We start from the raw sequence: 124,254 nt of genomic DNA on the forward strand, positions 1-124,254 counted from the left end.
TGTAGAAGCTGCTGTTGAAAGGATGACGACAACTAAGGTTTTGACATTGTATAAGGCTTTAAGCCAAGATAATGGTAATGATGCTCTTAAATATATAGGATTAAATTATGGGGAGCATCATTAAAGGGAGGAATTGAAGTGGCACCCCCTTTCTCAACTGAAAAATCTTAACTGGGCCTCTCCAGAAATCTTCACCATGGCTGATTTTAGGACTTTCAGCAAAAGAGTCTCTGTGAAAGAGTCCAGTGTAGATAAACTTCCTATTTTCCTGTTGCCCTGTTTCACTTGGCCACTGGCTGAGAAGATACCAGCACTCCAGGTGCTGGACACCCCCTTACTAGTTTTTCACAAACGTATCCAGTATAGTACTTTGTAGAAATGTGCAAACAAGGCCTCTGGCCCTGAGCTGGGCTTCACAGAGATGTCTACATTTTTAAGATAAGTTACAATTGGGCTCCATGGTAACAGCTGGCAGGGGGAGGAAAGAAAGGGGAGAAGAAGCTCTCCCCTTCTCAGGTGTTGTCCTTGAAGGGTTAACTTGACCAGAACAGTGAGAGAAAAAGCTGCTTTTCTGTGAACTTAGACTGTGAACTTCTGAGCCCCTCCCCTTACATGCTGTGTATAAAACTCGGAAACTCCCTGAACTTGGGGTTCAGGGGATTGATTGATCACAGCAAAAGCTGTGCCCTATGAACTTGGCTGCAGCCAAATAAAACTGTTTCCTGCTGTCCCCGGTGCCCTGCCTCATCTGTCCCTACAACATGACAGCAGCCGCAGCTTTCCTGCAGCCCAGCTTTATAGCCCAGAAAGTCACACAAAGCGGGGGAGGGTTACAGATAATAATACTCTGAGGAGCATCACACTAATGGTAGTTTACATTTTTGCTGGCCCCGACATCAGAATTTATGAAGGTCATTAGAGCCTCAGAGAAGGTCGGTATCTGGCCAGGGAAGGCCAGGATTGATGAGGCGTCACTAAGGTTTCAGAGAGGGCTGCTATCTGGTCAGAGAGCCAGGCATGGGTGAGTTCAAGGCAGGGGCAGGCATTCCAAGCAGGTTCAGAATTTGCAGTAATTTATAGTAAAACCGAAATTAGCTTTTCATGGCTTTGTGGTGAGATGGCTCCCAATTTTAACAGAAAATCAGGTTGGGTCTGTCAGCACACCTGTCCGCCAAGCCCCTTCCCCATGGAACTGCTTCCCTGGGCCAGCCAGTCCACATCAGGCTTGGTCAAAGTTGGTGCCATCTGGGAGGTCAGGCCTACTAGGGTGACCTGCTCTGGGGCCTGCACCCAGGGATGAAGGAAGCTGTCTTCTTTCTCTGGGGCGGGAAGCAGGGCTGTCAGGTTTTAGTTGGGCAGATGTTAGAAGTGACTTCAGGGGGTTCCAGTGGGGGCCTGGGGCTCCTATGTGTTACAGCTATTGACCGGTGAGAGTCCCTGCTTCCCCGATGCTGAAGTTAACACCAGAGAAGCAGCCGAGGCAAGTGGAGAGTGCAAAGTAGAAGCTTTATTAAGGACAGCAGAAAAGACTTCTCCCGAAGACGAGGAAGACGGGGACCCAAGAGGTGGAATCTGGGGAAGGGGGAGGTCTTCCCTCTTTTACAGCTAAGGTCTTCATTCAGCTTTCCTACAGCCTTTCTGTCCTTTGTTCTGTCATCTTGCAGTGATAGAATGTAGGTGGGGAGACCCAAAAGGTGAGGGGCAGATGGGCCAGAGAAGTAATCTGGGCAGGAAGGGCCTGGGGCTGCTTCTAATTAGCACCTCCCTGTTTGCTGGGAGCTGCTTCATTAACATTTCTTTGGGATGGGCTCTGGGCCCTGGGAACATTAACATTTCAATCTCCCACGTGCTGCTCTGTTTTCCTGGCTCCATTCTCAACATGGCCTTCATTTTCGATTTTACTCCGTATTAGACCTGATTGACCTAACTACACTAACTACCTATCTTTAAATCTGGCTTCATTCTTGGACAGTCACCCTCCACTTAGCCATTGATGTCCCTCCTAAACCCACCAGACATCTTCTGCTGGCTCATGTTGTTGTCTTTTAATTTCAAGGACTTTCAGAGCTGGGTGGCCAGTATGTGTCCTAGGATTAACTTGGTGGCCTCCTCCACCCACCTGAAGAGCTGTGGCTGCCATGCCCCTAGGTATCCAGGCCATGCACAGGACACAGATTCTACTGTTGAGAAAGGTAAGCCGTGGACTGAGGAGTGTCCCTCAGCTTTTGAGTGAGGACTCGTGCTGCACCTTGTCTCTCAGCTACATGTCAGGCCAGGGGCTGCTCTAAGTCAGGAATCCCCAAGTCCCCGAGCTTTTGAAAAGACTTGTTTCCCTGTTCAATCAAGAGGTTCACAGGCAGGACCCCGAAGAGCCTCACAGAGTGGTGTGACTGCGAGTCCAAAACCAGGAATCCCAGTTTCACAAGATCCAGCCATTCCTAGGAAGGCCCTGAATTGTCTCTTGGTCTGGGATGGTTGGTTATTTTTCTTTTAGGTCGTTCTATTTCTTAAAGTGACTCTTTTTTTCAGGGGTGAGAGTTTCTTTGGAGGTCAGGATATGAACTATTTGACCTTTTTATTGGAAGATCTGGGCTTTTGTGGTGATACCAGTATCCTGAGGGTCCAAGAAAGTGAGAACCTAACAGTATTTGTCAGAACCCTGTATCACCTAGAATAATTCCATATCAAAGGGTCATGAGGGGCTGGGTTGTGGCTCAGGGTAGAGCACTTGCCTAGCACACACGAGGTCCTGGGTTTGATCCTCAGCACCACATAAAGATAAATAAATAAGATAAAGGTATTGTGTCCAACTACAACTAAAAAATATTTTAAAAAATAATCTCGAAATCCATTGTTTCAATATGTAAGGGAAGAAAACATGGTAAGACGCTGTCAGGACGTAGAAGTAATGGAGTATGATACTATGTTCATGAAGGGGGCATTGAAGCTTTAGGTTTGAAGGACAAAGAATAATCTCCTTGTCACCTTGTGCTCTCTGCCTGGGGACTGACATGTCTAGCGATTACTGAAACTCTCAAACGCAACAGAACCACCACTGACCCAGTCTGAGAATAAATCCTAAGTATCTCAGAAACTCAGGATCTCTTTCAAAAACTCAAAGCAGCTCCAATTTAAGCCCCTCAGAGTGAGTGACTGTTTGAAACAGCCTCACAGGATAGATGGTGACATTTTCTTTGCTGTTCTCCGTCACTGTCACCCGCCTGCTCACTGAAGGTGCACATAGACTGTTACACTATTGGGTCTTAGTGCAGGGGTTCTGAGGTTTTCTAAGACCCTGGGATCTCTTGTGTTTTGTGTGCTAATCAGATGACCGTTGGCTGGGGACTCCTGGGTAGCCTCAGGGTTGGGAACTTGTGGTAGTAGAAAGAACAAGGCAGCTTAGAAGGAAGTTTTAAAAATAATCACTTTTACTTGTGATTGACAAGAGGGTTGGAATGTGGAATGCACTCACTGGAGCTCTAGGCAAGGTTGGAAGGTTTCAATCCAGTTAAGTATGAAGGTCCACAGAGCTCATCAGCCATGGGAACACTGGAAACTCCCCAGTGATGAGGAAGGAGAACATCTGGGCTGTTGGACACAGAGGGGTTGAGATGCTTGAGGCTGGACCCAGCAGACAGATGAACGCTGCAGTCACCTGCCCCCACACCTCGCCCTACGCACCTCGTGCAATTGGTTGTTCCTGGGTTGTACCTTTAATCCTAAAATGGTGGGTCACAGAAGTTGAGGTGGAAAACTCATTATCCCCATGACCCAGTCACTATCCCAAGAGGAGACCAGAGGATAGGCAAAACCAAGCAGGATCATGAGCTCAGTACAAGACAAGTGGTGGCAAATGACCTTATAGTGGTCACAGCCAATAGGCATAATCAAATTCGTAAGGGATTTTAACAGGATCTTGCAACCATTTGGTAAAATTAAAACTTTTCTTATATTTTTGACATTTATAAGGTTTTAGTTCAGTGTGCATTTTTACATGTGGGCCAACTGAAAACACATTTTGCATCTCTTTTTTCTTTAACTGGGAAATGAAAATAGGGGCACTTTACCACTAAGCTACATCCCTAGTCCTTTTTATTTTGAGACAGTGTCTTGCGCCCAGTTTCTGAGACAGGACTCAAACTTGTACTCTTCTTACCTCAGCCTCCTGGGTAGCAGGTATTTTAGACATGCACCACTGTGCCCAGCTAAAAAACTGTAATTTGAAAACTTGTTTGATCGATCATAAGTGTCCATATTTAAGAGGTAAAATGTGATGTTTTCATGCATATAGACTTCAGATCTGTTAAATTTGTGGTAACTATATCTCCTCAAACCTTTTGTTCTTTGTAGTAAGAACATTCAAAACCCCTTTTCTAGATTTTTAAAAAAATATACATATCATAATCTACAGTCACCCAACTGTACTAGAGAACACTTGTTCAGGTGGTGGACATTAGGGTGTCATTGTACAGAAAATGAGGGCCCCTGTGCTTGAGGCAGATGAAAGAGACATGAGGTGGGAAACCCAGCAGAAGGGATCCTCAAGATAGTGGTACAATGAAGACATAGGAGAGATCATGAGGAATCAGTGGCCTGTCAGGAGGAGTCACACACTGGTGTCACAGCCACAGTGACTGGCTATCTCCTCCCCATAGGTGAATACCAACCTGGAAAACCCATGGGAGAGAAAATGGTGCATCACATTAGAGTAAAAGGTGAGGTGAGAAACTTCGAATGTTATTATCATCTCCTAGAGTAGAGAATCAGATGTGACTGTGTTACTATTACTGTCCTTGATGGAGTCTGCCTACAAACGGGATATTCTGTCAAGGTATAGATAGGTAACAGCGGACATGCTTGAAAACGAGGTGTCTGCTGTCCTTGGGAGGACTTGCCTGCAAACGGGATGTTCTGCCAAGTGGGCTAGGAGGGCGCTGAGAAAAATTTTATTATCTGTTCTTAACAAAGAGCAGAGCTCAGCATACTCCAGGCCAAAAGTAGATTAGCCATGAGAAGCGGGTCACTTCTGATTAGAAAGTAAAACTTCTGTGTGCTATGTTTAATTAGCTGAAAGACCTGATTTATTGATGTTGGAAGGCTGCCTTCTTTGTTCACAATACTATAAAAAGATTGCTTGTACATAATAAAGGACTTTTTTTCTGCTGCTGCTTCACTTGCTATGCTTCTTCTTCTTCTTTCTTTTCCCGTGCTGACCTGCAAGTGAATTACTGCAACACCTAGAACCAGGCCACAAGATGGGCACATGTCGTGACAAGAGGTCGCAGACAGCCCCACAGTGATCACACTCACATCCCATGATCATGAGGAGGAGGAGTGGAGCTCATGTGAAGAATATTATCTGGTTAACCAGGTTAAAAAGTCATGGAGCAATGATGGAAACCAGGTCGGCCACCATGCAAGGGGTGATGACAACACAGAACAGAATCTCAGAGACGGTCCCCAGCAGAGCACACCAGTAGGTACAGCAGGAAGAGAGCTGAAGTAGTTGCTTTAAGAAGGATGAGAAACCTGCGGACAAATTCAGACATGGTGCTATAGTTCTGATCCTAAATGGCTGCTGTATCTGGTGAGATAAGGAAGAAAATGAAGGGACAGAAGTGAAAATTCAAAGGCAATTTAAGAGCTCTGTACTATTGAACCACTTGCTGAACTTTCCTAGGTCACTGTTCTCGTCTATAAAGCATACAAAATAGTTCTTTCATTGTCATGAAGGGAGGAAAAGGGCAATAAATAAGGAAAGAACTGTGTATAATCCAATGAGGTTCAAAAGCTCCAAGATGGAAACCCTGTGGAATCAAACCTGACTCTGAAGTCTATCAGAGAACAAGACACAAACATTTAAACGACTAACTTGAGCTACATAACTGAGCAGAGCTACTGATCCCTTGGCCCTGGAACAAGGCCTGCCCATACTCATAACCCCTATAGTCTCAGAAGGGTACTGTCGCAAGTATAACCCAAAGGAAGGGTCACCTGATGCACAGAATCACCTGCAATATGAAGAAGACTGTTGCTGACACGAGGAAGAAATACCCCCCTTTGGAAGAGCACATTTATGAGCTGCACAGAAAGTCGTTTGACCACGTCCCCTACTCAGTCTCTGAAGATGACTCATGCACAAGTGCTGAGCAAATATTACACAGCACATGAATTCACCTAGCTCTAATCTGCCTCTCCAGGTTATAAGGAAAACAAATGGCAATTATGGAAGTGAGAATCACCTGGACCAGGGTCTCTGAAGGTTAGCACCAGTGACACATGGAGCTGAATAATCCTTTCAGGTAGGCACGCACACCATTTAGCAGCATCCTTGGCATTAACTCACTAGATAAATTCCCTTAATCTCCAAATGTAATGAGAACAAGAAATGTTTAGAGAATTACTGTGGAGTGAGAATCACCATGTTAGAAGCTGAAACGGGCACCTAAGCTGGGTAAAGACAAGGAAGGGGTGGGGGTAGGGGGAGAAGAAACCAAAGACTTCCTCAGAGAGCCTGGCTTTTTCTCCCTTCTCTGCAATGCTGCACCCCAACACCAGACACTGAATAGCTCCTGTTCCCCCTCTACCTGGACTGCGTTTTCAAGAAAGAGACAGTTAGAGAAGGTCTAGGCGGCTCCCTGCTTGATGCTTTCACGGTGCATGCCCACGCTGTGCAGGAACCAAACCAAGGGGTACTTTGAACTAAAGCTCTGTCCTGTGTCTGCTGTGTCCTTCCCCACATTCTGATGGGCCTCTGCAGGAGGCCAAATTGGATTGGGGTGCCTTCAATCTCCACGCCCTTTCCCAGCCCATAACAAAGGCTTCCTGCAGCATCTCTCTGCACAGAAAGGCCTTGGCTTGAGGAGCTCCCTGCAGTCTCACGTGATCAAAGTGGGGTCGGAGGGAGGACAGGAGCCGGGGGAGCCAAGAGTGTGAAGTCAGGCCTTTGCCTTGCAGTAAAGGCAGTTGGCAGGCTTTCCAGAAGGGGACAATTTAGATCTCGTTATGAAAGAGTGGTTTCTCTTAAATGTGGGTGCTCAGTGTCTTCTGGTCAAGTTGGAGGAAGTTCCAGTTCTCAAGAGTGACCCGGGCACCTCCTATTACACTGTTTTGTGCTCCAGGCCAAGCTCTTTGGGTCTGTCATGGCAGAGGCAGCACTAAAGGTGTCCAAAAGAGCTTCAGAGTCTTTCACCCATTTTCTCAATGATAGCAGCACATGGTTTCCTTCTATCCACATTTATTTTCTCATTAAATGGTCATTTGGTTTGATAGTTTTCCATCTCTATGACAAAAAACTAAAATAAACAACTGGAAGGAGGGAAAGTTTAGTTTGGCTCAGTTTCAGGGAAGTCAGTCCTGACATTTGGCTCTGTCATTTCAACCCCTGATAACAACACAGCATGGCAGAGAGTTTCTCACCTCATGGTGGCTCAGAAGCAAAAAGTGAGGAAGAGGCTTGTGTTCCAACATCTCCCACATCTCAGATGTCCAGTTTCTCCAAGGAGGCCCCACCTCTGAAGAGAACTGCCACCTCCAAATAGAACCACTAGCTTGTGTTGGGTGTGGTGGTGCACACCTGTAATTCCAATGGTTCAGAGGCTGAGGCTGGAGGATCACAAGTTCAAAGTCAGCCTCAGCAACTTAGGGGGAGGCACTAAGCAACTTAGTGAGATCCTGTCTCTAGATTTAAAAAAAAAGGGGGGTGGGGGCTGGAGATGTTACTCAGTGTTAAGTTAAGCACCTCTGGGTTCAATCTGTGGTACAAAAAAAAAAAGAACTAAAAACATTAATTTTGGTAGTCAATAATTACAAATTTATTCTTTCTCTTTTCTGCTAAATAATTCTAATCCATCTCTGAGCAAACAGATGACTTTGTCAACAAGGAGTTCAAATGCAATGAAATGTGAAATAAAGCAGCATACAGATATTAGAAAAAAAGGTAAGAAACAATATCTATTTTTGGTGGTCTTTGATTTCTTCTTATTTTTGTTTCTTTCTTGGTACTGGTAAAAATATCTTACACACCAATTATGATTTGTAGTCCAAATCTAACTAACTGAATTTGCAAAGCCTTTCAGCTAAGAATTATTTTTACAGAACATATCTGTAATTAGTGTGACAGAAATTCTTAACTTTTAATTCCCAGTTAACTGAATTAATATTCCATCTATAAAGAATTTTCTTATTTTTATTAGATCTGTATCCCAAAATATATATTATCACTACATTTTGAATTTTGCCAATAAGTTTTTGTGAAAATACAAAATCAAAAGAAAATGTTAAATCTATAAGAAAGTCTTTCTAAAAAAACGTAGAACCCCAGTACCAAAAAAACAAAAACAAAAAAACTCTAAAACCACCTTACTTTTCAGTAGCCTTTTAACCACAATTATTTAAAAACTGCTTAAAAGTTAGGCCTATGGCACATTTGAAACACAGTTTAATTCATCTATGGATCCACAACATGGTTCAAGTTCAAAGGACAAAAACTCATTTGACTGAAAGACAACTACATATATAAACTCTCATGCTATTGCCTAAATGAAACTTGCAGAGATATGTTTCTCAACATTTATTTTTAAGAATATAAATTAGAAATCTAGACTGTAGAGATCTACTTTCAGAATGAGCCACTTATGAACACAATATATTTATAAGTTTTAGTATGTTTCCTACAGTGAATTCTCTAGAGAATGCTAAACAAATTATATCAAGCTCTTCATATTAATTACACTTATAGGGTTCCACTACCTGAGAAATTTTCACAGGACATTGAAATTATTAAAACTGAAAAGATCTTGTATTTTTCACAGAGTTTGATCCTGTGTATATGTAGGCCAACTTAATCTTTTTGCATTTCTCTTCTATTCTAGGCTTCTCTCCATACTGTATCTATGTACATATATATATATATAGAACCAAGATAACTAGAGGCATTCCCACATGATTTACATTAATACAAGTTCTCTGCAATGTGCATTCTAAAGTCTGCTAGAAAGCTTATGTAATAACAAAGTCTTCCCACGTACTTTATTCAGGGTTATTCTCCAGCGTGAGTTCCTCCATGTCTGTGAAAGGAAATGGAACAACTACCTGCCTTCAAACAATGTGTCCACACACAAGGTTTCTCTCAAACATGGAGTTCATTCATGGATTTCAATATAATGGAAAGAATGCAAGCCTTTTCCACATTGCTTACATGTATAGTGTTTGTCTCCTGTGTGAATTCTTTCATGTATTCCAAGATAATGGAAGAACTAATAGTGTTTCCACACTCATTTTATATACACATAGAGTTTGTCTCTATTTTGTGTTCTTTATGTCTAAGAACATGTCTGCTGTGACTGTATTTTCCCCTACGTTGTTTATACACATAGGGTTTCTCATCAGGGTGTCTTTTTGTTTATGAAAGGAAATGAAATATCTACGATTTCCCACTCTCCTTACATATAGGGTTTTGCTCCAACATGAATTCTTTCATGCTTTTTAAGGGAACTGTAATAACCAAAGGCAGTTCCACATTTTTTACACATATACCGCTTCTCTCCAGTGTGAGCTTTTTCATGTATTCGAATGTAACTGGAAGAATTAAAGGTTTTCCCACATTCCTTACATACATAGGGTTTCTCACCAGTGTGAGTTCTTTCATGTATTTTAAGGGTACTTGAATCACTCAAGGCCTTCCCACACTGCCTACATATATAGGGTTTCTCTCCACTGTGAGTTCTTTCATGCCTGTAAAAGGACCTAGTATGGGTGAAAGCCTTCCCACAATCCTTACATACATAGGGTTTCTCTCCAGTGTGAGTTCTTTCATGTATTGTAAGGGAACTTGAATCACTTAAGGCTTTCCCACATTGCTTACATATGTAAGGTTTCTCTCCAGTGTGAGTTCTTTCATGTCTGTGAACAGACCTGGAACGAGTAAAGGCTTTCCCACAATCCTTGCATACATAGGGTTTCTCTCCAGTGTGAATTCTTTCATGTATTTGAAGGGAACTGGGAAGACTGAAGACTCTTCCACATTGTCTACATTCATGATATCTGCCCTCAATGTGAGTTCCTTCAAATTCCTCAAAGAACTGGGGAGAACTGAAGGCTTTTCCACATTCATTATATTTATATGGGTTTTCCCCATACTCTGGATAATCATATGGTTTCTGTTCAATGTGAGCTCTGAGGGGCACATTTATAGATGAATGACCAACGAGGACTTCTCCACACACCGGGCTTTCACTTGATTTTACTCCGGGAGGAATTATCTTGTTTTCAAGACAATCAGGTTTACAGCTGACGCTTTCTCCACACTGATTACTTTCTTTATGTTCACAGCATCTCCCTTCCTCTTGACTTCTGGAAGAAATGAGAAGCACATTACTAAGATTTTCCTTCTTCATGACTTACCAGAAGCACTCTTTTATGCCCTGTAAGAATTTTTTAATATGAATGGACTGAATGCTCTACTGGATGGTTTGAACACCGATATTATCAAAGTAGTTGTATTATTATGGAGTATCTTAATACTGTTTTCAAGAAAAGTGTTTTGGCAAACACTGAATGTCTATATCACCTTTAATGCAATCAAGTATTCCTTATGGAAAATCCTGTGGATCAAAAATGTTTGGATCTTCAAATATTTTCATGTACATAGTAAGATATCTTGAGGATGGGTCACAATGGAACACAAAGTTCACTTTTGTATCACAGGACCTAAACAGCCTTAAGGTAATTTCACATGATATATTTAAATAATTTTAGGCATGTTATAAAGCTTGTGCACAATGAACCCCCAAGAACATGTCACATCAGGCATCATGTTGGAACATTTTGGATTTTAAATTTCCAGATTACAGACCTCAATGCATGTTGGGAGAAAATTCTGTGAGACAATATCAATTTGAAGCTGGGCTTATTAGTATCATTTGCTTGTTTTTAAAACTTCTTCTCACTCCCAGATTTTTGAGGGACATTGATTTCTCCTTTTGGTGCTCATTACCTTATTTCTCTTCTGGGATTCTGGTGCACATCTTCAGTGGTCTGATCTCCTCTTTCTTTTTCTAAAATATAGACCCAGAAAAATCAGTATCCATTTTTTAAACACTGATGAACAATTATTTGATTCTAGCTAGGTCGACAGCATAATTTGACCAAACCTATATATTCACCCAAATGTTCTTTTTCAAATTCCATATAATGGAGCAGAACTAATGAGCAAGAAAACACTTGTTCTGTGAATGACTAAGGAGGGAACAGTGTCACACTTACTTATAGAGGCCAGGTTCTTGAAGGTATCCCACATCACATCTCTGTAGAGCTGCTTCTGGGAAGGATCCAACAAAGTCCACTCTCCCAGGGTGAAGGTCACAACAACATCCTCAAAGGTCACTGAATCCTAAAAAAACATCCCATATTATTTCCAAGAGGAAGGGTAAGACTTCATACTGGAGATTGCAGTTCACTTCATAAAGAGTTGACATGAGGCTGAGTTCATTCCATGTTTGGTCACCACACTCTTCTTCTCCATCCACAGTCACATCCTCACTCAACAATTCTGAGGCTAACCTACAACTATGTGTTAACAGCAGAACAGGAACACACATTAGCCTCCCGGCTCACCCCAACTTCTTTGGTAAACCTGATCTGTACCTCTCATAACAAAGTCCTACCACTTGGTGTGCACAAGAGAGTTAACACAAGCATTCCCAAGACTGCAAGTTCTTAGAAATGCTTAAGAACAAAGTCCAACCTTTATCAGTATCTAGGAATTGCTACTACTATCAATCTCAACAGCAACTGTAAAGAGGGTTTAAGTGTACCCAAACAGTATATGCCAATGATCTTAGAATGGGGTATGTATCACCAACACACATCAGTAAAATTGAATAATTCCCAAAACACACCTTTGACAAGATGACAAATAAATGCTTAAAATGTATAATGATTAAAATCATTGGAGGGCTGGGGATGTGGCTCAAGCGGTAGCGCGCTCGCCTGGCACGCGTGTGGCCCGAGTTTGATCCTCAGCACCACATACAAGCAAGGATGTTGTGTCCGCCAAATATTAAAAAATAAATATGGAAATTCTCTCTCTCCCGCCATCTCCCTCTCTCTTTAAAAAAAAAAAAAAAAAATCATTGGAACTAGAAAGTGATAGTTTGCCTAATACTGATAAAAGCCTTTTAACCTATGCCATTCAGCACCCTTTACTACTTTTTAATGTTTAGGGGGGGTAGTACTATGTACTGAACACACAGGAACTCTACCACTAACCAACATCACATCACCATCCCTTTCTTCAAATTTTTTTGGGGACAAGATCTTGCTAAGGTACCCAGAATGTCTTCCAACTTATAATCCCCGTGCCTCAGCCTCCAAAGCAACTGGGCTTAGAGACTACCACTCCCAGCAGGACACTAGGCTTATTATGTAGTGAGCCAGTTTTTTGTTTGTGTGTCCATTAAATATGTTTTCCTTACTTAAAATGTAATTGCATAATGTTTTTCAGGGTACAATACAATGATCTTAACTATAGTCAACTGTAATTACAATTAAGCGTTCTAAAACAAAACACTAGATATATAAAATAATATATCTGTCAAAGATCTCAATTTAGCCACTTGACAAGGTATACATGTTTGAAAGCATTGTTTCAAATTATAATTGTACGCAATCTTTTTCAATAAAAAAGTGTAAATATTTGAAAAATAAGATCAATATAAAGACGAAGACTAAATAAATTTATCTAGAATTATACACCATTCTAGCATTGATATAAGAAACCATCTAGAAGATATAGAGACTAATTAAGCTGTATCTGACAACAAAATAATAAAGAACAAGGGATTAAATGTAAAGCAGTCCATTGTCCAAGAAAACACAACAATCTTTAATATGTATTCCTCTAAAAAATGCATCAAGGGGCTGGGGATGTGGCTCAAGCAGTAGCGCGCTCGCCTGGCATGCCTGCGACCCGGGTTCGATCCTCAGCACCACATACAAACAAAGATGTTGTGTCCGCCGAAAACTAAAAAATAAATATTAAAAAAAAAATGCATCAAACAACATGAGACAAAAGCATGGAACTGAAAGGAAAATCATAGATCAACCATGTCTTGAGATTCAACACAAACATGTCTGGAGAGTTCAACAGTAATTGACAAATTAAGAAGACAGAAAATTACTAATGGTATATTTGAAATCAACAGCATAATTTCTGTAGTCACTGGATATGGCAGAATGCTTTATCTAATAATGGCCAAGCACAAATTCTTTTCATTATTTTTTCCAGTGCTAGGGATCAAACCCATGTGCCGCGACCAGTGCGGCCAAACTATCAGGTTCCGGAGAGGAGCAATGGGAGATTGGAAGAAATAAGAGTCAACACTGGCAGATCTTGAAGATAAAACAGCTGGGGTCGGACTGAGCACTGTTCTCTGATGGAAAAGCAGGTCTAAAGAATTACACCAGCAATCTTTATTATATGTCTCTAAATTAGATTAAAGACTATGCAAGCATTATTCTTTGTATTCATGAAAGTTACAGAGTTAGCCACAGTATGCAGCTATTTCCTCAGTTACATTCTTCAGTTGCAAATGTGCAATGTTAGGAGCATTGCGCAGCTCTCAAGAAAGTCCATTGTTTAAAGTTTCTAATTCAACAGCAGATTCAGGAATTTTATAAACAATTCCCATGCTCATCAATTTTATCACTTGTATGAAATCTATCAATTCCTAGAAAGAAGCAATCTACAAAAACTCTCACAGAAAGCCAGGCATGGTGGTGCAAGCCTGTAATCCCAGTAGCTTGGGAGGCTGTCACAAGAGGATCATGAGTTCAAAGGGAATCTCAGCAATAGTGAGGCACTAAGCAACTCAGTGAGACCCTGTCTCTAAATAAAATACAAAATAGGGCTGAGGATGTGCCCCTGAATTCAATCCCCAGTACAAAACAAAAACAAAAAACATCAATGTAAATAAGACTATGTGTAGTCAAGAAATTAAAACAATAATAGGAAGGACCAGGCTCACATGGTCTCACTGCTTTGTTTTGTCTAATATTTAATGAAAATCATCTACAATCTTTTCCCAATAATAGAAGCAGAGGTAATACTTAATAATCTATGCCATGATGTTCATATTACCATATCAAAACTAGAGATGTTAGAAAAAAACAAAACCCACAAACATGTCTTATAAAGATGAAAAAATCCATCCTCACCGAATATCAATTACATCCTTCAATTCATAAGCAGAATTATATGCCAAAACTAAGTGGGATCTATTATAAACATAAAAGAACTTAAAAATCCATTAATGTAATCAGCCACCTCAAAAACCTAAACGACAAAATTCCAAAAATCAATAGATGAAGAGAAACAAAGGGCAAGAAATAATAATAAAAGGCCTAGAGCTGGGATTGGACGTGCTTGCCTCTAATCACAGCTACCCAAGAAACAGGCAAGTTCAAGGCCATACTGAATAACTAAGCCTGTCTCAAAATGAAATTTAAAAACAAAGGCTGGAGTCAGGTGTGGCAGAGAAAGCCTGAAATCCCAGCTATTTGGGAGGCTGATGCAGGAGGATCAGGAAGGCAGCCTGAGCAACTCTGTCTAGAATACACAAGGCCCAGGGTTCAATTCTGTTATGTCATTAGAATTCAGACATTGCCTAATATGGACTCATGATAAATAAGGAAAGACACTCCTACTGCCCAGGAACTTTCAAGGATTTTAGATGTCTGTATCAGAATGTGGGACAAAAACAAAATTATTTTTTATTCTACACACCCAAATAAACTCTCAAATTCATAAATATTTTTCTCCAAGGTTTCTTTCCATCAGACTGCCCCACATAGACTTTCTCAATCAGCACAAATTACATTCTGATTAGACCAACTCTCTGGATGCAAAAGCAAACACCTGAAGATGATAAATTTTACCCAAACACCGTAATCATGGTAAATGGTGGCGATTAAAGAATCCCTATCTCATATTTCCTTGTTGTGTTGGAAAAACAGTGCAAAGAATCACTGTTCTCATTACACCAAAATGATGTCCTTTACCGTTTTTGAATCTACAAGGACAAAACACACTTTCCAAAAATCCCACTTTTTGCCTCAAAAAATGATTAGTTGAAATGATCAGTAGAAACAAAACAGTTAAATTTCCTTATATTTCTCTTCTTCTTCAAGACCTCTGAACTTTGAGTCAGCCTGAACCAGAACACAATCCCTACATTACTGTCATCCTAAGAAGGGGCTGACCTCAGGGGCATCCGTTCTCACATCTAGGATCTGATGTTGCCACCCTCCACACCCCGACCTCTCCTCCATTGCAACACTCCTTTCAAATGATGGCATGTCCTACCTCAACCAGCATTTTATTTTTAAAAAAGAATGTCTAGAGGCAGTCCAGGGAAAATAATGATTACATCACAGAGGGCAACACCCTTCACTCCCACCAACCAATGTGCATGTGGATCCTCCTTACCAATGAGTTTGGCAATCTTTGTCAGCCCCAAAAGCACGGGGCTGAGGGGACAGGTCGCGTATTTGAGACCCTGCTTCCTCACATTTAGAAGATGTGAGGAAAGCAGGACTACTTTGAGGAGAAAGGAGGTTCTGGGGACACCACATACAAATCCTTCCAAGCTCGAACCCCACATACGAGTGGGAGTCTCCCCGTGACCTTCCCACGGTCACCGCAGCGTACGGGGAGACGCGGGGCTGCGGACGCCGAGCTGCTCGGACAAGACTCCAGGCCCCAGCGGCGGTGAGTGGACGGGACGAGACGCCGCCGTCCCTAGGCGGCCCAGCCCCACCGCGCTGGCTGGAGGGGAAGGAGCAGAGCAGGCCGCTGCAGAGTCGGGGCGGCGGCCGGGAGGCCTGGGAGGCCTGGGTCACCCCAGCTGCCTCCGGTCGTTTCCAAGGAGACCCTGCTCCCCTCCGGCAGGCATCCGCCCTACAACACTCACCATTTTGTGATGGCCGGCTCCCGCGTCCTCCCTAAGCAGCCCACTCGGTCGGAATCTGCGGACGTAACGGAGCCGCAGCCGTTCCTGGACCCGGGGCCTCCTCCGACTCCTAACCCAAGATACCGACTATGGCGGCTCCAGAAAGTAAGATCGCGAGAAGTATGGGTCGCCGCCTCTCCCAAACCGTGCTTCCGATTGGACAGTTCACAAAACTCCGCCCACACGACTCTGATCGACTAGTGGATCCGCCCCTGAGGACCCGCCTCTGGGCCCTGAGTGACAAGAGAAGGATCCACTACCTGGCTGAATCCCAAATGATGGACTCAAGCCACAGCCCTTCCCAGCCCGCGGTTCTCCCAAGGCCTGGTCCTTTCCTATCCTAAGGGAGTCTTGCATTTAAGCAGAACTTGATCCTGGCTATTCAGAAGTGGCACTGACTTTACTCTGGGCTCTTCCTCTACCCTCTGGAAATGGGGTAACAAGTGCGTGCGCTCAGGCAGCTTCAGAGTGTCCCATGGGGACACCATCACCTCAGAGAAGGAAGTCAACTCAGACTAATGCAGGACGCAACTGTCCGAGCTTAGAAGTTTGGGATGAGGCAGTTATCATCGTGGCCAAGGTGGTGTGTCATGCCTTTTCTGACAATCCAACTATTTTCATCCAAGAAAATAAAAACATGTTAACAAGGGACTTATTCAGTTATTCTTTATTCATTTCATGAAGGAGCTGGAGTTCTACGGTAGTATTTTACAAAGGAATCAAGCTGGAAGAAAAGCAAATATTTGAATTGGTTCAAAGGGCAGCCCGCCTCATTCAGGCTCACAAGGGAAACTGCACATTCAGAAGGTGACACATATTCCCAAGCTTGAGGTCCAGAATGAAGGCAGAAATGGAGTCCAAGAATGGATCAGTCCCTGGTGCTGAGGCACACCTACGAATTTTATCTGGGAGTTCACTATACCCTTCTGTCCCTTCATCGCCGTGGGGAAACTCTTCTTCCTTCAAAGACTTAATATTCACCAGAAGGACACCCTTATCTGGAGTCACCTTAACATTCAGATCTCAAGAAATCAGATCTCTTTAAAGTTCACAAATAATTTCTCCAGGAGGATACTAAAGTGTCTTTCTCTAAACCTGACCTTCCCACATTTCCTTCATGTACACAAGTTATACATAGATTCCAGTAAATGTATGCATACCCAAACCTAAATACTGTCTAGAAAACAGCCCCAAGGAAACCAGAGGAACAACCTCAGAAAGAACAAAAGCCCCAAATTCCATCTGCATGTGGGTCTTCTGCTTTTCTGGCTCTGCCACCTCTCACTGTCATCTTTCCCACTGTGGTTGTTCTCACCAGCTGGAGATCACCTACAGGAAGGGGCTGCTTCCCGTTAACCCTGGGGAAGTTCACTGCCCTCTTTTTTCAGGCTCAAGACCAGCCTCAGCTTAGAAGCACTGGCCTCTTCTCCCCACTGCAGGTTATTCACCAGCTTCACTTCAACATTAATGAGTTAAATGAGAGAGATGCCAAATGCAATTTTGTGAATAGGAAACATTCTGCCTTGACTATTTATAGACTAGAAAAATCCTGAGACATCCTGGCTTTCAAAAGCAGGAATTATGATTCCTTTGAGAACGAAAAGATGTTATCAAGTGATTGTTTTCATGTGAACAATCCTATATGGAAAATGCTAATGGATGTAAACTCTCCCCTTTATCCTCTGCTTCAGAGAACCCCTAATGATCACAGTTATGGTTGTCCCCAGGTACTTTGTGCCTAGGTATTAACATGTTCTGTTTACTCTTTCAAAACTGTCTCTTTATTTCATCTTTACCACTATGGGTCCATCCAGTCATTTTTAGAATAAATCCTAGGCATTTTAGAATACTTCTCCCATTCAAAAACTCAAAGAGACCCAAAGATGAATCCCCTGGGTCTCTCTCACATGCTTCCTCATAAACTCTTGAAACGGTCTTACAGAATAGACGGTGGTATTCTGAGTGAGTAGTAGGGACATTTTCTTTGTGGTTTTCTCCATAACCTTTCACCACATGATCACTGAAGACACACACTATTGGGTCTTAGTCTGGAGATTCTGACCCACAGACTTAGTTCTAAGTCTCTTGGAATCTCTGAAATGAAAAGACTGTTTTTTTGTGTGTGCTGATAAGATCACTGGTACTGGGGACTTCTATGTAGTTTCAGGATTGGGAATGGTCTGGTACCCAGAAAAAACAAGTTATGCTTAAAGGGTAGACTCAAAAAATTATTTTCAGGGCTGGGGTTGAGGTTCAGCAGTAGAACGCTCCCCTCGCACATGCGAGAACCTGGGTTTGATCCTCAGCACCACATAAAAAATAAATAAGTGAAATAAGGGTATTGTGTCCAACTACAATTTAAAAATATTTTTAAAAAATTACTTTCATTTGTAATTGACAAAAGGATGGTAAAGTTGAACTTACCCCCTGGAGCTCTGGGCAAAGGTGTAGGGTTAGAGATGGGTTAGAGATGGAGAAAATTATGAAGGTCCAATGAGCTAATCAATCATGTAAATCAATTAGAAACATACATAAAAATCCCTGAAATGGGGCATGGGGTAAACCTGGGTTGTTTAATACACAGAGGTGCTAACAGGTTGGAACCTCCAGACTGGAAATGAAAAATCTACACAGCGTCTGCCAACAGGAATCTTCTCATATTGCTCATGCTTAAAGCCAACTGACTGGTAGAAACACTGTGTTAAACTGGCAGTGTGTATTCTAGCTGATGGAGGCCTCCCTGCAACCCCAGCAATTACCTCCTTGATGCAGAACTAAAATAACTAATAAAGATGATCTGCTAAGGATATGCATTAGATGTTAATGAAAACGCCATATGGGAATCAACTCAAATATCCATGAATGTTCAATTCCCCCAATGGAATATCAGACCACTTATGCAGAAATGAGATTTTCAACTGTGCTGAGAAGAAAAAAAAAAAACAAAAAAAAACCCTTTTCAAATGGCTTTCATAGTCTCATGATACTGTGCTCCCACCTGTCTGCCTTGATGTCTCAGAACCCCCTCAGCTCCTTCCAACTGGGCTCAGTAAACACATCATCATCTCCACATGTGCCATGCTTCTTTTTTTTTTTTAATATTTATTTTTTAGTTCTCGGCAGACACAAAGTCTTTTCTTTGTATGTGGTGCTGAGGATTGAACCCGGGCCGCAGGCATGCCAGGCGAGCGTGCTGCTGTTTGAGCCACATCCCCAGCCCCATGTGCCATGCTTCTGTCTCATACTTTTGTACTTGCTATTCCTTACACCTGGAAAAGCCTCACACCTGCCCGCCTCACCTGAATCGCAATTAAACATGCTGCAGGTCTCATTTACACATCACCACCTCCGGATGCCTCTAAAATCCCCTGACTGGGTCTCTGAACAACATGTTACTCCTATGGTCACCTGGGCCTCCCTTATCACATAACTGGCCATTATGTCATCCATGTACAGGAGAGCTTCCCAAATGAACATGAAAATCTGGGGGGAGAAAACCTTTTTTCCGATTTGGGGGGGTACCAGGGGATTGAACCCAGAGGTGCTTTACACTGAGCCACAACCCAGGCCTTTTTATATTTTATTTTGAGACAGGGTCTCACTAAGTGGCTTAGGGCCTTGCTAAATTGCTGAGGCTGGCCTCCAACTTGCGATTCTCCTTTCTCAGCCTCTCAAGTCACTGGGATTACAGCTGTGCCACTGTGCCCAGCATCTTGGTTCTTAATTACTACTGACTCTTAGCACCTAGAATGTTTCCATTTCAAATGAGCATGAAACAAGAATTTGTTGACTCCAGGGGAAATAAAAGAGGCCAAGATGTTAGAAGTTATGGGTGGGTACTAACTTGAATGCATGTTTGGAGAAAGTTTTCTGAGATCAAATCCATTTGAAGCTGGGGTTATTTGTCTCATTTTTTTCTCTCAATTTCCTGTTACTCCAAGATTCTTCATTTTATTTTATTTTTTGGTACTGGGAATTGAACCCAAAAATGCTTTACTACTGTGCTACATCCCCGGTCCTTTTTATTTTTTTTGAGGCAGAGTCTTGCTAAGTCACTGAAGCTGCCTTCAAACTTGTGATCTTCCTGCCTAAGCCTTCCAAATTGCTGGGATTACAGGCATGTGCCACCACACCCCTCTCTTCTCCAAGATTCTTGAGGGACATTGCTTTCTCCTTTAAGTTACCTTAGATTTCTCCTTGAATTTTTTTAAATTTTTTTTGGGGGGGGGATGGGGGATTGAACTCAGGGACACTCGACCACTGAGCCACACCCCCAGCCCTATTTTGTATTTTACTTAGAGACAGGGTCTCACTGAGTTGCTTAGCACCTCACTTTTGCTGAGGCTGGCTTTGAACTCGTGATCCTCCTGCCTCAGCCTCCCAAGCCGCTAGGATGACAAAGTGTGCCACCGTGTCCAGTTCTCCTTGGAATTTTTGTACACATCTTCAATGCTTTGATATTCCCTTTTTCTTCCCCAAATGTAGACCCAGAAAATGAATATGAATTATTAAAACATTATAGAAAAATTACTATATTGTAGCTAAATTCATGGCATAAACGTGATCATGCCTGACATCTTTACCCAAATGTTCCCTTTCCATATTCCATATATTGGAGTAGCCCTGATGAGAAAGAACACATGTCTGATTGACAAAAGGAATCATACCATCCTCGCCTATAGAACCCATATTCCTGAGACAAGTCTTATTGTCTCATTGAATGTTTGCAATATTCTGACCCACTAACCAGAGGAAGCTTGTAAAACATACAATTTAACAATTCTTGTCATAACTTGTTCCTTGGGAATCCAGTGCATGCTCTGTGATTGCACTGAGACAGTATTTTGAAGCTTGTACATGATGTTTTATAGATCACTATTAATTCAATACTAAATAATATTCATTAAGAGCAATTCATATGGGGGATGCATAGGGAAGAGTGAAGGAACTCTGGATTGTGCAGAGGGGAGCAGGGGGAAGGGTAGGGCTGTGGGAATGGGAAGGGTGGTAGAATGAGATGGACATTATTACTATATAATATATAGTATTATATATTATATTTTATATAATATATTATATATTTATATAATATACATTTATATATTATATATATTTATATAATATATATATATTTATTTACTTATTTACACTACTGGTATGACTCTGCACCAGGTACAACCAGAGGAATGAGAAATTGTGCTCCATTTGTGTACAATGTGTCAAAATGCATTATACTGTCATGCATAACCAATTAGAACAAATTAAAAAAAAAAAAAATAACAGAAGGGAGACCAGTAGAATAGAATAAGGGGATCAGGAGGAGGGAGGAGAGAGAAAGGGGAGGTATTGGGGATTGAAATTGTTCAAACTATGCTGTCTTATTGTATGCACATATGAATATATTATAACAAATCCCACTGTTATTAAGTTTATAAAGCACCAGTAACGGGCTGGGGTTGTGGCTCAGCGGTAGAGCGCTCGCCTAGCACATGCAAGGCCCTGGGTTCGATTCTCAGCACCACATAAATAAGTAAACAAAATAAAGGTATTGTGTCCAACTACAACTAAAAAATAAATATTTAAACAAATAACAATGCACCAATAAGAAGGAAAAAAATTTTAAAAGAGCAATTCACTATAGCAAAGGAAAAACATTATGGATGTTATTGAACAATGAAATAAGGGGAACAAAGGCACATAATCTTAGAAAAGGCTCAATATCACCAAGATGTGTCCTTTCACATATCAGTAAAACTCTACAATTCCCAAAACACCTGTGACTAATCAACAGAAACTACTTTCCCCAAACTGGTAAGTATAATAACTACCCACCAATGCTTAAAATCCTAGCAACTATAAAATAATAGCTTGTCTAATATCCAAATACATATGCCTACTGAAAGACTTTTTTAAAAAAATTTTTTATATACTTGTAGATGTACAGCATGCCTTTATTTATTTATTTATTTTTCACGTGTTGCTGAGGATTGAACCCAGTGCCTCACTTATGCTAGGCAAGTGCTCTGCCACTGAGCTACAGCCCTAACCCCTGAAAGACTTTTTAAAAATATTTTATTGGTGCATTACAATTATACATAATAATAGAATTTATTGTGATATGTGTACATACATATACCATAATTTGATCAATTTCATTTCCCAATTTTCATTTCTCATTTCACACCCCTTCTCCCTTCCTGATGCCCTTCCTCAACTCTATTGTCCATTCTATTTTCATGAGGTTCAATAAGACTTTTAAATTACAGTACTGATCACACTCACGTATACATACATTTTTATTTATTTATTTTTAGCTGAACTGGGTATTAATCTAAGGTGTACTATGCCACTGAAGTACAGTCCTAGCCCTTAAAAAATTATTTTAAAAAATTTGGGGGGGCTGGGGATGATGCTCAGTGGTAGAGTGCGTTCCCAGCACGTGGAGAGACCCTGGGTTCGATCCTCTGTACCACATGAAAATAAATAAAATAAAGGTATTGTGTCCAACTACAACTAAAAAAATATTAAAAATATTAAATATTTAAAAAATATTAAATATTAAAAAAAATTTTGGGACAAAGTTTGACTAAATTGCCCAATATGGCTTTGAACTTGAGATTCTCCTGCCTCAACCTGCAGAGGAACTGAGATTACAGGCATGCACAATGCCCAATGCCCAGCAGGACACTCTCCTACTAGAACAGAGATTAACAATAGATGGTGGGTAAGGGAAAGAGTCTTCAGTGGACCACCTGGGAACGAAACGGTGACTCCCATGGAGCAGGAACCACAACTCCTGGATTCATTAGGAAGGGACCAACTGTTTACTTGGAAACAGTATCTTATTCCCATCTGGTCAGCCAAATTATAAGTTGGGATGGGGAACGGAATCCTTTCTTCATAAGAAAAATAAGCCCAAAAAATGGACTGGAAAAAAGCAAACACCTTCAATCAAGTAACAGAAGGAAGGGCCGGGAGGTGGCGGTGGTGGCCGGGGCTGTGTGAGCGAGGGGGAGCAGGACGTGGCCTCCGCTGGGGCCGCCCCTGGGCTGTGACCATGACAGCGAGGTGGACAGCGACGCTGACAAAGGGGTTCATCATAATGCACTGGAACGAAAACGCAGGGACCACGTCAGGCAGCTTTGCCATCCGCGGGACTCGGTCCTCACTTCAAGCAGAGGGAGGCATGGCGGGCCCCCATCCTAGAGGAAGCGGCGGGGGACACACAGACACCTATGAAGGGAAGCCACACGCACCAGCGGGACGGCACAAGGCTCCTGGGCAGCAGCAGGTGGGAGCACTGGAGAGGAGGAGAGGTCGGCCCCTCTGCAGACCGCCCCTCCCCAGGCAGCCGCTCTACACCGAGGCCAAGCGCAGCTCCCGCGCGGCCTGGGCTGGATGGGGGCTTGGGCTCTGCAGCTGTGAGTGGAGCCGAGAGCCCCAAAGCATCAAGAAGCTCCCCAGGGCCACGCAAGGGAGGCCAGCAATGAAAACTGCCCCATCCCCCTAGAACCACTTAAAACAGAGTCTCTAATTCTTAATTTTATGGAGAAGCTCTTGGAAAACAACTTCCCTTCCCCTCCCCCTCCCCCATTTCCACTATACCTTAAACTATTCCCTCGGGGACTCCCGGTCTCCACCAGGCATTTTTAAAACCCAAACACCCCAATTTGGCAGCTTTTTCCCTGGAGGACAGACGGACCTGCCCACCCCAGCAGCTCTCAGCCTGGTGGGCCACATGCCTGGAGGACGCCTGCCTCGTCCAGCCTCTCTGTCCCCCGCCTCTGCTGGACCGACTTTGAGAATCTGAACTGCTCCGCTTTGAGGAGTACTCAAAATTGCCCCTTCGCTTTTCTTTTTAAATTATTATTTTTTTAGTTTTATTTTTTTAATTATTTAAAAAAAAATTTAGTTGAGGTTGGACACAATACCTTTTTTTTTTATTTTTATGTGGTGCTGAGGCTCCAATCTAGCATCTTGCACGTGCTAGGCCAGTGCTCTACGGCTGAGCCACAACCCCAGCCCCAGCCCCTTCTCTTTTCTAAGTTTTTTTTTTTCTTCCTAAAAAGCTATTTATTATACTTTAGGAAAGACCAGACCCTTGAAGAAGCTTGTGATACAAAAGCAAAATGGGGACAGACTTACAAGTCCTTGGCCTGGTCCCACTCCTCCTCCTCTCAGCCAGCTGTGGAAGCCTGCAGTGCCAGCTTTTTGGAGGGCCACATGACACTTGTGGTATATATGGGAGATGGCAGCAGTGAAGTGGCAGCCACCAGGGAGTGGTAGGGGATACTTACTTGGGGTGGGGCATGAAGGGTGTATACTCTGAAGTCTTAGTCTGTGTTTGATTCCATACTGGAGCTGGGGGTTGTGGCTCAGTGGTAGAGCGCTTGCCTCACATATGTGGAATACTGGGTTAGATCCTCAGAACCCCTAAATAAATAAAATAAAGGTATTGTGTCCTTCTACAACTAAAAAGTTTTTTAAAAACAGCATATTGTAGGAACTGGGGTTGTGGCTTAGTGGTACAGCGCTCACCTAGGGTGGGTGAGGCCCTGGGTTTGATCCTCAGTACCTCATAAAAATAAATAAAAATAAAAATAAAGGCATTGTGTCCACTTAAAAAAAACAAAACATATTGTCCATAATGCCAAAGAATTGTCTTGCAAGTTAAAGCTTCCCCCTTTACTATAGTACTATAAATTAAAACTTTATTGTATGCCTGTAATCCTGGCTATCTGGGAGGCTAAGGCACGAGAATTGTAAATTCAAGCCCAGTCTAGACATCTTAGTGCAACCCTGTTGCAAGATAGAAAATAAGGACTGGGGATATAGTTCTATAGTACAGTACCCCTGGGTTCAATTGCTAGTACCACACACACACACACACACACACACACACAAAAAAAAAAAAAAAAAAATTAATGCACAGACTAAACATGATTGAATACATGGTTTTTAAAAAAATGACCCAAATGTACAGATCTCAAGGTAAAATACTATAAAAATCCACAGGCATATAGAGGAAATTGCCAAAAAAAAAAAAAATGTAAGAGTTGAAGAAGCGTAACAAGCAAAGAGTTACACATGAAGAAGCTTAATGGGTACATTCCACTGTCACTTCCTGTAATTTGAACTTCACCTTAATGTACAGAGCCCCTGATTTTTCCCTAATGTCTAGAGGATGTATTGTGCATTTCCATCTCAACAAGATTGTTCTTATTTTTTGAGCCCTCCTGGTTTCCAATGTAAAATTCATCCCAAATCCACTAGTACCTCTTATCTAACACTGAAAAAAGTAATTACTTTAAAACTGATCACACCCTGATGTTGAGCTTAAATGTGAACCACAGTGCTCACTTTGGCAGCACACATACTAAAATTGGAAAGATACAGAGAAGAAAGATACATCCTTGGCCCCTGCACAAGAATGACATGCAAATTCGTGAAGTGTTCCATATTAAAAAAAAAAAAAAAAAGAATGTGAACCACAGCTCTTTCCCATGGGAAAATGCCTTCATTTTTTCATAGCACCACCTCCTCTACATTCTCAAAGAATATTACATGTCTCCACGACTTTCTACCCAAACGCTGATTACACTTCATCTTCTCCACTGAAGTAGAAGACAAGTTTGGCATGAGCCCTGGAGCCAGGAACCTGGGGGTCTGAGGCCCTGTTCCACTATTCAGGCAAATTACTTTTCTGTGCTCCACTTTTTCAACTGTTAAGTGGAGAGGAGGATAACAATAACTAGTCCATCAGATTCTGGTGACAAATAAATGAGTTAATATACAGGAAGTATTTAGAAAAATGCTGGCTAGGGATCATTCGGTAAGCAGCATCTGCTGTTAAATAATTATTGGATCTATGTCTTCATGGATACCTCTTCTGTGGCTGATAAAGAAGAAATACTTAACGAAAGGAGGTAACTCTCAGATATTTGACCTGCACAACCCCGGGAACTGGCAGAGCGAGGCATCTTACTCATGTTCAGAAATAAAAAAAGAGCTCAGAAGTCGGCTCTATTATGCACACTCAGGTGGAAGCCGGGGGTCCAGGCCTTGTCCTGCCCTGCTCAATGGAGTTTGCCTGAGCCATGGCCAGTGGAGAGGCCCAGGTCGGCCACCACAGCCCAAACCACTCACCAAACCACTTACCAAGCGCCACCAGCGGCCCTGCCTGGCCATGCTTGAGTTCCTTTGTGCTATTTATGACAACCCTGAAGAGGAACCTGGAAACAGCCTGACACAGTGACCACGGGACCTGAGGAGGCAACGGTCTGCCCCCACCTCAGGAATGAGGGTGTGCAGACAGGGGAGGGGGGGCAAGGAGAGCACCCCAAATGCTTCCGTTTGGAATTCCTTTAATACTCCCTGAAGGTTCCAAGGGAGAGAAACTAAAGGGAAACTGCTTAGTGAAAAAATCACAGAGTAAAGATAGGAAAAGTAGCCAAAGGTTCATGGACAGTGATCACCTGTGGGACAAGACAGGGACGACTACCTGAGATTCTAATGACCACCACAGTCATGAAACTCTTCCACTGAGCAACATCCCTGGTCACCCTCCTCCTTTTTTTGAGACCAGGTCTTGCTAAATTGCTGTGACTGGTGTCAAACTTGAGACCCTCCTGTCTAGCCACCGGAGTCACTGGGATTACAGGCATGTACCATCATACCCAGTTCCCGAGATACTTAAATTGTCATTATTATTCTTACCAAACTTTCAATTCTTTTGAGAATATACTTCATGATGAAAAACTTTAAAGAAATTTTGTAGCTTTTTTTTTAAAGAGAGAGAGAATTTTTTAATATTTATTTTTTAGTTATCGGCGGACACAACATCTTTTTTGTATGTGGTGCTGAGGATCGAACCCGGGCCGCACGCATGCCAGGTGAGTGCGCTACCGCTTGAGCCACATCCCCAGTCCAGAAAAGAAATTTTGGAAAGAACATACTAATATTTGTTTTGTTTTTCTTCCTTGTGACATAGCAATTTGAGTCACAATTCACTGGTTGGGTGACAATAAACAGATTCCTATAGATTACAAAAAGAGATCCCCTTACATCCAGTAAGCAGAGGTCTCCATGCATGCTGGTCATCAGCAGGAGAACAGGTTAGCAAGTCAAGGCAAATAAAAACAGACCCAGAAAATGGTCAACATGTAAAATCCTGCATATAGTGCAAACTGCTTTAGTCACCTTCAAAGGATTGTTTCTGATGTTGAAATCTGGTAAGTGTACAGCATACAAAAAACTCAGAAGACATGCAAAAATCATCACTCACATAATCATAACTCACATAAAGAATCATAACTCACATGAAGATCAGGGAGGGAAGAGCAGGTCTCTCAAGCTGTGATCAGGGATCTTGAGAAAGCAAAGGACCCAAGCCCCAGGGTTTACAAAGGTTAACAGGCAATCTATGGTGAAAATTCACTCCCACTTCCTTAGGCAGAGGATTGGGTGGTTTCAGTCTCTGGCTAGCTCCAAAGGAGGGAGCCTCAGGTTTTTGGTCACATTACCCTGATGTGTGGCACAAAAGGAAGGAGCATTGAGGGTTAAAGAGTGTCAATGAATATCAAGAATGGGAAGCGGGATAGGGCTGTGGGGCTGTGGGGATGGGAAGGATGGTAGAATGAGACAGACATTATTACCCGATATACATGTATGATTACACTACTGATGTGACTATATAGCCAGAGGAATGAGAAGTTGTGCTCCATTTGTGCACATTGTGTCAAAATGCATTCTACTGTCATGCATAACTAATTAGAATAAATTTTTTAAAATCATATTTAAAAAGTCAAGCTATGACCCACATATTCCACAACACAAAAATTAGACATTATGAGTAGCAAAAATAACACAAACATTGCTTATGAATGAAGATGAATAAACATTCAACAATAGTAATTTCAATGAATAAACAGAATAATCCATCAAAACCAAGCGCTAATTACCCTAAGTATGAAACAATGATAAAATATTTAAAAGTGCTAAGCAACAATCTCAAGATCAAAACAAGAGATGCAGAGATGCAAGACAAGAAAGAATAAGAACAAGAAAGAATAAGATACTGAGCCAGACATGGTATCACAGAACTGTAATATCAGTTACTGAGGAGGCTGAGGCAGAGGATAACAAATTGAAGGCCAGCCTGGGTAACTTAGACTCTATCTCAGCATACAAATTTTAAAAATGACTGGGTTGTACATACACAAGGGCCATGGTTCAATTCCCAATATTGCAAACAAGACATTGAAATTAAAAAGAAACAAAAAAGGTCTTTGTTCACAAACCAGATTACTGGTTTCTTAAAAAAAAAAAAAAAAAAAAAAATTCCAAAGACCCCTGTGTGGTGACCCACATCTGTAAACCTTGGCAGGGTGAGGCAGGAGGATGATAAATCCAAGGACAGTCTTGGCAGCTTAGCAAGACCCTATCTCAAAAACGGCTCAGGGTGTAGCGGTTCAGGGTATAGCTCCGTGGTAAAGCACATCTGGGTTCAATCCCTGTCCCTCAAAAAAACAAATAAAAACAAAAAACAAAGAACCAAAGAAAAACTTCATGGATTTAATAGGGGATCATAGCAAGGTAGTACAATAGGTAAATATGTAAAAAAAATCCATCATTTTTCTATATAGCAACTATAAAAAATTCAATTTCAATTTTTTTTTAAAGAAAGAGTGAGAGAGAGTGAGAAAGAGGGAGAGAGAGAGAATTTTAATATTTATTTTTTTTAATATTTGGCGGACACAACATCTTTTGTCTGTATGTGGTGCTGAGGATCGAACCCTGGCCGCACGCATGCCAGGCAAGCGCGCTACCGCTTGAGCCACATCCCCAGCCCCTCAATTTCAATTTTAAAAATACACTTATACAGCACAAGGAGAAAGATAGACTATTTCACATACATGAAAAGCTGCATAAGAAAAATGCTCCCTGCCAGAGGCGATCAATACAGAACCATACAGAGTAGATATTCATTGCTAGATGGGCAAGAAGAATAAATAAGTTAGATCCTTCTAAGTGTTGGCAAGTCACACAATAAAATACGCATCCAAGAAGTCACAAGATAAATTCATAAACCTATTAAGATTTCCGACCATATTTGAATTAGTCCACCGTCTACACACTAGTAAAATTTTCCCATTCTGTTGGAAAATTTATCATGTATTAGCCCTTGGAGGTAAAACCAGGCACACGGTCGGCACCCCCATTCCCAAACATTTAGAAAATTCAGGGTAAGCAGGACCACCCCAGGGGAAGGGAAGGACTGGGGACCCCGCGCTCCCAGCTCTTCCAAGCTCGAACCAAGACGCACACAGTCACCCCACAGTCACCCCCCAGCTCGGGGAGGAGCCGGGCTGCGGGCTGAGTTGCCCGGAGAAGCTGGCCTTGCAGGACAGAACAGGACGCCTCGGTCCCCGTTGCAGGCCCAGCACCACCCTGCGGACCCAAGGGCCTTCAGACTGGCCCCCGACCCTGCAGAGCCAAGGCTCCGCCCACAGCCGCTCCCCGCGGGCTCCCAGCAGACCCTCTCCCAGTCGGGGGTGCCCCAATTCCAACCCTCACCACGTCACGGCTCCCGGGGTCTCCCATTGTCCCCGCAGTTAGTGGACGTCGCAGAGCAGCCGAGACTCGCAAGGCAGCACCACAGGGACCTAGTCCCGAGGCTACAGAAAACAGGATCGCGAAAGGGTCAGGCGAGCAGCCGCATCCCCGCCCAGCTGCGCTCCTGATTGGACAGTGCATACATCACCCCTATGCCTCTGATTGGCTAGTGATCCAGGACCCGCCCCCTGAGTCCTGAGCGACAGCAAAAAAAAAAAAAAAAAAAAAATCCAGGCCTGGACCTGACCTGTCCTTAGGGGAAACTGCATTTCAGCAGAATCTGATACTATTTTTTCAAAACTGACACTTTCTTCTCACTGTACCCAGTGGGCTCTTCCTGTTCCTTCCCCCTGAAAATGGCAAATTGAAGGGTGACAAGTGTGACGTTTCAGAGCATAGCCCCATGAAGACAACCCCCACGTGAGAGAAGGCTATCTGCCCACACCTGGGCACATGGAATAGAAGGAGGGCCTTGTGTTACCAGAAGCCAGAAGTTTGTGATTATGAAGTTGGCTGAATTGTCAGGCTTTTCTTGCACCTTTTTTTTTTTTCTCAATCTATTAATTTTCACCCAAGAAAAGAATAACATACCAACAAGGAAATATAATTCTTTACTCATGGAGAGACTGGAGTTATATGGCAGCAATACTCTACAAAGAAATCAAGTTGGAAGAAAGCAAACGTTTGAACTCCTTCAGACAGGCTGCCCGCCTCAACCAAGCTCACATGGAAAAACACACGTTCAGAAGGTTAAACATATTCCCAAGGTGGAGGCCCAAAGTGACTGCGGAAATAGAGCCCCAGAGCGGATCACTCCCTGGCACTGAGGAAGGGAAACCCACAGATTTAAATCTGAGAACTCACCATGTCCTGCTGTCCTCTCCTCACAGTGTGAAAACTCTCCCACCTTCAGACAGACACGCTCACCTGGAGTCAGGTTAACATTCTGAACTACAGAAACTGTCAACTTCACACACCCTTTCTCTAAGCCCGATACTCACACATTTCTTTCATGTATGTGTTACTGGTTGAATCCAGCAAATTTATGGAGGCCATAAGGAAAACCTATCTAGGGGTTGGGGATATAGCTCAGTTGGTAGAGTGCTTGCCTCACATGCACAAGGCCCTGGGTTCAAGCCCCAGCACCCCCAAAAAGAAAAAAAAGAAACCCTGTCTAGAAAACAGCTCCAAGAAAACCAGAGTGACAACCCCAGAAGGGACAAAATCCCTGAAGACCATCTGCATGCGGATGTACTTTCCAGCTTCCATCATCTCCCCCCTCCTCAAGTTGTTCTCACCAGCTGGAGGAAGTGCCCAGGAAGTCCCAGGGGCTCTTCAGGACCCTTCCTTTGCAGGCCAAGACTGTCCTCAGCTTGGACTCAGGGGTCTCACGCCTGTTTCCCACTGCAGATTATCACCTGCTTCAAACCAAGCTTCCCCCAGCCCCTGACTATGCATAGCTCCTGTAGACACCTGTACCTTCCTCTTCACACCTCTGACCACTCTGTCATCCCTGGATACAGGAGAGCTTCCCTGAGGGCAGCTAATACCTTACTTAGTCACTGCTGATTCTCAGCACATGGAATATTTCTGTATCAAATAACCATGAAACACCGTTTGTTCACCCCATGAGGACGTAAAAGAGGACAAGACGCTGTGAGAACTTAGAGTAAGGGAGGGTGAAACTGACAAGGTTCATGGAAGAGGAGGCATTCAAGCTTTGGGATTTTGAAGGACAAAGAAGAATGTCCCAGGCGCACCTGTCATCACGGGCCGTGTGTCAGGGGATTGACGTGTTCTGTCTCATGACTTGAAACTGTCTCTCAAATGCAACCCAACCACCATGAACCTGTCCAGTCATTTTTAGGACAATGCCTGCGCATCCCACACAAGAGGACAGACCAATCCTACTGAGTCTCCCTGAGGTTCTGGCTCACCAATGTAACAATCCGTCTGAAATGCTCTTATAGGATGCGTGGTGATATCTTGGGCCATTTGCTTTGCTGCTCTTCTCCACAACTTGACACACCACCTGCTCACTGATAGTGTACATCAAACATCGCACTACTGGGTCTTAGTCTAGGGATTCCGATCCAAGGGATTCTGATCTAAAACCCTTTGAATCTTTGGGGTGAGAAGGCTTGTGTCTTCTATGCTAATGCGATGACTGTTGGCTGGGGACTCCTCTGTGGCCTCAGGATTGGGAATGGTCTGGTAGCAGAAAGAATAAGGCAGGTTTAAAGGGTTGAGATTTTAAACAACTCTTTTCATTTGTAATTGACAACAGGGTTGGAATGCCGAGCTCCATCATCCAGGGAGCAGGGTTGGAAGCCAGTTAACTACGAAGCCCAGTAAGCTAATCAATCCTGAGAACATACGGGAACCTTCATGAAAACCCCTCGGCGATGGGTTATGTAGAGCATCTGGGCTGTGGACGCTGACCACACAGAGGGTGGGATATCAGAAGGCAGGACCACCAGATGGAAATGAAACGAAAGCTCCACAAAAGTCCCCTTCCCCCAAACCTTGCCCTACACACTTTTTGCATTTGGCTGTTCCTGAGTTGTATTTTTGTCATAAACAAGTAGTAGTAAGTAAAGTGTTCCCCTGAGTTCAGTGAGTCATTCTAGCAATTTCTCCAATATGTAGGGAGGGGGAGATTGTGGGAACTTGATATTTTAGTCCAGTTGGGTAGATATACGAGTACACCGCACACCCAACTGGTTGACTGGATGTGTATTAGAATTCCGTGGGAATTCCAAATGGGAGTCAACTCACTCAAATATCCACAAATATGTTTACACAACAGAATATCACACTGCTCCTCTCTGCAGGTATGAACACTACTTAGGATTTCCCCTGTTGTAGGAACAACTCGGAAGACACGTATTTCTCACCCTTCTGGAGCCTGAGAAGGCCAAGATCTAGGTGATGATGGCTACTCTAGTTTCTAGTGAAGGCCATTTTCATGGCTTGCACGTGTAAAACTTTGTGCCGTACACTCCCGTGGCAGAGAAATTCATCTCCCTCTATACATCTCAGGATGCTCACCATAATCTGAGGGCCCATCTTAGAACTTCATATAACCCTTATTATGTCTGAAAGCCCTCAACTCCACGTGACATTGCCACGTAGGACTTCAAAGAACAAACTAAAAAGGGAATAAATTTGAAACAGAGAATGCGTGAATAGAAGCAAGTTCATAGAGGCATTACATATGCTAGAAGTTTGGACTAATAATTAATTAGGAGATGGTGAGCAAAGTCCGACAAAGGAGAGAGGTGCCATTTTAGAATGTTCAGAGAGAAGAGGCACTGTGTTTGCATAAAGGAAAAAAAAAACCAAACCTATTGCTATGAACACTACATGGCAATCCATTCTAACTATGTAAATCCAAACCAGGAAGGTCGCAGCAACGGACAGGAAACAGGCCGACCTGGTTAACAATGCAGTCTTCTCACTGGATGGTACGAGGCATTCACTGTGTCACGACGGGAGGAACTCCCCTCCCGTTCCCATCCTTACAATCATGTTGACAAAAGGAGAAAAGTGCCCATCCTGGAACCGCGGAGACTACTGGTGCACCTTATGCATTGGGCATCTCTCCACAGTCGTGTGGACTCTGGTGATCACCTCAGACAGAACGGTGTTCCCCCTCAGCGCATCCCTCAGCGGGCAACGTCTGACTACACAATGCAAGCAGCACCCCCTCCAGGAACACCCAGTCCTGTTGGAAATTCTATGGAGAATGGTGATACCGATGAGCCACAGATCCAGTTATGGTGTAGGGACAGATTTATCATGTGACAAAAGCTATAGTCCTGGTGGTCTCTGGCAAAGAGCATCTCACATCAGCAGGATGAAGTTTTTGGAATGAGGAGTGAAGGACAAATATGATCAAAATAAGCCCTCTACCTGAGAAAAGCAAAGCTGACATGAAGATAAAAACACCTTCCGTTGTAAACATATTGCTATGGTTTGGACCTGCAACTTTCCCCACAGTCTCAGGTGCTGAGGGGACTTGGTTGGAAGAAGTGGGTCGGGGGGCAAGCCCTGGAAAATGTACCTTCTCTCAGTCCCCTTCCCTCACCCCTGCTCTGCATCCCAGCTGCCTGAGCTGAGCATCTTCCCTCTGCCGGCCCTTCCACCCTGTTCCTGCTGGGAGCCAGCCAGCCATGCAGACCGAGTCCTCTGGAATCATGAACCAAGAGCTTCCTTCTCTAAGTCGTTCCTGTCAGGTATTTTGGTCAACAGTCATGAAAAGCTGACTAATCTACACATGGATTCCATAATTATGATGGGCTGTTTGCTTGTATCTTCTCAGTAAATGCAAAAGACACTGCAGTGCCTTCTGAGTGCACTTCGCCCTGTTCTTTGGTTAGTTCCCGACCCCATCCTTAGGATCATGTTAAGTTGCTCTCATTTAAAAATTTATTGTTCAGTAATTTTACATGAGAATATAACTAATTGGAAGGAAACAATGCATGTTTAAAACATTGATTCTGTTCCAATTTTATATTTCTGTGAACCCATCTTAAGATGCTGTAGTATTTCCTTCACTTACTATTTTAATTTCAGCTTGCCATTGCATTTCTACCAATATTAAATGCATGATTCAGTTGAAAAAAATGATGTTTTCTGTAAGCTCTATGGTAACCAAGAAACAAAAATCTGGAAGAGACAAACCAAAAACAATAAGCACAAATGAAAACAGTAACCCAGGCACGGTAGCCCACATCTGTAATCCCAGCAGCTCGGGAGGCTGAGGCAGGAGGAGCTCGAGTTCAAAGCCAGCCTCAGCAAAAGCGAGGCATTAAGCAACTCAGTGGGACCCCGTCTCTCAATAAAATACAAACATAGGAAATAGGGCTGGGGGTGTGGCTCAGTGGTCGAGTGCCCCTCAGTTCAATGCCCAGTACCCTCCCCCACCACAGTACCATAGTACTATGCCAATTCATTTAGACATTAAGTAAGACCACAAGAGGGGGAAAGGAGCTACGGCAAAATTACAAAACAAGCTACATAATTACCTTAAATAAATGGATTAAATTCTACAATTTAGACGCAGAATGACTGAATAGATTAAAAAAAGGAGACCCAACAACTACACGTTACCTGCAAGAAACCTGCTTCACCGTCAGGACATACACAGACTGAATTGAAGTAAGGGGATGGAATATGACACCTAAGAAAGCAGAAGTGGCCATACTGATAAATAAAAAGAGACCAGGAAGGTCACTGCATGTCACAAAGGGGTCAATCCCCCAAGAAGAAACAGCAATTCTAAATACATATGCATCCAATATCAGAACATCCAACATATAAAACAAGCACTAGTAAGACAGAATTGCGTCCATCTCTAAAGGCAGAGAGAGACTCCCATACAGTAATAGCTACGGACGATCCCATCCCACTCTCAGCAGCAGACAGGAGGGTCCAGACAGAAAATGAACAAAGAAAAGCAGAGTCACCGGCTCCAGAGATCAACGGAACTAACGACAGCGGACCCTTCCTTCCAACGGCTCTGAGTAGCCATTTGTTTCATCACCACCTGGAACATTCTCCAGAAAGATGGTGACAGATGACAAAATAAGTCCCAATGGAATATCAAAAGCTGAAATTATACTGAGCATCTCTTCAGAGCACAATCATGCTAGAAATCAATAACAAGGAAAGCTTTGGACACTATACAAACACACGGAAAATAAGTCACTTTTGAATAACCAGTGGATCAAGAAAAAAAAATCAAGAAGGAATTTAAGTCAGATGTGGTGACATCTACCTGTGATCTCAGCAAGCAGGAGGCTAAGGCAGGAGGATAGCAAGTTTGAGGCTGGCACAGGCAATTTAACGGGACCCAGTCTCAAAATAAAAATTTAAAGACTGGGAGGCAGCTCAGCAGCAGTCATAAAGTCTGTCATGTGACGGCTGTGGGTTCCATACTCAGTACTGACCCAAAAATACACATGTAAATAAATAAACAGAATTAAAAGTTGTTTTGAGACAAGTGGAAATGGAGACATGACATAGCAATATCTACAGCAAAAGTGTAGAATTGTGACATGCCGATAGTGAATGGTCTGAAACCAAAGAAAGCAATCCCATATACAAGGAAAAAAATATGTAGGAATAAATTTAATAAAAAAATGAATGATCTCTAAGGTAAGAATCACAAAACATAGATGAAAGAAACTGAGGAAGACACAAAAAAGTGGGAAGACATCTTGTGTTCATAGATTGGAAGAATAAATATTGTTAACAATACCCATACCGCCCAAAGCAACTTACAAATTCAATGCAATCCCTAGCAAAATGACAACGGCGTGGCGTTCTTCACAGAGCTATAAAGCAATCTTAAAATGGACAGAGACCCCCCCACACACACACACACACAAAAAAAAAAAAAAAAAAAAAAACCCAGCCATGGCACTAGCACAAAAACAGACATAAATATCCATGGAAAAAACCAGAAAGCCAAGAAGTGAGCCCTCTTACCTACAGCCACCTGACTGTGACAAAGAGGCTAAGAACACAGAGTGAACAAAGGATACTCTTTTCAATAACTGGTCCTGGGCAAATTGGACAGCCAAATGCAGAAGAATGAAATCAGACCCCGAGTCTCACTCCCGTCACAAAGATCAATCCAAATTAGACTTAATAGTTAAAAAACAAATAACCCAATCCAAAAAATGGACAATAGATCTAAATACACTTTCTCAAAAGATGAGATACAATGGTCGACAGATACATTATTATTTACCAGGGAAATGCTAATCCAAACCACAGTGATATATCAGTAAGAATGACTGATATAAAAAAGAATAAAGATAACAATAGTGAGAATGGGGAGGAAAGGGTCACTTTTGGTGGAAAAGTTAATTAGTACAGCTATTATGGAAAACAATATGGAGATTAAACCTAAACTAAAATATATAATTTCCTAAACTAAAATATATAACTTCGATCCTCTGCACCACATGAACCAATAATTCCATTACTGGGTATATGTCCAAAGGAAATGAAATTAGAATATTGATGAAACATCTGTACCCCCAAGTTCATCAAAGCACCATTCACAATAACTGAGAAACAGAAACAATTTGTGTCTTTCAACTAATGAATGGATAAAGAAAACGTGGTAAATATATGGGGTAGAATACTATGCAACCATTAAAAAGAACGAAATCAGGGCTGAGAATGTAGCTCAGTGGTAGAGCATTTACCAAATCCTGAATTTGAATTCCAGTACCATAAAGAAGAGGAAGGGGAATACATATCCTGTCATTTTCAACAACATGGATGGAAATGGAGATTATGTTAAGTGAAAAAACTCAGGTGCAGATGGACAAATTGACTTGATCTCACTCTCACATGGAATCTAAACAAGTTCACCTAGCAGGGCTTGACACTAGAATGATGATTACCCAAGGGTGGAGAGTGGGGTGGGAGAAAGCTGTTCAAGATAGAACAAGAAGCGCTGAAGTACTTACTATTGCAGAGAAATAGATCACAATTACTCACTGCACCGTTCAAAGTTAGAAGGAAGGATTTTGAAAGGTTTCACCACAAAGAAAGGAAACAAACATGTTTAACCTCACTTGAGCATCACACAATCTATACATATAAGGAGTATTATATTTTCCTATTAATATGTACACTTGTGTTTCTGTGCATCCATTAAAAATAAAAGCAGAGGGGCTGGGGTTGGGGCTCAGTGGTAGAGTGCACGCCTTGCACGTATGAGGCACTGGGTTCGATCCTCAGCACCACATAAAAAAAATAAAGATATTGTGTCCATCTACAACTAAAAAAAAAAAAAAATTAAAAAAAGCAGAAAGCAAAACATAACTTTTGAAACCAAGGGAAAAAAAATATGCCAAACTCTTTAGTGTACCAATAGGTATCAGAATATCAGACAGTGAAACTTGGTTATTGTGTGTGTGTGTGTGTGTGTGTGTGCACACGCGTGCGCGCACAGGCGCGCGCTTGTGTGTGTGCATAGTTCTGGGGATTGAACCCAGGCCTTATGCATGCGAGGAAAGCACTCTACCAACTGAGCTATATCCCCAGTCCAAAAACTTGGTTCTTGATAGGAAATTAAGGAATTATAAAAAGGTTTGACTCTCTTACTTGTGATTGACATCAATATTCTGGTCTAACTAAAAATGAAAAAGTTTTATTTTGGAAGTCAAAGACTAAGCAGATTCTTTCTCTTCCTTTTCATTTTTGCTAAGTAATTCTACTCCATCTCCAAGAAAATGTATTTGGCAAAGTCAAATAAAATGAAATGTGAAATAAAGAAGCACATGCATGTATTTCAGAAAAAAAAATGTTAAGTTATAATATTTCTTGTTCTTGTTCTTTGCTTTCTTTTGATCTGTTACTCTCCATGGCTCCAGTGAAAAATTTCTTGATTATCAAACTAAGGTCTGAGGTCAGCTCTGACCATCTGATTTTGCATGACCCTTGAGCTAAGGATGATTTTATATAGATAATATTTGTAATTAATTAATTAGTTGGTGGGGAATGATAAGTTTGAGCTCACAGTTAAGCAAATTGTGATTCCTATGAAAAAGAATTACCTTTTTTTCTAATGAGTAAATATATTCCATAAATTAGCTCTCAATTATTATTATAATTGTATTTAAAACTTTTAGAGGGCTGGGGATGTGGCTCAAGTGGTAGTGTGCTCGCCTGGCATGCGTGCGGCCCGGGTTCGATCCTCAGCACCACATACAAACAAAGATGTTGTGTCCGCCAAATACTAAAAAAATAAATATTAAAATTCTCTCTCTCTCTTAAAAAAAAAAAAAAAAAAAAACTTTTAGACTTTGTGAAAATAGAAAAAAAAAAAAAAAACTTAGCAAACTCTTTCAAAAAACACATATAGAATGTTGTTGGAACATGGGGACTGGGGCTGTGGCTCAGTGGCAGAGTGCCCGCCTCTGTGAGGCACTGGGTTCAATCCTTAGCACCACATAGTAATAAATAAACAAAACAGATATATTTTTAAAAAAGGACCTACTGAGGTTATTTTTTTAAAAAAAAGAATATTGTTTGAATAAACTATACATCAAAGTGAAAAATATAAAATCCATGTAAAAACTGTAAATTGTCCCCAAGAATGATGTGTGTGTGTGTGTGTGTGTGTGTGTGTGAGAGAGAGAGAGAGAGAGAGAGAACAAACATGAGTAAAAGGGTAAACCTGTCAAAAGAAGCCAGTAGGAAAATGCCGACTCACAAAAACACATTTTTTAGTGTACCATATAAGTATTTTGAAAACTACATAGAAATCAAGCTTCCTGGCATATCCGAACTGTGCTTCAATTTGCCTGTGGATCCAACATGGCCAAAATGAAAGGAAAAATACTCATCACTTGATTTAATTGAAAAGGGAAACTCAACGCCTGTTGCCTAGACAAAACCTGCAGAGGTATGTGCCCATGAGCTTTATTTTCAAGAGTAAAAACCAGAAATACATAGTGCGGAAGTGAGTCACTGATGAACCCGGTACATTTAGACTTTTAGCACATTTCCTTCAGGTAGTATATTTGTCAGAGCATTTTAAACAATTTTAACTGCAGTTTTTCACATTAATGACATTTATAGGATCCCACTACATGAGGAAGATGTTCAAACTCTTTGTTACAACTGACAAATTCCTTCTATTTTTCCCATTCACAGGTTTCTGCACTCGTCTTCTATTCCAGGTTTCTCTCCGCGCTGTGTTCACTCCTAGGTGTACAATGAGCCAAGATGACCTCAGGCGTTCCCACAGGCTTTCCATCCACCCGTCAAGGTCTTGTCTCGGCATTCTCACATTTGCTAGAGTCTCCATGTGACGATGAAGTCTTCCCACATTCTTTATTCAGGGTCACTCTCCATTTGACTTCTTTCCTGTAGGAGGATGTGACTGCACCGAGGGAAGGTTTTCACACATCCGTTGCCTACAAGCCTGGGTTCTCTGATGTCTGAGAACATGACTGGATCGACTGAAGGCTTTTCCACAATCCGTACATACACAGGACTTCTTTCCACTGCGAGAGGGCTTCTCTCTACTGTGACTTCTTTCATGTATTTTACGGGAACTGGAAGAACTAAAGGCTTTCCCACACTGCTTACATACATAGGGCTTCTCTCCAGTGTGAGCTCTTTCGTGTACGACAACATAGCTGGATTGACTGAAGGCTTTCTCACGCTGCTTACATGCATAGGGTTTCTCCCGAGTGTGAGTTCTTTTATGTCTGTGAAAGGTACTGGATTCGCTGAAAGCTCTCCCACATTGCTCACATACATAAGGCTTCTCTCCGGTGTGAGCTCTTTCGTGTATTTGAAGGGAAATGGAATGACTAAAAGTTCTCCCACATTGCTTACATACATAGGGGTTCTCTCCAGTGTGCGTTTTTTCATGTTTATGAATGTAACTGGAAGAACTAAAGGCCTTTCCACACTGCTTACACACGTAAGCTTTCCTTTCAATGTGTTTTTTCATGTCTTCTGAAGGAGCAGGGATCATAAAAGACTTTCTCACATTGCTTGCATACATAGTGTTTGACCCTGCTGTGTGCTCTTTCATGGCTTTTAAAGTAATATGAAGAATGAAAGCCTTTCCCACACTGCTTACATGTACAGGGTTTGTCTGTGTTGCGTACTCTTTCACGCCTTTGGAGGGAACTGGGAAAAGTGAAGGCTCTCCCACAGTGCTTACAGACATAGGGTTTCTCTCCAGTGTGAGTTGTTTCATGTTTTCTGAAGGACCTGGATCACAGTAGGCTTTCCCACATGGTTTACATATATAAGGTTTCTCTCCACTGTGGGTTCTTTCGTGTATTTTGATGTAACAGGAAGAACTGAATCCCCTTCCACAACACTTACATATATAGGGTCTGTCCCTAGAGTGGGTTCTTTCATGTCTTTGAGGGGACTGAGAAACGTAAAGGCTCTCCCGCAGTGCTTACATGCATAGGGTTTCTCTCCACTGTGGGTTCTCTCGTGCATTTGAATGTAACCAGGACTACTGAAGGCCTTTCCACATTGCTTGCACACACAGGCTTTCCTTTCGGTGTGAGTTACTTCATGTTTTCTGAAGGCACTGGCATTATGGTAGGCTTGCCCACATTGCTCACATTCGAGGGTTTCTCTCCGGGGTGAGCTCTTTCACGTAGAGGAAGGGAACTGGGACGACTGAGGACTTGCCCAAGTTGCTTACATTCCTGGTGCTTCTCCCCAGTGTAAATCCTTTCCCTCTTCTGAAAGCACTGGGGATACCTGCAGGCTTCTGGGTATTCCTTATCTTTATATGAATTCTCTCTGTGTTCCTGACATGCATGTGCTTTGTATCCAGTGTGAGCTGGCAGGGGCGCATTTAGGGGGGAGTCACCCATGACCACTTCTCCACACACAGAGCTTTCACTTGGTCTGACTCTCGGAGGTGTTTACTTGTTCACAACAGAATGGAGAATCGGGCTGAAGTGGTCACCACACCAACTGTCATCTTTATAGAGTCTCTGTACTACTTGCCCATACAAAAAAATGAGAAGCACATCACTAAGAGTTTATTAATAATATCCCGGAAGTTTTATGTTCTGTAACATTTGTTGACTCTGAATGAACTGAATACACTAGAGGATGGCTTGAGTACAGCGGTTATCAAAACAGTGATATGGATATTTGGCTCCTTACTAATGCTTCAAAGTATTTTGCTAACACTGAATATCTATAGCACATTTAAATACAGTTGAGTATTCCTTATGCAAAACGCTTGGGACCGAATGTGTTTTGGATTTTGTAGTATTTGCATATGCATAATAAGATATCAAGATGGGTCCCAATCTAAATCTAATATTCATTTTTATTTCATCAACATTTTATACCCAAAACCTGAACGTAATTTCATAAAAACATTTTTAATAATTTGTGTATGGAATACAGTCCGTGTATTAAAAGCTGGGAGAGGACCACTGTGGTCTCATGTCAGTGATACAGATGTGGCCTCTATTGGGACATTTTGGATCTCAGAATTTCCAATAATGGATGCTCAATCTGTATGCATTTTTGGAGAAAAATGAGATTAAATCAATTTGAAGCTGAGCACATTTGTACCATCTGCTTGTTTTTAAAATTTTATGTTACTCTAAGATTCATGATGTACTTTGCTTTCTCTTGTGAGTGCAAATTACCTTATATTTTTCCTAAAATTTTTGTAGTAATCACCAGTGGCTTGAGTTTCCCATTGTTTTTCTAAAATGCAGACCAAAACAAGCCATTGTGACTAATTACAATATTGTAGAAAAAAAAAAAAAAGAATAGATTCTTGCTAGATTCATGGTATAATGTGACCGGGCTGGTATATTCACCAGAATGTTCCCTTTCCACACTCCCAAATCATGGAACAGTATTGACAAGCAAGTAACAATTGTTATCTGACTGGCTACGAGAGGGAATGTCACACTTACCTATCGAGGTCAGGTTCCTGTAGTTTTCCTGCATCACATCTCTGTAGAGTTTTTTCTGGGAGGGATCCAGTAAAGCCCATTTATCCAGGGTGAAAGTGACAGCCACATCCTCAAACGTCACTGACTCCTAAACATCCCACATATATTTCCAGGAGGAAGGGTAAGACTCATGGCACTAGAGATCTAGACTCATTTCTTAATAATTTCACGATGTTATGTTCTCTCAATATGCCACCACTCGATTGTCACACTCGGGTACTTCCATCACACCCAGATCCTCTCACACAGCAATTACAATGTCGCACCGGAACTAGCAGGTAAAGCAGCAGCAGAACAGAACACCTGTTGTGCTACTGGGTCACTCCAATTGCTCTTTGTAGAGGTCAGCCCCTCTCACAACAAAGTACTGCTATTTAGTGTGCATGAGACTTAACAGCAACGTCCTGAGACTGTCTATTCTTGGAGATACTTAAGAACAAACTTTGACCCTTGCTGGTATTTGGGAAATACTATTGGGATGGACCTCACCATCCTAATTGCAAAGAAGGTCTTGGTGTTCCAAACCAGTTGATGCCAAAAATATATAACCTGTTTAACTCCAGTTGTCCCTCTGAATGTTTGAAATGTAATAATATGTTCATCAAAAGCAGCCTACCTCATTTTCCCCCTAGTACAATGTGGATGTTCAATCTAGAGATGGTCTGTAGTTAATATTTATCGTCTGTTGTTACAAATTCAATGCATTTTTTTGTGACTGCACTAAAAGAACATTATATATGCTCTATGTATATATGGTTTATTATAGGACCAACTGGAATTAAATACTGAACAGGACTCACGAAGGACGATTCAGGATACTAATAGAAAAACATTATAGTTTTTATTGGAGAATATCAAAGGATAGTAAAACAAGTGAAAGGATGGTGTTTAGTCAACTTTTTCGCCTCCGCGACCAAAAGACCTGACAAAAATGATCTCAAGAGGAGGAAGTTTATTTGGGGTTCATGGTTTCCGAGGTCTGTCTGAGATGACCAGCTCCATTGCTCTGTGCCTGAGCGAGCAGACAACATGCTACAAGGTGTGGCAGAGGTAAGCAGCTCAGGACATGGCAGAAAGGAAGCAGAGCGGGCTCTGCTCGCCAGGGACACTGTGTGCACTAAAGGCATGCCCCCTTTGTGACCTCCCTCCCCCAGCACACCCTGTCTGCCTAGATCACCACCCAGCTCATCCATTCAGTGGATCAGCGCACTGATTAGGTTAAGGCTCTCATAAACCGATCATTTCACCTCTAAACTTTTTTGAATTGTCTCACATGTGAGGTTTTTTTTGGGGGACCCTTCATATCTAAACCATAACAGATGAGTTCAAAGTCTACCAGATATGGTGGTGGACGTCTGTGATTCCTGCTAACTTGGGCAGCTGAGGTAGGAAGATCCAAAATTCAAGGACAGCCTGATCAATTTAGAATGAATCTGTCCCAAAAGAAAAAGGGGTGGGAATGTGGGCTGGGGTTGTGGCTCAGTGGTAGAGCGCTTGCCAATACACGCGAGGCACTGGGTTTGATCCTCAGCACCACAACAATAAATAATAATAAATAATTAAATGTACTATGTCTATCCATGACAAAAAAAAAAAAAATTTTTTTTAAAAGGGGTGGGAGGGCTGAGGCTGTGGCTCAGCAGTAGAGTGCTCGCCTCGCACGGGCAAGACCCTGGGTTCGATTCTCAGCACCACATAAAAAATAAATAAGTGAAACAAAGGTACTGTGTCCAACTACAACTAAAAAAAATAGATATTAAAAAAAAAAGGGGGATGGGAATGTAGTTCAGTGGTAGAGCACTCCTGGGTTCAACCCCCTGTACTCTCCCCCACAAAAAATTCACTGTTATCAAGTTGGCACCTCCCACACATATATCTATAAAATTGTATAATGCCCCAAAATACACCTTTTCCTAGACAGTTAAAAACTGGTTTACCAAATCTGGTAGGCATGATTTTTTGAAAATCTCTGGAACAAAAAGTGGATGACTTGGGCTGGGGATGTGGCTCAAGAGGTAGCGCAGTCGCCTGGCATGCCCGGGGCGCTGGGTTCGATCCTCAGCACCACATACAAAGATGCTGTGTCTGCCCCAAACTAAAGAATAAATATGAAAATTCTAAAAAAAAAAAAAAAAAAAAGTGGATGACTTGACTACATACACAAAAGACCTTGAACCCACACTATTCACAACACTATGTTATTAACAGAAAAACTAACAAATAGATCATGGGAAAGGAAAACAGAACTGAAGAGGCCCACACATACACAGAAAATTGGTTAATGATAGAATGTATCTCAGTGGTGGAGTGCAAACCTAGCATGCACAGGCCCTGGGTTCAATCCCCAGCACCACAAAAACAAACAAAAAAAAGAGGTTAGTATACAGAGTAAAACTGAATGAATGCATGCATGAGAACAGCCCAAAGCATATTTAGGTTAAAATACCATATATGAAAAGATCCAGCTGGGCACAGTGGCCCACACCTGTAAATACCAAATGACCTCCCAGCAACTCAGGAGGCTGAGGCAGGAGGATCTCAAGTTCAAAGCCAGCCTCAGCAATGGCAAGGCACTCATCAACTCAGTGAGACCCTGTGTCTAAATAAAATACAAAAAGGGCTGGGGATGTGACTTAGTGGTTGAGTGCCTCGGGGTTCAATCCCTATATTACTAAAGGAAAAGAAAAAAGAAACCTTTGTTTTTGTTTGTATTTCATCACGGGTGAATGTTTACATACACATACATCAGCTTTTCTATAGTTCTTTTCCTATGAATTACCTATTAATATTCTTTGCTCATTTTTTCCACAGCACTGACATTTTAATACATTCACTTAGGTTTTATATTGATTAAAGCAAACTTTGTTTATATGTTGCAAATGAAAAAATAAAGTTGGCAGATACTGTATTGTTGCAAGTGAGTCTAAAAGGATCCAAGGAGTCCTTCATTAAATAACCCAATACAATGAAATTGGATATATTTAAAGTGTGCAACTGTGAAATAATCCCACATATGTACCACCTCAAATAGTTATCTTCTTGTTATGTGAGTAAAACACTAAAAACCACTGTCTTAGATCGTGTGAACCCAGTGATCCACTGGGGTAAACCTAAAAGAGAAATGCTCGCTGAAAATGCATGCAGTTAAGGAAAATTAGCCAATGGGTTAAGACAGTGTGGACATCTCCAGGGCAGGTCAGGGATGAGTCGGATGGGGGACACCTGGAGACTCAAGTAAGTGCCTAAGTTATAATCTTGATGAAGAGTCTCAGGATGTTTATGTTGCTGGGGATGTGACTCAAGAGGTAGCGCGCTCGCCTAGCATGCCCGGGGTGCTGGGTTCGATCCTCAGCACCACATAAAGATTAAAAAAATAAAGATGTTGTATCCACCAAAAACTAAAAAATAAATATTAAAAAATTCTCTCACTCTCTCTAAAAAAAAATTGTTCTAATTAGTTAGTTTATATTATTATTTTTTTAAGAATGGAGATGTTCTGCCCTTTTCTTTTTTTTTAAATTTTTAATTTATTTATTTTTTTTATTTATTTTTTTTTTTTTGCGGACACAACATCTTTGTTTGTATGTGGTGCTGAGGATCGAACTGGGGCTACACGCATGCCAGGCGAGCGCCGCTACTGCCTGAGCCACATCCCCAGCCCCATAGTTTATATTATTTTTATCACCAAATCTTACCACAGACTTTATGTTTCATTTGGGAACATACTTTGTGGTGGTGAAAATCTTAAATAAAGAATTAAATAAGGGACAGGACATGCTAATTTCTGTGGTTTCCTGGTGACACGTGGTGTGAGACCCCAATTCCCAGATGGGGCAGCAATGAACAGATCAGCACAGGTCACAACAGCAGAGGTACCAACCCAAGGTGGCATCTGGAGAGCAGGTTAGCAAGTCACAGCAAGAACTGGCTGAGTCACCTTCAGAGATGTGGCTCTGATGCTGACCCTGGAGGGCAGCCAGGCCTCTGGGACAGGAAGCAAGTATCTTGAGAGAGCAGGAAAATGAGCCGGCCTGGGGGCTCCTCCCTGGAGGTGGACAGGGAGCTGAGGTGAGAATTCACACCCACTCAACTGAGTTGAGAGTAGTTGTAAATGGATTTTGTTAACACTGAGAAAACACTGAACATTTCCAAAACAAGCATCCTTGGTATCCTTATAGAAGACAGAGGTAGAATTATATCAACCATGCAACTAAACGAAAGGCAGAAAAAGTTGCTTAAAAGAAAAACCCAATATCAACTAAAAAAGAAGTTGCGAATATGGTACTTATTAATCCAAGTGTATCAATGACAACTGGGAATCTGAGTTTTCCTGCGCCTGTCATTTAAAAGACAGACTAGCAGAACAGATTGGAAAACAAGACTAAATCTGTGCTCTTCTATCAGAAAACTTTTCCTATATAAAAACATGGTAATGAGGTGGCTTAAGGAGACATTGTTCAAAGGAGTTAAAATTCAGTTGGATAGGAAGAAATAAATTCAAGACACCTATTACACAAAATGGTGACTGCAGTTAATTGTTAGACCAGGATGCAAGAAAAGACCACTGACTCCAATCAAAATCAAATTAAAGCAAGCTTATTATTTCGACCGGCTGGGCTGCATCTCCCACCCAAAACAGTGGGAACAAGACAGCAGCTGCAGCAGCTCTCCTGCAGCCCAACTTTATAGCCCAGGAAGTTACACAAAGGGGGGTTACAGATAACAAAACTCTGAGGAGCATAACACTAATGGTAGTTTACATTTTTGCTGGCCCTGACATCAGAATTTATGAAGGTCATTAGAGCCTCAGAGAGGGTTGTTATCTGGCCAGGGAAGGCCAAGATCGATGAGGCGTCACTAAAGTTTCAGAGAGGGCTGCTATCTGTCAGAGAGCCAGGCATGGGTGAGTTCAAGGCACGTGCAGGCATTTCAAGCAGGTTCAGAATTTGCAGTAATTTATAGTAAAACCGAAATTAGCTTTTCATGGCTTTATGGAGATGGCTCCCAATTTTAAGAGAAAATCAGGCTAGGTCTATCAAATTATATCATTGCACTCTGGGAAGTCACTAAGGAATTAGATTTTATGTGATCTCACCATAAAAAGATAAGACAAACACACAAGTAGATTTAGCTGAACCTCAAGGGAAATAATAAGGGATTAATTAACGATAAAGCAGTTGGTTCTTCAAGGACACATAAATTCCTTACAAGGTATTCTCCTAAACACAGCAACAAACCACATGGGCAAAAACAGAGAACTGAAAGGAAGATCACAGATCCAAAATTACATCTGTAGACTACAAAACACCTCCATCAATAATTGACAGATCAAGAAAGCAAAAATGTAGCCAAGGCATGAAGGTACAAGTCTGTAATCCCAGCAACTTGGGAGACTGAGACAGGAGGATCACAGGTTTGAGAAAAGCCTTAGTATCTTAATGAGGTCCTCAGCAATTTAGGGAGACCTTGTCTCAAAAAAATTAAAAGGGCTGGGGATGTAGCTCAGTGGTAAAGCAGCTCTGGATTCAATCCCTGGCACCAAAAATAAATAAATAAATAAATAAAATAAAAATCAAAAGTTTAGTAATGACACAGTTGAAATCAACAGCATCATCCATCAAGTGGAGACATTTGAGATTGCAGCAGACTTCATTCAACAACCACAGAGTACACATCTTCTCAAGATCCTGAGGAATATCCACCAATAGAGACCATGTTTTGTACTACAGAACACACCTTTTACCAACCATATAGGTTATGTCCTCGAATCACAATGGATTTCAAGTAGAACTTGATGACAGAAACACACATGGAAAACTTGGGGGCCAGGTGACGTGGCACACGCCTGTAATGTCAGAGGCTTGGAAGATTGAGACAGGAAAAATCACAAGATCAAGGCCAGCCTCAGCAACTTACTGAGGCCCTAAGCAACTCAGTGAGACCCTGTGTCTAAATAAAATTTTAAAAAGGCTTGGGATGTGACGCAGTGGTTAAGCACCCCAGGATTCAACCATCCCTGGAACCAAAACAAAACAAAATAAAACCTGAGAGGAATTAGAGATGAAATCTCTCTCTCTCACACACACACCCACACGTGTGTGTGTGTGTGTGTGTGTGTGTGTGTGTGAGACTGGGATCTGACCCAGGACCAAGCTCATGTTGGGCTAGTGTTCTGCCGCTGAGCCATGTCCCATCCTCAAATCACTAATGTGTCCTTTTAACTAACATGTGTCCATAGGAAGTCTCAACAAAATTTAAGTATTTTTAATCTAAAATGAAAATTAACAAGCTTTGTAAATATAGAAAACCCCAAAGAATTAGAGGGGGGAAAAAAAAGGGAAAGAAAATAAGAGTATTTCCTGGAATTAAAAAGGGCTTACAGCAAGTTTGTATGATAATAGATTATTATAGAAAACTCACCATTTGGCTATAGATCAACTAGTAACAACTGGATTGGAAAATAAAATCGCAATGCCATCATACTGGGGGAGGAGGCAGAGAAGGCCACCTACAAGTAATTCAATGCCAAAGTTAATGAGCAGGAAGCAAAATACAATCCTACGTGATGCATCCACATAAGCATTCTAAGCATTGGCAGAGCACACACACCCATGAAAGGTCAAATGATAAATTCATGTATTAACACAATTTCCAACTAAATTTGAACTTATCCAGTCTACAAATCAACAGTTTTTATCCCATTCTGCAAAAAATAACTGATGATGCATTAGTATTTGGGGACAAAATAAAAATAACATTATTAACAACGTCAAAAATAAATAAATAGATAAGTCTGAAACAACCCAAGGCCCACAGAAGAGCAGAGGAATAACTGAGTGAACTGGCTGAATGGCCACCTTACCAACCCTGTGTGCAAACCGAGAAGGCAAAGCTACCCGCCCCCCACATGCATGAAGTAATAGTATGTTAGTGGCAAGATTAACTCATTCATAAACAAAAGAGGCAAACCAAGCAAAACTCTGCCTAATGATAAGAGATGGTAAAGCTATAAGGAATGATCAGAAAATCCATCCTTGGGGCTGGGGATGTGGCTCAAGAGGTAGCGCGCTCGCCTAGCATGCCTGAGGCACTGGGTTCAATTCTCAGCACCACATAAAATAAATAAATAAATAAAATGAAGATATTGTGTCCAACTGGTGGAGATCAGGGAGACATATCAGGAGCGATCATGGCCTATTTATTCCCTTGCATGCTGATTCAATGGGCCTTTAAGATCTTATTTGAACTTAATATAAACACATAATTTATTTCAAGACTTCTTGCTTCTTCAGACCTCATCATTCCACCCATTCAGGTCCCAACCCGGAGAATCACCACCTTCCATTCGAATGATGAAATAAAATTCTGAAATGCTTAAGTCAACTGGTATTTTTCAGAAACAACACTCCATACAGGAATCAAAAGGGAAGCCACTCAAGGAAGCAGTGTGCCCTGGCCCCACTCTTGCTGTGCTCTGGCAGCCCTGCGGCGCCCTCCCGCTGGAAGTTCAGTCCTGTGGTGTCTTTTGCTGACAGTTCTTCTGACACCAAGTGCGGTGTCTGCAGATCACCAAACAATTCTGCAACACCAACTGGGTGTCCCACAAATTAATTCTGACACCATTATCTCCACCGCAGATGACAGGACAAAGTATGCGTTTGCGGTGGGCTGTGTTTGTGGTGCGCATGCGTGTGAATAAACTGGTACCCTGCATCACCTCATTAGCATAAATCGAGATACTGTCTGGAAGTTTCTTTTTTTTTAGTATTTATTCTTTAGATTTCCGCGGACACAACATCTTTGTTTGTATGTGGTGCTGAGGATCGAACCGGGCCATCCACATGGCAGGCGAGCGTGCTATCGCTTGAGCCACATCCCCAGCCCCTGGAAGTTTCTTATGATAAACAACCAAAGACACAAATTGCTCAAAAAATTTCAAGGGTTTTACAATCTCTGTGCCTGACACGTTGGACAAAGATTAAATTTTATTATACTACACATCCCCACACAGTGTCACACACCCAGTGTCTTTTTCTCAGACTTCTTCTCACAGACCTTCTCAAATGGCATATTAAACTCTGACCAGACCGAGTCTGTGTGTGCAGAAGCAAAAGGCTGAAGAGGTTGCTCCTACACAAGCAATATAATTCTGGTAAATAAAGGTTTTTGACGTGGACCCCAACAATTTCTACTTTGGACAAGCAGCCTAGTTCACACCAACAGCCTTCCCATTACACTGAGAGGACGCCCCCCACCCTTAACCACAGACAAGGGCAGACAGACACTTGCCAAATTCCCACTTTTTGCCTTAAAAATGATTGAACTGATCAGCAGAAACAAAACACTTATTAAGTAAACTTCCATTATCTTTCTCTCCTTCCTCCAGGTGTGTGATCCTTGACCCACCCTCAGGAAGCCTCATCCAGTACACCAACCTTCCTCTATTATCACCCTTAAAAAAGACCCAGGCACGGTGATGCAGGCCTGTAATCCCAGCAGCTCAAGAGGCTGAGACAGGAGGATCGCAAGTTCAAAGCCAGCCTCAGCAAAAGCGAGGTGCTAAGCAACTCAGTGAGACCCTGACTCTAAATAAAATACAAAACAGGGCTGGGGATGTGGCTCAGTAGTCGAGTGCCCCTGAGTTCAATTCTGGGCACCCCCAAACAAAACAAAACAAAAACAAAAACAGGCAGACCTAAGGGTGATGCTCTCTGGCCTAGGAGCTGCCGTTGCCACCCTCCGTCCTCCCCTACTGCCCACCTAATTTCTGTTCTTTTTGCTCCTCCCTAGAAAGAAAATCCTCTTTCTGCCTAACCCTTGATGTGCTTCCAGACCTTAGAGTGGGATCTCACCAATGCAATACTCCTTTCAAATACAGTCACACCCTTCCTTAATAAGCATTTCGGTTTTTAAAACAATGTCAAGGAACAGTCTGAGAGCCCCTCCTGGTGTGCACGCCTGTAATCCCAGCAGCTCGGGAGGCTGAGGCAGGAGGATCCAGAGTCCAAAGCCAGCCTCAGCAACTCAGCAAGACCCTGTCTCTAAATAAAACATTAGAAAAGGCTGGGGATGTGGCCCAGTGGGTTCAATCCGAGGGGAGAGGAGGGGAGGGGAGGGGGGAAGGGCGTCTGAGTGCAGTGATAGCGACATCTCCCCTTCCTTCCACTCCAAGGCCGACCCGAGCACCCGACCCGCTTCCGCCGCCCTGCAATGTGCGGGATACCGAGAGGCCGGGTTTACTGCCCCCTGAGAAGTGTTCGCTTCAGGGGCCAGTTTCGCGCAATTGAGACGGTGCTGCCCTGGAACCTGGAAGAGGCCCAGGAAAACCCGGCCCCACTTGGGGGCTGGGGAGCGACCCCCCACACCCCGCTCCTCTCGCGCAGACCCCCGTGGCCCTCCCGCCGTCGCCGCACGGCGCGGGGCACTCGGGGCCGTGGGGACACGCCGCCTCGCAGGGCCGGGTCAGGACGTCCCCGCCGCTGGCCCACAGCCCGAGGGCCCGAGAGGCCAGGCCGGGCGGCGCCTGCCGCAGACTCTGCGGCAGATCCGATCGCGAGCCGCAGGGAGCCGGTCCCGCCGCCCTGGTCGTGCGCGCCCGGCAGCACACACTCACCATCTCTCCGCCTCCGGTGCGTCCCGGTGTCCTCCGTGGGCTACTGCAGTCGGTGGAGACCACGGAGCGATCAGGGCCGAGCTGCGGCGCGGACCAAATATGGCAGCTTCAGAAAGCGAGATCCAGGGGGTCTGGAGCGTCCACCTCCCAAGACCAGCGCTCTTCATTGGACAGTCTGTGCAGCCTGGAACTGCATCCTGACTGACTAGGGAGGGAGGCCGGGCTGCACCCCGAGGCCTGAGTGACAGGGGAGGCGATCCCCTCCTTGGCTGGGTGCAGCCTAAATGACAGATTCCAGCTCAGCTCTTCCTAACCTAGGCAGCCCCGGGCTTGGAAATGGCCTGGACAGGAAATAATTATCAATTATATATATATATTCTGCTTAAATAAGTAGAACTTGCTCCTGGCTTTCAAGAGTGGGCATCTGTACTCAGTGGGCTTTTCTTGAGTCTTCCTTCTGGAAATGGGGCCACAGATCTGCTCAAGAAATTCTGGACTCAGTGTCCCAGAGAAACAAACAACCTATGATCTCAGAGAAGCAGGGGTGCCCAGGGCAGTCCTGACCCCCTGGAAGTGGATGGAGAGCCTGATGTCGTTTCTTGGAATGAGGCAAATGGCCAAGGCCTTCTTCCACCATTTCTCAGCCTATCCATTTTCAGCTGAGAAAATAAAAACACATCAAAAGGAGAATACAGGTAATCAATGCATGGAGAAAATGGAGCTATAAGCTATATGGCAGCAATATTCTACAAAGAATCAAGAAGAAAGAAAAGCAACTCTGTGTACAAACAGCCTGCTTAAACGTGGTCACCAGGAAAACCCCCATTCACAAGACTGAACTTATTCCCCAGCTGGAGGGCCAGGCTGAGTGCTGAAAGTAGCCCTGAAAGGAAAGTGACCACAACACTCAGAGCAACCAAGAGATCTTTATTGCAGCAGTGGAAAAGAGGAGAAAAGGGAGAGAGAGAGAAAGAGAGAGAGAGGGGCCTGGCAGGAGGGAGTTTTTATAGCCAAATCTAATGGGGTCTCTGGATCTGGCCCTTGTTGGCACTAGGGGAGTTAAACGTTTGCCTTGGCCTTGAGCCGGAGTTGAGTGTTCAGCCTTGATGCAAACATGTGATAAAGGACCAGACAGAGGGGGGTTTGAGTGCGAGGGCTGTCCTGCAGCTAACATTTGTTCAGCTTGCCCTGCAGATATCATAGTTCAGCCTGTCCTGCACCCAACAAGCCCTATGTTGGGTCACTCCCTGGTACTGAGGAAAGGACACCTAAGAAGTAAATTCTAGGAGCCCACCATGCTTTGCTGTCCCCAAGGCTCAGTGTGGAAGCTCTTTGTCCTTCAACACCTTAACATTCACCAGAGGGACCCTTTGACCTGTAGTTAGTTACTTTGTGCTTTTACTTAAATATGCCATCAAATGCATAAACCCTTTCCCCGGGAGACTAACTAAATGAGTTTTTTTTTTTTTTTTTTTTTTTTTTTTTTTAATTTTCAAAAGCTTCTGTATTCGATTTTTATCGCTACTGAACACATTACCACAAATAGTGGGTTTAAAACAATACATCTATTAGGTAACAGTTCTGCAGTTTAGAAGTCTAAAATTGCTTTGGGTTAGCTAGACAGCCAGCTAGCTGTGTTCCTTTTTGGAGGATCTAGGAGAGAATCTGTTTCCTTGTCTTCCTCCTCTTCTACAGGTGGCCTGCTCCATTCCAACTTAAGAGTCCATAGTGGCTTGATTCTTTCTCATGTTACCTCACTCTCCTGCTGACTCTTATTAACCGCCTTCTTCTACTTCAAGGGTCCTTATAATAGTAGGCCTGCCTGGATAATCCAACATAATCTTCCCAACTCAAGGTCAGATAGCTAGCAAATTAAATTACATCTGCTGCCTTACTTCTTCTTTATCAAGTAAAGATTCTAGAGATTGGAATGTAGACATCTTGGGAGGGTGGGGGGTCATTATTCCCAGTGACTCTGGAGGCTGGGGCAGGAGGATTGCAAGTTCGAGGTCAGCCTCAGCAACTCAGTGAGGACTTAAGCAACTTACTGAGAACCTGACTCAAAAGAGAAAAAATTAGTCTTTCTCTAAGTGTGACCATCAGAGATTTTCCTCATGTATATTTTCCTCATTCCTCACACACATCACCTCTGGGTGTGCCAAAACAAACATAACTCCCACAAAACATCTGTATGACAACCAGAGTCACAACCCCAAAAAGGACAGAAGCATCCAAGCCCATCTTCACATGGGTCTCCTCCTTCCCAGTGCTCTGCAGCTTCTCACCGTCAGCATTCCTACAGGGGTTTTCTCATGGATAGCTTCAAAGCCCGGAACTTTTTTGATTTACGTAATATTCAAGAGTTAAAAATCTTTTCTGACATACAATGATTACCTAAGATATTGAGTACCTTGTTCAAAATATTTTTCTGTAACCTTAGTCAATCATGATTAAGCTTTTAGGTTTTTACCTCAATCACTAGGTGCTAGGGGACACAACTAGACTACATCACTCCAGACCTGTTATTCACCTCTAACTTAAAAGCATACCTATAATTATTTCATTAACCTTTAACTTTAAAGCATACTTATTATTGGTAAGCTTTCTTACTTCTAGATTAAAATCCCAGTAAAACACACTTGAAGTAGTGAAAGTCTATTATTTAAAAGCCTACTACTCTGAAGTGCCTCTAAACTCCATGTTAATTTTATATTATTCTATTTTTAATTTCCAAGGTAATTTCCTGTTTTCATATGACTTATTCAATTGCTTTCTTAAAGAACTTCCTTGATCCTTGGTCAAAGCACACCAATTCTTATGTCTTTGTAATCTTTAACTAAAGGGCAGGCTTTACACTTCAACCCATTTGTCATTTATATTAACTATGTGTTTTCCATTTTCATCATAAGTTTCTGCATAAGGCAAAGGAGGGTCTATTGGTTGGGGTAATGTATTTTTATTCGCCTCTTGTCCTCGAGGGGTACCATAAGCTACACGGTGGTCCTTGTACTGTGGGCACAGCAATTGTTTTTCTGTAGCTGGGCTGTTGTACAGGTTATGGCTTTCAAATGGGGTTGGGGGGGATAGTGTAAATTGTTAACCATGGGATAAATATTTCTGTTGTTTAAGCTTGAGGAATAACACCATTGTTTGTATCCTGAGAGATACTGAAATGCACCTCATGGCATGTCTCAATTGCATCCTTTGTCTCTTTCTGGGACTTTTCCTGCAATCTCAGGAATACATACGTACTGTACTTTTATTTTTGATTGATGTATGCCCTGTTATCCATATCATGAGGATCATAAACAAAACACTTAACATTCCTAATAGTTTCTGTTTCTAGATGGTGTGGCCCTGCCGCAGCATCCCCCATGCTGTGACTGTTAGGTGCAGGACAGGCTGAACTATGTTGTCTGCAGGGCAGGCTGAACAAATGTTAGCTGCAGGAAAGCCCACACACTCAAACCCCCTTCTGTCTGGTCCTTTATCACCTGTTTGCATCAAGGTTGAACACTCACCCCCCCCCCCAAGGCCGAACACTTAACCCGACTTGTGCCAACAAGGCAGCTTGTAGACCTAAAGCCCCCATTAGATTGGGGCTATAAAAACTCCCTCCTGCAGAGCCCCTCTCTCTCTTGCTCTCTTGCTCTGTCTCTCTCTCTTCCTCTGTCTCTCTTGCTCTTGCTCTTTCTCCCCCCCTCTTTCTCTTTCTTTCTTTTCTCCTTTGTTGTACTGCTGCAATAAAGATCTCTTGTTTGCTTGTGTTGTGGTCACTTTCCTTTCAGTGACCCTGTCAGACAGCAGGTGCAGGAACACCTTCACCATTTTAGCACCACATATAAGTAAAGGTTTACTGACAACTAAAAAAATATTTTTAAATGTGCAGCTCCCCTATCTCAAAATGAAAACATAAAAAACAGCTGGGGATGAAGCTCAGTGGTAAAACACCCTTGGGTTCAATTCCCAGTACAAAACAAAAAAATGTGTGGCTCTTTGTGTATCAATTATGCCTAAATGAATAGTAAAAAACAAAACCAAACCCTTCAGTCCTTCTTTTGCTTAGTTACCTGGTTTCTGCTGGGAGCCATTAGCCAAGTAGGTATGACAATTTCCTTGCCAGCGTACCCCCATGTTTCTTTAGTGGAAGGACTCGTGGAAATAGGACATTTTGCAGGGACATTGCATGTAAGGTGACCTTACTCAAGACCCAGGGCGGATCTGTGTTTAGGGTGTTCCCGGTTTAGTATAATAGGAGATTAGGGTGTTCCTGTTTAGAATAGGGCGTATCCTGCTGCCTGAGTTCCTCTTGAGTTCTTAGGGTCAGACAGTATATTTTGGGAGACAGAAGCCCAGTGGAGGTGTGGATTTGGGCAGAGAACGTGGATTTCCCCAGAACGTGTTTGTAGACTGCCGGTGTGAGTTCAGGAGTAAAGAATTGCTGTTTGAATCTACAAGCTGTGTGGTGGCTTGTGATTTTGTGCCCAGCCAGAGACTGCGGCAGGCTTCCAGGTTCTTCTTGATGCTCCAGCACAGAATACAGGTTTTTATATCTAAGTTCTTTTTTGGGGGGATACTGAAGATTGAACTCAGGGGCACTTGACCACTGAGCCACATCCCAGCCCTATTTTGTATTTTATTTAGAGACAGGTCTCACTGAGTTGAGAAACACCTTGAAAAACCAGCCTCTACCTCAGAGCACAGCCTGTCCAAGGAAGGGACATCACCTTTGTCCCTTGGAAAGACCCACAGAGCACTCCTAGGCACATTTCCACCCTGCTAAATTGTTTATCTACAAATAACAGGAGAGATCTGCTGCCAGGTGTCCCTGATTCAGTCAGGCTAGGTGGGGATCCATAGCAACCCCCTAGCAGCCACCAATCAGCATGAGACAGGGAAATACCTGGGATGCCAGATGACCCTCCCAGTAGTTTATGGTGTTGGGAAACCATGTAGTTCAGCACAAACGCCCCTCATGGCTTAAACCAATCAGTTCAAACAAATCCCCCTCTTGTATTAAACAATCACCCCTACCCAACTTGTTCCGGCCAGTGAATGTGCTAATCATGTTTTAGAGTTGTTTTATGATTTTTCCGCGGTCTGTGATGATTTGCTAAGTGATGCTATGATGCATGTGAAGTCCCTGACTTCCCCAAAGCCTGTATAAAACTGTTGCAAACCCTGGGCTCCGGCCTCTCAGGGTCACCAGTTGCTGTGTGTGCGTGGAGGACCGAGCTAGCTCGAAATAAAACACCTCTTTGCTGCTTACATCCATCTTGGTCTCTGGTGGGCTTTTGGGGGTCCTGAATTTGAGCATAACAGTTACTCCCCTTTTTCTTGGGGGTTGTTATTTTTCATATCTTCAGGCTGAGGAGGTCGGCTGTGGGCCTCCAGCCAATCAGGGAGTGGAGGCTGGCCTCTGGGAGGCGTCCCACCAGGAGTGGGGCGTGGGGAGCGCGCGCCTGGCGCCGCCCAGTGCTCCTTTCCGGGTCTATGGCGCTCTAAGCTCCCTCTATCGAGGTCCGGAGGGGTTCCGTCGCCGTGTCGCTGGGTCTGTCTCAGCGAGCTCACCTGGAGCTCCCAGAAGCCGGAAAATGGTGAGTTCCGAGGCCGGGGATCCCCAGAGGTGGGTGGGAGCCAACGGGTGGGAAAGGGACCCAGCCTCCCGCGGCAGCTCGGGAGTCCCGCGGAGTCTGCTGCGGAAGCCGCTCGCTGGTCAGGCAGCCGGGACCCAGCGTCCAGTCCCGTCGGTCCTCTGACCGCGGGATCCGCTCCGGGCAGTTGGGGGCGCGCATCCCCGCGCGGTCCGGGACTGCGCCGAGAGGGAGGCGCGAGCGCAGGCTCCCTGCTCGTGGGTGCGGTTCGTGCCCTGCAGAACCCAGTCCTGTCCCGCCTTCCTCCGCGGACCGACCGGATTGCCTGGAATTTTCTCGGTGTTTGGGAAGCGGGTTTCGAATCCGTGAAGAATTCTCCCCCAAAACTAGGAAAACGGACCTCAGTGAGGGGTTGCTGTGCGTGGGGAGGTGGGAGTAGTGGCCCACGAGAAGGAACGACCCGATTTTAAGACGGAGTTGTACGGGCGGCTGGGTTCTTTGCCTTTGCAAATTCAAAGAATGAGATCCTGGGACTGGGGGTGGGGGTGGGGTAGTAAGATTTATTTAAAGCCGGGAAAGGCGCCCTTGGGTAAAGGGGCCCGCGGAGGGTACCGGTGTCTGTTTGCCTGGGGGGGTTTTCTAGGTTTCTGTACTGGCTCTGCAATGGTGATTCATAGGGAGGGGGGGTGTTTGTGCTAATCTGGGGTGCTGGCGTGAGCCAGTCAAGCTCTTTGAGTTTTGGATTTAATAAGCCAATCAGAAGTGCATAATTTCAGTCCCTTTTTCACATAATTAAGAGGACAGGTCACACCCCTTGTTCTGTTGGAGGGAGGAAGCACATTCAGTATGAGTCTGTCTGTGGGCGGTAGGTCTGCCTGTGGGCAGCAGTTGCCAGGGGTAAGGGCAGGGTGAAAGGAAAGTGACCACAACACTCGGAGCAACCAAGAGATCTTTATTGCAGCAGTGCAACAAAGGAGAAAAGAGAGAGAGAGATAGAGAAGAAAGAGAGAGCAAGAGCAAGAGAGCAAGAGAGAGAGGGGCCCTGCAGGAGGGAGTTTTTATGGCCCAATTCTAATGGGGCCTCTGGGTCTGCAAGCTCCCTTGTTGGCACAAGGGGGGTTAAGTGTTCAGCCTTGGGGGGGGGGCGGGTTGAGTGTTCAGCCTTGAAGCAAACAGGTGATAAAGGACCAGACAGAGGGAGGGTTTGAGTGTGTGGGCTATCCTGCAGCTAACATTTGTTCAGCCTGCCCTGCAGTTAACATAGTTCAGCCTGTTCTGCACCTAACATTCCTCCCTTTTGGTTTTTCTAGGTGACATGGGGGCAGCGCAAAATCCTCTGGCTATTTCCTGCTTAATGGTGGGACCTAGGAGGGAAATTGGAGGAATGTTGGGGGGACAGGTCTGGGAATACCAAGGCAGCTAGAAATAACATCCAGTGGCTATAGACAGTTATTTTGGCAGGGATAAAGTCCATAAAAGTTCCTTGAAGCCATAAGTCATTGATGACATCAAACCAGTCCTGGATGAAGGAGATTCTTGGTATCAGCCACTGGTCCTGTATCAGGGACTCTAGGAAGTATTGGAGGTGGCTTGGCTGAATCCAGTAATGTTAAGGGTAACAGCCGGCTTGTAGCCAGTGGAAGGGCAATTGCCTTGACCCATAAATTGAGAGTGGGTGGTGTCATCCTGGTGCCAAGTCACTTGGATGTTAAAGCACCATCTGTGGTTGGGATAGAAAGTTGAGAGAGCTTAATGATTAGTAAAAGAAGAAGAGAGTTGGCAAAAAAAATTGAGTTTGGTAGGTATGGTGGAAGTCCAGGACTGGACATTTGGAACAAGTGCTTTTTTAAGGTGGACAACATGGTACCAGGGGGAGTGGTCCAAAAGCTTGGTCACCATTGGGGTAGTAAAACTCTGACTCTATGGGGTCCTGTCCATCGTTCTTGAAGTAAGACTGAGTCACCCCGTAGAAGAGGGTCCAATTCGGTTGGTGGTTGTGCTGGGATTCAAGCAATGAATGGAACAGGAAGGCACCAGTCTGAATGTTCCCTTAGGAGTTTGCATAGAAGTGTGAGATTAGGCAGGTAGGACACAAGGGGAGGAGGAGTGATTGGAAAGCTTTGGTTGATTAAGAAAGGGCACCCAGAGAGTAGCTCAAAGGGGCTAAGTCCCGAGGGAGCTCTTGGGGCTACCTGAATTCAGGTGAGGGCCAGTGGCAGGAGATTGGGCCAGAAGAGCCTGAGTTCAATAGCATGTTTAGTGAGATGATCCTGGAGAATGCCGTTAGGCCTCTCAACCTTACCCAAGGATTGGTAGGAGATGTGGAGCCTCCAAGTGATGTGAGGCCTTTGGGGACTATTGAACAACCTGAGAAGTGAAGGCTGGACTGTTGTCTGACTGGATGGAGGTGGGAAGTTCGAACCTGGGAATGATCTGCTGGATGAGGATGGAGGTGACAGTGTCAGCAATCTCCCTGGATGTAGGGGAGGCTTCTATCCAACGTGTAAAAGTATCAACCAATGTAAGAAGGTAGCGAAGCTTTTTGTGCCTAGGCACGTGAGTGAAGTTGATCTACCAGTCTTTGCCTGGCTGGTGGCTCCTCATCTGATGTGGGGGGAGTTTAGGTTTGATGCTTCCTTGTGGGGATACTGTAGAGCAGACAGAATAAGCAGAGTGGACCTGCTGGAGAGTAGTTCTCACTCCTAGGAAGTGAAAGAGGGGTTGTGAAAACTGGAAAAAGGGGTCAGAGAGGGTTTTAGATGGGCACAGAGTCTCTGGAGCCAGAGGAGTTGGTCATGAGTCGTAGGTCTGTGTCTTGGGCATCAGGGCTGGTAGTGATTGACTGACTGGTGAATTTGTGTATCTGATCTTGAAGGAACTTCTGTAGGCAATTTAATAGTCATGGTCCTATTAGGAGAAACATAAAGAGGACTAATAGGGGTCCTGTGAGGGGGAGGAGCCAAGGCCATACTTCACTGAACATTCCCCATGGAGCCTGTTGGCCTAGTTGCTGTCTCCTCTTTTCTAGCTGTTTTTGTCCTTCATTACTCCCAGGAATGACTGTTTTTGGCAGGTGTTTAAGATCAAGCTGGTCAAAATTGACTTTGTTTCTATCATTAAGAGTCAGCCGTGGGGGAACATTTGCGCTAGAATGGGTTCAGGTCTTGCTTGACCATGTGGCTTCCCTTGGAAGCATCAGGGATGTCTCCTGTCTCCAATGACCCTCCTATTCACAGCAAATGCAGTGATTGGCTTTTCATTCTCCAGTGATCTCATTAATCTCCCTGATCAGGAGGTTATGTGGCCCAGAGTTGCAAATCTCTTTAGAGAAGTTCCCTGTTCCCTGGATTTCAGACTGACTCAGAGGGCCAGAGCCAAATATTGGTTTTCTTGGCCATTTTAACTTAACTTGTTAAGTCTTGATCTTAAACATCCAGCAAAGTCAGTTTCACTTTAAATTAAGAGTACTGGGCTTTAGCTGAAGTCTGGCCTACTTTGGAGTCATTCTGACATGTAATAAGATGGGAGGCAGACCCTTATCTCTGGTAAGGCGGGGCTCTTTATAAATCTCAGGTAAAGTGTTCTAGTATTGAATTGATCTTTGTTTTTTAAATATCATTTTATAAAGTTTACATATATTGTTGCTTGATGTCACATGAATACTCGCTAACACAATATGATATTACATTTAAATTGTACCCCAGTGTATAGAACTTTATATTAATCTTATTGATGACATGTCCAGTTATAGAACATTAAATAATATAAATAAATCTCCAATATGTTATTTTTATAAGCCTAAAATTACCGTGCAATCTTTTGGAGAACATCAGCTTGATATAATTTTTTTTTAAAGCTTCTATCTTAATGACTTATATACCTGGAAAATACGAACACATTTAATATACAAAGAAGAGTAATAGTACCACAATTCCTATTGATGTTTTTATATTAATCAAGTTTAGCTCTTAAAGAAATAACATATTACAATATTGTAAAATAACAGTTGTTGTTTAACCATAGTTGTATAATGCTTAATTCCTTCAAGATTACTTGCTCAAAAAACTTACATATATGACTAACTTACATAGATCTTCTTTATCACTTACTTAAACCCTCTTATTTACTTAATCACATAGACTCTCTTATCCAGAAACACAATTTCCTTCTATTAAATCCATACCTAGAACCTTCTAATTTCTCTTTCCCATCTGTTAACTCCTTTTTTATTCACATTTTGAAACAATCCTTGTAAATTTCTGGATTTAGGCAAATTATTCCATTTTAATAAGAGATATTTTGTCATTTGCAGTACACAATTAATCACATCTGTTGACCATTTCATGAAAACATAAACAATGTTTAAGTGTATAGAATTATACTGTTGAAGGGGTAGACAAGGTAAGGCACCTAAGATAGCACCAAAGATAGGGAAACAGTCTTATTTTGTTGCAGCCAGATTCGGAGGGCATAGCTTCTGTTGTAATCAATTAATCCCCTGAACCCCAAGTTTAGGTAGTTTCAGAATTTTGCACCCTGCATGTGAGGGGAGGGGCTTAGAAGTTCACAGTCTGCGGAAGAAGTTCACAAAAAAGCAGTTTTTTTTTTTTTTTTTCCCTCTGTTCTGGGCAAGTTAACCCTTCAAGGACACCTGGGAGGGGGAGAGCTTTTTCTTCCCTTTCTCTCCTCTTCCCCCACCCCCCCACCCCCTCCAGCTGTTATCATGGAGCCCAGGTGGTAACTTCCTTATCTTAAAAATGTAGCCATCTGTGTGAAGCCCCCCCCCCCCAAGGCCAGAGGCCTTGTTTACATATTTTGTGAAAAACTAGTAAGGGGGTGTCTAGCTTTTGGAGTGCTGATTTTTCCCAGCCAGTGGCCAAGTAAAACAGGGCAACATGAAAAGAGGAAGTTTATCTACATTCATCTTTTTTGTAGGGACTCTTTTGCCGACAGTCCTAAAATCAGCCATGGTGAAGATTCTGGAGAAGGTCAGTTAAGACTTTTCTGGGGGCCGGGTAGGGAGGGGGAAGACGGGAAGGCGGGGCTGAGAGCAGCTCGGTGGATCTGACAATGAAGAAGGAGATGTGAAAGAATAATGGGAAAGGGGTTTGGGATTTTCCTAGCAAGGAAAACTTGAGCAGTAGAACAGGTGGAGCAGAGGGGAAGACGGGAGTGAATATCCCAAAAAGCCTGTAAGGGACAATTGTTAGTAACCTGTTTTTAGTGATGACAAAGCAACTTTAAAGGCCATTTCCACCAGATCTTGGATAGGGGTCCAAGGGCTCTCCTCAGCTTGTTTGAGCTTTGGGTTAGCTGGTAAGAGGACCTGGAGGGACCTGGTGTGGTGCTGACAGAAGAAGAGAGGAGTGAGTGGGTGGAGGGATTCCTTCAGTACCTGCTACCTCAGCAAGGGCGCAACCGTGTTTGATCTAGTAATTGGAGGGGAGAGAGCAGGTTGTTCAGGTGGTGGTGACGGTGGAGGGGCTGGGGCAGAAGGCTGAGGGTGAGGACCTATTCGAGCCAGGTGATAGAGTGGAGGTTCCTCAGCAGGGTCAAAAGAAGTGGATGAGTCCGGAGGAGGAGGAGATTGGGGACCAGTGGTTGTGGATGTTGGTTTGCAAGCTAGAATTTGCAGAGGTCTGCAAGAGGTGCAGAGAGCACAAGCAAGAAGAAAGCTTTGATATAGCAGCTTTTTACCCATTTTTTCAAATGCCCACAGTAATTGTAGAGATCCCTTAGAATGGAGGGAGCCAGGGACCCAAAAGGGGGGCCATCTGCTTTGGTTGTCTAAGGGATAAGTGGGCCAGGCCTGCGTGCTATATTTGATCAATTTTTGGGTTTGATGTCTGGTGTCAAGGAGAGGGTTTTGAGGTTATCCAAGAGGCATTGTAGGGCAGAGTCGACCTGCAGAGGGGACACATTACCCATGTTGCAAAGGTAGTATAAGGAGGAGGGAAGAGAACACAAAGTAGTATAGGGGAGAGGGAAGGAGACGCAAAGATAGTATAAGAGAGAAGGAGGAAACTGATTTATTGGCAAAAGGGGTGTCCCCACTGGAGCCAAAAATCAGGAGTGCCTTAGTGGCAGGTTCAAGCTGCAGAGATTGGTCATCAAATATACCTACGATTTAGAAGTTGATGTTTTATATATGTGTGTACATCATGGAATGGGTAAAGAGAACTAATTACTAGATTCATTACTTTACATACCTCTGTGTGTGTGTGTGGTGTGTGTGAGAGTGTATGTGATAATAACACTTAAAATTGAACCCCATGGGCTGGGGTTGTGGCTCAGCGGTAGAGCGCTTGTCTAGCATGTGGGAGGCCCTGGATTTGATCCACAGCACCACATAAAAATAAATAAAGATATTATGTCCAACTTAAAAAAAAATTGAACCCCAGAGTTACTTTGCAGAGCAGAATACATTGTTATTAACAGTGGTCACCATGTTGGTTGGACAAGGATCTCTTGAGTTCATGCCTCCTATACATCTGAAATTTGGAATCCTTTTATTGACAGCTCCTCTCCCTTCTCTCCTTTTCCCGTATCTTTATTTGCAGAATAGTTTTTCTTATAGATAAAAGAACTTTGGGTCTTTTTAAAAAAATCAATCTCCCTCCCTCCTTCCCTCCCTCCTTCCCTCCCTTCCTTCCTTTCTTTCTTTCCACCAGGGATTGAAATCAGGGAAATCAACCACTGAACCACACCCCCAGCCCTATTTTGTATTTTATTTAGAAACAGGGTCTCACTGAGTAGTGCCTCGCTTTTGTGGAGGCTGGCTTTGAACTCATGATCTTCCTATCTTAGCCTCCCAGCCACTGGGATTACAGGTGTGTGCCACCACCTGTACTTTACTCTGTCTTTGAATAGGTGTATTTACATAATTCCCATTTAAATTGAATCATTGACATAATCAAATTGTCATATTGACAACTTTAATATTTTTGTTGTCCTTTTTTAAAAGCTTTTCTTTCTCTGTCTTCTCATTTTTAGAGACAGGGTCTCACTGAGTTGCTTATCGCCTTGCCATTGCTGAGGCTGGCTTTGAACCTACGATCCTCCTGTCTCAGCCTCCCGAACCGCTGGGATTATAGGTGTGTGCCACCATACCCAGCTCTGCCCTCTCATTTTAATTGAGCTTTTTATATGACTCCATTTTTTAAAGAAATATTTTTAGTTGTAGATGGACATAATGCCTTTATTTTATTTATTTTAATGTAGTGCTGAGGTTCAAAACCAGTGCCTCGCATGTGCTAGGTAAGCGCTCTACCACTAGCTATAATCGCAGCCCCTATATGATCCATTTTCTTTGTTCTATTAGCGATTTATTATCTGTCATCTAAAATTTTTAAGGAGTTTCCCTAGAATTTGAAATATGCCTTTACAATTAATCTAAATCCACTTTCAAATAACACTCCACTGTTTCATGACACATGAGTATGGTCCCAATTCCTCCTTCCTGTCCCATATAATCAATTACTGCCATTCACCTGATATCCCAGTACCTATAACCACCCAGTACACTGTCAATATTATCATTCTGCACAAGTATCCATCTATTAGATCAGATAAGAATAAGGAAAGTAGATATTTTGTGGTACCCCATTTTTCTTTTTTCTAACATTCTTTTCTTTAGGTGATCCCAGTTCATAACTTGTACCATTTTCCTTTTCAGTGAAGAATTTTAAACAATTCCTGAAAGACAGAATTAATTTCATTCTTATTTTTCTCTTTCTCAGCTGCATAATTTCCACTGACTTGTTTTCGTCTTGGCCGATTTATTGTTGTGCTTACATAAATCTGCTTTTGGACACCGCTGCGGTCTGTGTATGATTTTGAGTGTGTCCCAAGGGTTCGTTTGTTGGGAACCTGGGCCCCAGTGAGGAGACACTAGGGGAGATTCAAGCTGCATGTTATGCATATACTCACTGACCAGAGGCCTATTCTTCCTATTTGGGTGAGACTGTACTGCATGGTTCAGTCTTAGTCGAGTTGGGGGAGAATGCATGCACAGACACAGAGGAAGAGCCTGGTTAAGAAGTCAGAGAATGGGTGAGTGGAGTCTCATGCAGCCTGTAACCGTCTTATGAACTGAGCACAGATCACCACTCTGAGCCTCATCCTTCCTTTTGGAAACATGTGGGATGTTTCAGGACCCACTGACCTTTGAGGATGTGGCTGTGAACTTCACCCAGGAGGAGTGGGCTTTGCTGAAGTCTTCCCAGAAGAAACTCTACAGAGATGTGATGCAAGAAACCCTCAAGAACTGGTCCTTTGTAGGTAAAAATTTTTTTAATTTGAAGATGAGTTTCTTGATCATGGATGCTGTCCAGTGATTAAAAATATGGTAAGAGTAGGTGAACTCTAGATAGGGCAAAGGGAAGGGAGGGAGCCGGCGGGGTAGGAAAGGTGGTGGAATGAGGTGGACGTCATTACCCTAAGTACATGTATGAAGACATGAATGCTGTGACTCTACTTTGTGTACAACCAGAGATATGAAAAATTGTGGTCTATATGTATGATATGAATTGTAGTGCATTCTGCTGTCACATATAACAAATTAAAAAAAGATGAGGCTGGGGTTGTGGCTCAGTGGTAGAGCATTTGTCTAGCACGGGTGATACAATGGGTTTGATCCTCAGCACCACATATAAATAAATAATTAAAGACATTGTGTCCACCTATGACTGAAAAAAAATTGAAAATAAAATAAAATATGGTAAGATTACATTGTGGTGAATCAGTCAAGCATGGCTGGGGTGTACCATGAGCACAATATAACAATCAATTTACAATCTTGCTTGTCTGGATCTATGTTTTAGGGAAAAAATGGGAACATCAGAACATGGAAGATCAGTACAAAAATCCAAAGAGAAATGTAAGGTAATATATACTTGATAGCAGGTTCTCTGAAGAGGATCTTAGATTGTCAGAAAATCTTAAAAACAAATGAAGGAGGGGCTTGGGATGTGACTCAAGTAGTAGCGTGCTCGCCTGGCATGCGTGAGGCACTGAGTTCCATCCTCAGCACCATATAAAAATAAAATAAAGACATAATGTCCATTTAAAACTAAAAAATAAATATTAAAAAAAATAAGTGAAGGAAAAAATTAAGAGCCTAATTTCAAGTTTACTTAGAAATTTTCCTCTAAAAATATATATTCACATGTAATATATATTCTTACGGTTTGCAAACTAAGTCACTTTGGGACAGTATTAGAATGCTTCATACAAATATTGCTGTTTTGATAGTAGTTCTGATCTAGCTGTGTTACAGAGCATTGAGTTCACGTTTGAAAAATTTGAGCTGGATATAAAGCCTATACTTTCCTTTTAAATTTTACAGTATACATTGAATATGTTAATAGATATAAAACTGTGTATAAGCAAACCCTTAATGATGTGATTCTCATATTTTATAGAAGTCAAGTGGCAGAGAGACTCCATGAGCATAAAGAAGGAAAAACCTTCAGCCAGATTCCAGATCATATTGTGGCCAAGAAAACTCCTAGACCCAAACCAAGTGGAAGCCATGTGGCGGGAGGAGTGGCCATTGGTCATTCATCATTTAAGAGGTGTAGACGCAGACCGTTTGAGTATCAGGAATACAGAGACAAACCCTATGAATGCCAAGTGTGTGATAAGGCCTTTAGGCTGCCCAGTTACCTTCGAAAACATGAAAGGATACACACTAGAGAGAAACCCTACCAACATGAGCAGTGTGGGAGAAAGTTCACTCGTCCCCATCACGCTGAAAGACACACAGGTGGCAAAGGGTTTCCTTACCCCAGTTTCCTTCGAAATCATAAAGCAAGTCACATGAGAGAGGAAACATACGAACGCAAGCAATGTGGGAAAAACTCACTGAATTCCAGTTCCCTTCACATACATAAAAGGATTCGCAGTGGAGCGAAGCCCTATAAATGTAAGCTATGTGATAAGACCTTCCGGCATCCCAGTCACCTTCGAATACATGAACGAACTCACACTGGAGAGAAACCCTACGCATGTAAGAAGTGTGGCAGAATGTTCACTTATTCCCACTCAGTTCGAAGGCACATGGCAACTCACAGTGGAGAGTGGAATTACAAATGCAAGGTGTGCGATCAAGGTTTTTTTTATCCTAGTTCTCTTCGAATCCATGAACTCACTCACAATGGAGAGCAACCTTATGAATGTAAAGAGTGTGGTAAAACCTTTAAATACGCTGCTTCCTTTCGAAACCATGAAACCACTCACACAGGGAAGAAGCCTTATAAATGTAAGCAGTGTGGGAAAGGCTTCAGTTGTCTTACTTACTTTCGAAGTCACATGAGAAAACACGGCGGCGAGCAGAAGAAGCCTTATGACTGTCAGGAATGTGGGAAAACATTTGTCTGTTTCGACAGCTTTCGAAAACACATGCTCTTACACAGAACAGCGGAGATGGATGGACTTAACAAATGTAAGCAATGTGGGCTAGCCTTCAGGCGTGCCAGCTCCTTGTATAAACATGAAAGGACTCACAGTGGAGAATAGCCTTATGAGTGTGACATGCTTATGTATTCAGTCATTTCGGTTAGAAGTACATGAAAAAAAATCAATATGGTACTACCCAAGCATTAAAGACTTTTACTGGGACAAATTCTGTATATAGAATGTGGGACATTTTTTTCACACAACCCTACTGGCCCATGTGAGAAGACCAGAGAAAGAAAGCCTACAATATTATCAGCATGGGAAAGCTTCTCATTCTCCAAGTTGAACTTGAAGTGATGGACGAACACATTTAAATAATTTAAACAAATGTGGAAAAATCTTCCATTGGCCTGCAACTTACAACATGTAAAAAATGCACACCTCATCTAAACCCTGTAAATGTGAGAAATATTTGAAAATTTTTTCAGTGTTAATAAACACTGTCTTGTGAAAACTCCCCATGTGAAATAATTCTATTGGGCTGGGGATGTGGCTCAAGCGGTAGCGTGCTCGCCTGGAATGCATGTGGCCCGGGTTCGATCCTCAGCACCACATACAAACAAAGATGTTGTGCCCGCCGAAAAAACTAAAAAAAAAATAATAATAATAAATATTAAAAAAAATGAAATAATTCTATAAGTCTAAGAAATATGAAATGCCTGATGCAAATTATTATACATGTAATGCTCCCCAGAAACCACAGTTGGAAAGAAACTTAACAGGGGCTTGGGTTGTGGCTCAGTGGTAGGGTGATCACGTAGCACGTGCGAGGCCCTGGGTTCAATCCTCAGCACCATATTAAAATAAAGGTATTGTATCCAACTACAATAAAAATAAATAAATATTTTTTAAAAAGAAATTCATATTTTTTTAAAGAAACTCAACAAAAATTACTTTGTCTTTCTCAGTGGCTAATTTTTTTTTTTTTTTTAATATTTTTAGTTGTCAATGGACCTTTATTTTACTTATTTACATGTGGTGCTAAGAATCGAACCCAGTTCCTCGTGCATGCTAGGCCAGCACTCTACCACTAGGCTACTGTTGTAGGGACAAAGGAGGCAAGGCACTGAAGATAGCAGGAAACAGTTTTACTTGGCTGCAGCCAGGTTCAGAGGGCACAGCTTTTGCTGTAATCAATTAATCCCCTGAACCCCGAGTTCAGGGAGTTTCAGAGTTTTATACCCAGCGTGTAAGGGGAGGGGCTCAGAAGTTCACAGTCTGCAGAAGTTCACAGAAAAGCAGCTTTTTCTTTCACTGTTCTGGGCAAGTTAACCCTTCAAGGACAACACCTGAGAAGGCAGAGCTTCTTCTCCCCAAATGGAGCCCATTTGTAACTTATCTTAAAAATGTAGACATCTCTGTGAAGCCCAGCTCAAGGCCAGAGGCCTTGTTTGCACATTTCTACAAAGTACTATGCTGGATACAAGTTTGTGAAAAACTAGTAAGGGGGTGTCCAGCACCTGGAGTGCTGGTATCTTCCCTGCCAGTGGCCAAGTAAAACAGAGCAACAGGAAAATAGGAAGTTTATCTCCATTGGACTCTTTTCAGAGACTCTTTTGCTGACAGTCCTAAAATCAGCCATGGTGAAGAACGCTTTTCTGTGGAGAAAGGGGGTGACACTTCACTACAACCCCAGCCCTCAGTGACTGATTCTTGAAGTGGATCTTTGTGTTATGGAATGTGTTAACAGAATGGCAAAACTTGCCAGGGTGGCTCTTTCTACCTGTTTTATGTGCATGTCAGTACTTGGTCTTGTCACTCATACTGAGTCATGCTTGTGTTGTGGGATGGGATACAATAATGGCTTAAAAAATTAAACATTTTTTTTAAATAAAAAATTAAAATTAGGGCTGGGGTTGTGGCTCAGCAGTAAAGCGCTCGCCTAGCATGTGCGAGGCCCCGGGTTTGATCCTCAGCACCGCATAAAAATAAATAAATAAAGGCATTGTGTCCAACTACAACTTAAAAAAAAAATCAAAATTAAACTTACGCATTTTTCAGACTCATGATAGTAAACATATTCCTGGTTCTTCTTAGCCATTTTTAAGATTCCACTGGATTCTGACACTACCTGACTCCACAGGTTTAAGGGCTGAGTCTCCCAAGACAACCCTTATGTCAGATGCAAGTGAAAAATTGGGGATTCAAAAGTACCCACATTTCTCCCAAGATTGGCTATGGCGTCAAGTTCCCACACTCTCCCCGTTCCTTCACGATTGCTAATTTGCTAAAAGGACTCACAGGGTTCAGGAAAGTTCTTAGTATTACTAGTTTATGATAAAGGATACAACCCAGGAAGAGCCAAATAGAAGAGATGTAGGGCAAGCTATGGGGTTTAACAGAAGCTCTTGGGTTACAGTCTCTGGACTAATCCATGACCCGTAACATCTGATGTGTGACTTCAATGAGCAGGTGATATGACAGGTTACAGAGAAGAGCAGTGAAGAACATGTCCTTGGTACTCATCCAAAATATCACCACTTATCTCCTTAGACCATTTCAAAAAGATAATTCAAATCAGAGGATGTGTCTGAGGGGTAGTCAACCTGGGGCCAGTTTGTCACAAAGTCCCTGGTGACAACCTTCAGCTTGGAATGCTAGGGACTGCAGAAGCAGTGGAAAAAAGAGTTCACATTTGATCATTTATGTGAACTGGTATAGAAAGTGACTAATTTGCTGAAATCTTTGCATTCTCCATGCAATGATTATTTGCAAATTTTTAAAGCCACATGAAATATCCTCAGGTTTCTCTATTCATTTTACAAGTAAACAGAGAGGCACAGCAGGTAATTTTTTGTTGTTGTTTTCAATTGAAATATTTGGATTCTGTAGAGAATCAGATGTGACTGCATTACTATTACTGTCCTTGATGGAGTTTGCCTGCAAACAGGATATTCTGTTGAGACATAGAAAGGCAACAGCGGACATGCTTGAAAACGAGCCTTCTACTGTCCTTGGGAGGGCCTGCTCGCAAACGAGGGGCTCCTTCAAGGTTTAGGTAAAGTTACAGCGGACATGCTTGAAAACGAGATGTTTGCTGTCCTTGGGAGGGCCTGCTCGCAAACGAGAGGCTTCTTCAAGGTTTAGATAGGTAACAACAGACATGCTTGAAAACGAGGTGTCTGCTGTCCTTGGGAGAGCTTGCCTGCAAACGGGATGTTCTGCCAAGTGGGCTTGGAGGGCGCTGAGAAAAATTTTTTATCTGTTCTAACAAAGAGCAGAGTTCAGCGTACTCCAGGTCGAGAGTAGATTAGCCATGAGAAGCGGGTCACTTCTGATTAGAAAGTAAAACTTCTGTATGCTATGTTTAATTAGTTGAAAGACCTGATTTATTGATGTTGGAAGGCTGCCTTCTTTGTTCACAATACTATAAAAAGATTGCTTGTACACAATAAAGGACTTTTTTTTTCTGCTGCTGCTTCGCTTGCTATGCTTCTTCTTTCTTTTCCCATGCTGACCTGCAAGTGAATTACTGCAACAGGATTCAGCATCTCTGTCTCACTTAATGCAGCATATTTATCTCATTTAACTCATGGATGTTAGTGTGAAGCAGTTGAATAAACAGTGGGGCAGGGAAACAAAGGGAGGAGGGCCCCTCCCCACCCAGGCCCCCCCCCCTCCAAGCTGAGGACTGTCTTGAGCCTGCTAAGGGAGGGGAATGAAGTTCCCCTTAGTGCTTCCTGGGCAGCTGCCCTCCACAGGTGGCTGATAAGCTGCTCAGAACACCTGCAGAAGGAGTGTTGCCTGTGAGAAGCTGCAGAGCGAAGCTGCAGAGCCTCATGCAGACGTAATTGGGGGCTTCTAGTCTTTTTGGAGTGGTTACTGGTTGTCCCCACTTTCCTGAACAATGATTTTGTTTTGGCATGCCTAGAGATGCTGATTATATGATGAAAGTCTTCTGGAGAAAGGGTTCACACATTTCACAATTTATTTGGGCAAGAACCTTAAAGTAAATCCATGTGGTAGTGTCCCTCTGGTGAATAGTAAGGCGCTGAGAGAGAGTTTCCACACTGAGGAAGGACTCCAGGGAATGGCGAACTTCCAGAGTTAAATCCTTAGGTGTCCCTTCTGATAGGGAGAACTTGGTGTGGACAATGCCGTTTTTGAAACATGTCCTCCATCTTGGAACAATAGTCATCTCACAGGTACTCTGACCCACAACCACTGTCAGCCTGACCTTTTAGGTGGAATTGTTATTGGGTACTAAAATGTTGAGAAATACCTTGTTTGATATGCAAACAGTGACATCACAAATAATGATGTGTCACAAGAACCCTTTCCTGACAACTCCCTAGCAACGGCTATGAGTCAGAAGGTAGGCTTCAGTCTCATTGGGACCCCCCACACACACAGTTTTTGATACTGGTGGTTGCTGGTGAGTGCTGCTCCCTCACATGTTGAAGTGTAAGATTAGAGAAGGAAATATGTAAAGCAGGGTTTATTTAGAAAGGGGTAAGTAACGTGGACCTTTCCCAGGAGGGAGAAGGGGGCCATAGCTGGTATCTGGTATTCCAACAAGTGAGGGGCGTTTTGCCTTTTTATAGTCCTAGGCTTCCTCTGTTCTCTCTTCCCCTTATTTTTCTCCTTCCAGTATACCCCAGGAGATGCTCAGCGGGATGGCTGAAAGGTGAAAGGACCGGGGAAGGGCCGAGGGCTGGATGGAGCAGCCCAGAACACTTTAATTAACAACTTTATAACCACCTGTAGGGAGAGGCAATTCCTGAAACAGGTTACCTTAGCAACAGGTTGGAGCAGGGGCAGGTTATCTTGATAGGGTGGAGGAAGAACTCTGAAGGCATTTCGATCCCTTAAGGGCAAGTCTCCAACTTCCCAGACTCAAATTGTCCTCCTTGATCTGACCTGACTCGACTTACCTATCTATACCTGCTGCCTGTCTAATTCTGGCTTCAGTTTTGTCCTAAATAAACCTGTTACTGTTGAGCCCCCCTCTCATGTCAGAACCCGCTGACAATCTGTAGTTCCTGTTAGAGCAAAGATGCTGAAAGACACACACGCAGACACACACACCCAGTAGAAATGAGCACCTCTTTATTTTTTCCCTTCTTCTTTTATACAGCTGAAAGACCCTAGCCCAGCAACCTCAGGCCTAGTTACAAAATCACCAGGGCATGTCAGAAACCTGCGCAGGATGTGTTTTTCAGATAATCAGTTAAGTGTAACTGATTAAGAAAGACCGGATGGTTGGGAAAGAACCGGGTAATTCTCTTGGGACAGGGAATCTGAGAGTCTTTCACAGCAAAAAAGAAACTCATCCTCTCGGCAGCTTAATCTTTTCAAGCATGGAGAAACATTCTCAGAATAACTTTGTTCATGGTCACAGTGCTCGTACTTCGTATTATCTGACTTGTAGTTAGTTATTTTCTGGCAAGCACATACACACACACATATATAACATTATAGATTTTAAACTTGGCAGAACATTCTTTTCTCTTATCTTCTTAAGATAGCAACAAGGACACAGTTTAAAGAGTTCATAATTCTCACAGAACCCCTTTGTTTTGCTAAGCACAGCAAAACTTAACACTTTGTGTGCGTGAGCCCACATCCTCGCTCCCTCTTTGCTTCCTCTGGTTCTTCCCCTACACTTTCCTCTTCACCAGGGAGCCATCCAGCAGGAAGCCTGGACTGCCCCAGGCACCTCTCCTTTCCTGCATTCCTGCTGTGTCTCTAGGGGACACTTGAGTCTGGAATTCCTGATTGTGATTGTAAGATCAGGCCAGGCCGGCAGCGACCAAAGGAGGCAGATTTGAAAAGTCCCCCGAAGGAGGTTTTACTGAGATAATCACTCCCAGGCGACAGAGTGGACAGGAGAAGGGTCTGAGGAGAAACTGCGTGGAAGCTCCACCGGACTGGACTTTTATGGGGTTTACAGCAGGAAGGGAAGGGCTTGGGACAGGAAAAGGTGTTTTTGGAGTTCCTTGTCCTGTTGGAGTTGTTGGTGGGGGGGAGCTTGGCGGAACTCCAGGATTGGCCGGGGAGTCCTGAGGATTGACAGGCCTTAGTCAGGAGATCCCGCTGATTGATAGGCCTTTCCGTTGGCGCCTGATTGATGTTTCTTTTCCACTCGGGCTGCCAGCGACCTAACAGTGATCTGAAAGGAAACTGGACTCAGGACTGATCTATACACATGCAGAGCTATTCCTCAATAAAAGGGCATTTTTCTCCGACATGAGCCTTGTTGGTTCTTTCAGTTATGCTAACAGGCTTAGCGGTCCCCTTTAACAGGAGGAATAAACAGGTGACCACTAGGGGGAAGTCCTCAAATGCAAACATCCCCCAGGGGAGGGAATCTGGGCTGTAAAGAGCAGCGGATGGAATCCTGCCATTACTGAGACAGATAGGCGATCCCTTCTGTCACTCAGGCTCTGAGGGGGCGGGCCCTGCACCATAGCCAATCAGACGCTGCTTCAGGCTGCTGGGAGAGTTCCGGGAGCAGCGCCAGTCTGAGGCTGCAGAAGCTCGGAGTGGTGCAAAGGTGGTGCTGTCTGGCGCTGCCACCTGCGGGATCCCTGCTCATTGCTGAGCCCTTGGTGGTTCACCTCCGATTGCTCCGTGACCTCCACTTCCGACGGAAGCCACAGGGAAGACACCCGGACCCTGCAGGAGTCAGGAGATGGTGAGAGTGCTGGCCAGATTTGGTCAGTCACCTGGAGTGGGGTGTGGGACAAAGGGCTAAGGCCAGTGAGCCCAAGCTCAGGACCACCTTGAGGCTGCTAAGGGAGGAAAATGCAGTTCCACGTGAAACCGACTGTGGCGGGACCCAGCCCCCCAGTGGCAGCCCTGGGGCTGCAGCCAGAGTCCTCCGCCGGAGCCGCTTGGCCCCCGCCCGCCGCGTGCTGCCTGGTCCTGCAGCCCTCCCCGAGCCGCCTCTGGGCTGCTCCGCCCCCGTGTCTCCCCAGGCTGGGCGCCGGCGGGAGGGTCCGTGGGACCGCGACTCTGCGGAGCTTGGACCTGGGGGGTCCCCAGCCCGCCTTTCTCTTTAGTGGTGGTTGGTTTTCCTTTGATCTTGCAGGTTCAAGGTAAGCTTCGTCCAAACTCTACGACCTGCCCCCAGCCCCCAGCCCAGGGCGCCTGCATTTCCTACTTCGCCAAACTGTTTGCGAAGGGGATGGGCGTGGGGACGTTCCACATCCCGTGAGCCTTCCTAACATGACTGTTACCGTCCTCTGATTTTTTTTTTCCTAGTCATCGTTTTAAATAAACGAAATGCTGTTTGAGGTGGGACTTGACTTTATTTGGAAGGCGTATGGCAGTAGGGTGTTGTGGGGCAGGTCGCTCAGAAAACACACCAAGTCCCAGTTTTGTCCAAATTGAAGAGTCTTATAGCCGTTAGGCTGGTGACTGCTCCAGGCAGGACCCCCAACTGTCTCTGCAAGGAACAGTCACCGGCCTGAGCATTTTAGGATATTTAAAGGCAAAAACTGCAAAACCCACATCAGGGTTGACATAGCTGTAAGCAAGCAGGTACAGAAGCTGAATTGGGCAGTTAACCAGACAATGCAGTGGGTACATTGATATTTCCCATGGGACCTTCCAGGTTAGCATAGCAGAAAGCAAGAAGAAGGGAAGTGTGTCAAAATGACCCTAGTTGGGTACAAGTTAGAGAATGGTTGCTAACGTCTTTGCCCAAGAAACACGGAACCCAAAGAGAGAACAATTTTGCATTGTATAAGAATTGCCATTTTTTTGTTGCCATGTATGCTATGCTAGGTAACTGTTAATGGGTACCGAGGTGGGGCTTTCCCGTGGGAGAAGCATTTCTTACATGATATGGAGTCTCAGGGTAAAATGGAGTCTGTTTGGTCATTGCCCATATAGCCTGGTCCATAACAAGGGGAAGCCCCAACCCCTGGACCTGCAGGGATCTGCATGATCAGACAAAGAACTTTAAACCAAAATAAAGAGGCTGATCAGCTACCTCACCCAAAAGCCAGTCTGGCATAAGAGCAGGGTTTTTATTATAACACAGTTAATTACAAAGGTGGATGTCTTGGGAACTTAGAGCTAACAGGGTTCTGGCAAGCGCAATGCAAGGGCAGATAACAGATTAATGATCTACACTCCTTAACATTTCAAGGTAGGGAGTAAATTCAGATTCCAACATCAGAATTAATGAGGAGCCAAGAGTTTTCAGGGAGGGTTGTTATTTGGTTGGGGAGAGCCTGGCATGGGTGAGTTAAAAGCACGGGCAGGAATTCCAAACTAGTTTAAACACCAAAATATGGTCAGGCCAAATAGAAATCTTATATTTTACAGTAAAACAGAAATGAACTTTTTCATGACCTTGTGAGATGGCTCCCTATGAGCTGCAAGACAGGCTGAATAAATATTAGCTGCAGAGTGGGCTGAACACTGCACCCCCACCCATAACTGGCCCCTGCCTGGTCTGTCTGAAGGCAGAAGATGACACTGACCGGTGACGAGTTCTTGCTTCCCCAATGTTGAAGAATAACACCAGAAAGCACACGCCGAGGCAAGGTCAGAGTAGAAATTAGAAGTTTATTAAAGGACAGCAGAAAAGACTTCTCCCGGAGGAAGAAGGGGACCCAAGAGGTGGGAATCCGTGGAAGTGCGGTTGTTTCCCCTTTTTATAGTTTTGGTGATGGAATGTAGGTTGGAAGAGGGGTGGGACACAGGTGGGCCAAAGAAGTAATCTGGTCAGGAAGGACTTCTGAGTCAGCACCTTCAAGTTTGCTGGGGGCTGTTTCCTGGGCTCCATTAACATTTCTTTGAGGTGGACTTTGGCCTAGGGCCTTTTCAGGACTCCATTAACATTCCATGAGTTGTCCTGCGTTTTCCCTGAGTCATTCCCAGCATGGCCTCCATTTTAGATTTCACTCGATATTAGACCCGATTTACCTAACTACACTGACTACCTAACTTTAAATCTGGCTTCAACACCCTTGGCAAGTACTGTGTGACCCGATCCCTGTATGCCAACAGAGCAGCTTGCAGACCCAGAGACACTGTTAGATTTAAACACAGCAAAAGGGATGTAAGACCTCCTCTCTCGCTTTGCTGTCTCCCTCTCTCTCTTCTCTACTTCCTCTCTCTCTCTCTCTCTTCTTTTCTCATTGATCAGACACCACCGCAATAAAGATCTCTTGCTCCGAGTGTCATGGTCACTTTCCTTTCACTCCCAATCTTAAAATGGATTAGGCTGGGTTCTTCAAGAATTTCTGCTTTTGTAGGGAGGAGCAAACAGGAGTAGAAACCAGGTGGGACAGGAATGGAGCCCGGGGGTGGTGACCTTAGACCCTAGACTAACTATCCAGTTTCCCTCTGAAGTCAGCCTGCTTTTAGAGTGACCTTGCTCAGGCTGAGGGTGGGTCAAAGATCACAGACCAAGAGGAAAGACAGTTCAGAAAAGCTTGCTTAATAAGTGTTAGATTTAGTTAAATGGCGCCCTGTTTGTGGGTTGTGAAAGATTTTACAGAGTCTAAGTGCAGAGCAAAGTTTTATTCTATTTCCCAGGGAGAAAAGGGTCAGACACCATAGGCAGCATAATTGCAAAATGAGCAATGCAGATTCCATAGGTTCTGCGAAGCTGTGTGTTTATTCCCGGACTCAATCACTCAGGCACCCAAGGGGCTCACTTTCTGATTAAATTGAATTTCATTGGGTACAATGAGGACGGTTTAATCGTTGGAAACTGCTGACATGCCTATGGGACAGTCAGGGAACTAGTTGTGCAGGTTAAAAGTTTAACTCAGCAAGGCTGGTGTAAAAAGTTTGAAACTCATTTCTACGGGGAGGAGATAGGAGCTCTGATCCCTAGTGATGAAAACTCAAATCCCAAATCCCACCCATTGCTTTTCTTCTTCCTCTGGGATTCATTGTTCCCCAGATGTTTGTTCTTTACTGTGGGGGAATTCTGGGCTAATTGACAATAGGAGAAGACCAAAATTTAGGGCCCATCATTCAGAGTCTGTCTCATTCCCTCAGGGTGCATTATTCCTGGAAAAGGATTTACTGGGAGAGGCTTAGTGTTGGGCTAATTTCCCTCCTTCCTCTGGAGCCCCACCTGTCTTTTTTTTGGGGGGTGGGGGAGGCGCTGTCCTAAGAATATTAGTTTTCATAACGCTTCAGGCTGTGGTTTATAGCCAGGGATCAAAGAGCAAAGCCTGCAGTATTGATTGCTTGCTTGGGCCCAGAAGTTGGTGCCTCAGGTCTACCTGGGGACTTTTTAAGTTTTGTCTAGCAGGATATGGGTGGGTTTGTGGCTTTTCTCTGGATGGCTTGTGTAGATGGTAGATAACTCTTTGACTTAGAAGGGAACATTAAGAGTGGGGTAGGGAACACTAAGGGTGGGGTATCTCCTAGGGTAAGATCAGAAAATGGAATCACATATGTCAAGAGCATAAGTTTGAGATTACAATAAATTTTCCCCCTGCCCCCTTCTCCCGAGATTACAATAAATATTTTGTTTTAGCTAGAAGTGTGTGTCTGGTTTTTATAGTTTAAAAGGAAGGAGAATCATCTAACTAATGGGAAGAGTTTTCTTTGCGCTAGATCAAAAGTCTTTGAGTGGTGAGAGTTCCTTATCATCACTATTTATCAGGATTAAGCTCTTGGGTCAACTCAGCAGCTATAGCTTGTTGTAGGGACAAAGAGGCAAGGCACCAAAGACAGCAGGAAACAGTTTTATTTGGCTGCAGCCAGGTTCAGAGGGTACAGCCTTTGCTGTAATCTGAAAGAAAAGTGACCACAACACTCGGAGCAACCAAAAGATCTTTATTGCAGCAGTGCAACAAAGAGAAAAGAGAAGAGGAGAGATGAAGAGGGAGAGAGCAAGAGCAAGAGAGAGACAGGGAGCGCACACAAGAAAGACAAAGAGAGCAAGAGAGAGGGGGCCCTGGCAGGAAGGAGTTTTTATAGCCCAAATCTAATAGGGCCTCTGGATCTGCAAGCTGCCTTGTTGGCCTAAGGGGGTGGGGCGTAAAGTGTTCAGCCTTGAGCGGGGTTGAATGTTCAGACTTGAGGCAAATAGGTGATAAAGGACCAGATAGAGGGGGGTTTGAGTGCGTGGGCTATCTTGCAACCAACATCTGTTCAGCCTGCCCTGCAGACAACATAATCAATCAATCCCCTGAACTCGGGGTTCAGGGAGTTTCAGAGTTTTATATCCAGCATGTAAGGGGAGAGGCTCAGAAGTTCACAGTCTGCAGAAGTTCACAGAAAAGCAGCTTTTTCTTTCACTGTTCTGGGCAAGTTAACCCTTCAAGGACAACACCTGAGAAGGGGAGAGCTTCTTGTGACCCCTGCCAGCTGTTACCATGGAGCCCAGTTGTAACTTATCTTAAAAATGTAGACATCTCTGTGAAGCCCAGCTCAAGGCCAGAGGCCTTGTTTGCCCATTTCTACAAAGTACTATACTGGATACGTTTGTGAAAAACTAGTAAGGGGGTATCCAGCACCTGGAGTGCTGGTATCTTCCCTGCCAGTGGCCAAGTAAACAGGACGACATGAAAATAGGAAGTTTATCTACACTGGACTCTTTTGCTGACAGTCCTAAAATCAGCCATGGTGAAGAGGGCTTTTCTGTGGAGAAAGGGGGTGTCCACTTCAATTCCCCCCTTTAATGATGCTCCCCATAATTTAATCCTTTAAATTTAAGAGCATCATTACCATTATCTTCGCTTAAAGCTTGTACAATGTCAAAACCTTAGTTGTTGTCATCCTTTCAACAGCAGCTTCTACAGTGGACCCAATAGTTTTAATGCACAGTGGAGCCAAACATAGGAGCAATGAACAGGTTAACAGAATCCCATTACACCAGTTAAGCTTCTAAATCTACCAAGAGTTGAAAACCATCTCCCAAAAGCATGTTTGAAACCCCAACTTTAATGCCTTTCTAGGTATGAACTAGGACATATGCTAGTTTTCTTGTGTTGTTGGCTATATCCTTAACTGTTTAACTATTGTCATCCATTTGGATGCAACAATCTGAGCTGTTGAACTCTACACATTTTTTCTTTCCTCAGCCAGTAAATAATTTAATGCCAAATGGTTTTGATAGTTAGCCCCTTGCATCTGGTCGGTTATGTGGCTAGGAGGTCAAAGGCTGTGGCAGTCTGATTAATAATAATTTCTAGTATAGCTTGTAAGTGAGTAATTCTGTTTAACTTGTCATAGGATGCCCCAGTCCGGCTGCAGCAAAATAACCAGGGGGTTGTGTAGATCCATACAGCAGGAGTAGGAGCCACAGCAGGAGTAGGAGCCATTTATTGTAAGACAACAGAGGTATTTATACATTCCACACAGCTTATCTTAATTAGCATAAACTAGATACAGCAGTCAACAAAAAAGGAATCTCCACACTCAATGGCTCCTTTTGTTACTTCACAAACCACTCCCTCTGGCATTTTGCCAGGTGCCATCGCCATCCAGACTTGTTTACAGACTCTAACAATAGGAGTTCTTTAACTCCAACTGCCATTTTGTGCCCAGGTAGCGGGACCATAAGTGGCAATAATCCTCTGGGGTGGCCAGTTACCTTCACCCCAAGATTGGTGACCTCCTAAATCAAGTTTCTTTCCAATGGACCTCTTTTTCCTTTCCAAACAGTCATCCATCTATAGCATTCCTCTGGTGGGACAGGTCCTAAATATATGTTTTACCACCTCTTGGTTGTAGTGGATTGTCTTGACACATGGTTCACATGATCTCCATGGTTGGAATAGGAGAAAGGCAGAATCCCTTATGGTTATCAAAGGAAACCAAACTAAATAATAGACTAACATTTTGGTTAGCATAGGTTAAACAGCATGAATTAATAAAGCCAAACTAATAACACCAACAAATCCTAGAAAGCTTATATAAGCAAGATAAAAAAATATAAGTGAAATTTTGTTATTACTCAGAATCCAGTCAGTAGGAGTTACTGTTATCAAACCAGTAGCAAAAACCACAGAACTGTGTATATATCTAGAAGCAAGGGGTGGCAATGTATTACAGTATAAGGACTATCTCAGAGGTTGAAAGAGTCCATTAGTCCTGGTGGGAAGTTTATCTTTCATCGGACATTGATCAGCCAGTCCCTCTTGTGTGGCTGAAACAGGGCCTTAGTCTCCTCAAGCTTCAGCCATGTGTAGACCAGTCAGCTTCCGGAGTGACTGGAGCAGGGCTGTAGTCCTTCTGATCCTCAAGCTTCTCCGGTGCTCCTTTTTCTTCAGGATGGTCAGCTTCAAGGGCATAGCACCATCTGGAGAGCATTCCCAGTCTGCAGCTGCAGGCCTGAGTCTGGGTAGTGAATCCAGGGACTTATCTCTGCAAACTTTACTACAGTTGGAGAGGATAAAATAACATTGAAAGGGCCCCTCCAAAGAAGTTTAGGGGCTGAATATTTTATTCTTTGACTCAGACTCAATCTCGAGGCTTGAAGGAATGTGCACCTGGGTCAAATTTACTGACAATCTTTCTCTAACTCATTGGTTGAGAACCTGTAAAGTTTTCCCCAAGACCTGAAGCTGTCCTCTCAGGATTAATTTTCTTTTCTTTTCTTTTTTTTTTTTTTTAAGAGAGAGAGAGAGAGAGAGAGAGAGAGAGAGAAAATTATTATTTTTTTAGTTTTCGGTGGACACAACATCTTTGTATGTGGTGCTGAGGATCAAACCTGGGCCGCACACATGCCAGGTGAGCGCGCTACCTCTTGAGCCACATCCCCAGCCCCTCAGGGTTAATTTTCTTATCTCTCTTAAGTCTCCCTGTAGTTCCCTAATAAGGGGGGGGGCCTCCCATATATTATCTCAAAAGAAAAGAATCCAGTCCTCCTACTGGGAGTGGATCTAATCCTCAGCACTGTAATAGGGAGGAGTTCATCACAATGTAAGTGAGTCTCCTGACACAGCTTACCCAATTGAGCCTTGAAGTCCTGTTCATCCTTTGAACTTTACCAGAACTCTGCAGCCTATAGGCAGTAGATAACTTTCATCTGATATTTAAACCCTTGGTTAGTAATCGTATCACTTCTGCACCAAAGCTGGCCCATTGTTTGAGCCAATAATTATTGGGACACCAAATCTGGGAATAATTTTACAGAGAAGCATCCTAGTATCTCTCTAGCCTTTTCAGTGTAGGTGGGAAAGGCTTCCACCCAGTCAGAGTGGGAACACACAAAAACCCAAAAGTTATTTATAGCCCCTTGAGCATGGTAGTTCAATGAAGTTTACTTCCAAGTCTTCAAAAGGTGCTCCTCCTGTAGTTTGGATTCCTGGTGAAAGCTTTGGCCCCTGAGAAGAATTGTTGTGAGCACAAACCTCACACTATTTGCAGATCATCCAGGTGTTGCTTGTGAGCTGGGGGTCATAGAAATGTTGACTCAGAAATGTCACAAGTGCTGTATGTCCAACATATTTTCCTGCAAAACTGTTTGAGAAAGTCTGGGGCTAGAAACTCCGGGATGGCTATTTCGGCCATCAGAAAATCTCCACTATCCTCCTGGGAGAAAATTCCCTTTTTCAGTCTTAAATCACTTACTTTCATGATGGGAGTATGTTGGCTCCCTTTCTGTTAGCTAGTCGGCCAGCCAGAAGGGCAGCATTTAAACCTGGGACTGGATTTTCTTCCCATTTCTTGCAGACAGCTAACCTGGCCTCTCTGTTAGCTCTCCAGTTGCCCTGAGAAACCACAGTGTTTCCCTTTGGATGACCTTGGCAATATATAATCACAACCTTCCTGGGAGCCCACAGTGCATCCAAAAGTTTAAGAATTTCTTGTCTATCCATCATGTTCCCCCCCCTTTTTTTTTCTCCTGAGTTAATTAAGCATAAGGCCCTATGGACATGAACGGTGGTGAACGCATATTCTGAGTCTATGTAAATATCCACACAGACTCCTGCTGTCAACTGAGGTGCTTGAGTCAAAGTAGTAAGTCTTCCTTTTTGTGCTGAAGTTTCCTGAGGCAGAGGTTCTGCCTCGACAGTAGAGTCCAGAGTGACCACTGCATATCCAGCAAAACATACCTCATCTTTTATAAAACTGCTTCCATCTGTGAAGTACTCTGCATCAGCGTCCCTGAGGGCTGGTCTGTTAGGTCTGGTCTGCTGGAGAACATTCCATCCATGACCTCAACACATTTGTGATCAGGATTTCCAGGTCCAATGGGCAGCAAAGTTGTTGGGTTTAGAGTTCTGACGACCTCAATGTGGATACGTGGGTTTTCGTATAACATGCTCTGATATTTGACCACTTTTTAATTAGTCAACCAATAGTGTCCTTTATATTTTAACAATGTCAAAATTGAGTGAGGAACTCCGACAACCAGTTCTTGTCCCCTGGCCAGTTTATCAGCTTCCAACACCAGAAGAGCTGTGGCTGCAAGGGCCTGTAAAAAAAAGGTGGCTAGCCCTGGGCTACAGAGTCCAGCTGTTTGGACAAATAGGCCACTGGACAGTGCCATGTCCCCAGCATCTGAGTCAAAACTTCCATAGCTACTCCAGACCGATTGTGGACATACAGAAAGAAAGGCTTTGTGAGGTCAGGGAGCCCTAATCCAGGTGCACTGGTGAGTGCTTGTTTAATATCCTCCTTGTTTAATGGCCTTTTGCTTAGATGACCCCCATATTAGAGGATCCCATTCTCCCCACTTTGTGGCTTCATAGAGGGGTTTTGCCATAACTGAAAGTTGGGGATCCATATATGGCTGAACCCAGTAGCCCCCAAGAATTCTCTAGTCTGATGGCAGGCCGAAGGGACTGGAATTGAGCAGATCTCCTGTTTCTTTTGAGGCTCAGTGGTTGTTCTGTTCTGTTGCTGAGTCAGATGGTAACCAAAGTATTTGACTTTTTCTTGATAGATATGGGCTTTTCAGTCAAGAGTCCAGTGCTGTCCTGAGGATGGTGTACTCAAGCCCTTGGGAGGAACTGTCATTTAGGGAAGGGAGGTATACATACAGCCTCTGGCACTTTAAGATGCAGGAATTTTTTTTTTTTTGTTATCTCCCAGTGCAGTATCTTGGCTGCTAGGATTCTCCAACTCTTAAATCTAATGTATTTCTTAGCAGAGAGTGATGACCTTGGACATAATTTGTATAAAAGGCACCTAGGTCAATCTCGCCATGGGCTGTCTGCCAAGGTTGGAGGGCAGCAGTGTGGTTCTGTGCAGGTCCCAGTGTGGCAGCCACATGGTGCCCACCTAGGTGTTGCTCTTTGACTGTGTGGCTTTCTCCTCTTGCCAGGTGGGAGCTGCTCTAATTGTATATACGGCTGCCCCGCTTGTGTTTTGTTCAGTAAGCCTGGGTGCGTGGGGCTCTGTGGCCCTTCCTGCTGGTGGCTCACAGCGTGTGGCTTGGAGCCAGGGTGGCATGTCATTTTGGGGTGAGCACCCTATGGCCCACTATCAGCTGTTAACATGAATATATTCCTGGTTCATTTGGGGCTTGCAGCAGCTGAGCCCTCCTGAGGCGCTGGGTCCTGTGCATCAGATGCAGTTGTGTGTGTCCATGGGCCATATTCGTCAATCACAGACTTCCGAGCAAGTGGGAAGAAACTGAAAGGAGGGGCTGAGGCCAAAACATTCATTCCTTCTCTGTTCAAGTCTTAGCTTTTGAGCATGGCAGTGGGTACTTGTCTGCCAGGGCCATTGGTGGCTTCCCCTTTTGTCTGGCCACGCTTTTTTTTTCTTCTTTATAAACATTTGGACCATTGTCTTTGTACTAGTGAGCCCCCCTTTGTTTGAACTCTGGGTTTGTAGGAGATCCATCCTCCTCTTTATCTTTCTGGTCTGCCTGTCTTTGAGTCTCTGGCATACTTCTCAGTAAAGCCCTCTAGGATTGTAGTTTTTGGCAAATGGCTCTCTGAGCCTGTCCCACAAAGGCTGCATTGATCACCTGTTGTTTGAGCCTGTGCATTTCTTCACTGACAAACTTGCACTGCGGCTGCAATGTTTGTATGGTGCCCCTCCTCCCCTGAGCACCTTTGGGCAGGGAGAGGGGTGGCAGAGGCGGTGGCCTGGACATTTAGCTCTGAGTCAGTTGGGCACATCTCTTTTGATTATTGCTGCCAGTTTCATAGGGCAGAGGGGCCTTAGGCAGATGTGGGGCCAAGAGAAATATTCAGGCTATCCAGGGTGGGAGAGGGAGATGCTGGAGCAGCAGGAGGCCTATCTGGGCTCTGTTTGCAATGTGCTTGGCTTAGGCTGGGGCTCAGGGCTGGCTCTGATTCCTTCTAACTCTTGGGCACAGACAGTGTGTTTTGTTCTCTTTTTTCTATTCTTTAGACTTTCTCTGAGGGCTTCTTGACGTCTCTTTATCTTTAGACCTTCTTCTTCATTGGGGCCCCATCCTAGGTCTGGATAATGGGCTGCATCAGATCAGTCCTGGTCCCAGGTTTCTCCGTGTAGGAGGGAGTATGACTTTTCCAGTTTATGAGCTCAGAGGTGGAGAAAGGCTGGCACACACAACTGCCTTGTGTCCCTCAGACATTTCCCTCTGGACAACATGGGTATGTCCTTTAGTCCCTTGCAGGGGCATCTGGAGAGTTTCTATCTGTAGGTTGTGGCTCCGGTCTTGGGACAAATCTCCCACCTTCATCTTGGGAGGTGAAAGAGTCTTTGGTCCTAGGAAGCCTTTGGCTCTGAGGCCATCATAGAGGAAGAAATAAACAGTATTGGGGGCCATCATTTGTTGCCTCTGAGGACAAGGGGGCTAGGGGACAGTCTGCTGTCCCAGTGTCTTGGCAAAGTTGGTCCTGGGTCCTCTTCTGGCTCATGGGGAAAACTGTTTCTCTTCCTGTCTTTCCTAGTCAGGTTTTCTGTTTAGCTGCTTTCCGCTTGGTCTTAGAGACCACTATGCTTCTGGCTAACCTCAGCTTGGACTGTCCATCTAGACAGGCTCTCAAGTATCTCTTGCCAGCAATCAAGGTAAGAGAAGTGGTTCAGGGGTTCCAACAACAATCAAAGGACCTCAGCAGTGACTCTGTCATGTAAAGATCCTTCTGGTGGCCAGCCCACATCTTGGGTGAGCCACTCTAATTCACAGAGCATGCCACCTTTGTGGAGTGAGTCTCACCCCACAGTCACCAGGAAAACCTTCCTAAAGGTTTCTAACACACATTTCAGAAGGCTGGGTTTCCTTAGTGTGCCTCCCGTGTTCCACCCTGCATCGGTGTCGCACACTTAGAACAAAACACATTTAGGACAAGACTTGCTTCGTCCATCTCCAGCTGCTCCCCTCGCGGGAACTTAGGGCCCTCTTAGCCTTGCGGGTCGGTATCAACCCCTGACCTGGACGTTGGTTGGTGAAATTCCGCCATAGACTGTATGAGGGGCCACGGAACCGCGAATCAGGACTCTGCACTCGCTTCAGTCCTCGGTTGGGTCGGAACCCTTCCCTTTGTCCATCTCATTCACACACTTTCACACAGACATGGCCAGGACAGAATTTCTATACCACCCAGATTCCAACAATTCCAAACCAAACCGAAAGGGAGTCACGGTTTGCCCTCTGCTCGCTGACCCCGAACAGAGACTACTCGGGCGACTCTCCGGGTCCGTTTCAGCTCCAACCACTTTGGAGGGTACTCGGGACCCAACAGAGGGTGACCAAGCCTCTCTTCCACCCCTTAGGCCTCAAAGGGGAAGTCAGGTGGCTGCAAAACCAAATGGACCTGGATCCTACCTGTTCAGATGGGCAGTGCTCCAAAACCCTAATTCTGGTTCCTGCTGCCTGTGGGTTCCTTTGTGCTCTGGGGTGGCAGCCCCAGAGCGCTGGGTGAGTGGATCCTCCTTCAGGTCAAGAGTGGCCTGGGCGTGCCAAGGGGACCGCTGTCCCTCATCGCCCCAGGGAAGCGGGTCCCGGAGACAAGAGAGGCAGAATAGCCTTCCTTACCTCCTCTGTCCCATCTGTCTCGCCAAAAATGTTGTAGGGACAAATGAGGCAAGGCACCTAAGACAGCAGGAAACAGTTTTATTTGGCTGCAGCCAGGTTCAGAGGGCACAGCTTTTGCTGTATTCAATCAATCCCCTGAACCCCGAGTTCAGGGAGTTTTCGGAATTTTATATCTAGCATGTAAGGGGAGGGACTCAGAAGTTCACAGTCTGCAGAAGTTCACAGAAAAGCAGCTTTTTCTCTCACTGTTCTGGGCAAGTTAACCCTTCAAGGACAACACCTGAGAAGGGGAGAGCCTCTTCTCCCCTTTCTTCCCTCCCCCTGCCAGCCGTTACCATGGAGCCCAGTTGTAACTTATCTTTAAAATGTAGACATCTCTGTGAAGCCCAGCTCAAGGCCAGAGGCCTTGTTTGCCCATTTCTACAAAGTACTATACTGGATACGTTTGTGAAAAACTAGTAAGGGGGTGTCCATCACCTGGAGCGCTGGCATCTTCTCAGCCTGTGGCCAAGTAAATAGGGTGACATGAAAATAGGAAGTTTATCTACATTGGACTCTTTTGCTGACAGTCCTAAAATCAGCCATGGTGAAGAGGGCTTTTCTGTGGAGAAAGTGGGTGTCACTTCAAGCTGTTAGATTTTGGAAATACAGTGTTGGTCTACTTGGAGTGTAATTTGTGCCCCTTTTTTGTGGGGGGTACTAGGGATTGAACTCAGGGCTGCTCAACCATTGAGCCACATCTCCGGCGCCCCAAAATAAAATTTTGTATTTTATTTATAGAGACAAAGTCTGAGTTGCTTAGCACCTTGCTTTTGCTGGGGCTGGCTTCCTGCCTCAGCCTCCCTACCTCCTGGGATTTCAGCGTGAGCCACCGCACCATCTATTTGTGCCCTCTGCCGTAGTGGGTGTGTCTTGGTTTTTTATAGCTCCCTTAAAAAGAGCTGGCCAGTCCCATGCTTCATGAATCAGTTCAGCTCTATTGTTCAGGAACAAAGTTTCATACAGGAACAGGGCATGCAGGAATGGGGTGATGCTGTTGATCCTGATTCCTGGTGGAGAAATGAGCCATTGAATAAAGGAGGGGTCTGGGCTTATGTTGGTTATATAGTAAGAGGTGATTAATAAGTGAGTCAGTTTGTGCACTCAGGAATTTGAATTTGGGGGCTGGGGGCCTGTGGTCAGCATCTGGGGAGGATTTATTTTGGGAGAGATGAAAGCTATCCATGTATGATTTTGTTTTTCAGTCCCTTTTCCCAGGCCTCACTATTCGGGGGTTTGTCATTTTCCATACCTGATACCCCTCACCCCTCACCCTCTCTTCTCCACATACCTGCCTAAGGTCTGGAAGGAGCAGGAGCTTAGGGGTAATTGATAGCAACCCTTTGAGCTGGGGAGTATGACTCCCCACCCAGAACTCACAGCTATTTAGCAAACCATTGTCTTCTCTTTCTGAACCAGTCATCATCCTCTCTCAACCACCATCAGTCATTATTACAGTGATTGCCAGACCTTTGCCCTCTGCCTTGGTTTGTTGAGGAATGTGACATATCTTGTCTTCTCAGACCAGGCACAGCTGCTGGCAGATTGCTTTTTGGCAAAGAAAGCACAAGGAGAGTCCGTACAGTGGGCCTATTTTATAGAATTATCCCCTTAACCTCGGGTTCCCACCATCCTCATCTATTTGTCCCCTTATGTCCTTGCCCTAGCCTCCCTAGTAGAGGGGACTGTAGTGTGTGCTACTACACCCAGCTAAGTGGTGATTTTCTTAATTGTAACCTGAGTGGACAGAATAATGAGGTCTGAAGAAACAAAGAGAATTCTTGAAATAGATTATTTCATACCAAGGAAGAATATAAACATCCGGGGCTCGGGGTAGAGCTTACCAAGCATTTGCAAGACCCTGGGTTCTATCCCAGCACCACAAAAAAAAAAAAAAAAAAAAAAAAGAAGAAGAAAGAAAAAATAATAATAAGTAAATAAATTTAACTCCTAGCAATTAAGAAAGTATATCTCCGTGGAATTACGTGCAGGTAAATAGACTATGGTTACTGCTGGTGAGTCTCCCTGATTTCATCTAGCTCTGCCCTCAGATGCCAACATAGATGGAGTTAAATTTTGACATTGATAAAAATTTTTTAAATATATTTTTAAATCGTAGACACAATACCTTAATTTTTACATGGTGCTGAGGATCAAACTCAGTACCTCACACTTGGTAGGCAAGTGCTCCACCACTGAGCCACAACCCCGGCCCTGATAAAATGTTTTGTAGCTCAAAACATAGTCTAGGTTCCTGAATATTCCATGTGATCTTGGAAGAAGTGTGTACTCTGCTGTTGTTGGAGTGTCCTGTGACATCAAACACCTGAAGTTGCCAGCTGATGCTCATGAGTTCAGCTATTTCATTACTGATTTTTCTGCCTTCTTAATCTGTCATCAATAGAAGTGTGTTGAAGTCTCCAGATATATTTGAATATTAATTTTCCTTTCAGTTACATGTTTTTGCCTCATAACTTGATGCTTTGTTTGTTTTTTTTTAAGAGAGAGAGAGAGAGAGAGAGAGAGAGTTTTATTATTTATTTATTTTTTTAGTTTTTGGCGGACACAACATCTTTGTTTGTATGTGGTGCTGAGGATCGAACCCGGGCCGCACGCATGCCAGGCGAGCGCGCTACCGCATGAGCCACATCCCAGCCCCTTGATGCTTTGTTTAAGGGAATACCTATTAAGAATTGTTACATCTTTCTGGAGAATTGACGGCTGTATCATTATTTTATCCCTTTATTTCTTTTTTTTTTTTTTTTTAAGGTACAGCTTGATTCATCTCAAATTAACATAGCTTCCACTTTTTTATTATTGCCCTAATGGTATATCTGTGCATACTTTTATAGTAAATATGTCAGTATCTGTATGTTATCTTATTTTAAAAATATTTATTTACATTTTTTAAAATCATACATGAAAATTGAGTATCATATAAAATATGTATTTCAAAGTGTATTTGCATTGTGGAAAGGCTAAAGTGAAGTAACATATACATATCTTCATACCCATCAGTATTTGTTATGAAAGCCCCTAAAATCTAATTCCTTCATGATTTTCCAGAGTACAACTTTGTCATTTTTATTTATTCATTTTAATTTTTCAGTACTCAAAATCTTTCACATGCTAGGCAAGCTCTCTATCAATGAGTTACACCCTAGCTGCTTTTAAAATTTTATTTGAGACATGTCTTACTAAATTACCAGACTGGCCAGAAATTTATGATCTTCCTGCCTCAGCCTCCTGAGTAGCTGAGGTCATGGGCTTGTACCCCATGTCCAGCGGAGTCCAGTTTTTTAACTATGCTCATTGTAAGCACGTGGCCCACCAATGATGAAGGCAGGAGACGGGAAGCAAACCTCCGAACAGCAAGCTTTCCTCGACTGTTGCAGCAAAGTCAACCCATCAGGCATGGGAGGGCTCATTTTCTGGTTACAGAAGGCATTTGGGTTTTCTAGTTTACAAGGAGAGTGTGTTAATCAATGGAGACTGCGGAGGTGCAGTTTGGACAGTCAGGGAGCTAGTTGTGCAGGTTAAAATTTTAACCCAGGAAGGCAGTTGTAAAAAGTTTGAAATTGGGGCGTGGCTGTGGCTCAGTGGTAGAGTGCTCAGTCTCGCATGTGTGAGGCCCTGGGTTTGATCCTCAGCACCACATAAATAAAATAAAGGTACTGTGTCCACTACAACTAAAAAAATAAATAAATAAAATAAAAAGTTTGAAACTCCTTGTCACTGGGAAAAGCTCACAGCTTGGTGTCCACTGCTTGCCTTTCTTCCTCTGGGACCCAGTGATACCCAGAGCTTCACTATTCGCTTTTCTTCTTCCAGGACTCATCTGCAATGGGATAGGGCCCAGCATTTCAAGATTAGCCTCCCCGCTTCAGGACCCATTGTGGTTAGGAGAAGGGGTAAACGTTTGCTTTTGGTGGAGATGCTGGGAATGAACCCAGGAAGGCCCATTGCGAATGTTTGGCTAATTCACTCCCTCCTCCTGAGCGCACTCCCTCTATTTTTCGAGGCGTGTCTTATAGGAATATTATTTTCCATAACCTTTCAGTCATCATGTTTTAATATAATCGATCTCTTGAATCTATTTTTCTTATGCAACTATAATTTTGATCCTTTAAGATGTCTCCCTTGCCCTCTCCCTCCTTGGGTCTTGATATATAAAATGTTTTTTTCTTGTGCAGAATAGAAAGTTGGGTCTTGTTTTCTGAACTGTCACTCTCTTGTAACGGGTGCATACAGATGATTCACGTTTACAATGATTATTGATATATTAATGAGTGTCGTCTTTGTAACTGTTTTTGATTTGTTCTAGCCGTTCCAGGTTTTTATTTAAATTTCCCATGAGGTTCTGCCTTCTCATTTTAACTGTGCGTTTTGCTTCTATGTTGTCTTCTCCATCAGCACATCAAGTATACTTGTTTTCTAAGTATTTTTAGTGATTTCCCAGGACTATCAAAATCTGTTTACAGGAAATCTAAATGCACTTTTTTTTTTTTTAAAGAGAGAGTGAGAGAGAGAGAGAGAGAGAGATAAGTTTAATATTTATTTTTTAGTTATTGGCGAACCCAGGCCGCACGCATGCCGGGTGAGCGCCCTACCGCTTGAGCCACATCCCCAGCCCCTAAATGCACTTTGGATACTGCTGGACTGTGTTCGTGGGCAGCGCTGGTCCTTGGTATGCTCTGTTTTTCATACCCCGTATTCAACTGCTGTCATTAGCTATGACCACCAAGTCTGTTGTTGATATTCCTGTTGGTTTGAACAAACATCTATCTGCTCCTATGGATAGGAGTAAAGAAAGGAAAGATTTTGTTGTATTTCCATTTAATTCTTTCCTAATGTTAGGGGACAGACGAATATGAACGGTGGGAACATGAAATTAAGAGACTAATTCTATAAAATGGGCCCACTGTGCTGACCCCCATTGCTTTTTTTTCCAAGAAGCAATTTACCTGCAGCCCTGTCTGGCTTAAGTGGACAGGAGATGTCACATTCCTCAGCAAAGTACCTGTTAACTGCAGGAGAAATGCAGGTCCAAGATAATGTCAATGAGAGGAACCCAGGAAACTTTTGGTGACCAGATCCTGAAACTCTGGGAGATGATAGTTCCCCCTCACTATAAAATCTCTAAGAACATATGGTTAAGAGTCCAATTAGAGGTGGGCATGGTGGCACATATCTCTAATCCCAGCAGTTCGGGAGGCTGAGGCAGGAGGATCTCGAGTTCAAAGCCAGCCTCAGCAACTTAGTGAAGCCCTGAATAATTCAGTGAGACCCTGTGTCTAAATAAAAATATATATTTAAAAAAATGGGCTGGGATTAAGTGCCCCTGGGTTCAATCCCTGGTACAAAAAGAAAAAAAAAAAAAATCCAATTAGAACTGGTCAGCATGGACCAAGGTGACGTAGAGTTGCTATGGCAATGAGACTTGAAATCTGGGGTCATCCTTCTGTCAGTCAAAAGTTGAGTGGTGGCCCTGGGCGGGACTCTCTGGAAACTTCCCTGGGACCCCTAATAAAATTGGAGTGCAGGAGAGGCAGAGGACCCACTCTCTCCCTTGAGTGCCCCCTTTTCCTTTCCCCCATCCCTTCAGTAAACTTATTCCTGTTACTCTGAGTGACAGGTTTGAAATCTTTCTGGCTTGGTCACAAGAATCAGGGTTTGAAGGCAGGGTTTTCGTTGCCCAGTTTCTCAGAAGGCCCCAGCTCCAGAGCACTAACAGACTTTTCTTTGCGTCATCAGAGTTACTACCATTTTGCTTCTTTCCAGAGAACTTCTGTCAACAATTCATATGACAGAGGTCTCCTAGTGACACAGTCTCTCAACTTGGTCCTGTTTTCTTTCCTTTTTTCAGGCTGTGTAGTTTCCACCATCTTATCTTCATGACACTCTGCTCAGTTTGCTCAGATCCATAACTGAACATCTAGGAATGATTCATTTAAGCTGTGCTTTGATTGCTGTGTGGTCCTTGATGATTTGTAACTCTGTTGGTGCAGTATTTGCACGTCCTCCTTCTGGTGTCCTTTAGTCCCTCGCTGCAGTTCCCTCTGCTCCTTTGAGCAAACCTCAGTCTGAAAGTCTTTGTCTGGTAGTTCAGTTCCTGAAGGTCCTCAGAAATGGTTTCTCTCCATTCATTTTCCCCCCATTTTTGAGCCATCTGTTCCTGCTTGTCCACATTCTTTGTGATTTTTTTCATCATTGTATTGGAAGGTGGCTGTGTGAATATCACTGTGACAAATTGGATTCTCCTGCTTTTCTGGTGTTGAGGCAGGAAGATTAGAGGGGGTTGAAATGGGGTTCTTCACTTCCTTTGAACTTTTGGTTCTAGAAATTTCTCAGTTGATTAGGGTTTGGGGAAATTTTTTTCTTCCTAAGAAAGAACTTATGAAAAAAATTAAAATTTTCAATGCCTTTTTCCCTTCTGGTATCAGAATCAGCTGGTGTTTTTTTTTTTTTTTTTTCTTTGATTGTTACACTGAGAACCTGGTAGGATTCTGTAGGTGAAACTCAGCTATTTTTAGGATCTGCTAAGGTTGGACCCCCAGAAAATTTCACCTCTCCAACTGGTTTTCTTTCTGCCTTTGGCAAAATTCATTAGGGATGGTTTCCTACCTTGGTTAAGTGTTTCTGATGTAGTAAGTTAATCCTGCTCAGGGTCTGCCTCCTTGTTTCCCCAGTTGGGAGATGAAGGGTAACCATTTTTATTTTTGTCATGTTCTGTTTATTGCTCTATGTTCAGTGTTTAGAAAAGTCCTTGTTACCCAAAAGGCCCTTAATAAATATAGTGCTGAGTGACAGGGTGTGGTGGTACTTGCCTATAATCCCAGCTACTGAGGAGGCTGAGGCAGGAGGATGTCAAGTTTGAGGCCAGCCTCAGCAATGTAGCAAGACTTGTCTCAAAATAAAATATAAAAAAAGCTGGAGTTGCAGTTCAGTGGTAAAGTGCTCCTGAGATCAATTCCCAGCACCAAACCGAACCAAATTAAAAAAACCCCCAATAACAACAAAGTAATTACTCACTGAATAAATAAGTCAAATAAATCTTCAAAGGAAATAGACAAGTCTTCAGTACCTCAGCAATAGCCTTCACATTATAGTCCATTTTGGTGCAAATTTCTGTGTAGTGGCTTTAGGCTGCCCTATAAGTGAAGGCCTTCCCGTATGTTTAAAGTGCAGGGGTTCCTATCTGTGGTAAATTCTTTTCTGGTGTCTCACAAGATAAGACTTATCAGCGAAGACTTTCCCACATTCAGAACATTCATTCATAAGGTTTTTGTCCAGTATCGAATTTTTAAATGTAAACCAAGGCCCAGCTTCTAGCTGAGGGATTTTCTACATGGACAAGCTTTCTCTCCACTGTGAATTTTCTGATGGATGTGAAGTCTTGACTTCTGAAAGAAAGCTTCCTCCCATCTATCACTAGTATCATTTAGAAGTTTTTCCCATATAGATTTTTAAAATTTTGTTATTTTTAGTTACACATGACAGTAGAATGTATCTTGACATACACAAAGCATAACTTCCCATTCTTGTGGTTGTACATGCTGTGGATTAGAGGTAGGTACGATGGCACATATCTCTAATCCCAGCAGTTTGGAATGCTGAGGCAGGAGGATCTCGAGTTCAAAGCCAGCCTCAGCAACTTAGTGAAGCTCCTTACATGAACACAGGAAAGTTATATCTGGTTCATTCTACTGTCTTTCTTATCCCCATTCCCCTACCCTTCCCTTCATTCCTTGGGTATCCAGCGAACTTCTATTCATCCCTACTCTCTCCCCTTATTGTGTGTTAGCATCTGCATATCAAAGAGAATATTTGGCCTTTGGTTTTTTGGGATTGGCTTATTTCACCTACCATGGTAGTCTCTAGTTGCATCCTTTTACCAGCAAATACTATCATTTCATTCTTTATGGCTGAGTAATATTCCATTATGTATATATACCACATTTTCTTTATCTATTCATCTGTTGAAGGATGCCTAAGTTGGTTCCATAGCTTAGCTGTTATGAATTGAGCTGCTGTGATCATTGATGTGGCCACGTCACTATAGTTCCCATATGGATTTTGTGGTCATTGATGAAATCGGATTTTTCTTCTGGATGAATTTATTGCCGTACAGCTGAAACTCATAAGCCCTCTCTGGCATGAATTTTCTTTCTTTTTTTTTTTTTTGTACTGGGAATTGAACTCAGGGACACAACCACTGGGCCACATCCCCAGCCTTTTTTTGTATTTTATCTAGAGACAGGGTCTCATTGAGTTTGCCTAGTGCCCTGCCATTGCCAAGGCTGGCTTTGAACTCTCAATCCTCCTGCCTCAGCCCCCGAGTCCCTGGGATTACGGCGTGCACCACTGCACCCAGCTATGAATTTTCTTTTGATCAGTGATGTTTGATCTCTGGGCAAAGGCCTTCTCACATATCCTACATTTATAGGGTTCTCTCTTGTGTGTTCTCTGGTGTTTCACAAGCTCTGGCTTATAAATAAAAGCTTTGGCACAGTCCTCACATCTATAGGGGTTCTGTCCTGTGTGAATTTTTTAATGTGGGAAGAGTGGCCCGGAACGAGCTCAGCATGTTTATCATGTAGGGTCTCATAACCAGGAAGTGAAACTGTAGAAGCTTTGTGAATTGTTCAGGCTTGTGAGTTATCAAGAGGCTTCTTTGTGCACTAAAATATTATAGAGTTAGAACCATCTTGCGGCTATCCTGCTGTACCCAGAAAACCTGCTCTACTGGAACTTTTGATAACTGTTGGCCTCAGAGCCGAGGGTCAAGGTCATTCACATCCTCGCCTTTCCCAGGCCTGGCTTTTGCCAACACCGCAGGATCAGCCGATGACTAGGGCTCGTTCGCTCTCCACAATTTAACCTCTCCATTTCTTCTTCTCTTTGTGCACCACACTAAGGTAAGGTGATCAGAAACCTGAGGCTCCCTTCTTTGGAGCTGGCAGGAGACTCAGACCACCCAACCTCTGCCCAGAGCTTCCCTATAGCCTCCATGAATCTCTGAGGCCAGTTTTCTTGCCTTGCTCTCTCAAAGACAATTGCTGCCTGCTTGAGAGACCTGCCCTTCTCTCTTTGAGCCCTCAGTTCAGTGAGTAAAGCCTTTGCCTGTCTTCTCGTTTTGTTTTTTTGTTTTATGCCACATTGTCCTCAGTGTCGGCATCAGAACCATCCCTCTGGAGATGACCAGACCATAAGCGGGATGTGCAGACACTGACCACCTCCCCGTCTGTGTTTTCTTGTCCCATCTGCTGACCTGCTCTTTGCCTGACGGCCAGCATGCGCTCTGATCTCTGCTTGCTCCGGGTCTGGGGATCTCCCGGTGTGACCTGTGCTACCCTGCTTATTGCTACCCAGTCTGCGAATCGTAGCTCATAGTGCTTCTTTCAAGGCAGACATAAATAGGGATATGTTCTGTTCCTTCCCAAACTTAATTCTTTGTGTAAATGATTCATCATAAAGTTCATTGACAAAAGAACAAATAAAAGGTCTGTGGTAAGATTAAGATGTAGTAGTACTAACACTATAAATATCCTGTGACTTCTGAAGATTCATAACAGAGCCTTGGCCATTCATTAGAGTCTCCATAGGTGACCAATGTCCTAATTCCTCAATCACTTTCCAGTCTTTTCTGTGTGATTTTTCACTAACCAGTGTTCTTTAAGAAACAGAAAGTACCTTATTTATGGTACAAATAAGGGCAGCTTCAAGTTGATTTAATCTCTATTTTTAGTAAGTATTAAGGCAATTTCAAGGGAAAGTGTTAAGGTTCCTTTCTTGGCCTCATTAGGTCCCACACATTCTCATGACTGAGGCTGAAGCAAACTGTTTTCCATCCATCCAGTGGTGAGGACCTTGGGCTTTTCAAAGTCCCTTCTTAGTGCTTTGAAAAATATTGCATCTGTTTCCAGGTACATTTGGAAAATGCGTTCTCTGAACATTGCTGGGAAATGACTGGTCTGTAGATTTGATTGAAGTTCAAATGACAGGAATTGGCAGTGGAGTATATCGGTGTCCTCTAAGCAAAACTCCTGCCTGTTTGCTCCGTCTTCAACACTTAGATTTCAATTGACTGTTTCCCTCCCCAAGGCCTTAGGTCTTATTTTCAATATGTTGTTTTATCTTGCAGTAGATGTGTCTCATTTGTGGATGTGGGTGGCACTAGGTACCACACCCAGGGGCTTTGTGTATGCCATGCATAGAATACATGCATGTCCCTAAGTAGATATCATTTTGTCCCCATGAGTCTAGAAATGACTTTTTGATGTCTCTCTTCCTTCCTCTTGGAAATATATATGGATGTTTTAGGAGCCCGTGATCTTTGAGGATGTGGCCATGAATTTCACCCAGGAGGAGTGGGCTTTGCTGGATCCTTCCCAAAAGCAGCTCTACAGAGATGTGATGCAGGAAACCTCTGGGAACCTGGCCTTTATAGGTAAAGGTGGCATGATTCCCTGGCTTGGTCATTGGAAAGCAAATGTCCCTTGTTCATCATATTATGCAGTCCCTTGTTGCTGCATAATTCTGAACGTGAATTTGGGAACACTGGGGTGAAGACACGAGGCATGATCCTATTATACTTTGAATATAGCTAGAACCTAATAATTTTTCTATAATGTTGAATGATTCATAGTGGTTTTTCTGGGTCTACATTTTAGGAGAAAAATGGAAAGAACTAAATGTTGAAGATGAGTTCAAAAGCCCCAGGAAAAACCTAAGGTAATTTGCACTCAAAAGGGAAAGCAGTGTTCCTGCAGAGTCTTGGAATGATAGGTATTTTTTGAAACATGAGCACATGGTACAAATAAGGGCAGCTTCAAGTTGATTTAATCTCAGAAGTGTTCCCCCCAACTGTATACAGGTTGAGCATCTGATGTGACTTGGATCTGGAATGTCCCCCATAGGCTGATGTGTTGGTGTTGCAGGTTTGTGCACAATGCAGCAATGTTCAAAGTTGGGGCATTGGGAAGTGATCAGATAAAGAAGGACCTAACCTTATCAGTGCATCAATCAATTAATAGATATATAACTTTTTTAAAAGGAGGAATCTATTTTTATTTATTTTGAAAATATTCTTTGAGACAGGGTCTTGCTGAGTTGCTTAGGGCCTCACTAAGTTGCTGAGGCTGGTCTTAAAATTGTAATCCTCCTGTCTCAGCCTCCCAAGTCTCTGGAATGACAGGCATGCACTACTGCTCCTGGCATATATTCATAAGTGGATGGCATTCCTGGGAGGTGGCAGGGACTGTAGGAGATATGGACTAGTTGGAGGAAGTAGGGCCCTACAAGACTTCAAGCATGCCCTGGAAGGCTTTATCTTTGCCTGACCCCCTTCCTCACGTTTGAGTTTTAGCCACCATTAGGCGAGCAACTTTGCTCTACCTCGCTCCCCACCATGATGTTCTGCCTCAAGCCCAAAGGGATTGAACCTATCAACTAGCAACTGAAACCTCTGAAACTATGGACCAAAAATAAATCTTTCATATTTTAAGTTGTTTTTCTTATACATTTTGTCACAGGGATGGAAAGCTAATAGCCTCCATAATCAGAAAATCCAAAATCCCAAATATTAACTATATTGGAAACATTGGGAGCAACATAATGCTAGGAGTGACACTTTCTCATATGTGTATATATATGTGTGTGTGTGTGTGTGTGTATACGTACACACACATTGTTTTATGCACAAAATTATTAAAATTTTTATATTACCTTCAGATTCTTGGTATAATGTTTATGTGAAACAAAAATGAATTTTGTAAAGTAGAAGACATATTAAAGATATCTCATTATGTCTGTGCAAATATATCAAAATCCAGTGTACTTTTGGCCACTATATAAGGAATACTCAAGTACCTACCATATAGAACCACATATAAATACCAACTCTTTGTGATAGCTGACTTGGAAACTTTCTACTGAGTGTTCAATCCATTGATGTTCAAAAATTCTTACAGGGCCCAAAACCAGCACTTCTGTAGCAAAAAAAATTTTTTGGGGGGGGGAGGTACTGAGGATTGAACCCAGGAACACTTGACCACTGAGCCACGTCCCCAGCCCTATTTTGTATTTTATTTAGAGACAAGGTCTCACTGAGTTGCTTCATGTCTTGCACTTGATGAGGTTGGCTTTGAACTCACGATCCTCCTGTCTCAGCCTCCTGAGTCGCTGGGATTACAGGTGTGCACCACTGCGATGGCAGAAATTATGGAGGCACCACTGGTATAGTAAATTATTAATAATTAAAACCTAGGGGCTGGGGTTGTGGCTCAGTGGTAGAGTACTTGCCTAGCATGCTTGAGGCAACTGGGTTCGATCTCCAGCACCACATAAAAAAACTAAACAAAAGTATTGTGTCCTTGTACAACGAAAAATATTAAAAAACAAACAAAAAACCTTAGTAATGTGCTTCTCATTTTTTACAGAAGTCAAGTGGTTGAGAGACTCTGTGAATGCAAAGGAGACAGTCAGTGTGCGGAAAACCTTACCTGGACTCCAGAGCATATTTTGAAGGAAAAAACTCCTCCAGGAGTAACACCATGTGAAAGTCCTGTGTGTGGAGAAGTGACCATTGGTCATTCATCCCTAAAGGTGCCCCTGAGAGGTCCCACTGAACACGAACCATGTGAGCATCAGGAAATTGGAGAGAGGCCATATAATCAGAAGGAGTGTGGGAAATCCTTCAGCTATTCTCAGTGTTTGCAGACTCATGAAAGGACTCACAGTGGAGAGAGACCCTGTGACAAAAAATGTGATGAAGCCTTTAGGTGTTCCAGTCCTGTTGGAAATCATAAAAGGACTCACACTGGCGAGAAGCCCTATAAATGTAAGCAATGTGGGAAAACCTTTGCTCGTTCTGGTATCCTTGTAGAGCATGAAAGAATTCACACCGGAGAGAAACCATTTGTGTGTAAGAGTTGTGGCAAACGATTTACTCGTTCTAGTTCCCTTTACACACATGAAAGAATTCACACTGGAGAGAAACCCTTTGTTTGTAAGCAATGCAGTAAAGCCTTCTGTGATCAGAGTTCCCTTCGATACCATGAAAGAATTCACAGAGGAGAGAAGCCATATGTATGTAAGCAATGTGGGAAAGCCTTTGCTTGTTCTGGTACCTTTCGAAAACATGAAAGAATTCACGAAGAAGAGAAACCCTATAAATGTCTGCACTGTGTGAAAGCCTTCCGTTCTGACAGTGCCTTTCGAAAACATAAGAGAGTGCATACTGGAGAGAAACTCTATGTATGTCCGCATTGTGGTAAAGGCTTTGTTTATTCCATTTCTTTTAAGTACCATGTAAAGACGCACAATAGAGAGAGAGGAAAGAAACCCTATGAATGCAAGCAGTGTGGTAAAACGTTCTATAGTGCCAGTTACCTGAAAGAACATGAGAACATTCACAGTGGAGAGAAATCCTATGAATGCAAGCAGTGTGGTAAAACGTTCTATAGTGCCAGTTACCTGAAAGAACATGAGAACATTCACAGTGGAGAGAAACCCTATGAATGCAAGCAGTGTGATAAAGCCTTCCATAATTCCGCTTCCCTCCGAAGACATAACAAAGTGCACACTGGAGAAAAGCCACATGTATGTGAGCAATGTGGGAAAACCTTTGCTTCTTCTAGTTCCTTTTGGAGACATAACAAAGTTCACACTGGAGAAAAACCACATGTATGTGAGCAGTGTGGGAGAGCCTTTGCTTATTCTGATTCCTTTCGGAGACATAAAAGAACTCACACAGGAGAGAAACCCTATAGATGTATGCACTGTGGAAAAGCCTTCAGTTCTGACAGTGCTTTTAGAAGACATAAAAGAAGAGTGCATACTGAAGAGAAACCATATTTTGACAGCATTGCAGCAGAGCCTTCATTTATCCCTCTTCATTTAAATACCACGTAAGAATGCACAATGGAGAGAAACCTTATGTATAGGAGCAATGTGGGAAAACCTTCCTTATTTTGAATCATTTTATAGCACATGAACAAGCTCATAGAGGCAAATCCTATGTGTGTAAGCAGTGTGAGAAAATCTTGTTTCCCAGTTCCCTTCAAATACGTGAAAGATTATACACTGGAGAGAGACCCTGCGTTTGTGAGCAGTGTGGGAAAGCATTCCGTTGTTTCACCGCCCTGAGAACCCATAAAAAGACGCCCAGCGCAGCGAGCCTGTACGAACTCAAGCAGTGTGGTAAAGCATTTGGTGATCCCAGTTCCCTGAAAACATGAAAAAATTCACAGTGGGAAGAAACCCAAATGGAGTATAAAAGTCTCCATTTGGCTCACACATGTGGATGCACACTGAATCAAACCTTGTCATTGTGAAGAAAAAAAATAAAACCCAAGAAAGTTATTAGTTGAAACACAGTTTCAGTTAATGAAAAATTGTCATGTAGTGCAATCTTATGAGTAATATGAAGAGCTCGATGCAAAGTAATTTGTGTAAAATACTCCAGAAAATACACAATCTGAAGGAAATACTACAAGTTGTAATAAAGATATTGTGTTTATCAGTGGCTCATCCTTGTTGTGGGGGAGTAATGGGAGTTGCATCCAAGGGCACTGTACTCCTGAGCTACATCCCCAGCCCTTTGTTCAGGCAATACAGAGGGTGGAGCATCATACTCCATACAACCCCACCTACAACTGCTGAGAATATTTTGAACTCCAATGGAAAGAATTCTTTAAATTTTCATCAAGATTTTAAAATTTTTTTTAAAAATTCTTTTTCTCTGTTTAATTATTACCTTGATGGTACATGGACATTTATACAGTTTAAAATTTTTCTTCTAGTATTTTTGAAGCCAGTTTTTTTTTTTTTCACGGATTAGGTTTTTTGTTAAACAGGATGCTTGATTAGTATATTTTAGTATTGTTTTGTATTTTTAATTTTTAAAGTTTTTACTTTACATATTTTTTTCTTCTACCTGTTTCCCTTGATTCTCTTCTGCTAGCAGCCAATCTCTATTCTCTTTCACGCTTCCTTTAATTTTTTACTTCTCTCCTCCCTCATAATCTCACATCCTATCACTTCTGTTTTCTCTGTCCACCATTTGAAAGTATAAACCCTTTTGCAAGCTGGTTGTTATTATTGTAGGCAATAACTGATCATATCATTTCTGTTTATTATGATAATTAACTTTGTAGACATCATAGTAGAAATATTTGGTTTAATGCTATATATTGTTTGTATTGGTTGTTGTTAATTATTTGTCTACCCCTTGAGGTAAGTTAAACCTTCAGAGACACTATAAGTCCACAAGATAGAAACTCTGCTGCCTCAGATCCATATTGTTAGATGGGTAGACATACAAACAACATGAAAAATTATCATCTCACAACATGAAAAATTATCATCTCAAGCAAACCAAGATACTTCAATAACAGAATCCATTGACACCACAGTGGAAGAAATGTTAGAGAAGTAGTGAATATCAGAGAAAATACAGAAAGTAAAAGGTCACTTCAATAGAGAGAGGCAGAGAAGATTGGGGGGGGAGAACTCTTTGTAATAAAAGAATCAATAAACCAAATTAAACGTTCAATGGAAAGCATCACCAATAGACAGATCACTTGGAAGACAAAAGCTCAGGCAATGAAGACAAAATATATAACCTTAAAAATAAATTCAACCATAGTGAGAAGATGTTAAAATATAAACAGAACTTTCAAGAACTATGGGTTAACATGAGAAGACTGAACTTAAAAATTTTTCTTATCAGGATAGATGAAGACGTGGAGATACAAATCAAAGGAATGCACAATCTTTTCAATGAAATAATAGAAAATTTCCCAAACCTAAAGAATGAAATGGAAAATCAAATACAAGAGGCATACAGGATCCCAAATGCACAAAATTAAAACAAACCCATACCAAGGCACATTATAATGGAAATGCCTAACATACAGAATAAGGATAGAATTTTAAAGCTGAAAGAAAACTATCAGATTACTTATAGGAGGAAACCAATTCGGATCTCAGGTGATTTCTCAACCCAGATCCTCAAAGCTAGGAGTTCCTGGAATAACAAACCAAACTCAAAGAAAATGGGTGCCAACCAAGAACCCAAATCCAGCAAAATTAAGCTTCAGATTTGAAGATGAAATAAAAACTTTCCATGATAAAAGAAAAGGAATTTGAAACTAGAAAGCCTGCACTACAGAACATACTTACCAAAATATACCATAAAGATGAAATGAGAAAAGTGAAAACCAGCTTGTTTTTGTAGGAACGACACTAAAAGAATAGTCAAATGAGAAACTAATGCAAGTTAAAAACTAGAAATAGGTGCTAGAGTTGTGGCTCAGTGGTAGAATGCTTGCCCCACATGCGTGGGGCACTGGGTTTGATCCTCAGCACCACATAAAGGTATTGTGTTCATCTACTACTAAAAGAAATTTTTTTAAGATAATTTTTAAAAATATTTTTTAGTTTTCGGCGGACACAACATCTTTGTTTGTATGTGGTGCTGAGGATCGAACCCGGGCTGCATGCATCCCAGGCGAGCTCGCTACTGCTTGAGCCACATCCCCAGCCCCCTACTAAAAAATTTTAAAAAGTTAATCAGAAGGGACAAGGATATTCCATACTGCTTAAGGGAATTACCCATCAATAAGATAACAGTCATAAATATTTATGCCCCAAACAATGGAGCATCTACACACATCAGTCAAACCCTTCTCAATTTCAAGAATCAAATAGACCACAATTCAATAATATTGGGTAACTTTAACATGCTTCTGTGACCACTGGATAGATGCTCCAAACAAAAACTAAAGCCAAAGAACTAAAAAATACAATTGACAATATGGACTTGGACTGAATACACTTTCTTAGCCAATGGAGCCTTGTGTAATATAGACCATGTTATGTAATCTACCACATATGTTCACATACAATTGTAATATTAATATATTTTTAGCAACTGAAGGATTATTTATATAGCTCTCTTTCCATTTATATTTTTTGTGTTCTTGCTTTTTTCTTGATTAGATTTGTTTATCGAATTTAAGCTGTAATTTTCTTATTTCATATGATTGATTTCTAATGCATTAAATCACACAGGAAACCCAGTCCTCATGATTTCAAATTTTTTAAAAAAGTAATGGAAATGCTTTTGTATTAATTATATTGGTTACATACATGGTGAAACTGATCAAATTGCATACTTCAAATATGTGCATTTTATTGTATTTCAACTTTAGTTATGGGAAAAAGATTGAGACAGGCTCTCTCAAAGTTGCCCAGGCTGGCCTTGAGTTTGTGATTGTCCTGCCTTAGCTTCCCAAATTGGGATTATAGGCATGCACTGCTGCATCCAGCTAATCAGTGACACATTCTTAAAGTAGACGCCACTGTGATGTCCCCCTGGAAACACCAAACGAAGCAGGGAAGCTTCAAGGTCATTTATCAAAATAATTAAATGAGCAACAGACAGCTTTCATTTTGAGTAGCATCCTAATTTTAGTGCAGAAGGGGGGTGTGACTGACATACTAAACATGGGACGGGCCTAAGGACATCACCTGTCCTTAACAGTGTCAACAGTTATCAAATTCAGAAGCACAGGACACGGGCAAGGTTAAAAAAATAGAGAATTCCTACTCAGTATAAATTAACTCAAGTTGAGAAATATGATTTGTCCAGGAGAAAACATGCCACTCAGTCCTTTGCCATCAAATGTTCATACCTAGCTCATATACAGCAGTACAACACTTAAAAGTACTTAGGGCTGTGCATAGTGGCACACACCTGTAATCCCAGTGTCTCAGGAGGCTGAGGTAGGAGGATCGCAAGTTCAAAGCCAACCTCAGCAACATGAGGCCCTGAGCAACTTGGTGAGGCCCTGCCTCAAAATATAAATAAATAGATAAATAAGTAGGGCTGTGGGTGTGGCCCAATGGGTAAGTGCCCACTGAGCCCATTATTGGGTTTAACCCCCAATACTAGAAAAATAATTAACTAAAATATCTTTGGGGCACAGCTGAGTGGTATGTGGCTGCCTGGTATACACAATGTCCTGAGTTCAACCCCTAGTAATACGAAAAGAAAAAGTAATTGCACAACTTTTAATAAGGTATAGTGGACATCTTCTCTTAATTCCCTATGTCACCCTGAGTAAAGGGCCCCTGGGTTCGAAAGAAAGGGAAGGAGGGAGGAGGAAAGGAAGGAAGGAAGGAAAGGCTGTCATCCCCATTTCTAGGAAGGAAGGAAGGAAAGGGAAAGGAAAGCCGTTGTCCCCATTTCTCTCCCAGGCCCTGCCTGCCACCTCCAAGCCTCCTTGCCTGGGCAGTCCCTGTTTTAGTTTGTACCCTATCTGCCCATTTAAAAAGCATTTGTTGAAATCTATTGGATCTTTTGAAATGATGGAGCCTTTGATCCCTCCCTGCCTCAACCACCCGCCCACACTCTGGGTGCTGCTGTTCCACTGTCCACTTTGATGAGACCAATTCCACATGTGGGGGAGATGGAGGGATCGGGCAGTGTCTTTCTGTGTCTGGCCTGCTCCACTTCATAGAGGTCCTTCAGGTTCATCCACGTTGCCATAAAATAGCAAGATTTTCTTCTTTTATGGCTGAATAGTATTCTGTCATGTCCGTGGGCCACATTCTCCTTACCCATCTGCTCACTGCTGCACACTTAGATGGACCTGTAGTGTGGCCATCTTGAAAGGTGCGGTGCACACAGAGTGTGTGGCTCTTCAACAGACCGACTTCATGGCCTTTGGATGTACATGCAGCCGTGGGATTGCTGGATCATGCAGGGGTCCTGTTTTTAATATTCAAAGAATATCCATAATGTTCTCCATAATGTCTATATAACACTGGACATTTTCACCAACAGTGTGTAAGGGTCCCCCTTCTCCACAGCACTAGTGACTGATTGATTCTTTGATAATAGCCATCCTAACGGTGTGAGGTGATATCGTGGTTTTGATTTGCATTTCATTTGAATGTCTTTTTTTTTTTCTTTTGGGAAATGTTTATTCAGGTCATTTGTGTGTGTGTGTGCGCGTGTGTGTGTTGCTGGGGATTGAATCCAGGGCCGCACACATGCTAGGCAAGCACACCACCACTGAGTTACGTAGCCAACTCTTTTGCATATTTTTTATTGGATTATTTGTTTCCTTGCTATTTAGTTGTTTGTGTTCCTTATATATTTTGAAAATTAATATCAGATGTATAGTATAAAAATATCTCCTCCCATTCTGGAGGTTATCTGTTGCTTCTGTTGATTGTTTCCTTTGCTCTACAGAGCATTTTAGTTCAATGTTACCCCCTTTGCTTATTTTTCATTTTGTTGACTTTTGGAGTCATGGCCCCCCAAAATCATTGCCTAAAACAGTGTGATGCAGCTTTTCCCCTATGTCTTCCTCTAATAGTTTCAAGTCATATTTTGAGTCTTTTTTAAAAATCATTTTAAAGTACACAATTAAGTGATACTTAGTACATTCACAATATTGTACAAATGTCACCACCATCTGGTTTGAGAACATTGTCAAAGTTTAGAACCATTCAATTTTAGAATATTGTCTGGTTTTAGAACATTGTCATACTTTAAGTCTTTTTAATGGATTATGAGTTGATTTTTGTGTGTGGTGAGAGGAAGGGGTCTATAATTTTATTCTGCAGATGGATATCCAGTTTCCCCAGTACCATTTTCTAAGAAATATTGCTTTCTACATCATGCAGTCTTATCCCCTTTGTTGAAAATCAGTTAGCGAGGAACGTGTGGATTTTTCTGGGCAGTTTATTCTGTTCAACTGGGCTGTGTGTCTGCGTTTTGCTGGGGCCAGGCTTGAAGTCAGGCAGTGGGATGCCTCCAGCTTTGTTCTCGTCCCTCAAGATCACTTTGTCTATTCAAGGTCTTTTGTGGTTCCATATGAATTTTAGAGGAGTTTCTTCCATTTCTGTTAAGAAAGTCTTTGGTAGGGATGACACTGACCATGTAGTATGGATATTTTAATGATGTTAATTCTTCCAATGTGTGAGCATGAGATATATTTTCATATATTTGAGTCTTATTAAATTTCTTTCATCGTCAAAAAACACCCCATTTACTCATAAAAGCAACAGTATATCTCCCATGTTATAGTTTTGGCCCCTAAACTTGTAGTATAAAGGTATCAGAAGAACCCCATAGAAATATATCTGATAAGGAAAGTATAAAGACAGAGAGGCAGAAGGACAACACAATGGTACACAAAATTAGTATTTAGAGTCTCAAAAAGAAAATGCTTACAAATCAATAAGAACCAGACAACATAATAGAAAAGTGAGGAAATGTTTTGAACAGGGTTTTTGCAAAAGAGGATATCCATATGAATTAAAGGAGACTTGCAGATATGAAAATATGTTCAACATCTCTAGCAATTAGAGAAATACAAATTAAAATTACACTATTTCATCTCACTCTTGTCAAAATGGCAATTATCAAGAATACAAGTAATAATAAATGTTGGTGAGGATGTGGGGCAAAACATACCCTCATACATTGCTGGGGGGATTGCAGTTGGTGCAACCACTCTGGAAAGCCTCAGAAAACTTGGTATGGAGCCACCATTTGACCCAGTTATCCCATTCCTCATCATATACCCAAAGGAATTAAAAATCAGCACACAATAGTGACACAGCCACATCAATATTTACAGCAGCTCAATTCATAATACCTAACCTATGGAACCGACCAAGGTGCCATCCAACAGGTGAATGGATAAAGAAAATGTGGTATATATACACAATGGAATATTACTCAGCCATAAAGAAGAATGACATTATGGCATTTGCAGGTAAATGGATGGACTTGCAGACTATCATGTTAAGTGAAATAAGCCAATCCCCAAAAAACAAAGACCAAATATTCTGATATATGGATGTTAACACACAGTAAGTAGGTGTGTATGTGTGACAGGGAGAGAATGGAAATTCATTGGATTAGACAGAGGGGAATGAAGGGAAGGGATGGGGGATGGAAATAGGAAAGAGAGTAGTAGGATGAATTGGACATAACTTTTATATGTTCATGTATGAATACATGACTAGTGTAACTCCACATCATGTGTGGGGAGCCATTCTCACACGTGACTGGGCGACTCCCGGTTTGGGTCTGAGGCGTTCTGGCTGTGTCGGAACTTTCCCGGCCCTCTCCTGATGAGAGAACCCGTCCGTGTGGGGGTGTGACTGACCACTGACCCCGGGGGCCCAATCACTGACCCTGACCTTGGAGTGCAGCCCCCCCTTCAACCTTCATTGGATGGAATTCTCCCCTGAATTTCTTGTTCCCCAATAAAAGGCTACTCCCTGGCGTGCTCGCTCTCTCTCTCTCCTGCTAGCCCTGAGTAATCCTTGCTGCCCTGCCGGGCGGTTAGACATAGGAACCAGAGAGGGGAGCCGTCTCGGACCTGGTCATAGAAAAAGGTAACTGAGTCTGTGTGTTTTATTTCGACCTCTGCTAGCTAACTTTTATGCCAAGAACCTCATTAATGAAACCACTGCACTGGCTGCATGGTGGAATCATGTACAACCACAAAAATGGGAAGTTATACTCATGTATGTATAACATGTCCAAATACATTCTACTGTCATGTATAACTAAGAAGAGCAAATTATTTTTTTTTTAAAAAGACTTTTCAACCCCACTGGTAATTAAGGAAATATGAATCAAACTGGAGACCATTTGGCAACTATACTGTCAGTTTCACACTGTCAAACACTGGGGATGGTGTAGGACAATAGATCACGCGACACACAGGTGCTAGGGGTGTAGATGAGCAGGGTTGCTGGGAGTTAATTTTACGCTCCTTCTTAAATTAAAGAATCATATTTCCTAGGACCTGTTTTTTATTTAGGACATTTATATACATATAATTTATTTATTTTAGTTGTTGATGGACCTTTATTTTATTTATTTGTTGATATATGGTACTGACAATCGAACCCAGTGCCTCACATACGCTAGGCAAGCTCTCTACCACTGAGCCCCAGCCCCTTAGGACCTGATCTTGTTATCACCTTAATCTGTATTTGAATCAGCTAGTGCCCGTGAGCAATAAAAGACAGATGAGGGGATGTGTCGCATTATTCCCAGTAACAGTGGAAAACTGGAAGCAACTGAGGTGTCTATGGGTAGGGAACAGCTAAACCCAGGCCACAGATGAGGGGATGTGTCGCATTATTCCCAGTAACAGTGGAAAACTGGAAGCAACTGAGGTGTCTATGGGTAGGGAACAGCTAAACCCAGGCCACAGATGATCATCAACTTGAATATTAAACTGCTTTTATGAAAATTGGGTGGTTCTAAAGAAACATTTTCACCCAGGGTAATTTTACTTGTCAGTGGACATTTGGCCATATCTGGAAATACTTCTGTCATGTCCAGGGTGGGGACATGCTGCTGGTATCCAGTGGGCACACAAGGGCATGCTGCTTGGCATCCTGCCATGCACAGTGGGGGTGGGGCGCACTGCAAAGAATGGCGCAGCCCAGCACATGGGCACTTCCCGGGCTGAGACCTGGTTTGAATTCAACTCCAAGTTGCTCAGTGGAAAAGCCAAAAGTCTCAGAAAGGACAATCAGATTCATGTGAAAACACACAGCAGAGGAAAATAGCCCAACAGTCTCTCTGGAAGTTTAGCATAGAATTACCGTATGACCCAGTAATGTCACTCGTGGGCATACACCCAGAATAATTCAAGAGTTCAAACAAATCTTTCTACACCAATGGTCGAAGCAGCACTGTTCATCATAACCAAAAGGTAGAAAGGACCCCGGTGTCTATCAGCAGAGGATGGGTAAACAAAATGTAGATCCAGGCACCAGGTATCCCTGAGCCATGCAAAAGACAGATGTTGCTGATACACGCAACGCCACAGGAGAACCTGGGAGCACTGTGATGAGAGACAGCCATCAGGCACAAAACGCCACCTCTTCTAGGGTGCCATTGGTATGGGGTATTCACAATGGGCAATTCCTCTGAGGCAGAAAACAAGCTGGCGATTGCGGGGTCTGGGAGGTGGGAGAGCAAGCAGTGAGTGCTCACGACTGTGTGGTTTCCTTTAGAGATGATGAAAATGTTTTGAACCAGCTAGAAGTGGTACTGTGTGATACTGTGAATGCCTTAAGTCCCACTGAACTGTACTCTGTGAAGTGGTTAATTATATGAAATGTGTCTCAAAAAAAAAAAAAAAACTGTGATGTGCAGCACTTCAAAGGTCTGCATTGGTTGATGTGCCACATGCCTATGAAGGTCTGAAAGGATGTCGTGTAACTGACCGTCATGGTGGCATGGCAGCCCTTAGCCTTATTTGTAGCATTTCAATTATTTAAGAAGAAGGAACAAATACTCACATGATCTCTGATTTTTAAAAATCATTAAAAATCATCTAATTGGGCAGGAGACCTAGATTCAGAAGGAGGAAGGTGGAGGGGCCTGTCAGGTAGCCGCCTCAGTCCCAGCGGGCAATGATGGGGTTGCTCTCCTGTCGACATCAACAGCCAGCTCCCCAAATCCCAGATTTGTAGAGCATTAGTCTCTTCTCAAGCTCTTGAGAAGTTCAGGTAATTGACTCAGCCTGGGAGGAAAAGTGAGGACACAGATTCCCTGATGTTGCCTCATCCCCAAGCAGGTCCCAGGGGTCCCGGTATTCCCTGTCGTGGAGGCAGAGGTGGAAGGACAACAGCCGGAGAAAAAAGTGGGCGGGAAGCAGGGGGGATAAATGACGGTGGTCAGGATCTGTCAAGCTCCCTGCCCAGCGGCCGAGGCTCACAGGTCACCCTCCACACGTTCTCAACAGGGAAACTCCAGGGTCAGCTGCTGGGGTGAGGCAGAAACAAGCAAAGGTTCTGGAGTTCCAGGTGAGTCACCTCCCCTGCCATCTACCTGACCAAGTCACCTGCCGGAGAAGCCACCCATTTGTACAACTCAGGCAATTCAAGTCAGGGGTCATCAGGACATGTGACGACTGCCTAGCAGACCTGATTCTTTTTGGATGAGGTAGGTTCTTCGAATGGGTGAGAAAACAGAGATGCAGAGACAGGGGACCACAGCTTGGTCACTTAGGATGTCTGTCTGCTTCTAACCTTTCTTCTTGGTTTGTCTGGGAAAAAAAAAAAAAATTGGCTGGGGAGAGGCAGAGAGGAAAGAGAGACAAAGAGATTCAGAATGGAGCAGCTCCAGGCTCCCCGGGTGCAAACAGTGAGGAAGGCGTCCGTGGGCCAGATGAGGGCATGCTAAAGAGTTAGGATAAGAAACAGGGAGGAGGTGGCTGAGAGGGAGAGGGTCACTAAGATGGGTGGGCAGCAGGGAAGGCAGAGGGGTTTGAGGGAAGAGAGACCCAGTCCATGATTCTCAACTGGGGGTGATTCTATCCCCCAAGGGACATTTGACAGTGTGGGACAATACACCTTGGGGATGCCACTGGCATCCAGCAGATCAAGGTCAGGAATGCTGCTCACACTGTGAAATGCCCCGGGCAGCGCCCACCCAGTGGTCAGCCATCAGGCCACTCTGCCTCTGTGAGTTCAACTGTTTAGATCCCCACTTATAAAGGAGATCATGAGCGATCTGTCTCTGGACCTGGCTGGCTGGTTATCAGGCACTGAGGGTGTAGCTGGGAGGGAGGGGATGCAGAATTATTGATGGTGGGCGGTGGAGTTCCCATTAGACCGCAGGAGTAAGTTTTAAGATCCGCTGCCCGGCAGGGTGACTCTCCTCAATGGTAACCCAAATCCTTGTCAAATAACTAGGAGTCGGGCCGGGGCTGGGGCTCAGTGGTAGAGCGCTTGCCTAGCCTGTGTGAGGCACTGGGTTCGAACCCAGCACCACATAAAAGTAAACAAAAGTATTGTGTCCATCTACAACTAATAAAATAAAATAAAAAATAAGAGACTGTGTTTCAAATAGCTCACCATAAAAACAATAAATGAGGCAATGGATACGGTCATGGTTTGATTTAATCATGACATGTTAAATCAAAACATCACTTATGTACCCCATAAATGCCTACCATTATGATAAGTCTATCAAAAATAATATGAGAAAAGAACAGTCCTATTTTAAATGTCCCTGATGCTAAAGTCGGGAAACCCCACTGTAAGGGCACTTGTGGGCAGGACTTGCCTCGCCCAGCGTGGTCCCCAAGTCTCTAGGCAGAGAGCTGACCTTGCTGTGGGTTCTCCTAGCATCAGAAAGTCCTCTTCCGTGTTTCTCTTCCTCCTTCATCTTCCTCTCTCTCTCTCCCCTCTCTTTCTGTTTTTTGTCTTTTTTGTCCCTCTCACTAAAATCCCTGACCCTCTCACTAAAATCTGCATTTCTATGCAGTGTCACTCATAGTGTTGTAAACTCCCTGGGTTTTGACAAACCACAGTGTCAAGAATCTGTCCCTACAGTGCCCTACAGCATAGTTCCACCACCTTAAGAATTCTCTGTGCCCTTCCTGTTCCTCCCTCTGACCCCACGATTCCCTGGCAGCCACAGACCTTCCTTTGTTTCCATGATGGTACGTTTTTCAGAATGAGCAGGTGCCCCTTGTACTGCATCCCGAGCCTCGTCATTCCAGCCCTCCACATTTCCCCAGAGGGAAGCAGCTCAGAGTTCTTTCTTTCTATGGATGTTTGGGGTCTTCAGAGGTATGAGGAGTGAGAGTGTGGGCGTAGTCACGGGGAGGGGTGTCTCCTTGTCCTGAGCATAGCCTCCGACACCCCACAGCCTCCAGTAAGCGATGAGCAACAAGAGGCCAGAAAAAAGCAAGCTTTAGGGTCAGTCAGGTCTAAGTTCAGATCCTGGCACCCGTGTTCTAGAGTCATGGCACCCTGGTAAGCGACAGGTCCCCTGTGGCATTTAGATTCTCCCTCTGCAAAATGGGGTGGTGGTGGGGGCGGAGTTTCACAGGAAAAGTTTTAAGGACCACATGAGAGATGCTTGGTCCCACACAGGCATCCAACCAAGGGCAGCTGTTCTGATTGGGGCATTGCTGTTGAGTTCTGTAGAAATAAGAGTCCCTGACATTAAGGACCCCCAGTCCAGTGATGGGGTAGATATGGTTCCAATGCGGTGACAGATGAATGGCAGGACAAAGTCATAAACAAGGAGTTTTAGAGTCATGTAGGAATTTTTGTTTGGGAAGAAGTGACTAAATTTTATTTGGGAAGAAACTTTCAGGAGTGTGGGACAAAGGAAGTGACACTGAAACTGATTTAAAAAAAAAATACCCTTATTTTTTTTTTTATTTATTTTTATGTGGTGCTGAGGATCGAGCCCAGGGCCTCGCACGTGCCAGGTGAACACGCTACCACTGAGCCACGAGCCCAGCCCTGAAACTGAATCTCAAAGAGAAACAGGCACATGCCAGGTGCAAAGAGGGAAGACGGGGCCTGGGCGGTGGAGGGGGGTGCCAACAGGTGAAGCTGCACTCTGGGTTCTCAACCATGCACGTGGCACCCCACGAGGACACCCGTGTTGTACGGAGACATTTTTTGTTTGTCACATCGGATCTGAGTCTGCTATCTAGCTGGTCAAGACCAGGGACGCTGCTACACATCCCACAGGCACAGGCCCCTCCCAGAATGATCTTGCCCTAAACACCCATATTTCCAAGTGTGAGTAACCCTGCCCTAGACACTGGGGAGCCACAGAGGGCCTGTGAGCACGGCACGCATCCCCTGGTGTCATTCATTTGGTCTCCTGGAGGATTTCATTTCCCAGCCACTCACCCCTCTATGAGTTCAGAGTGGCAGGACTGTGTGGCACTGTTGGGCACCGTCCTGGGGAGCAATGGCAGATGCTGACCTCAAAGTGGGGGAAAGAAGAAAGCAGTTCCAGGAAGAGAGGCCCCAAAATGGGAGGTGGCAGTACTTGGGGATGCAGCCTCCACTCTCCAAAGTAACTGGTTCCTCCTGATGCTCATGATGAACCTGTCAGGGCTTGATCCAGGGCCTAAGCCAACTGAAGAGCCACTCACTACTGCTTGAAAGTCCCCAGAGGGCCATGTTAAGGCTTGGTCCCCAGTCCCTGGTGCTGCTGGGAGGTGCTGGAGCCCTTGGCATTTGGGGCCAGATGGGAGGTTTTAGGTCATTCTGGCATGCCACCAAAGGGGACTGTGGGACTCCTGTCTCCTTCACACCATCCATGAGGTGAATGAGCTTCTCCACACACTCCTGCCGTGATGTGCTACCATAGGCCCAGATTAATGGGATCCTTTGGTCATGGACTGAAACTTTGAAAAACATGAGCCAAAATAAGCCTTCCCTCTCCTTCATTTGATTTACTGAGTTATTTGTCAACACTCATGGAAAGGTGACTCATGCAAGTACCTTTTTAAAATGGATTTTTTTTCCAGTGCTGGGAATTGAATCCAGGGCCTCAGGCGTGTGCAGCAAGAGTTCTACCACTGAGCTGCATCCCAAGCCACAGCAATGAACTTTTATGGTGGAAAAATACATATAAAAATGACCATTTAACTGTTTTTTGAGGCTGGAGGTGAAGGCATAGAGAGAGAGGGAATAGGGAGGTTGATCAAAGAGCACAAAGCTTCAAAATGACGGGAGGACTGGGTGTTGAGCTCTATCGCACAGCAGGGTGACTGCAGTCAATAATCATGTATTGTACAGCTCAAAATCACCCAGAGAACAAATTTTAAATGTCATCACAAAAGAATCATCAAGGGCTGAGGATGGAGCTCACTGGTAGAGTGCTTGCCTAGCAAGCATGAAACCTGGGTTCAAACCCTGGCAAACACACACACACACACACACACACACACACACACACTTTTTAAATATTAAAAAGAACAGATTACTTAGGTCATGAATGTGGCCATGAGCTTGATTATGTAACATTGAATACATATATCAAAACACATCATGTGTTATAAACACATACAATTATTATTAGCCAACAAAAATTATAACAAAAAATTTAAAAGTAAACTATCACAAAATAAGTAATGTATAATCATATCAAAATGGATTCTACTGTCATGTAGAATTAAAAAAAAAAACTTAAAATATAAGTAATGTATAAGATCCAGCGGCATTAAATACATTTGCCGGCTGACCTGCTCTCTGCAATGTTTTACGACTCATCTTCTCCATCTAGTGCTGGACATTTTCATCTACCCATCCCCCTTGCCCCGGTCTCTGGAAACCCCTCATCTGCCTTAAATTCCTCCAGCATGTTCTCTGCAGCACTATCACCAAAGCCAGAAGGAAAAAACAATCCAAATGTCCATCAGATGGTGAAGTACATTCACATAGTGGAATATCGTGTGGCCACAGAAGGGAACAAAGTCACAATGCAGCTACAATATGGATGAACCTTGAAACCCCACGTTGAGCAAAAGAAATCAGACAACACTGTCACACATTTTTATGAAATGTTTAGAACGGGCCAACCGTGGAAACAGAAAACAGACGAGTGGTTTACTTTTTATAAACTTTTCATTGTCTAATTTGAAAAAAAAAAGATAATTTAAATATGGTTCAGTGATTCATCTAGAAACACTGAAATCTCATTAAATTGGGATTATTTACTAAGCACGAACCATACATATTTGCTCATTTATTGTATTGATCTAATTATCATATGTCACAGCTCCTGGGTTGGACTCTCAAATAACTCATTTATTTCACCCAACAACACTTTGAGGTGGGGAAGGGAAACAGTTGCAGAGAAATGAAGAAATTTGCTTAAATTACGCAGTAGGGGAGTAGAGATTTGAACTTGAGTCTGCTAATGCCTGCCTCCTCCTGTCTGATGGTTGTGTGGCGTTGTCTCAGAACACAGATGTGCCTCACAGGAGTTGGAAAACAGCACAGTGTTATTTCTGGCTCTTTCCTCACAACCTCAGTCTGTCACCTGTCACCTCTGATTGTCCACATGGATAACCTCAGAGGAAGAATCTGATTGACTTAAATTAAATTGGAGATGCACCCGGTCCCAGGAGCTGACACCATGGGTGGGAAAAATCTTGTGGCACCTGAAGCTGTGGGGAGAACAGGATTGATCACAAAGAAATAGCTGGGCAGGAAAGCAATGGCTGGAGGCTACAGGAAAGGGACATTTTCAATGGGGGGAACAACAGGGAGGAATAGCGAAGGGTATAGTCCTTGGAGTCAGCCACCCCTCAGTGCAAGTCTTGGGTTGGCCATTTTAACAGCTTGACCTTGAGAACTTGCCCAGCCTTTCTACATCCCAGTCTTCTCAAAAGAGCATGCTTGAGATACTCAAGATGAGGGTAAAAAAGTCGGATCCTCCTAAACTTAGGAGAGCATTGGTTACAGGAGGTAACAGTGGGAAAGAAATTAATGCCACCTGTTATTCTTTCTCAGGCTCAGCTGCTGGCAGGTCCAGGAAAGGTGAACACTGCTGACCCTTCTCCATCCTGTAGCTGACCGCTCCCTCCACACCTCACCAAGGCACAGCCTCCATGCAGAGAGCCAATCACTCAGCTGTGTCCGAGTTCATCCTCATCGGCTTCTCCACCTTCCCCCACCTCCAGCTGATGTTCTTCCTGCTCTTCCTGCTCATGTACCTCTTCACGCTGCTGGGCAACCTGCTCATCATGGCCACCATCTGGGGGGAGCGCAGCCTCCACACCCCCATGTACCTCTTCCTGTGCGCCCTCTCCATCTCCGAGATCCTCTACACCTTGGCCATCATCCCCCGCATGCTGGCTGACCTGCTCTCCGTCCACCACTCCATCGCCTTTGTCGCCTGCGGCAACCAGATGTTCTTCTCCTTCACATTTGGCTTCACCCACTCCTTCCTGCTCACCGTCATGGGCTATGACCGCTATGTGGCCATCTGCCACCCGCTGCGCTACAACGTGCTCATGAGCTCCCGTGCCTGTGCCTGCCTAGTGGCCTGGTCCTGGGCTGGTGGCTCTGTCATGGGGCTGGTGGTGACAATGGCCATTTTCCATCTCACCTTCTGTGGACCCAACGAGGTCCACCACTTTGCTTGCCACGTCCCACCCCTATTGAAACTGGCCTGTGGGGAGGATGTCCCAGTGGTGGCCAAAGGAGTGGGCCTGGTGTGCATCACGGCCCTGCTGGGCTGCTTCCTCCTCATCCTCCTCTCCTACACCTTCATCGTGGCCGCCATCTTGAGGATCTCATCAGCAGAGGGGCGGCACAAGGCCTTCTCCACCTGTGCCTCCCACCTCACAGTGGTGATCGTGCACTACGGCTTTGCCTCTGTCATCTACCTCAAGCCCAAGGGGCCGCAGTCCCTGGAAGGGGACACCTTGATGGGCATCACCTACACGGTCCTCACGCCCTTCCTCAGCCCCATCATCTTCAGCCTCAGGAACAAGGAGCTGAAGGTCACCATGAAGAAGACCTTGCTCAGCAAACTCTACCCAGAAAAAATATGATGCTCTGGGAGGAGTCCCTTGGAGTAACTCAGTTGGTTTTCCAAATTCCACTGTTAGAGATGATGCTCCACCAACATGAACTAACCTATATTTTTCAGATGCTTTCCAGTTGTCTTTGCAAGAAATATCTGAGTGTGTATACTGTATCAGGAATCTATTTGGGACAGAAGGATATGTGAGGTAATAACACAGAGACAATGATATTTGACTACTTCTACCTGCAACAGGACACTTGATCAGAACCAAACCTCTAACCTGTTTTCCACATGCCAAAATCCAGAGTCATCTAAGATTTCCAGTGGCACAAACCTTTGATGCCATGAGAAGCGGCAGACATCAGCTCCACTTGTACCTGGCAGCATCGGGGAGGAGTGACTCAGATTTTTAAGTATATCAAAAACTACCATCAGTGACACAGAGGAGAGCAAGACACCCTACAGTTCAGCATTGCCCAGATCTGTGCAATATGAGTTAGAAACAGCAACCATCAGATTCAGGGGAAAGAGCTGAGGAAACCTTGATGCTTCACGTGTGAATCTTGAATACTTATAGTTAGAAATGCCTTTGTGGTTGGTTCAGGTAAAAGTGCCCTATTGTGAGATACCGTCCACTGTGCTAGATGGCGACACAGCGCACGGGCCAGCAGGAAACTCCGGTGGACAAGGACAATGAGTTCAGAGCACAGGATGAAAATTTATTTTATCTCATGGTCAGATGGGCTTAATGCACATCTGTTTCTCCATGAAGAGGGATTACAGGTCGATCCCACTGAAGAGTATTTATAATTTGCTAAAATTAGGTGTTTTTGCATTTAAGTTGAATAGCAGACTACATCGTTTGTTCTAAGTACAAATTCAGTCTGTCTCTATCTTTTCAGCAGTAAAAAGAAATCCTGGGATGACATCAAGTGGCAGGAAGTGGGGAACAATTTCAGTCACAATGGGGAATCCAGAGAAGCCCCCTTTGCAGGATGATGTTGCACCTCATGCTTGGGCACAGGGTGTCCTCACAGCCTCATGCAAGAGCAAACAGAACCACACACATGCTCCATTTTAAAGGGGGAAACTAAAGCTCCAAATCTGTGTGACTCACTCAAGTTCACATGACACGGATGATCCAGGCGTCACGCAGGGTCTTTGTGAACTCCAAGTCCTCTCCATTCAGGGCTTTATGTAGTATCTTCCTTCAGGAGGTTCTGTGGATCCCAGTTCCAGGGAGAATGTCCATTCTCCAAATCAAATACCCCAACATCCTTATTTTATGGCACAGGAGCTCAATAGTGAGTGACCCATTTTGTACTGGAGCTTACGTCCTAGGCACACTGAGGAAAATTTTGATGAATTCAGGAGTCATGATTTTAAAATAAGTAAGATCCATCTGGCCCCTGAGCCCAGTGATGTCCTAATGAATAAGGAACCTGGGAAATGGATGGGCACCGGCTGTGAGTTGAGCTCTGGATATCTCCCACCACACTGTGCATCCTTGGGCTGCAAGCTTCATCATTAGGTCACCTCGTTCGTTCCAGAACCAGCATGGTTGTTGGAACATACAATCAATTCTGAACAAATATTTTCTAGGGTGGACTAATTAATTCCCCACCCCACTAAACAAACCAGAATATTTGCTTATGTACTTACTAAGAAATCTCATTGCTCTCCAGAGCCATGGGAAAGCATGTTTCAGGCAGATGGATCCAGGTTCAAATCTTGACTCCTGATTAGAACAGATGCTTGGTTATGTCAGTGCCTATTAGATTTGTTCCACAGCTGTGTAAGCAAAAAGGTGTTCAGAGCAGTGACATTTATGATTGGAAAACACGAGATAAATCATGAATAAAGGGCCATTAAAGAAATGGTGGCTCGTTAATACAGTGGAACACAAGGCAACCATTAAACCCACTCCAACTGGGTACTTCACCAGAGCCCCTTCCTCTTTGGAAGTCCCGTCAGGTATCAAGGTTTTCTGTGCCACATGTCCGTCTTGGTGCTCAGTGAAGCAGGCTTGTGGGATAGCACCTGAAAGGCTATGCATCAGCAGGGGTACCACGGGAGAAGTGGATATCTCCCACCACACTGTGCATCCTTGGGCTGCAAGCTTCATCATTAGATCACCTCATTCATTACAGAACCACCTGAGGGTCATGACCAACTCCTCTTTTCCCGAAAGCCCTTTCTCCAGGAACTGACTTTGCTGTTTGGCTCCAAGCATCTGTGAAATGTCCCCACGATTCATCTCCAAGGCAACAGCTGACAGGAAGTGAGATAGATGACACCTTACACTCTCAGAGGCTGAGAAATGCTGACCCGCGGGTAGGGATGTGTACTGCTTAAGTGATAAAGCAAACTGCCCTTGGGTAAATCACCTGTTATCTAGTAGGATCAGTTTTCCATCATTAAATTGGGTTTTAATAATAATATGTACATGTTTTAGGATGGTTCTCAAAACTGAATAGCACCTTCTGTGTAGGGCAGTTGACAGTGTCTGGCATCCATACAGACCCAATAAATGCCAGTTTCTCAATGTTAACTTAGTAAGTATTAGTAGCCTCTATATCTCAAGACCTATGTTCACTTTGGGGCACAGGGAGGCATCTGTCATTGCTCCTGACCTTTAAGTTATTCCCAGGAGGCTTGGTGAAATGACTCACAGAAATATTATGTATTAATATTGCTGTATTGGTCATGGTTCTCCAGAGACTCAGAAACAATAAGATATAGGCAGATAATTATTTACTATAAAATATGGGTTCATAGAGGCTGAAAAGTCTCACGAAAACAAAACTGCACACTGAAGACCAGAAAAATAGTGCTGCAGTTCAAATGCCCAAGAGCAGAGACCCGAGAGTGAGCATTCCAACCTGCGTCTCCAGGCCTGAGAACCAGGAGCACCAAAGAGAGAGGAATATGGATGTCCCTGCTCATGCAGACAGGAGGTGGGAGCATGAATCCAACCTTGGTTTTCGTGTTCTACTCAGTCCCTCAACAGATTAGGTGATGCCCTTCTAGATTGGGGCGGGCTATTTACTTTTCAGTGTATCAGTTGCAATCATAATCTCTTCCAGAAACACCCCACAGACACACTAAAAAAGAATGTCTAATTAGGCATCCTGGCATCCCATGATCCAGTCCAATTGACACATGTAATTAACCATCGCAGGACAAAATTCTGAGAGTACTGACAGAGGCAAGCCTGAGATGTGTCAGCTAGGTGTTCCCTTATCCACGTATCAGTGGTTCTCACTCAGGGGCAATTCTACCCCCCATCAGGGGACATTTGCAAGTTCCTGAGTCCTTTTAGGTTACAACTGAGAGAGGTGGAGATGTCCCCCACCGTCTCACAGGCCAAAGACAGCAAATGCTGCTTAGTGTCCTACAGCACACAGGATAGCCTCCCCGCAACCCCTCCTGTCCGCAGGACCAAAGATGACCAACCTCACCACACTCACTCAACAAACGTTGACAGAGCACCTACTGTGTGCCAGGTACTTTTCTGGACACCACAGGGCATATAACACTGAACCACTTAGACGAGATCCCTAATCTCAGTGCTCACACTTGAGAGGAAGACAAGGATAGGAAGGAAGCAGAACCAGCCCTCGGCATGCCATGCTACACCCCCGAGTCAACCAAGTGGGGGATGAAAATATCTTAAAAAGTGGCATCTGTACTGAACCCATACAGATTTTTCTTGCCATTATTCCCCCAAATAATACAGTGTAATGACTATTTACATAGTGTTTACATTTTATTAGGTATTCTAAGTCATCTAGTGGGGATTTAAAGCCTACAGGTGTATGTGCACAGGTCCTGTACACCGCCACACAGTTTTGTGATGAACTCGAGCATCCTCTGATGTTGCTGTCTGTGGGAGGGCCTGGAGCCAGTCCCCTCATGGGGTAGTCAGAGAATCTTGTGGCGAATTAATGCATACGATAAATTGGGACAAAAGTTCTGAGGGAAATTGATGAGTTGCAGGAGCAAGTTGTGATGGAGACAGCGACACAGTGGCCGTCGGGAAGGGCTTCCTAAGGAAGCGACAGTTAGGTCCGACTTAGGGGTGTGCAGGGATAGGCAGGAGTGTCCCAGGAAGAAGGTGGGGTTGGTACAAAGGCTTTGAGGTCCATGTATGGTTGGTTAGCCACAGCTGGCCAGAGGGACGGGAGGGCTGGGGGCTGAAGTGTGCACATGGAGACCGAGCAGGGCATGACCCTGTGTCCTGGGTGGCCGCATGAGAGTTTATACCACTTCCTAAGAAAAGAGGACCATTTAACAATTCCCTTTTAGGGAGACCCCTCTGACTGCTGGGCACAGACACCTTTGTAGCTTGGGGTTGGAATAAGAGGGAGAGTATTTCTGAGGAGGGACTGGAATTCCCTCCTCAGGAAGAGCGGGCCAAGGGAAGGCAGAGCGTTGCCTCTCTGCAGCTGGCCGTGGTCCCCAGAAATTGGCATCTGTAACTCAGGGCTCCAGTTAGCTCAGGGAGGGTGTCCCTGAAAGTCTGCGGCAGCCTGTTTTCATGCTCCTGTGCCCTAATCACCTCTCTGGGCTCTGCCTTGGGGATACCAGAGAATGTGGCACAGAGGAGACCATTAGCAAGGAAGGGCACACAGTGGGGAATGCAGGCACTGGGGACTTCAGACAGGAGGAGCTGATTAGTGCAAGGAGATGAAGACAGGGCCCCCCTGGGCGGGGGGGACTGGCCAGTGGGACTTCTGTAGTATCCGTGGGTTGGGGGTCATCATTCCAAGACTCTATTTGTATTTACACAGACTTTGCCATTTATCCCTATTTTCTGTCACCAGGTAAATTAATGGTGACTTCTATTTTTCAGTCTTTGAAAGGAAAAAAAAATGCAGGTGATCTTTACCCCTTTGGAGGGAAATGAGGCAATCACCTCAAGTACTCAATTGAAGGGGTCACCCAAAATTCAGCACACGAGGTAAATATGATTTTTAAGGTCTTTGGGATTGAACCCGGGGCCTCAGAAATGCCAGGCAAGGGCCCCACCACTGAGCTACATCCCCAACCAAAGATAAATAATATTTAATACAATACTTTTTTCATTCAAAATTGATATTTTAAAATTATACATATTTTTGGGTACAGTCTGATAATTTGATATATGTTAAAATCAAAAGGAATTTCAAAAACCCTGCGATAAAGCATTATATCAGCATTTAAATAGAACAGTTGACATACTGCTCTTATAGGATCCTGTCTCCCTCACGACACTCTGACCCAGGGGTCTAGAATTTGCTACTTATGAAAAGCCACACATAGGGGCTGGGGTTGTGGCTCAGTGGTAGAGCACTTGCCTGGCATGTGTGAGGTCCTGGGTTCGATTCTCAGCACCACATATAAGTAAATAAGGTTCCATTGACAACTAAAAATATATTTAAGAAACTTTTTTTTTTTTAAAAAAAGCAACATATAATCACTGAGTCCAACCTTTTTGATTGTTTCAAATGTATATAACAACCAATACTAAGTAAAGGAGTAAAATAAGGTTTGTTTTAATTTCAGATGGCATTAACATTGGTCCAAACTACAGGAAGTTGGCTTTTTCTCTGAAACCATGGGAACCCCAGTGCTGGTTCTGGGGTTAATCAGAAGCCAGCTTTACCTTCAGCTTTCAGTCACTCAGTGTGGTTCTCACCCATCCCCCAGGATGTTCCAAGCTGTCTGCGGAACCATGACCCACTACAGAGCACCAGCTGTCCCCAGGACTCACCCGCACCTTCCCTCCTGTGCGGCAACTGTGGGGGGCGAGGGGGGGGGGCATGTGGGACTTCGCATTTCATAGGGAAGGTGAAAGGTGTCCCCAGGTATTGCTGATTACCTACCCCAGGACTTCTAATGTAACCCAAGAACCTGGCTTTTGAAGGGATCAGGAATTTTTTTTAGGCAAACAGCTCAATACAGGTTGAACTTCTGTCAACATCCAAAATGTGAAAAATGCTCCCAAGTCCAAAACTTTGGAGCATGATGTCATAACTGGAAAATTCCAAGTGTGACTTCCATAATGGGTCACAGCCAAAGTGCAGGTGACTAAAAACACTGCAGGTAATTCCCTTCAGGACATGTGTATGTGGTGTGTACGAAACATACATGATTTCATGTTGAGGCCTGTGTTCTATCCCCAGGATATCTCAATGTTTATATGCACATATTTCAAGATCTGAAAAAAAAATTCTGAAATCTGAAATACTTCTAATCCCAGGCACTTAGGATAGTCTATACTCAATTTGTATTTAAACATGATGACCTTTTCCATATCAATTCAGCTACTAAAAAATAACAAAACAGAAACATGTTGTTCAGTTTGACCAAACTCTTAAGGGGTCTCCCTAATTCTCACCCAGTAGGTATTTCTTCCTAACCTCATGATAAGAACATATTTCTTCATCCTAGGCTCATTTCCTTGGTGTTAGCCAGAGTTCATCTCTTGTTTCCAATCCAACTCTCCTTCCTCCCTGGCCTCCCTCCTCCTACCCCTTGAGAAGTGGGTGCTTCTGATCCCTGTTCTTCAACTCAAAGAATAAGTTCCCGGCCTTTCGGCTTCACAGGTGGGACTTTAGTGACTGACTTAATCTCTTTGTACTTCAGTTTCTTCATCTTCAAAATAGAACTACTGATTCTATTTTCCTCTTAAAGTAAAAGAATACACATGTTAAACTCTTAAGATCTATCATTACTCATTGGAAAATGCAAATCAAAACCCTAGTAAAGCTGGTTGGGTCCCTCAGTGGTAGAGCGCTTTCCTAGTATGTGAAAGGTCCTGGGTTCAATCACCTGAAAAATCAAATTAAATTAAATTCCAATAAGATACCACTAGGATGACTATAGTGAAAAAGAAAGGAATTAAAGTTATTGGTGAGAATGTGAAGCAATCAGAACACTGTTGGTGGGGATCTAAAACGAGCAGTCTCTTTGGAAGATACTGTGGCAGTTCCTCAAATGACTAAACACGGAGTTACTGTATGGTCCATCAATTACACTCTTAGGTATATAGCAAAAGATATGAAGACGTATGCTCATGCAAAAATTTGTACATTATTATTTAGAGCAGCATAATTCATAATAGACAAAAGAGAGAGACAGCACAAATGACTATTGATTGCTGAGCTGATAACCAGAATGTGGTCTAGCCAATCAGTGGAATAGCATGTAACCACGAAAAAAAATGAAGCACTGATCCATCATGCA

At 43.5% G+C, this 124,254-nt stretch overlaps 3 protein-coding genes, 1 non-coding gene and 2 pseudogenes across 7 annotated transcripts; 5 read left to right on the top strand and 1 right to left on the bottom strand.

Annotated features, from left to right (window-relative positions):
• Window positions 1–7,790: 7,790 nt before the first annotated feature.
• LOC143392808 (uncharacterized) lies at window positions 7,791–51,838 on the bottom strand (annotated as a pseudogene). Its single transcript, XR_013090413.2, has 4 exons — window positions 51,732–51,838; window positions 11,266–11,392; window positions 10,997–11,057; window positions 7,791–10,353 (listed from the first exon to the last, which is right to left on the bottom strand). The product of XR_013090413.2 is annotated as an uncharacterized LOC143392808 (transcript).
• On the top strand, window positions 25,363–25,475 carry LOC143383926 (U6 spliceosomal RNA; annotated as a pseudogene).
• On the top strand, window positions 30,703–30,775 carry Trnav-cac (transfer RNA valine (anticodon CAC)). The gene has a single exon. It is a non-coding gene; the product is annotated as a tRNA-Val (tRNA).
• A 5,387-nt stretch (window positions 51,839–57,225) lies between the features above and the next one.
• Window positions 57,226–68,184, top strand: LOC143392803 (uncharacterized). Its single transcript, XM_076846901.2, has 4 exons — window positions 57,226–57,328; window positions 65,479–65,605; window positions 66,148–66,208; window positions 66,748–68,184. The coding sequence occupies exons 1-4, from the start codon at window positions 57,326–57,328 to the stop codon at window positions 67,841–67,843; spliced, it is 1,287 nt and encodes a 428-aa protein (XP_076703016.2). The 5' UTR covers window positions 57,226–57,325; the 3' UTR covers window positions 67,844–68,184.
• Window positions 68,185–74,265: 6,081 nt separating this feature from the next.
• On the top strand, window positions 74,266–103,738 carry LOC143392778 (uncharacterized). 3 transcript variants are annotated; one of them, XM_076846823.2, is made up of 4 exons: window positions 74,266–74,420; window positions 96,993–97,119; window positions 97,343–97,403; window positions 99,110–103,738. In XM_076846823.2, exons 1-4 carry the CDS (start codon window positions 74,418–74,420, stop codon window positions 100,581–100,583), a joined length of 1,665 nt encoding a protein of 554 aa, XP_076702938.2. In that variant the 5' UTR covers window positions 74,266–74,417; the 3' UTR covers window positions 100,584–103,738. The 3 variants fall into 3 exon arrangements, with proteins under 3 accessions (XP_076702938.2, XP_076702948.2, XP_076702959.2); XM_076846833.2 differs by having other exon boundaries at window positions 99,113–103,738; XM_076846844.2 differs by lacking the exon at window positions 74,266–74,420 and adding an exon at window positions 95,700–95,775.
• A 12,363-nt stretch (window positions 103,739–116,101) lies between these two features.
• LOC143392813 (olfactory receptor 10H1) lies at window positions 116,102–117,049 on the top strand. The gene has a single exon (XM_076846930.2). The coding sequence runs from the start codon at window positions 116,102–116,104 to the stop codon at window positions 117,047–117,049; it is 948 nt and encodes a 315-aa protein (XP_076703045.2).
• The last annotated feature ends 7,205 nt before the right edge of the window (window positions 117,050–124,254 follow it).

This window comes from Callospermophilus lateralis, chromosome 1, assembly GCF_048772815.1.
Source record: "Callospermophilus lateralis isolate mCalLat2 chromosome 1, mCalLat2.hap1, whole genome shotgun sequence".
Lineage (NCBI taxonomy): Eukaryota > Metazoa > Chordata > Mammalia > Rodentia > Sciuridae > Callospermophilus > Callospermophilus lateralis.

Excerpts from the sequence above, each read along its gene's own strand:
- LOC143392778 (XM_076846823.2), top strand. Across the intron at positions 97,120-97,342 it reads TGGGAACCTGGCCTTTATAG|GAGAAAAATGGAAAGAACTA; the intron begins GTAAAGGTGGCA and ends TCTACATTTTAG. Across the intron at positions 97,404-99,109 it reads AGCCCCAGGAAAAACCTAAG|AAGTCAAGTGGTTGAGAGAC; the intron begins GTAATTTGCACT and ends CATTTTTTACAG.
- LOC143392813 (XM_076846930.2), top strand. The coding sequence starts at position 116,102 with ATGCAGAGAGCCAATCACTCAGCTGTGTCCGAGTTCATCCTCATCGGC.
- LOC143392803 (XM_076846901.2), top strand. Across the intron at positions 65,606-66,147 it reads CAAGAACTGGTCCTTTGTAG|GGAAAAAATGGGAACATCAG; the intron begins GTAAAAATTTTT and ends TCTATGTTTTAG. Across the intron at positions 66,209-66,747 it reads AATCCAAAGAGAAATGTAAG|AAGTCAAGTGGCAGAGAGAC; the intron begins GTAATATATACT and ends CATATTTTATAG.